The 139,515-nt window shown below is 41.5% G+C and overlaps 13 protein-coding genes across 23 annotated transcripts; 4 read left to right on the forward strand and 9 right to left on the reverse strand.

Moving 5' to 3' along the window:
• Positions 1 to 1,217: 1,217 nt before the first annotated feature.
• Positions 1,218 to 9,771, forward strand: LOC147330601 (ras-related protein rab7-like). 2 transcript variants are annotated; one of them, XM_086292295.1, is made up of 6 exons: positions 1,218 to 1,562; positions 5,216 to 5,278; positions 6,781 to 6,907; positions 7,062 to 7,280; positions 8,090 to 8,218; positions 8,354 to 9,771. In XM_086292295.1, exons 2-6 carry the CDS (start codon positions 5,226 to 5,228, stop codon positions 8,447 to 8,449), a joined length of 624 nt encoding a protein of 207 aa, XP_086148421.1. In that variant the 5' UTR covers positions 1,218 to 1,562; positions 5,216 to 5,225; the 3' UTR covers positions 8,450 to 9,771. The 2 variants fall into 2 exon arrangements, with proteins under 2 accessions (XP_086148421.1, XP_086148422.1); XM_086292296.1 differs by having other exon boundaries at positions 1,237 to 1,315.
• Positions 9,772 to 15,165: 5,394 nt separating this feature from the next.
• LOC147330602 (ras-related protein rab7-like) lies at positions 15,166 to 21,572 on the forward strand. 2 transcript variants are annotated; one of them, XM_086292298.1, is made up of 7 exons: positions 15,166 to 15,379; positions 15,631 to 15,714; positions 15,832 to 15,894; positions 16,542 to 16,668; positions 16,854 to 17,072; positions 19,770 to 19,898; positions 20,006 to 21,572. In XM_086292298.1, the coding sequence occupies exons 3-7, from the start codon at positions 15,842 to 15,844 to the stop codon at positions 20,108 to 20,110; spliced, it is 633 nt and encodes a 210-aa protein (XP_086148424.1). In that variant the 5' UTR covers positions 15,166 to 15,379; positions 15,631 to 15,714; positions 15,832 to 15,841; the 3' UTR covers positions 20,111 to 21,572. The 2 variants fall into 2 exon arrangements, with proteins under 2 accessions (XP_086148424.1, XP_086148423.1); XM_086292297.1 differs by lacking the exons at positions 15,166 to 15,379; positions 15,631 to 15,714 and having other exon boundaries at positions 15,757 to 15,894; positions 20,006 to 21,570.
• A 1,397-nt stretch (positions 21,573 to 22,969) lies between these two features.
• Positions 22,970 to 27,917, forward strand: arpc4 (actin related protein 2/3 complex, subunit 4). The gene is made up of 6 exons (XM_086292317.1): positions 22,970 to 23,231; positions 25,668 to 25,786; positions 25,890 to 26,001; positions 26,116 to 26,211; positions 27,110 to 27,280; positions 27,376 to 27,917. The coding sequence occupies exons 1-6, from the start codon at positions 23,229 to 23,231 to the stop codon at positions 27,379 to 27,381; spliced, it is 507 nt and encodes a 168-aa protein (XP_086148443.1). The 5' UTR covers positions 22,970 to 23,228; the 3' UTR covers positions 27,382 to 27,917.
• LOC147330604 (6-phosphofructo-2-kinase/fructose-2,6-bisphosphatase 4-like) lies at positions 27,689 to 67,530 on the reverse strand. Of its 8 annotated transcripts, none has more exons than XM_086292311.1 (14): positions 67,350 to 67,530; positions 36,942 to 37,058; positions 36,764 to 36,860; positions 36,397 to 36,463; positions 36,225 to 36,299; positions 36,076 to 36,132; positions 35,457 to 35,578; positions 34,849 to 35,056; positions 34,603 to 34,749; positions 34,403 to 34,507; positions 34,171 to 34,300; positions 34,001 to 34,063; positions 33,646 to 33,710; positions 27,689 to 28,990 (listed from the first exon to the last, which is right to left on the reverse strand). In XM_086292311.1, the coding sequence occupies exons 1-14, from the start codon at positions 67,525 to 67,527 to the stop codon at positions 28,931 to 28,933; spliced, it is 1,491 nt and encodes a 496-aa protein (XP_086148437.1). In that variant the 5' UTR covers positions 67,528 to 67,530; the 3' UTR covers positions 27,689 to 28,930. The 8 variants fall into 8 exon arrangements, with proteins under 8 accessions (XP_086148437.1, XP_086148439.1, XP_086148434.1 ...); XM_086292313.1 differs by lacking the exon at positions 67,350 to 67,530 and adding an exon at positions 61,450 to 64,129; XM_086292308.1 differs by lacking the exon at positions 67,350 to 67,530 and adding an exon at positions 58,059 to 61,300.
• Positions 41,116 to 47,928, forward strand: LOC147330605 (uncharacterized). The gene is made up of 3 exons (XM_086290846.1): positions 41,116 to 42,322; positions 46,539 to 46,898; positions 47,910 to 47,928. The coding sequence occupies exons 1-3, from the start codon at positions 41,466 to 41,468 to the stop codon at positions 47,926 to 47,928; spliced, it is 1,236 nt and encodes a 411-aa protein (XP_086146972.1). The 5' UTR covers positions 41,116 to 41,465.
• Positions 50,311 to 54,993, reverse strand: LOC147330606 (uncharacterized). The gene is made up of 2 exons (XM_086292302.1): positions 51,253 to 54,993; positions 50,311 to 51,139 (listed from the first exon to the last, which is right to left on the reverse strand). The coding sequence occupies exon 1, from the start codon at positions 54,847 to 54,849 to the stop codon at positions 51,832 to 51,834; it is 3,018 nt and encodes a 1,005-aa protein (XP_086148428.1). The 5' UTR covers positions 54,850 to 54,993; the 3' UTR covers positions 50,311 to 51,139; positions 51,253 to 51,831.
• A 421-nt stretch (positions 67,531 to 67,951) lies between the features above and the next one.
• Positions 67,952 to 76,043, reverse strand: LOC147330607 (actin nucleation-promoting factor WAS-like). Its single transcript, XM_086292315.1, has 9 exons — positions 75,681 to 76,043; positions 70,140 to 70,286; positions 69,831 to 69,917; positions 69,661 to 69,736; positions 69,500 to 69,572; positions 69,323 to 69,407; positions 69,061 to 69,214; positions 68,721 to 68,947; positions 67,952 to 68,638 (listed from the first exon to the last, which is right to left on the reverse strand). The coding sequence occupies exons 1-9, from the start codon at positions 75,777 to 75,779 to the stop codon at positions 68,498 to 68,500; spliced, it is 1,089 nt and encodes a 362-aa protein (XP_086148441.1). The 5' UTR covers positions 75,780 to 76,043; the 3' UTR covers positions 67,952 to 68,497.
• An 821-nt stretch (positions 76,044 to 76,864) lies between these two features.
• Positions 76,865 to 80,767, reverse strand: LOC147330608 (uncharacterized). The gene is made up of 2 exons (XM_086292303.1): positions 77,026 to 80,767; positions 76,865 to 76,919 (listed from the first exon to the last, which is right to left on the reverse strand). The coding sequence occupies exon 1, from the start codon at positions 80,475 to 80,477 to the stop codon at positions 78,279 to 78,281; it is 2,199 nt and encodes a 732-aa protein (XP_086148429.1). The 5' UTR covers positions 80,478 to 80,767; the 3' UTR covers positions 76,865 to 76,919; positions 77,026 to 78,278.
• An 18,964-nt stretch (positions 80,768 to 99,731) lies between these two features.
• LOC147330609 (actin nucleation-promoting factor WAS-like) lies at positions 99,732 to 107,719 on the reverse strand. Its single transcript, XM_086292316.1, has 9 exons — positions 107,441 to 107,719; positions 101,920 to 102,066; positions 101,611 to 101,697; positions 101,441 to 101,516; positions 101,280 to 101,352; positions 101,103 to 101,187; positions 100,841 to 100,994; positions 100,501 to 100,727; positions 99,732 to 100,418 (listed from the first exon to the last, which is right to left on the reverse strand). The coding sequence occupies exons 1-9, from the start codon at positions 107,537 to 107,539 to the stop codon at positions 100,278 to 100,280; spliced, it is 1,089 nt and encodes a 362-aa protein (XP_086148442.1). The 5' UTR covers positions 107,540 to 107,719; the 3' UTR covers positions 99,732 to 100,277.
• A 910-nt stretch (positions 107,720 to 108,629) lies between these two features.
• On the reverse strand, positions 108,630 to 113,801 carry LOC147330610 (MAP kinase-activated protein kinase 2-like). Of its 2 annotated transcripts, none has more exons than XM_086292300.1 (11): positions 113,425 to 113,801; positions 113,055 to 113,310; positions 111,935 to 112,074; positions 110,996 to 111,060; positions 110,829 to 110,908; positions 110,356 to 110,482; positions 110,100 to 110,175; positions 109,859 to 109,983; positions 109,265 to 109,350; positions 109,106 to 109,186; positions 108,630 to 109,016 (listed from the first exon to the last, which is right to left on the reverse strand). In XM_086292300.1, the coding sequence occupies exons 1-11, from the start codon at positions 113,439 to 113,441 to the stop codon at positions 108,780 to 108,782; spliced, it is 1,290 nt and encodes a 429-aa protein (XP_086148426.1). In that variant the 5' UTR covers positions 113,442 to 113,801; the 3' UTR covers positions 108,630 to 108,779. The 2 variants fall into 2 exon arrangements, with proteins under 2 accessions (XP_086148426.1, XP_086148427.1); XM_086292301.1 differs by having other exon boundaries at positions 113,421 to 113,800.
• Positions 113,802 to 114,119: 318 nt separating this feature from the next.
• uroc1 (urocanate hydratase 1) lies at positions 114,120 to 120,605 on the reverse strand. Its single transcript, XM_086292305.1, has 19 exons — positions 120,138 to 120,605; positions 119,493 to 119,623; positions 118,943 to 119,036; positions 118,777 to 118,836; positions 118,566 to 118,694; positions 118,418 to 118,479; positions 118,262 to 118,328; positions 118,000 to 118,143; positions 117,806 to 117,894; positions 117,315 to 117,377; positions 117,009 to 117,188; positions 116,811 to 116,908; positions 116,651 to 116,723; positions 116,324 to 116,513; positions 116,099 to 116,197; positions 115,904 to 116,003; positions 114,865 to 114,946; positions 114,675 to 114,774; positions 114,120 to 114,578 (listed from the first exon to the last, which is right to left on the reverse strand). Exons 1-19 carry the CDS (start codon positions 120,261 to 120,263, stop codon positions 114,438 to 114,440), a joined length of 2,028 nt encoding a protein of 675 aa, XP_086148431.1. The 5' UTR covers positions 120,264 to 120,605; the 3' UTR covers positions 114,120 to 114,437.
• A 371-nt stretch (positions 120,606 to 120,976) lies between these two features.
• On the reverse strand, positions 120,977 to 124,389 carry chchd4b (coiled-coil-helix-coiled-coil-helix domain containing 4b). The gene is made up of 3 exons (XM_086292318.1): positions 124,136 to 124,389; positions 122,389 to 122,487; positions 120,977 to 122,309 (listed from the first exon to the last, which is right to left on the reverse strand). The coding sequence occupies exons 1-3, from the start codon at positions 124,155 to 124,157 to the stop codon at positions 121,987 to 121,989; spliced, it is 444 nt and encodes a 147-aa protein (XP_086148444.1). The 5' UTR covers positions 124,158 to 124,389; the 3' UTR covers positions 120,977 to 121,986.
• Positions 124,390 to 127,366: 2,977 nt separating this feature from the next.
• Positions 127,367 to 134,006, reverse strand: LOC147330613 (protein transport protein Sec61 subunit alpha-like 1). The gene is made up of 12 exons (XM_086292320.1): positions 133,895 to 134,006; positions 133,181 to 133,248; positions 132,971 to 133,036; positions 132,624 to 132,702; positions 132,409 to 132,540; positions 132,186 to 132,295; positions 130,918 to 131,071; positions 130,624 to 130,784; positions 130,310 to 130,507; positions 129,711 to 129,902; positions 129,543 to 129,619; positions 127,367 to 128,468 (listed from the first exon to the last, which is right to left on the reverse strand). The coding sequence occupies exons 1-12, from the start codon at positions 133,899 to 133,901 to the stop codon at positions 128,282 to 128,284; spliced, it is 1,431 nt and encodes a 476-aa protein (XP_086148446.1). The 5' UTR covers positions 133,902 to 134,006; the 3' UTR covers positions 127,367 to 128,281.
• Between the last annotated feature and the right edge of the window lie 5,509 nt (positions 134,007 to 139,515).

Genomic DNA, 139,515 nt, shown 5'->3' on the forward strand with positions numbered 1-139,515 from the left:
TAAGATCAGTTCAAGGTGCCTCCCCAGAATGTTGTTTCCCACTGAAAAAAAATGCTCATGTTCACTGGATGTTTTGTAAAAGTTATGTAGAATTACTTGGAATATGCAGCTCATCATCTCACTCATTATGTTAGAAGATTTAAAATATTGTTTGTGTTTTTGAATAAAGTGGAACAGCAGCTCTGAAGCCGATTTATTATCAATTTAGGGAACTGTAATTACTTGAGTCTGCATTAAGGGGCATCAGAATGACTACAAAGCTCCAACATGGCTTTCTATTATATATCCAGGCTACAGACTTGTCAGGTTTAGCCCAGTTATCTGTTATGTCATCCAGTGGGACCTATCTAGTGCAAAGTCAGGTCTTGTGAAAAAAACGCAACCAGGACAATAAGCACACACCTGATAAAAATCATGCGAGTCAGGGTGATGATGTGGTCAGATCTGACTCAGTGTGGGAGTTAATTTTTAACTGAAAGCTTGGCAACTTGCCTGTTTAATGTTTACTGTAATCTATCAATACATAACATCAGCAGGTTAGCATTTGTGCTCAAAGCCTGGGTAATTTTGCAATTCGAAAACAATCTACGCTTAAAGAATTTTAAATGTTTTACAGTATTTTATAATATGTTAGTTGTTGTGTATTATGTTTGGTGCAACCCTAATACCAATACTCTGAAACTTGAAAACTTTATTGAACAAAATATTAATTTCTTGACCACTAAGTTAAAGCTAGTCACACTCATACTGAATACTAATTCAGTTTCAGCTTACACTTAGTAGGAGTTTAGGCAAGTTTCTAAATCAACCTTGCCCAAATTTTCACTTTTCATAGTCACATACTTTTTTGTTTCACTGATTTCAGTTTTTTGTTTTCAAACATTTGCCCGAATACACCATAGACACAGCCACAAATAATAATTCAAACTGTTAAAAGGCAGTAGTCTAAAACTTTGTGAGCTAAGAAATCCATAAAATAAAATGGGTAAAATTAGGACAATTGAGTTTAATATTATTTTAATGTTTTTAATACGTATCTGTCATGTTTGTTTTATATGAATGGCAACAGGGTTGAGAATCAGTACTAATATTAATGTTTTCTCTGAAAAGACCCGAGCTGTGGCATTTAATGGGCTGTGAAAGTCGAGGATAGAGAAGTTATACGGGCCTTAATTAATATTTCAGAAGGGGTTGTTATTGGCTGTTTACGTCTGACGTAGGGCACAAGCGTTGTTTGGGAGGCGGAAGTGAAAGAAGACAAGGGAGAACTAAGTAGTTAGCTGGTTGGGTGGCTTGTAGGCAGGCAAGCCTTAAGGCAAGTGCCAAATTTAAACACTATTTGTAGATAAATTACCTCGTGAATTTACGACACGGTTTTTGTTGGTGTCGACGTCAGAAACTTTTCTGAGAATCTCAAACGGGACATTGCCAAATCAACGCTAGCTAACGTAACGCCTAGTTAGCAACTGACGCTAGCTGCGCTGCACAACAACGGCTAGTTTTCTCGCAGCCGGCTTCGATACGGTCAGCAAGTCTCCTCTACCGTGTGTTACGAGCTGAAAGTAAGTTTTTGAGACGACAAGAAACTCTTTATATGTATAATGTCTGCCCACTTGTCAGTGTTTAGGATGTCCTGACGCTGTAGCTGCTAATGGTGGTGAGGTGTTTTTCGGCAAAAACAAGGCCGGCCTGTGGCTCCTCTGGGTCGAATCCAACAAGGAAGGAGACCGGCTAGTCGGGGTTGGTCTGTCGGCCAAAGCATCGTAAAAGAACAACAACAACAAAAAAAAAAACCTAAACAAAAACAAAAAAACTCATCATTGTCAAATGTTGTGAAGGGGTGTCTTTAAACGGTGTTAATGCTCATGCACACAGAGAAGGATTTTTACCTCAGAACTACACATCACCGAGTGGCTGAATAGCTACTCGTCACTGTGTTCTTTGGCTACATCTTGATCCTGGTCAGTGTGACCTTTAAGCGATCTCCTCACCCTTATTGTCTACAGGCTGTGTTAAACAGATGTTATATGTGTCTGAGTGTTGCTAGGGAATCTTGACCTGTCATGTCTGTATTATGCGTTAAGTGGGTTTCGTTTCGCTTGTGGCTCACAGGTCACGCGGTTACACGTCGTTCAAGTTGTCTTAATTATACAACGCCCATTGCTTGTACCAACAGGCTCGAGACAGAAAAGAAACATCTTGCTATACATTTATCCAGGTTTTGAGTATTTTACTTTTCAATGACAGATGCTGTCTGACATTTACGTCTACCATTTTCTTATTGTTTCATTAAAAAAATACTGTGCACAGTATGATGACACATATGGTCTTGCACAGTTTTTTAATTAAGTGGTTGGAGTTGAAAAACTGCTCCTCCGCTGCAAACAGCCCTCTGAGTTTGGATTAGTCCTAATTTGTGTGTCTTTTGAAGTTGTTCAGCATATCTATCTCTTCACTCGTACTTGTTATAGCTAAAATACACACGTTTAAAAAGATGATCCTTCATTACTGAAGCATCTGTTTCCCATGTAGAAGCTGGTTAACAAGGACAAATGATGATGGCTTCCCTCTGTGACCTGGAGTAATTGACTGAACATTGTCTGAACTCTGCTTTCCAAAACTATTTTTAGTTTGGGGTTTGTTTTGTGTTGTTTGGTTTGCATTTATAACCCATGTCAGAGGTGAAGACTAGATGCTCTGAGCAGAAATGTATGAGCATAGAGAAACTGTGGTGGAGTCCAAAACTTCATGGTTTTTAAAATAATAAATAATAATGAGCCTAATTCATGCAGTCATTTCTTAACTGAGAAATACTGTATATTCATTCAGGCAGAAGAAATTATTTAATTTGTTTTGATCATATTAGTGAAAGGCCACAATCTCATTTTGGACTGAACCGCCTGTCAGAAATCGTAGTTGTTAATGAGAAATCATGGTTTAAATGTCTGATCTCTGCTTCTGCTGTTATCATGTGACTAATTTAAGCACACCTCCGTGACAGTGTGTTGCTGTTGTTCATGCTACTGTCAACTATTTTGTGCTTCACAGGTATTGGATTTCCACTCAGAAAGAATGCTGGTGCTTTCCAGCTTATGGTTGTGTTTTACTTTAGTAAACTGATGCATGCAATTTGAAATGAAGTGTTCATGTTTACTGTTAAATGTTACCTAAAAGGTTATTGCTTCACCACCAAAACAAGATACAATTTGTGTATTTTTTTTTTTCACCCAAAAGGAGAAACATAATTGGACTTGACAATTAGACACTGCCACAGTGTATAATATATACAGTACATATCTTTATATGGTGCTTTTCCAGCTCAGAGGAATTTCTGACTCTCAAAACAATAATCAGGCTGCGGGTTTCATGTAAATTTAAAGGGTTTTTTTTTTTTTTTTAAACATGTACACAATCTAACTGGAGCAGTAAGGTATTTTAGGCACATTAGCAATCATAAAGGCTACAGGTTTTTTTTGTTTTGTTTTTTTCTTAAAGAAAATTCCCAGTGGGAGGCCATGTTTGTAATGCACTGGTGAAACCTTGCTGATGTTTGTATACTACTAATTGTATACTATGCTGCTATAATATACAATTAGGATCATCTTTAGCTTTGAGGAAATACTGCTACATGTTACTGCCAGACATCTGCTTTTTCTGCCCTCCTTATTGACAGTGCAGTACTTTTCCCAGGTTTTGTTTTATCAGTTGCATTGTGATCAGTGTTTACATAGCACCGATAGGACAAAGGTATGGGAGAAGATAAAGCAGTGTCTTAAGAAATCACATTTTATTTTGTCTTTCTAGTCTATTTGTGTATGGGAAAGATTTATACATAGCCCTTCAAGACATTAATATACATTTTCACTGGAACCCACTGCACAATTGGACAGAACATAAAAGATTTGCTATAAGGTCAGATTTGCGTCAACACTGGAAGCGAAGCACTCATCGCCAACCCCATCAAAGCTGACGTCTTGTTGCTTGTGGACATCGTAGGCTGTGGTTATCTAAGTAATGTTCTAACGTATTTACTACCAGATTATATGTCAAGCAACAGTTTTGTGCACTCTTAATTTTCACTCACTTCAATCACTCGCCTGGTGGTGGTGGAGTTTCTTGGTTTCCACCAACTTTACCTCGTCAGTTGTTATTTCACCCTTAGTTGCTCTTAATCGCTGAATGCCATTCACTTTCTCTGCTCTCTTGTTGAAGCAAATCACTTTCTGTGTGGATGCAGCTTCAGTCTTGCATTGTATAATGATACTGGCTGACAAAATCTCTTTTTTTGTCCTAGTGAAACACCAAGGCATCTAATTTTCCTCTTTTTATTTATTTCAAACATTGCATTCTCAAATAAACAATTGATCACTTAAAGGGGGTGATACAGTATAATACAACACATATTAACTTAATCATGCACTGGGTAAGCTCTTGCTGAAATCTCTGATGAGTATTGGGGAAATTGTGCACATCCCTGAGCAGTGAAGAGTGTTTGAGTGTTCAGAAAAGGCACAGATTGCAGAACAGTTAACTACCACTCTTGCTCAAACTAAAGTGACATACATCCAGTTGTTTTGTCCAATTCTCCAGAATTTAGTCAACATTTTAGCCCCAAATTGACTAATATGTGTCTTTCACTTTTGTATAGATTCTGGGAAAAACTAGATTTAATTTTATTTATACATCTATTTGCATGTTGTCTCCCAAGTCATGTTGTATTTGTGACTGTGGTCATTTTATATCTTGCAATGGTTGACGGTGTATTAAGCGTTACATTGTGCAGCATTGGTTTGTCAACTTAGTGACAGTGAAATCAGCAGAAAATGTCTCATATGTCACTTGGTTTGGACTTTGAGGAGGAGTCAATATTCTTAGAAGTAACCTCCGTGTGTGTGTGTGTGTGTGTGTGTGTGTGTGTGTGTGTGTGTGTGTTGAAGTGAGAGGGAGAGAGAGAGATATGTTCCTCGTGATTTGCCCAACAGCTTAGGAAGCACATGACTGAAATGAGTGGCATTCATACATGATTGGTGCAGGGCCATGAAACTCAAGACATAAAGTTGTCCAATAGGCCAGTCTGTAAAGAAACTGAATTATTTTTTTGTATTGATTATGTTGTTCCAGGTATATAGACAGCTAGTGGTTAGGTTGTGACTTGCTATGACGACATCAGAAAAGCATTAGTAACTAAACCCTCTTGCTTTTTGTCTTACTGCAGCTGTGGAAAAATGACATCCAGGAAGAAAGTGCTCCTGAAAGTCATCATCCTGGGAGATTCAGGGTGAGTCACACAAGCTATTCAATTTTTTTTCCTATTGTTGTTTTGGGGTTAATTTAATTTTACATTGCGCTACTTCCTTGTTGGCACAAGTTGTTGTGGTGGTGCAATAAGCTGTCGCCAGGCAGAATACAAACTGTGCTTCTTGTATATACAGCCCTTATCTGCTGCTAATCACTACTATTGCTATCAAGCTCAGTTTTCATGCTCATTATGCCGTCTTTCAAAAGTAGTTTTTATATTACAGTTATTCAAACATGGTTTCAAGGGAACTTTAAATTTTTCACAATAATTTATAAAAAAAAAAGCTTAGTAAACAGTTTCATAAGAAACCTTAAAGCTGGGTGAACCTGAGAACACTGAAATCTTTTGTGTATCCCTGTGATAATATGATTCACCAATAAATTACAGTATTTTATATGTAAGGAAAACATAATGGCCAAACAGGTTGAATCAACCACCATTCATTCATTTCTTATTGTTAAGCCAGGCTGAAATGTAACTCCAGGCCATTGAATATTTTAACTTGCAAAAATTAAAATAGGAATGATCCCTGTTTTGTTGAATCATATGACCACTTGGAAAGAATACCAAAGTTGACTCTGGTTCTTTGCTGATTGACCAGAAAGATGAATTTGTAGGTTATGATGTAAACAGTTCTCTAGTACGCTTCAGTAGGAAATCTACGTCTTAATTTAGAACATAGCCTAATGTGCACCTCCTGAGAAATTCTACATTTCAGGTTGACACAGCCCGCAACCATTTAATGGCGTGGCAGGCTGTAGTATAGGGTTAAGAGGGGTTTCTGGTTATTTCACGAGTTAGGATGTAGAATTCCCACAGATATCTAAATCAGATCACTGGTCTGTTTTGTATCTGAGTTTTCTAGATGCAAATTAGTTGACTCTTTTTCACTCTAGTGTGGTGGTAAAGCATCTGAAATGGTTGGTTGACTGTGTGAAAATACCTTAGTTTTGTCCTTGTATTTATTTATGTATAACAACAACATAGCAGTTTGGCAGGTAGCCACACCTGAGAGTGAGGCAAAGCCTTTACTCTTTGGACTTGCTCACCATTCTCTCTTACCTGTACCAATCGGTGCTCTGTCACCCTCACAGGTCAGTAATTGTTTGCACTGATTAAGGATCACGTTAAATTTGCTGAGTGTGTCTTCTTGTTCCACAAGAATGACACACTGATAACATCATCATAGCATGCAGCATTTCAGTTTCCTTTATCGCATGCTTTACGACCTGTAAGTGGCTATACTGCTGTACAGACCATTTGCTAATGTGGTTAGCGATATGGTTGAAGCAGTCATCATTCGTCTTATATGTAGTGGATCCTTGTATTTAAAATCAGCTTGTCTCGATTAAGATGGATACCCAATGTGCTCAAGCTGGTGGAAATTCTAAAAGCTTTAACCACATTCATATATCACCAAACACAGTAATTTAATTGCTGCATATTTCATATTTCTGTTGTGCTGCTGTTTCTCTTCTCAGTGTTGGGAAGACCTCCTTAATGAACCAGTATGTGAACAAGAAGTTTAGTAACCAGTACAAAGCCACAATAGGAGCAGACTTCCTGACGAAGGAGGTGATGGTGGACGACCGACTCGTTACAATGCAGGTGTGGTATGATAACTAGTCGGAGGACTAAATTATGTGAGGACAAATGAAGCTTTAAGTTTTCATGGATTCAAGCACAGTTTTATTGAGAGTTGTTGTTTTGTATTATCTTTAATCCTGGTGTGCCTAACTATTGTTCCTCTTTCATTGCCTAGATCTGGGACACAGCTGGCCAGGAGAGGTTCCAGTCTTTGGGTGTTGCGTTCTACCGTGGAGCAGACTGCTGTGTGCTGGTGTTTGATGTGACTGCGCCCAATACATTCAAAACACTTGACAGCTGGAGGGATGAGTTTCTGATCCAGGCCAGTCCTCGAGATCCTGAGAACTTCCCGTTTGTGGTGCTAGGCAACAAGATTGACTTGGAGAACAGACAGGTTGGTATGAGATTCCTGGTTCTAGTTTCGTTGTTTTAAGAATGACTTTAACTATGTGTGCGTGTCAGTTGTAAGTGCACACAGCACACTGTGGCTGTTACTGTTGTGCTGCTTTGTTTGGTAGATCTGTAGAAGGAGAAAAGACTAAATCATTAAAGACTTGCTGTGACCATAAAGATTAGCGCAGGTGTTGATGGGGTTGCTGTGTAAGGAATGTTAGAGGACTTGGTGAAACTACAAAAGTCACTTCACCTGAGCAGAGGAGCTTCTTGTGGCTAGTGAAGTGCATGCCTTGACAGGGCCTTTGTATAAGCTTGGAAAGCTCACCTCAAGTTTATGTGTTACATAACAATATCAGAGTGGCTTTTTTCCAACGATAGTAACTCTAAACATTGAAGTAACTCTTATCCACACTTTGAAGTGGCATAATCAGAGCATAGACTTCAACATTACAATGTGAATTGACAAATTGATACCTCAGTAAAGCTATTCACGCCAGACATCCAAAAACCAAAATAAAAGCAGTTTGTGAGAACAAATGATACATGTGCCACCTGAAAGTTGTGCACTCACCTATGAGAAATGCTTGTTGAGCAGTTATTCCCCAAATGTAGCTGAAAAATCAACTTTTCCTCCAGCACTGGGAATATCTTTTTTTTTTTATAAGCATAATATGAGTTTGTATGCTTGTGACCTAAATATCAATACCTATATCATAATCAAATAATGCAGAAAATTGAGTTATTGTATTGTACAACTTATTTTAGCTTGTTGTTGTCGATGGACTCAATCTCTCTTTATATCCACAGGTGACCACCAAAAGGGCTCAAGCCTGGTGTCAAAGTAAGAACAACATCCCCTACTTTGAGACCAGTGCGAAGGAAGCCATAAATGTAGAACAGGCATTTCAGACAATCGCACGTAATGCACTCAAACAGGTGAGTTACAGGTTAATGGTGTGTGTGTGTGGTGTGCTGGTGGTGGGTTTGAAATGGCTTGTTGCATTGTGTGATTGTTGAATTTTAAAAAATCTTTCGGCTTTACTTAACTTCTTTTTTCTTGGTGCCTTGCAGGAGACAGAGGTGGAGTTGTATAATGACTTCCCAGGGCCCATAAAGCTGGGAGGGAATGAAGGACCTAAACCCGCAACAGAAAGCTGCAGCTGCTAAGAGAAAACTTGGACCATCTTCTCTCTTGGCTTTTTGGAAACGCCCTGTCACTGGTTACATCACCTCCACCTCGCTTCCAGGGAAGGGAATTCCCTACTGGTCTTCCTCCTCCATGCCATTGTTCATTCCACTGACACGACCCTTCGCACAATGTGCTGCACATGGATGTGTCCCCCTCACAATTAATACACAAATTAATACACTAGTGTTCTCTTGTAAAATATGTTGACGAGTCCAGCGCCCAAAGATCACACAAGAAAAAAATGACACCCCCCAGCCCCACTCTGACCTCACGGTCCCTGACTTGATCTCCTGTGAGTGATCTCCTGTCCCAGCAACCCATTTGTGCAGATGATGCCCGACATTCATGCTAAGGGGACAAGATGGAGCCATTTTCAGAGTGCAATTGGGAACTCTAGATGTCCTAGCTGATTATCTTTAATGTGAGGCGATGTTGGCTAATGTCAGCATCCCAAGTTTCGCATTCTCTGATTTCTCTTTTGCTTTCTTTTGCCTATCTGTCAATGAATAATCTTGCTGAACTATATATACAGATGCATTAATTGGCTGAAGATGTTTTTGAAGCCAATCTGAAACACTTTCTTCTTTCTTTTTGCACTTTGTATGTTTTTTTTTGCCTTTAAAAATTATACAGGGATGACTGATTTTTGGGCAACGTCTGCTGCCAGATGCCTTTCAAATTAGAATTCCTCACTCTTTCCTTTTTTGATATGTCCTGAGAATTTGTTGAACACTCTGGTAGATTATCTTTGCCTTTGCCCTTCAAGATTGTGCTTAAAGGGTTTATAACTGCCTAAACAGCACAGTAGAAATGTTGTTAAGTAGACTCAAAGTAAAAGCTGAGTCTACTTAATAAGTCAGTGTAGAACATGGATTAATTGTCCCTGATATATTAATATTTGCCTTTTGTGTAACATTACTTGTACTGCTACTATTACTGCTGTATATGTTCTGTCCTTTCATCAGACGTCTTTCATCGCTATAGAATTACAATATGCATCACCAACACAGCTTACACCTGTCTTCTGTCATGTCTTTGTTATTGCTGTTCTATCTATCTGCTTGTAGCTCAGGTTGGCTAAGTACTTAATATTTTTAACGGATTGTGTATTACAGTGTATAGATGGTGAAGGTATAATGGACTGAAATCAAATGGATATTCTATCTTTCCATTTAATGAAAATATCCAGTTATCTGTCCTGGTAGTACTCCTCCTTATAAGAACAAAATTACTGCAATGCAAACATTGTTGTCAAAGAAAATTCGGACATCAAATAATAAAACTCTTGACTATATTAACAGTCTGGCGTTCTGTGTCTCAGTGTATGTATGGTTGATGAAATTCTCAGTTTCTTTTTCCATTCAGACACCCCCTCAGGTGTGTAATTGTGTGAAGCCTTAATCACAGATGCAGAGAACTGATATACATTTGTTTTTTTACTTTTTCCATCTACTTTGGCCTTCAGTTCACAAAGTTTGAATTCACTGTAAACCAGTTAGTGTTATTGGTATGGGGTTTTTTTTTGGTTTTTTTAAGTAAATGAGAAAAAACTACTTGTATAGGTGTTGAATGCACTGTGCTTCATGTTTTAAGTCATTAACTATTGTTATCAGTTACTTTTTTAGGTACACCTGTTCAACTACTTGTTAGCTCAAATATCTAATCAGCCAATCACATGGTAGGGCAGGGGTTACTTTGAATGGTACCAAAAGGGCTGATCTAACAAGTTTAGAAACTGAACTACTATAACAGACTAGTGTAATTTTTTTTCCACCAAAAGTGAAGCACCACCATTGGTCAGATTATTCTCTTAAAAGCATCAGCTTGTCCCAAGGTCCAGTTCAGCAGATCAAATTTACAGAGGAAAATTTAGCTGAGCAATCAATTAAAACAGTGCATGACTGTCAAAGCAGCCCGGCCTCTAATTTTATCCATCTGAGTTAGAAAAATCCACCTATTTAGTTGGGCATTGTTTGCCTTACTTTTAGAGGCAGCAAGTGGCCTGTAGGGGCACTACAGCTTCTAATTTTCAGTGGCAATTCCAGTTTTCAAGTTGGAACTAACTCACTTCCTTGTTCACCCATTTCAAATTTCCTGAACTCAAAAGTTTCAAACACAGGATGGAACAATGAACTTCAATGAAAACATGGTAAATCCCCCCCAATATACCTGCAAACATGGCAACTCAGGGTTCAACATGCAGACTAGAGAAGCTGGGGATCTAACTACAGACAATCTGATCCGCTGATGACTCCTAAACCACCCCTCAGGAAAAATGATGGAGGACATAAAAAGTTATTTAGGCTTTTTCCCTGCGCAGCAGTGATAAAGCTTCTGTCCATAAAAAGCATCGTAAAATGCCCCTTCCTCTTTGTGAAATTTTGTCTGGGGGAATATTGACGTCTTTAAATAGACAGTCTATGTTAAATAAATATGCTAGACATCTTTGTGCCAGCGTTGCAGGCAAACATGTCCTGTCACATTTGTTTTCTGTGTTGAATAGTTTTTCTTTCATTTGTGACTTGCAGGTCACGCAGCTACCCGTGATTGTCTGATCATACAACAACTATTTCTTGTACCAACAAGCTTGAGGACAAAATGAAATCTGTTGCCACACATGCAACAGATTTCTTTTTTCAATTCTGTCTGACACTACCATCAACTTTTTTCCAACAGACCTTGTGCAGAGTATAAAGACTGAGATATGTTATATGGACAAAATTACTGGACCTCGTTCCCCAAAATCTTTAAATTCAGGTGTTTTCAGTCCCATTGCCACAGCTCAAGCACTGAGACAGGCAGTCTACCTTTAAAAACATTTGTGAAAGAATGGGTTGTTCTAAAGAGCTCGCTGAATTCGAGTGTTGTAACAGCAACAATTCAGTTTGTGAAATATTTTCCCTCTTAGATATTCCACCATTAACTGCAAAATGTAACACACTGCAAAGTGGGCCAAATTAGGCCAGACACAACAGGCTTATAGTTTACTGGTAGAAATATGCATGCTTGAGCTCTAAAAGGATATTCTGAGTCAGGAATACACCTGTATGCTATGAATCAGCTTTAAGGAAATACTGCTTACTGTCAGAGAGCTGCTGCACTAGTTTTTTCTGTTTTGTCAGTAAAACTGTGATTACCGTTTACTACAGATATGACAAAGGTTTGGGTAAAAGTTAAAGCAGCCTCTTATGAAATCTGTCATGAAATGGCTGTGCTGCAGGCAGGATAAGGATCCAGATGCATAACTTGTGAGACAAGAACTCAAAAAAGCTTTAACGCTGGAGTCTTTACATTAAAAAAAAACACAAAAATACTAAACTTCTGGTCTCAGATTTGCTTAAAAACCTTTCATCTAATTAGAAATACCAGTCTTCAATTAATTCAATACAAAATATTACATAGAGTGCACTATACAGGTCATCGGATGTTCAAGATGGGCTTTACGTCTACCAACAACTGCTCACACTGCCAAACCAATTCACCGGACAATTATATCCACGCTCTTTGGTTCTGTCCACCAGTTCAGAAGTTTTGGCGCGAGATATGTGAAGACTTATCGAAGTGTCTGAAATGTAACATTCCAACTTCCCCCTTAGTGTGTTTGTTGGGCAGCTTAGATAATGTCACTTCAGAAAAGAATATCGCCCATATGGTTTTCACTGCCCTATGCATAGCCAAGAAAACAGTCCTCATGAACTGGAAAAATACAAATAATCTTAATTCTAACCAATATAGAAATTATCTATTAGATTACATTAGTCTTGATACAGCCTCTGCCACCACATCAGATCAATTGCTCTGGGCTCCTTTGATCAGCTCCATCACCTAGTGGGGGTGGGGGGTCATAGTTTGGTCCCGCCTTCACTGTTGTGATTGGTGTGGGGGTAGGGACAGGCTTAGGGCGTCGGGGGGTTCCCCGGAGGCATCTTCCTTGGGGGGCTCAACCCGGGGTAGCGGTCATGTCCGGTTAGGGGCTCTGTTGGCTCTCCGGTGACTGTTTCCTCGCGGCTGCGTGCAGCGGGGCTAGGGGAGGGTCTGTGCTGACGGACGTGGGTTACTGACCTGGTAGCCTGGCTGCCCCTGGGTGGGTCCGGGATGGGCGTGAGGTTCTGGGGGCGCTCCGTCTCTGGGCTGGGACCCGGACCGGGCCTCGGGGGCTTGGGTCCTGGTTGGTGTGTTGCCGGGGTTGTGGGCGGGTGGGTGCATGGGGGCCCAGCCCTGGAGCAGGGTGCCGCCGGTGCGTCGAACCGCCTGGGGGGCTCTTCAACTGGTGGGGGAGATTGTCACATCTTGCAGGAGCTTTCCTCTCCTCAGGAGCTCCCTCTGTAGGAGGGGGAGATACAGGAGAGGTGGAGGAAGATCTCAGCCTGGGTGTTTATTGTCTTATGTAGTCTGGAAGATGAGTGGATGGTGGGGTGGGTGCAGTTTTCTCTGTGGTGGGGTTGGGTGGACTGTCCCGGGCTCTGTGGGGCCGGGCGGCGCTGCTGCACTGGGCCCCGGTCTGGATGGGCCTGGGCCCCCTTTCCCTGGCGGGTCGCGGAGTGTGGGAGTGCCTACTGGGGTCAGCGGGGGAGCTGGCCCCAGGGAGGGGTCACTTGCCCCTCCCTTCCTTCCCTCCCCATCTCCAGCTGCCTCCCTCTTCCCGCTCCACCACAACCACCCACACATGCAGGGCCTTGGAGTAGGGGTATGTCACCAGGGTGCAGAGGAGGCTACCCCCCCTCTGTCCCCTTCTGGCTGCCTCTGCCTCAATTTTATCCCACAACTTAGACATTCACATTACTCACACTCTCATTACACATACATATAGGATCTTGGGGGTGGGCACGATACACGGAGTCCAAAGTACCATCAGGGTGTACACCCCACCCCTGGCATCGTTGCCCACCTCTCAATTTTAAATACACGTAGACATTGAGGGCTAGCAGGAGGGACCATGCGCTTACCTGCTGCTCTCTGGCAGGTAGCTCCATGCCCTCCTGGGTTTTAATTGCACCTTAGAACACACATGCATCAACATTACAATGAGCGGGTGGAGGGAGGTTCGGAGTCTTCTCTCACCCCCGTTCTCTGCGACCTGCTGGAGCAGGGGGGCTAGGACTAGGAGGAGGAGTTGACCGTCCGACTGCGGTCTGGAGTGTGGAGCCTTCCTGCTGCTGCGGAGTCGGGGCGGTCTGCCTCCCCCCACCGCAGGGAAAAGGGAAACACCACCTGGGTCTGGGTGCAGTTCCCCCCTCCAGGGGCGGGGGCACCTAGACCCGGTTTGTAGAGTACGCTTGGGGAGTGTGATCGTGTGTACAACGTCTCTTTATGTCTGTCTCCACGTTGGTTGAGTGTGGAGTAAGTGCATATGAGAGCATGAGGGTGGGAATGGATGTTTGTATCTGTGTGTGCCTGTATGTCTGTGTCTATATGTCAGGTTGGGTGTCAGGCGCCACCTCTCTGGGGACATCTCAGGCCCTCCAGGGTTTGGAGGCCTATCTCCCCCTACCACCACTTTCCCTGCCAGTGGCGGACCCCCTCAGACATCGGTGCGTTGGTGGTTCTTTGTGTCCGGGGATGGGCGTCCAGGTACACACCGGCTCACTCCTTGGCGGCCGCTTATCGGGGCCTGGAGCCTGGGGCTCGCTCGGGCCACTTCGGAGGTGGGGTGCCCCCGGCCTCTCGGCCTGGGGCTCGGTCACTCAGGCGCAGCTGGCTGCCGGCGGAGCTCACGGGCGCGTCACTGCAACTCCCCCTGGCTTCTGCTCCGCGGCTGCTGAGTGAGCCCTCATCTGGGACTCTCCTCAGCTCTTTCTGGGACAGTGGCGCAGCTGCCCCTCTGTGGGTCTTCCTTGGTCTCTTGTGTTCTGGGGGCCTCTGGATGTCTGGAGTTTTGATCGCCTCCACACCTGCTTCACGCCCTGGAGGACGGGGCTGTGGCCCCCCCACACCCTCTAGCAGATTATTACATGAAGGAACCTTTTAAAAAAAACAAAAAACAAGCGCGTCCATGCTCACAGGTGTACACACTGGTGATCACACCCACAAACTACACCCTTTTTGGCTCCTACCTCAAAGCACACTGTGTTCTGTTGATCTTATGTGCTGCACAATAATGTTTAACATTTAGTATTTACTGTCATATTCCCATATATCATTGTGATGTTGTTTATTCTATTACTCTTGTTCTCTTCTGCTTGCTTTCTTTTTTCTTTCTCAGCAGGTGATCCAGGTGATTGATATATGCATTTTTTTTTCTCTGCCCGTTCTGTTGGTTTTTGTCTTTTGCCCTTCTCCCCCGTCCCTCTTCTCAGCTGTTTCTCTTTCCCTCTTTCTTTCTCCCCTTCTTTCCCCCAGTCAAGTCTGTCCCGTATTCAGTAAGTGAAAATAAAATAAACAATAAAAGGTGAATCAAATGGACCATTACGGCAAGGCTGGGATGGTCAGTTTGGTAAAGTAAATCCGTTGGGCATCTTTCTTTGCCTTTAGACAACAATTCTGATGGCAAAAGAGCCAAACGGGACAGGCCAAAAAAAAAACAAAAAAAACAAAAAAAAAACAACACAAAAATAAAACGCAAAACAAGGCAGGGCTAGAGCCAGGAATACAAAACTAGGAGGGGGGAGACACAAGGAACAAGGGAGCACACAGCAGAGAGGGAGGGCACAACAATAAACAGAGAGAGAGTCAGACAATAAATACACACCAGATAATTAGGGAAATGAGAAACCCTGGCTGAAACTGCTCAAGGAAAACAAGAAAAAGGAAGCAATACAAAACACGTGACACAAGAGACTATCAAAATGAAACAGGAAATAACACTGAGACAGAGACTCAAAATTACAAACAATCTAATTTCTCTCTTTCTTTTTTTTTACTTCAAGCTTTGGGCTCTAAAATATATCAGCTGATCACGACACTTAAAGGTAGCAGTACAATATATATTCACTTACTTATTTTCACTTACGTGTTCAAAAAAGATTACACAACAGTTAGATCCAGTTGACACACTGGGTGTGGCTGAGCCACGGCTTAGATCAGTCATATCCAGTGTGGCAAACAAATTCTTTAATCAATGCATGTTGAACAGAACTCATGTTATGTTTGTGATTGTGGTTGTTTTGCATAATTATACCATACAAAGCTTGACAGTGAATTGAAATCTGTGTGCTGTCAGCTTAGTGACACCGAAATCAGCTGAAACATTTGATGTCACCTGGTTTGAGGAGGAGTTGGATTGATTTGCCAAACAGGTTATAAGGTACATGACTGGAATGAGTGGCATTCATACATGATTGGTGCAGGGCCATGAAAACGCAACACAGGAAGTCAGGAAAGCATTAGTAACTAAACTCTCTTGCGTTTTGTCTTAATGCAGCTGTGGAAAAATGACATCCAAGAAGAGGGTTCTCCTGAAAGTCGTCCTCCTGGGAGATTCATTGTGAGGTTTTGATATTAATGTATTTTAAATGTAATTTTAAAGTGTGTTACTTCGTCGTTGGCACGAGTTGTTGTTGTTGTGCAATAAGCTGTCGCCAGTCAGAATATTAGCTATGTATCTTGCATGTAAGACTTAGTTAATCCTATTGTTTTATGCACAATTATACCTTAGTTTCTGAAATACTGTTTAAGGGAATGTTTAAAACTACTTAATAAAGGTGGTTTAAGTGTGCATAACAACACAAAGCTGTTTATCAGATATCCACAACTGAGAGCGAAACAAACATTTTTCTTGATTGTCAGAGTTGCTTCCTCGTACCAATCACCGCTCTCTCACTCACGTGGATTATTACGTATTTGCACTGATCAAAGATGAAAATGAATTTACTGAATCTATTCTCTTATTATGGATGGATAATATTACCCTACTCTTGTTTTATTTTCCTTTACCACATGAATACAGACAATATAACCAGCTATACTGCTATACAGACCACATGTTAAAATGGTTGGTGATATGCTTGAAGCAGTCATATTTCAACCTGTCTATACTACATGCTGCTTTTATTTAAACTCAACTTGGAATAGAAATTTTAAAAAGCTTTAACCACATTCATAAATCTGTTGTGCTGCTGTTTCTTTTCTCAGTGTTGGGAAGACCTCCTTAATGAACCAGTATGCCATCAAGAAGTTTAGTAACCAGTACAAAGCCACAATAGGAGCAGACTTCATGACGAAGGAGGTGATGGTTGGAGACCAGGTTGTTGTATTGCAGGTGTGGCATAAAATGTAGATGGACTCTTTGATCATATGAGGACAAATGAAGATTTAATGTTTAAGGCTTCAAGCACAGCTTTATTGAGAAAAGACATTTCCAGGTCCTTAGTAGGACGTTGTTGTTCTGCATTATCTCTAGTCTTGGTGTCCTGGTGCTAACTGCGTTTCTCTTTCATTGCCTAGATCTGGGACACAGCTGGCCAGGAAAGGTATCAGTCTTTGAATGCTGCCTTCTATCGTGGAGCAGACTGCTGTGTGCTGGTTTTTGACTTGACAGCGCAAAAAACCTTCAAATCGCTTGACAACTGGAAGGAAGAGTTTCTGATCCAGGCCAGCCCTCGAAATCCTGAGAACTTCCCATTTGTGGTGCTAGGCAACAAGATTGACTTGGAAAACAGAGAGGTTGGTATGAGATTCCTGAGACAAAAAGGTCCGGGTTCAGTATGTTTGTTAGAAGGCTGTCTCTGCCATAGCATAGATAACTTTACTTCCCAGTACTGGTATTGAATTTCCTATCAGAAAGAATGCAGGTGCTTTCCAGCTCATGATGGTAAACGAAGTGCTCGTGTTTTAAAAGATTAGCTGATAGATGTATGTTGACTAAAATGAAGACTGATGGGAGTGTTTGTGTTTCTATTAAATTACTGCCTCAAGTGTTATTGACCGACTGTCTAAATCACACTTGATATTATTTAAAAACACTGATGAATGTACCTGAATGAGCAGACATCAGGGGACAGAAATCAACTGACCAGGTAAAACTGTATAACATAACATTTGCCTGTTTTTATATAAGAAAGCAATTAGGATGATCTTTTAGGAAATACTGCTAAATATTATAGTAAGACGGCTGGAGCAGTAAACTTTCTGTTGTGTTAGTAACAATGTGATGACTGTTTACATGCCACAGATATGACTAAGGTAAGGGAAAAGATAAAGCAGCCTCTTATGAAATCAAGGTTGATTTTGTCTCTCAAGTCTATTTATAAATGGATAAGATTTAAAGATAAACTTTCAAGACTCTCACATATTTTTTGTGAAAAAACACTATTTTTTTCTGATATGTTTCATAAATGAAAGCAGAGTAAAACCTTTTCTAGTGTCTGTCAATCAAAGCAAGGAAGGAAAGTCCAAAGCACTGAGTGCGGTAGGGTTGGAAGAGCCAGATCTTCTCATTCAATTTGATTATTTCTCTGTTAAACCTTCTCTTAGTTTTAAAATGTATGCTAAGCTGTAGGTCCATCTTGCATGCCATGTCAGCCTGAGCAGGGACAATAGAGCGAGTTCCAGCGTTGGTGGGAGTTTAAACTAAAGAAACCGAGGCTGACACAGATATTAGGTTGCAGTGATTGGAGCTGATAAGCTCTCGTTCTGCTACTGTAGGTGCACAGGTGTCTCCTGTGGAAATATTCACCCAGTTCGAGTGTTTTCTGAGAACAGAACTCAAACCTTTTTCACTGAATTCAAGTGCATAGAGGTTTCGCTGCACTGGCCTCAGCATGTGTGAGCCATAATGCTGCAGTGTGAATTTACAGATAAGTCCCCGGAAGCTTGTTCTGCCTTTTCTGCTGAGTACGGTCTGGTTTATAAAAAGCTCAGACACCATCCTTCTGCCTGACGCCTACTGATGGTGTTTTAGAAGTCTCAGATAAACAGCTGGTCAAAGCTACGATCATTTTACCAGAGAGAAGAGAAACTTGAACTGCTGGTGCTCTGCATCTAACGCTACTGACGTGTGATGTTTATTTGGCTGCCACTTTGGATGTGTGACAATAATTGTGACTACATAATGTCAAGGGTCAAGATTTCAACATCCTAGTCACACAGCCCTAAAGACTGGTTAGTGACCCTCTGGCAACTTCTGGTCCTGAGGGCTACATGTACATCCTTCAGGACATGGAGCTACATGTGTATCCGCTGACCAAAAACCTCCTTGAAATTGTTTCAGTTGCTAACAGATTGCAAATACTAGGAAGCTCTCCAAAGGACAACAAAAAACTGGAAATGGGCATGGCAACATGTTGGTTAAACTTTAGTGAATACAAAGGACCTATAGAAATTCTGCATCTTTAAACTAAGATAAAAGCCCAAAGATAAACAATACAGCTGGTTTGTGGAGATTACTGCACAAAGTTTTTGTGGGATAGGAACCTCCCATCACATGGTGCCTCTTGCTGTTTGCAGTCTTGCGTCACAAATCCAGTCAGTGTATATTGGTTTTTCAGCTGCTGCTGAAGAAAAAGCTCAGGGAGCTCTTTACTCATACTCTCTGGAGAGGAGGGTGTGTTTGATCATTTTACATCTCTCATTCTTTTGTATAGTAATCAACTGCTAAGTTTTATTTTGTTTATTTATTTTGTTTTTATTTTGATAGCAGTTTGTCCATCTTTTAGTTTAATTAACAATTAAAAGAAAATATATTTCTGCTCTTAAAAGTGCCTCCTTCACTATTTTTCTGCCTCAACACTTCTTCTTGCTTTTTCCGTGTCCGCTGGACGTCTCAGGGGACATAACAGATGTGTGAGAAAGGAGAAATTACAATACTGAGCAGAGGGAGTAAAGGCTATGGCTATTGGCTAAAGGCTATTGTATGGGATAAATAAAGATGTTTGTTTCTTGCTATTTGTACATAGCTTAATAAACTAGTGTTTTAAACATAGCTGATGTCCATAAAGTGTCACAAAGTAATCTCAAAGTTTAGAAATTTGTCAGTCTATTGGTAGACAAATTGTCTATAAAGGCAGATAGTTTAGCACTTAGGCTAACTGACCTAGTTGTGGGCCCACAACTAAAGATAAGAAGATAAGAATAGTGAGTGATGTAGTTTCTATCTGTACTTTTGACTTAAACATTGGATCATACTTTATGATCAGTTAATACAGAAAACGGAGCATTTACAAAGTGTCCACACTGTTCTGACAAATCTGCAGCAACCGTGTGATTGTGTCAAATCAGAATGAGCCAGAATCTCGGAGGAATATTTCCAGCACTTTGTTGTTATAAAGAGATAAGGCAGTTCTGAAAGCAAACAGGGGTCCAGCCTGACACCATCCAGTGAGTATAATTTAGATGATTATTAATGATATTGTATATCCACAGGTGACCACCAAAAGGGCTCAAGCCTGGTGCCAAAGTAAGAACAACATCCCCTACTTTGAGACCAGTGCGAAAGACGCCACAAATCTAGAACAGGCATTCCAGACAATTGCAAGTAACACACTCAAACAGGTGAGTTACAGTTTTATGGAATTAGGGGAAAAAATGTTGGTTTTGGAATATATTGTGGCATTGTGTGACCATTGACTTTTCAAAACTCTGTTGGCTTTTTTTTTCAGGTCTCACAGGGGACAGAGGTGGAGTTGTATCATGACTTCCCAGAGCCCATAGTATTTGGAGAGAATGATGAATCTAAGTCTTCAGCAAAAAGATGCAGCTGCTAAGGGAAAACTTTAACCATCTTCTCTCTTAACTTTTTGGAAACACACTGTCACCTTGGTTACATCACCTCCAGGGAATGGAAACAGCCTACTGTTCTCCCTCCTCCATGCCATTGTTTATTCCCTCAACACTACCCTTCACACAATGTGCTGCACATGGAAGGGCCCCCTCTATCTTTATAGACAAATTAATACACATTTCTAGCATCTCTCGCAGGAATCTTGGGGTAACCTTTGACCGATTTTTCACTTTGAATGCTTGCATTAAATCTCTGGTTCATCTTTGCTTCTATCACTTTAAATCGATTAAGAAATTGAGTTAAACTCCACTGTGTCATGCTCTGAACTGGACTGAATATTTTTCATGTCTTTACTTCATTGGGTTTAAGTTGCTCATTTGTTTTGATGGTTATTATCTTAACAAGACTTCCTTGGAACTTTGAAGCTTGCACGACTGACAAACTCTTGTAAATACTCACATATCACACTGTTGCTAATTCAGCTGAACTGACTCCCGATGAACTTCCATGTACATTTTAAGATTTTTATTTTATTTGATTCGTTTTGATTTATTTTGATAATAAACAAGCATCAGTGTACATCAGTGAACTTTTGCATCCATATATCTCCAGCATGTCCCAGAGGTCATGTGATCAGGGCTTGCTGGCTCTGCAGCATACAAAGATAGAGATAGAGTACAAAAGACATCTCTCCCTCTGAGCCTGAGATCTGTGGACTTGGTGGATTAGTTTTTAAAACTTAGATTTATAAACTTGTTTTGGAGTAATTTTTTTGCTCTCATGTTTTAGTATTTTGTTGTTAAAATTTTTGATATTTATCTTAAAAGATCCTATGTACATTTTTTTTTTTTTTGCTATATTTTAAACATGGTCTTTAACGCTATTTAGCATTGTTTTAACATGGGAGACTGTCAGGTTTGACTTGCTTTACAAGACACCATCTAGTGGCTATTAGAGGAACTGCAATTTTGGCACTTCTGCTTTAGCTAGAGGTGTTTAGCGTTCATCCTTCCACAAAAACCACTACTACTCTTCCTGCTTAAACTTTTTTTTGATAACTCAAAATACAATTTTGCCACACTTTTTCGTATATCACTTAAACGTATATCACGTATCATATTAAAACGTGATGATCATGATCTTATCATTAATGATCATGCTGTGAGTGGTTCTATTTGTTGACTCCCACATTAAGGGTGGTGGGACTGGATATCGGGGCCTTTCTATCACCGTGTTAACAAAAGTAATATAGTCAGTCCAGTGACACACTGATACATATATTTTCATGCTTTTTATTTCAGTGTAGTCATAATACTCCTGAACTCAAACTCTTTCATTTGCCGGTGAATAATAGGAATTTGCACTATTAATGACTGTTTTTGAGCCTCCTTGACCTTAGGATGGATTTTAATGTAATGTACTTGCATTTGGAGTTTTTCTACTGACCACTCAGAGCACTTTAGACTAAAAGTCACATTTTAACCAAACATTTCTGCAGTGTTTTATTCTATACAATTCAAGCACTTCTCACATCCACAGCCACTTTAGAATCACCAACTAACCTAAAAAGCATGTCTTTGGACTGTGGGAGGAAGCCGGTACAGGCACAGTGAGCACATGCAAACTCCACACAAGTAATATTGCCACCACCTGTGAATTGTGATGGATAGTGAGATGGATGAGCTACTACGTCACTTACGTTCTCGCTTTTTAGTGGCAGATGTGGCCACTTGGGATAAATTCACTTCTGGCAAAAGACCCAATTCACACACCTACGGTCATTTTAGAGTTGAACATTAGCCTAATCCCACACATGTCTTTGGACTGTATGCAGTTACCTGGAAAGAATACTGAAACTCAACAGAGAAAGGCTCTAGGCCCTTCTTGTTATGAGGCAACAGTGCTAATCACTGCATCACCAAGCCTGTGAAGATGAATTTTCTGTCTCTATTTAGCTCAGTGACAGATTGGTAACCTGTCCCTCCTGCCACCATGAATTGGATAATCAGATGAAATTGGATGGATGGGTGCAAAACACTAAAAAGTTAGAAAAATAGCAATAGCTATTCCTCCTAACTTTATAGAAAAAATGGAAATCACCCAGAATAACTGCTAACATGTTGGAATGGCCTTATACAACAGAACAATGCATCCTGTTGCAGACAGGCCTCGCTCACATAAAAGCATTTCTTTTTATCCATGTTCAAAATAAGCATAGGGCTTACTAAAGTGTGTGTCACTGAGCAGTACCATGCAGTACTGTGTATTACCAGAACTCTCAAACTCTGAAAAAATAGAATTGGAAAGGAATCAAATGAGCATCTGGTATTCTTGTTCTGCTTTCCAGGCAAAGCAAGAATACCGGAAAAAGCAGTAATAGCCGCAGGCTCTTCAGGCGTTACTGACAACTGCAAAAGCTGCATTCCAGTTAGGTAAGCAATTATAGCTGCTTTACTGGAATGACTTACCATTTAAGGAAACTAAAATACTAGCTGGGATTAAATTCTAATTTGTCAAAGGTTTGACAGCGTTTCTAGTAGATAATGGCAGATGGTGTGAGCATAAATTGAGGCAATTTAGGATTTGAACAAACAGCTTGTAGTACAAGGGGTCAGACAGAGAACCGGAAGGGGCATGTATGGAGGTGTGGTCCCACTCCTGAAGATATATCATCTCCATTTCCATTTCACATTACGGTGCATTATAATGTTGGTAGACGTTAATTAGCTACAACAGACACTCACTTTGCTTTCCTTTTTAACGTAATAGTTTCGATATACATGAAAACCTGAAAGGTGTGGTTTGTTGTGTTAACTAATTATCGTGGAATGTTCAGATTTGCAAATTGATGATGATTACTCTCAAGTCATGACAAACAGCTCATGATACACTTCTACATAAGTAATGCTACACTTCCTTTATAAATTATAAGTATTATTATCGATACTGGTATCAGCCATACTGGCCCTGTATTTGCTTGGTTACAGATCGACAGTATCATCACAGCGGCGGCAGCAGCGGATAATTTCCGGAATATTCACAGAAGAGACTCCGTTAGTGCAGCTACTTCCGCCTTTAGCCGCCTCTCCTGACACTGAGAAATGGTAAGAGAAATTAGACATATGTGCTTATGAAACGACATAGCTGAATAGTCGTACATATTTGGCGTTGTGGGTTTTGGGTTTGTAGCCGTTCGTTAACGGAAAATGCACCCATAAACGGATTTTGTTACTCCCCATTTGTGACACTTAGAGTAGCTAGGTGACCGGGATTGCTAACAGGCTAATTTTAGCCAGCTAGTTTTCTTGCTAAAAGAAAAGGCAGATTGCTGTTTGGTTATAGCTCATGCTGATGGTGTGAACAGATAGGTCCTTACTCTGTAGTAATATTAATTGTTAAATAGCGTACAGTGCTGTCTGCGGTGTTGAAAAGGGAGGGTTGCATCTGGCGAGCTGGTTGTCACAGCTGACCCGATGTTATGTTTGATAAGGAGAGATTTAGGGTGGAGGTGCTGCACCCTCTGGCGCTTATGTAAAAAAAAAAAATTCTATTGCTAAGCCATGTTGCATATTTGAATAAAAGCTTTTAACATTTTTATTTGTCTTACTGACTTTTGTAGGGCATGTGGCAACACTCACCGAACACTTTTTAGGCACACTTTGCTAGTACGTTTTGCTTCAGGTGTGCCTTGAATGTTAATAGCACAGATTGAACAAGGTGCATTCATCACAGATTTTGGGCCATTTTGGCACGATGGCATCACACAGTTGCTGCAGGTTTGTTGATTGCATGTTCTTGATCCAAGCCTTCTATTACACCGCATCAGAAAGGTGCTCTACTGGATTCATATCTGATCTCTCATCATGTTCACAAAACCAGTTTGAGATGTTTTGAGCTAGGAAACATGGTGTCTTATCCTGCTCGAAGCAGTCATCAGAAGATGGGTACATTGTATACAACAATACCTGGGTACTCTCTGTGGGATTTAAATGGTGCTCAGTTGGTGACAAGAGAATATTCTCATGCCATCACGCCACCAATGACACCAGGCTGGATGGATCCATGCTCTCATGTAGTTTACCTCAAATGTTGATGTTACCATCTGACTGTTGAAACTGTCAGCAGCAATTGAGACTGATCAGACCGGTAAAGCTTTTCCAGTCTACCGTTGTCCAATTTTGGAGAAGGTTTTTTGTTTTGTTTCTTTTTTTTGTTTTGTTTTTTTAGTTGTTGCCTTCCTATTAGCTTGAAGCACTGTGGCCAGTCACCTGACCTGTGGCATCAGCAAAGCATTTTCACCCAGAGAACTGCGGCTCACTGTATATTTCTTTTCCTTTTTTTTTTTTTTTTTTTTTTTTGGACCATTTTCTGTAAACCCTAGAGATGGATGTGTGGGGAAATCAGTCAGTCAGCAGTTTCTGAAATACTCACTTAAAACCTCCTTTCTTCCCCACTCAGATGCTCAGTTTGAACTTGAGCAAATTGCTCGACCAGGTCCACATGACTAAATGCACTGAGTTGCTGCCATGGGACTTGCTAATTAAATATTTCCATTAACAAGGAGCTAAACAGGTGTACCTAATAAAGTGACCAATGAGTGTATGCTGCATTGTGATATTGATGACTTTGATTTATGGATGTGATCAGAGGATAAAGTGAACAAAGTCATTACCATTTTTTGGCAGTTAAAAAATATACAATATAAAATAAAATAAAAACATGTTTGATGAGGATCCCTTAAGTGTCATCAAACAATATGTATCTCATTATGGGCTAACTCGCCAACTGAAAATCCTACTTTGGTTTTCAACTGGGTTTAGATCTGGTGAGTGCAAATGCCATAACATATGACTCACATCATTTTTAATACTGAGCAAACAATTCAGCCCTTTCATGCTCTTTGGATGGAGCCACAGTCATCCCCGAAAACCCCGACCATGTTAGGAATGTTTTCTTGGTGTACACATACATATGGTTAAAGATGACTCGCTTGACCACATCCATTCTAATCTCTCACAATTTATTTCTAATAAGGGGTGAAATTCTCATTAACCCTACTATAACATCTGTCTGTCACATCACATTGTCATCCCCAACAGGAAGTTGCTAAATTGCAGTTGCTGACAACTTCCTTTTGGGGATGTTTTTACAGTAGATTTAAATAAATCTCCTGTCGTCCATGTGCCAAAAATGAATCAGTGTCACTCAGAGCTACCTGCGTTACAACAGCTGCATGTATTATGTTGGTTTCCCCCTTATTGATTGAGATTTTATATATCTTCTACACCAGCATCAGTAGTGGGTTTCTTGGTGGTTTCTTTCTCCTGTTATGGATACCTTTATCTTGGTGTTAATGACAGGACTGTATTTTGACTTGACATACCTTTTGAACATAAGCAAGTATTGCAAGCAGGAGAAATTGTATGAAACACTCATGACCTCTCATTGTCCAGTCACACTTGGCTGTACCTGGGAATAGACAGACATGGTTAAGAAAATATTCTCTTGTTTTTTTTTTTTTCTTCGATTTTCACTCTCAGACAGCAACGTTGCGCCCGTATCTCAACGCTGTGCGTGCCACACTGCAGGCCGCCCTCTGCCTGGAGAATTTCTCCTCACAAGTGGTGGAGAGACACAACAAGCCAGAAGTGGAAGTGAGGTGAGCCTAGCAACAGCGTAAAACTTGAAGGAGTTTAACATCACAATGCCTACGGATCTATAGTGTTTATAGTCTGCGTGTGTGTTTCTCTGGTTCTTTTTAGGAGCAGTAAAGAGTTGCTCCTCCAGCCTGTAATCATCAGCCGTAATGACAAGGAGAAGGTTTTGATCGAAGGCTCCATCAACTCTGTCAGAGTCAGCATCGCTGTCAAGCAGGTGAGTGCAGACCCTGACTTAGACCAGATGTTAGTAATTAACACACTCATGTAAACGTCACAGCTGTTTGTAATTCCCATTATTATTTTTCATTAATTAACTAATTTGTTCTAGGCCGATGAGATTGAGAAGATTCTGTGCCACAAGTTCATGCGCTTCATGATGATGAGAGCAGAGAACTTCTTCATCCTGAGGAGGAAACCAGTGGAGGTAAGTGGCCTTGGAAAATGCATCAGTCACACTTAGATGGTTCCTATTAGAGGTGTTGGGCATTTTGTTGCCATTGACAATAATTATAATATTTAAAAAATGAAAAAAACTGTTTTAAATTCTGCAGCTTTCTACACATATTTTATTATAATTCATTTGCCAAAAGAAACCAAAGACAACATCAAATTTAACCCGCATCGTTATTATTGTTATTATTACTAATAATGATATTATCATCAGTACATACAGTACATCAGTATTGTTTAGTCAGAGGATTTTAGTCAGTTGGTAGGTGGTTGCTGGGCAACATGGTGCCATTATGTCATTCATAATTTTGTGTATATAAATGAGATGTTAGTATTGTGAAATTAAACTGATGCAATGCCTATAACATGTTATAGGTGCATAAATGCCACAAATGGGTCATTTAGCACATGATAAATGTGCAAAAATACAGAAAATCGTATGATAGGTCATTGCACAGACTGTCCTGTAATTATGAAAGATAATGTTTTCTTAATTTACTGTGAGCTTTCCTGTCATTTAATTGTTTATCTTTTCGTTAAGTATTTTTATGTAGTATGTAAGGGGTGGGCAGTGTTCAAGAGGAAAATTAAAAATAAAAACTTTTATGAACCTTCAACATTATTAAACACAAAAACTTTATATAGTTATGTAGGTAGCGACATGTTCTTAAAAGTTGTTTTAGGTTAAAATAGCAGCTGCCCTTTTACCTCCAGTGTTTTCCACAAATAAAAGATAAAGTTTAGTTGCAAATAACAAGCTCATTGATTCAAGTATTGAGAGTTATATTACTTTTTGAACTCAACAGCATTCAGTTCAAGTGAATGTGGTGATGAGATCACCGTTAACATTACTGTTCTCTTTAATTTCACAGGGCTATGACATCAGCTTTCTCATCACCAATTTCCACACAGAACAGATGTACAAGCACAAGCTAGTGGACTTTGTCATTCATTTCATGGAGGAAATTGACAAGGAGATTAGTGAAATGAAGCTGTCTGTCAACGCCAGGGCTCGCATCGTCGCTGAGGAGTTCCTCAAAAATGTGAGTTTCAGTAATTCTTTCACGTGCAAAACTTTAAATAAAGATGACCAAGAGTTAAAATATGATTTTCATTGCTTTTTGTTCTTCTGTTGCAGTTCTGAGACCGAAGAAACTCGGAAAAATGCATTCCTTTTGCAATCTTGGCCGTCACTGTGGAGCGTTCACATCAGAGGAGACAAACTATGATCAGCCAATAAAAGCTGAGCTACATAAGACGTACAGTAATGATGTACAGGCCAATGAGCTTTTAGCCTTTAAACTTTAATTCCCTCTGTGCTCAGAAATGTTGGTGGTTGTACATAATGAAGATTTACGTGTGAAACATTCATTTCTGCCTTGAACATAACGAGTCAGGGCAGGTCCTTAAAAAGAGTTATCAATATTCATGAGCACAGGCTAATATGGATCTTTTTTTTTTCCAGATAATTTAATTTTTTTAAATATATAGACAATATATATATATACTATATGCATATTAATTTCCTGTTTTGTTACAACAGACTTCAACCCATGAATGCAATCAATTGGATAATGATTCTTGCTGTAGTTCACAAGTACACAGACGAGTCTGTCGTCGATGAAACAAGAATACATTTGCTGGCAATGAAGACGAATAAAAAACCCAGTCTGCTTTGTATTTTCTGTGATTTCTGTTCAGTCTTTAAACACAACTCCAGTTTTCTTTACAAGAAACATTCAAATTTATTGAGGTCTAACAGCTGGAAACACAAAAGGCATTTTGGGTTATTTTTCCCCCCAGTATAGTAATATAAGCCATTACCCCACAAAAAGTATAATACACATGTTTTTACACACAAATTTAACAAACATGCACCTACAGTTTTCACAGTTTTATGTTATAATCTTTTTCATTTGTGAAGGTTGGAGTGATTTAAAATGCTTTATGTAACAGCCTTTGAACGTTTAGTCTTATATACAAAGCTATTTGTATATAAGATTACAACAATGGAAGCGCTTCATTTCGTATTTTTAGCATATCAGCTTACGTTTTTGAGAAAACACGCTGCATGCATTTAATATCTCAACCCCCCCATAATGTTTTTTCAGGAGGGGGGGGGGGTTGCTCGCTGTTAAATCTCTGGAATGATTTCATTTATAACACAGCGCGGTCACGGCACGTTTTTCCATTTAGTTAAAAAAAAAAAAAAAAAGAAACGTTAACAGCCAAGAAAAGGAAAACACTTAAGAAGCAATTTGTGATTAGTGTCCTCGATCTTTTTCTGGTGTTTTTTTTCCTTCTCTTTCTTCATATAAAAACACCTTCAGAAACGAACAACAGGCCCATATGGCAGTATACAATGCCCACTATACAGTAAATATTAATATAATCATGGAGACAATGATTAAAGTTAATATTTTTGCACCTTTAACAAGGTCCACATATAAAACAAAAATCACATCTGCCTTTTGTTGCCCCCCAAAGAGAGTCAAGCTCTTTGCGATTAAAATAAATGTATAAAATGGAGGACATTTAAAGAAAGTGCTTTACAGTGAGAGTGTAAAAAGATGTCTCTGAGACAGGCAAAAAGCTGCCTCATTCAGCAGCTGAGCAGCACCGTGAAGGCTGTTCAGAAATCCTAAAAAAAAACAGTCAGATGAGGTCTCGGCTGGAACAGGAAGTGGAGGAGGTTAGAAGTGAGCAGGGACTGTCTGCAGAGCGTCTTCAGTGCTGCGCTGCACATTCACATTCTGGAAGAGGGACGAGAGGAAAAAACTGAGTTACATTTAGTTTTACATTAATTCACCTGTTCATTAATTACCTGATTTCCATATTCAGTATAAGAATGAGCCATTGTCTCATGAGGTGGTACTAGCAGACCTTGTGAGTGCAGCTACAGTGATTCTTAATGATGACATTAAAGAAAAAGAAAAAAAAAATCTGTTTAAACTGTTGATTTCAAATAATTAAAACATATTCCAGAGGCCTTTAGCGGTACGAAAGTCAAACAGATTTTTAATGTGTGTTAAAAGGGCATTACAGAAGCTAGCATTTAATTTTCAAGTATTGATACACAGCTTAATTATTGATAACTTATTCCGTTTCACACTCGAGCACGACTGATGTCAGATTTGTTAATACTGATATTTGGTTATTTAAAAACCTAATATTCATGTACACTGACAGATACTTTTGTAATGTGTAGTTATTTATTCAGCCCGGCTACTCAGATCCGCTGGTTGTTATTTGTGGCCTTCCAAATGTGTGTTGCTAACTGGGAAGCTGCAGAGTGCCCTCTGGTGGAGAAACCATGCATAAATTATACCACAGCAACACTCAATTTTAATTTTTCAGCTGTTATAAACATCAGTGTTAACACATCGCCAAACGGCTAATATCAGCCGCTGATCAGACATCTACCCACACCCCACTGACATGTATGACTTGAAGTCAGTTTTCTGCGTTAAGTGTAATCACTTTGTGTAATTTAGCTTTGACAAAATAAACACTTTGACCAAAATAGTGTGAGAAACAAACATATTTATTTTTATCTAGATTTTTATGTGTACAATGTGCAAGACTCAACACAGTTGAGAAGAAATGATGTTACATTCAATTACCGTAATTGTCGGGCTATAAGCCGCTACTTTTTGCACAAGCTTTGAACCCTGCGGCTTTTAGTCAGGTGCGGCTTTTCTATAGATTGTCCATGATTTTTGTGATATCGTAAGACGATTTGTTTTGTTTGTTCCGCTGTTGTACGGCACTACGTTGCCTGGCGGAAGGATCGGGGTTCAAGAGTGGTATGTTGGTCACATGTCCATCCGCCAGGCAACATAGTGCCGTACAAGTAGCGCGAAAAACAAACTTCAAAGTAGCGCTACGCGTTCAGCGGGAGTCGTGGATGACGAGCGGCGATAAACTTGCGAAAAGCAAGTTGTGCTCAACTCCACCGGTGGATTCTGACAGCGTGGAAAAGTGTGAAAACATCCACGATCACCAACGGATTTCGAAGGGCTGGACTGCTGCATGATGAAGAGGAGGACACCGCCACGGCCCTTCAGAGGGTGTTCAACTCTGACACTGACAATGACAATGAGGATTTCTTTGGTTTTGAAAGTGACAACGAAGGAAAGAAGCTGAGAGTGGATGACGAAGCCATCCTGATCCTGTTCGTATCCGACACTGGAGAAGAGGACTTTGGTGGTTTTAGAGCGCAGGAAGATGGTGGTGAATGACTGACTTTTCTTCTTGTTAAAGCCGTGTCACTGCACCTGAGCCTAAAAGGTAGTCCGAATCTATTTTTCTGGTGTGCTGTAGGTTATTGTTATGTAATACATTTGTTACTCATTTATGAAGCACAGCACATGTGCAAATATGTACCCATAACTTGTTTTTCAAAATATTAATAAAAGGGGTGTGTCTCCAAACAGCCATCTCTTTCCTGACAATTCCCTTTGTGCATATTCTCTTACATATGATAAGTCAATATTGAAACACCTGCGGCTTTTGGTCAGGTGCGGCTAATGTATGTACAAAACAGGATTTTCCCCTGATTTTAGCTTGTGCGGCTAATATTCAGGTGCGCTTTGTAGTCCGGGAAATACGGTAAATCAGTCTTTTTGTATCCAGCAGCAAGTTAACATTAATGCTGATTTTTTGTAAAACAACTTATTGGTTCTATTGGAGGTTTGACATGTTCACTTTGGTAGCACAGACACAAAGCCTAGATCGCAATAGTGAAACTGAATCATTTTAGAAACAGCAACAATGTTGAGATTTAAAGCAACAGTCTCCATCACATAGTTAAGAAAACAAGCTACATTATGCATAAAATACACGTCTATAAATAATGAATGTAAATACAAATCAGCCACAATCAGAAATAAATTAATTTTTTTGAAATGCCATTAAAACAACTTAAAAACACTGAAGGAGTGCCCCTGTTATTTTTCCTCATTGTGTTCACACATATGCTACATATTTAAACTTAAGACAATAACACAGGATGGGTCGACTTCAGTCAGTGAGACCACTGCAGTAAACAGAATCAATGCTGAGGTGTACGAGTTCACTTGTGTTCAGTAAAATTACACATCAACCAGAACTGAAAACATTATGTGCTGAGAAAGTAGATTTAAAACAAAGTTTAAAATGTACTTCACAGCATAAAACGTGCAATTTCTGTTCTTTTTTTTTTTTTGACTAGCATACATATACCCTTTACTCACTCTGACAATATCAACCACCTGCCTAACTCCAAGCACAACGTCTCACACAACCACAATCTAACACAAAGCTATTGGTACATGTTCATGAGCGCACACATTTAGTTATCCTAAAACAGCCATCTGAGCATGCAGCTCTTACTCAGATGGCAAACCTGAGGAAAAAATCAAAGTCATAGCTGATGAGAAAAGAGGTAGAAATGTCAATAATAAGCGACTTCACAGTTGTTTTGATTGCTGTCAGGGATCACTGGAGGATGGACAGTGAACGTGTGACTGAAAGTTTACAATCGCTGTGCGAAGAAGAAACAGACGGATTAGTACTGACTGCTAGGCCTGCTCAGGAGTGAGAGCTACAGTAAATGTTGGAATAGGTGTTGTGCCTCTTGAGAGACCAAAGGTCTGTAATATGAAACAGGACTGGTTAACCCTTGTTTTCTCTACTACGAAGGTGGTTCACTTCTTATCGGAATACATCCTCCTGAGAACCGAGGAAAAATTCCTCTTCCCACTGAAGTTTTGGAGCTAAAAGCAGAGATATCAATGGAAAGCCCAGGATGTCCTCTGTTTAGTACGTCAGGATTAGGGATGGGTATCGAAAACCGGTTCTTGTTGAGAACCGGTTCCCACTGTTTCAATTCCTTGGAATTGTTTGCCATTTTTGAAAACGATTCCCTTATCGATTCCAGTCGCCCCGAATGATGTCACCACGTTGCGGAGCGTCATTTACCTGGCAGGAAACACAGCACCCAAGCGGCTCAAACGCTCAAAAGTTTGGTTATAACTTTACGAGAACGGATGACAACAGGGCAACTTGCAATACTTGCAAAGTAGATACTTCATTTAAGGGAGGAAACACTACGAATATGCAAAAGCATTTGCTCACAAAACACACGATAACCTTAAGTGAATGTCGTGTTTTTAAATTGCGCTCCACACTCGTGAATCTCAACCCAGCAGCAGCGGTAACGTTTGTACGTCCTCTCCCGTTAATGCGGCAGGTAAATAATCAACTAACAGTGCATATTATGTTAGTGCGATCTGCCTTATTACAAAACTTGCCATTACTGTGCATTTAGGTGACCATGATGAGAGAGACAGACCGAGTCTGGCTGGCGCTCGCTGGCAGTTGTCGCTGCAGTCTACCGGTAGCGTCTCCTTTCAGGCCAGGATAGACGAACGTCACAGAGCAGTGACTAAGTTTGTGGTAAAAGGCTTGAACCCATTTGCCACAGCAGATGCCCCCGATTTTTGGTAAGTGAATGTGTTTAATTGTAGGCAGGAACATTCTTATATTATATTCTTATTATATTATATTATATTCTTGTGTAATTGCTACAGAAGAATATTTATTTTATTATTTTACATTTACAATTTTTTTCCTGGGGACCCTGTGACACCCCATTGAAGAGCCGTAGGCTGTGGATCTCTTAAGATCTCACTGTTGGGTTTGTAAGGCCATGTTACTTCTAAATTTCTATCTTGTTCAAAGAGAAGATGTAAAACAAAGTTCTAAGCTAATCGACCTTAGTGTTCTCCTTTTTTAAAAAGAATCGATAAAGAATCGAATCGTTAAACAGAATCGAAAATGGAATCGGAATCGTGAAAATCTTATCAATACCCATCCCTAGTCAGGATTTATTAGCATAGCTCAAATAAATCAAAAGATATAGACCAAAAACAAACATCCTTTACAGAGGACATAAATGAATAGGCTTGTTCTCAGCAGGATATCGCCACGGTAACCTGTGCTCTGAGATTAGATATCAGCAGATACAAAATTACAGCCAACTGACAGATCAATTCTCTGGATTCTCCATTCAGATCCCTCAGACCCCTGTTTGTACTGTGAAATGAGCATCAGCAATACATACAGACACAAATTTATTCTAAACCCTAAAACCTTATACTGAATCTGCACACAGACTAAGCCAAACTTTAAATTCTGTTTTTATATGAATTCTTTTCTCTAAAGAGTGTGAAACACCACTGAGTCCGCAGCTTAGAGAATCTAAACATTTGTAATAATGTTGCCTGAGTATCATTTGTTTCATTGAATATTATTTGTTGTCGTGGTTCCTATGTATACAGTGTGAGGGAGCCTCCTGACTGAGTTGTGGGTCACAGGGTAAAAATGCAGTGAGGTCAAAGGTCTGAGTGCTGCTGGTGACACCTACCTCTGGTCTGTCTCTTTGTGTGTTTACAGCATCCACGCTTAAACAGAAAGACTCCACTTCACATCCTGCATAAGAGCAAACAGTAGTTACTTATAATACAGAAATGTTCCTTTTTAAATATACTAAATAAATATAATATTATGTTCACGCCCACTGGCAAGCCATTTTTAATATCTTAGGTGTTTTATTTTGATAAACATTTTCACAATATTTATCTTAAAGTTTACATCTAACTGCTTTTGATACAAGTTAATACAAGCTGAAATTTTGTTTCCACTGATACAACAAGAATAGAATTTAAGGACTCATGCATAACTGTGAATGTGTTAGAAGCTTTTTAATTTACAGAACTTACCGTAAGCCACTGGTGTCAACTTCAGTACTGTGTGCAAAGGGCACTTAAGATAAGGCAACTCATCTGTGGTGACAGAAAGTTATAGTAAGTTTCAGGTTCAGACTTTAAAAAGCATACTCTGATGGTAAAGTAAAAAAAACTTCAAACTACCTACTTTGAGTCCTTCTTACCTGCAGTCTTGTCCAGGAAATATGCAAGAACACAGCGCAAGACTGCCTGGTGACAAATCACCAAAACGTTCTCCTGTCTCTCCAACTCCATGATCACAGGCTCCAGCCGCTGAACCAGGTCTTCATATGACTGAATGAGGTTCGCAGATCAGTCACACTCTCAACTGTTTTTAAAACTCAAACAACCAAAAAACAACTAAAAAAATCCTTAAAAAATAAGTTTTATGCTCACCTCTCCTTTCGGATAGCGGTACCGGTATTTGTCTTGGTCTCTCAGGGCAAACTCCAGAGGGTAACGCTCTTGGATTTCCTCGTACATCATCTCCTCACACACGCCCTGTGGAAAGAGAGGAGGAAACATGTTCAGCATTTACGCAAATGTTTCCACAGAGGCTTTTGCACAGAAGTAAGGAAAACTTGAAGTGGACATACAGCGTCGATTTCATTGAGAGATTTCCACTGTTCGTACGACACTCCAAGGATCTCCGCGGTCTGGATTGTCCTCTTCATCTGGCTCGTCCACACTTTAAGATTTTTGATGTTTTGCTCCTGGAGGAAATTCCTCAGACGTTTGGCAAACTGGACAGCAAGAGAGCACCACAGAAGGATGCATTAGATCAACTCGGTGATTTGAAACATATGTGCTGCCATATTTTCTCTACATGCACAGACACTGACCTCTTTTCCTCTGTCAGACAAGCCCGAGTCTCCTCCGATGCGTCCTTTGATGTTGAGGTCGCTCTCACCGTGGCGACAGAGGTAGATGGAGCGCGGTGTGATGTGGATGTTCATCAAGTAGTAGACAATTCGGCTTTGGACGTGGTCAACGACACGGTTCACCAGGTAACGACGGCCCACGTCCATTATCTTTATGTAGGACAGATCCCTGAAACGAGACGCTCTGTTAATCACCTGTGAGCTTGAACTGATTTCATCCACTCTACTGATGGGTCACACTGTGAGAGGGTAGGGCTATCCTAAAATTTGACCCTCTCATGTAACTGCAGCCATGACCTAACTAGCAGATGTGCAGCTGATAAAGACAGAAACCCGCTCCATTGTGAAAAGAAGCAAAACAAGCCCAGATACAAGATGGAGGTAAAATGTGCAAAATGCAAAAAAATTAAATAACTCTAGCTCCATTTGTTTTCATGACTGAAAGGAGAACTGCATCCCTGTTTCAGAGCCTACTGTTCAACATCTACATACATCAAACCTAATGTTTAACTCATGTTGCAAGAAATCCAGCTGAAAATCCAGCGCTTTCATGTTTTGTATGTCGTCACCTGTCGAGAACCTCATCCAGAGGCTGGTAGGATGACTCATAACACTTTATTCTCTTCATGAAGTCCTTGATGGCCTCATCTGAGTTGCAGTCAATGTAGTCTGGGTTTCCCAGCTTAACTTGCTACAAAGAGGAAACACAAGGAGAGGATTTGAGCAGACGAAACAAGGAAGGGGAAGTTTGCTGCCTCATGCTGACTCTCTCTGTCTTGGTCTGCAACCTCAGTGAAGTCCTTCGTAATTAGTTTAAAGTCTAAGCTTGGTTCAAGACTCATTCGCAACAACTAAACAACCATTCAGGCGAGCATCCTTGTTTTCTGAGTCCCATCCACACCTCGATCATGATGTGTGTTTTCAAAAACACCAAGACAGCAGCACTCTAAAAAGCTCAACACGAAGCTTCAAAACTGGACTTCACTAACCAACTGGTGATGCTACAGCAGCTACATCCATCTTTCATATAAAGTCTATGTCTGCAACTCAGTTCTGATGAACTTTAAAGCTAAATTTTCTCTTGATTTTTATTTTGGACTCAGCAGCCAATGTTTGGGGAAGTATATCAGAAATTTTAAAAGTCCTGTTTTGATTCTACTGGATTCAATGAAAGGAGACAAAGCTTACCACTATATTTTGGGCAATGACCTCTGGGTCTTCACACACAGACTCCACGAAAAATACCTGAAATGACAAGAAAATACAGCTAACTTTGAGGTCGCCAATCCAAATTTTAAAAAAAAGAAAAAGAGAGTACCATCTTGCTTTAAACATACCTTGTATCCATTCTGCTCAGCAAACATGATGATGGTCCTTCTTCTGTCTCTTGTTGTATTAGTGGCATCAAAGACCTGAAACAACATGGAAAAACAAGCGTTATGCAGCCGTTCTATATGCTTCTGTGTTCTAGGATTACAGCAGACGTCAGGGACAGAATCAAGGACTCACCGCAACCTGTCCTCCTTCGACGCTCAGGTACTGCCGTACATCATTAAGAGCTGACAAAGCGCACTGACTGTGGAAAGACACGAGAGATTTTTACATTTCAGATTTGTACTGGGATTATTCTAGGTCTTTGTTGCATTCTTTTTTACATCGTGAAAGAAAAATGTATTATTTTATACATGAAACCAAGCTGTAGCGGTTAATCCATGTGCCAACAATAGCTGAAAGCTACCAGGTTTTCAATCTGACCGATCAACCCAGCAGGTAATTTCACAGCTGAGCTCTCCTCTCTTCAACACATGGGTGAAGTCTGGTGGAATGGTTGGAATGAAACTTTGCATGACATCCAGAAAACCATGTGCAGACTCACCGTCTGATTTTTAGGCCTTCTTCATTGTCTGGACGGAAAAACTCAAAGGATTTGTAGATTTTCAGGCACTCCCTCCGGTACTGGCCAACATTGAACTCTGTTGAGAGACGGCTGTCATGTTTACACAGAGCAATGTTGGTTGTCACTTTATGCATGATTTTAAGGAAGTGGCTCCTACCTTTCGTTGGCACGCCTATCCAGTTTAAGTAGCGTGTGAGCTTCTTTGAAATGTAGGTTTTCCCTCGGGCTGGAAGTCCAACTGTCACAATGAGGGTCGGGCAGTTTGTCATGCACACTGACAGAGACGGAGAGACAAAAGAACCTAAATTTGAAAGCTTTTCACGTATTTAATTTGGTGATCAACAATAATTCACACCAATTAGTCTAGAGGGCTTTTTTGGAGAAAAAAACCCCCCTTTTTGTAACAGTTATATGCACTGCTACAGAATAAAGATGAGGTAAAACAATGAAACTGCTTAAAAATGCAAGCCACGTGCTTCAGACTAAAATCCTTCATGTGCATTTTATATTCGCTGGGCTCTATGAGAGCTGGGGGCCAGCTCCGACATGTCTGAGACAGGCCGAGATCAAGAAAAAATGACAATTAAAAGTGCAGCTAAAAACAAGGCTGTGAGGAGCACATAAATTCAGACAGCAGAACAGAAGCCTACATGTTTCCTTAATAGCTAACCAGCAGCACATGCTGATTAATTAGGTGGGAAAATGCCAGGTTTGTGCTCTGCAGTCGCAACAACTCAGACTTGGCTGAAATTCAGCTGGACCACCACAAAGGTCTGCTTGTTACAGCCCCAAACAAGTGTTTAAATTAAAGACTTAAACTAGCAATTTCCGTTTTTCTTCTGTTACTAATTACTTTTTTGCTGTTATTTGTTTGTATAGTAAAAAAAAAACAAAAAACAAACCTGCTTATGCAAAAAAATAAACATCCATAGGAATATCTTTAAGTACTGAGACAGTCCCACACATCAAATACATTTGAGATAAGGAAATTTAGACTGATGTCTAAGGAGACTCATGCAGCATAATATTATTACATGGTCACTGATGTGTGTTATGCCAAAACGGGACTGGACTAGCTATAGCTTTTTTAACTAAAACTAAAAACAGCTCTGGGGAAGGCAGACAATGACTCAGCAAAAAAAAAAAAAATTTAAAAAAAAAGAAAAGAAAAGTGAGAGAGAAAATCAGACACAAAACCAAGCACCCGGGTCACATTACAACCGCGGTAAAGTGAGCCGTCATTTGTGAGCCGCGGTCAAGCCAGCCGCCTCCTATCCGCCGCATAAATTTCCTTGCGCTTTTACACCAGTCTTTACGGTAGCGCCTTTTCGCTTTATGTGCCGATTGAAAGCCTATACCCGCGCACACGTGCACGCGCGCGAACAGTCGCGCGCGCATGCGCGCGCACAAATTACAATGTAACGGCCCGATACAGTCAATACAATTATGGAAATGTCAGAAATTCATTAAAAATCATCCTGAGTAGTTGATGTACAACTTTCAACACATCCCCCCTCTGGGACACCTACTGTACCTGTGTGCCAAGTTTCATCCAGATTTACTGTAGAATTCCTCAGAAATTAAAGGGTACTTTATTCAATTCAATACAGTCAATACAATAGAATTATGTCAATTTTCAAAAATTCATGAAAAATCATCCTGAGTAGTTGATGTACAACTTTCAACACATCCCCCCTCTGGGACACCTACTGTACCTGTGTGCCAGGTTTCAGCCAGATTTACTGTAGAATTCCTCAGAAATTAAAGGGTACTTTATTCAATTCAATACAGTCAATACAATAGAATTATGTCAATTTTCAAAAATTCATGAAAAATCATCCTGAGTAGTTGATGTACAACTTTCAACACATCCCCCCTCTGGGACACCTACTGTACCTGTGTGCCAGGTTTCAGCCCGATTTACTGTAGAATTCCTCAGAAATTAAAGGGTACTTGTATCCAATGCAGTCGGCCAATACAGTAGAATTATGTCAATTTTCAAAAATTCATTAAAAATCATCCTGAGTAGTTGATGTCCAACTTTCAACACATCCCTCCTCTGGGACACCTACTGTACCTGTGTGCCAAGTTTCATCCAAATTTACTGTAGAATTCCTCAGAAATTAATGGAAACATTTATTCAATCTAATACAGCCAATACACTACAATTGTGTCAATTTTCAAAAATTCATGAAAAATCATCCTGAGTAGTTGATGTACAACTTTCAACACATCCCCCCTCTGGGACACCTACTGTACCTGTGTGCCAGGTTTCAGCCAGATTTACTGTAGAATTCCTCAGAAATTAAAGGGTACTTGTATCCAATGCAGTCAGCCAATACAATTTAGTTATGTCAATTTTCAAAAATTCATGAAAAATCATCCTGAGTAGTTGATGTACAACTTTCAACACATCCCCCCTCTGGGACACCTACTGTACCTGTGTGCCAGGTTTCAGCCCGATTTACTGTAGAATTCCTCAGAAATTAAAGGGTACTTGTATTCAATGCAGTCGGCCAATACACTACAATTATGTCAATTTTCAAAAATTCATGAAAAATCATCCTGAGTAGTTGATGTACAACTTTCAACACATCCCCCCCTCTGGGACACCTACTGTACCTGTGTGCCAGGTTTCAGCCAGATTTACTGTAGAATTCCTCAGAAATTAAAGGGTACTTGTATCCAATGCAGTCAGCCAATACAATTTAATTATGTCAATTTTCAAAAATTCATGAAAAATCATCCTGAGTAGTTGATGTACAACTTTCAACACATCCCCCCTCTGGGACACCTACTGTACCTGTGTGCCAAGTTTCATCCAGATTTACTGTAGAATTCCTCAGAAATTAAAGGGTACTTGTATTCAATGCAGTCGGCCAATACACTACAATTATGTCAATTTTCAAAAATTCATGAAAAATCATCCTGAGTAGTTGATGTACAACTTTCAACACATCCCCCCTCTGGGACACCTACTGTACCTGTGTGCCAGGTTTCAGCCCGATTTACTGTAGAATTCCTCAGAAATTAAAGGGTACTTGTATTCAATGCAGTCGGCCAATACACTACAATTATGTCAATTTTCAAAAATTCATGAAAAATCATCCTGAGTAGTTGATGTACAACTTTCAACACATCCCCCCTCTGGGACACCTACTGTACCTGTGTGCCAGGTTTCAGCCAGATTTACTGTAGAATTCCTCAGAAATTAAAGGGTACTTGTATCCAATGCAGTCAGCCAATACAATTTAATTATGTCAATTTTCAAAAATTCATGAAAAATCATCCTGAGTAGTTGATGTACAACTTTCAACACATCCCCCCTCTGGGACACCTACTGTACCTGTGTGCCAAGTTTCATCCAGATTTACTGTAGAATTCCTCAGAAATTAAAGGGTACTTGTATTCAATGCAGTCGGCCAATACAATTTAATTATGTCAATTTTCAAAAATTCATGAAAAATCATCCTGAGTAGTTGAGGTCCAACTTTCAACACATCCCTCCTCCGGGAAACCTGCTGTACGTCTGGGCCAAGTTTCAGCCAGATTTACTGTAATATTCTTCAGAAATTGCAGGGAACTTATGTTCAGTGCAAGAAAGGCTGAAAGACGACCACCACTGAACAAGACACACAAGCTGAAACGTCAAGACTGGGCCAAGAAATATCTCAAGACTGATTTTTCTAAGGTTTTATGGACTGATGAAATGAGAGTGAGTCTTGATGGGCCAGATGGATGGGCCCGTGGCTGGATTGGTAAAGGGCAGATAGCTCCAGTCTGACTCAGACGCCAGCAAGGTGGAGGTGGAGTACTGGTTTGGGCTGGTATCATTAAAGATGAGCTTGTGGGGCCTTTTCGGGTTGAGGATGGAGTCAAGCTCAACTCCCAGTCCTACTGCCAGTTTCTGGAAGACACCTTCTTCAAGCAGTGGTACAGGAAGAAGTCTGCATCCTTCAAGAAAAACATGATTTTCATGCAGGACAATGCTCCATCACACGCGTCCAAGTACTCCACAGCGTGGCTGGCAAGAAAGGGTATAAAAGAAGAAAAACTAATGACATGGCCTCCTTGTTCACCTGATCTGAACCCCATTGAGAACCTGTGGTCCATCATCAAATGTGAGATTTACAAGGAGGGAAAACAGTACACCTCTCTAAACAGTGTCTGGGAGGCTGTGGTTGCTGCTGCACGCAATGTTGATGGTGAACAGATCAAAACACTGACAGAATCCATGGATGGCAGGCTTTTGAGTGTCCTTGCAAAGAAAGGGTCGCTGATTTGTTGTTGTTTTGTTTTTGAATGTCGGCGAGGATTCCGCACGGCACTCCCCTCCATTCACCTCGCGAATCTCCGCTCTCTTCCAAACAAAGTCGACGAATTACTGCTCTTAAACCGGACTAACAAGGACTTTGCACGCTCTGCTGCCCTGTGCTTCACTGAAACCTGGCTCAGTGAGCGAGTCCCAGACGCTGTCTTAAATCTGCCGGGCTTCCAACTTCACCGGGCGGACCGCGAAACAGAGCTCTCAGGGAAAACAAAGGGTGGTGGAGTCTGCTTCTACATTAATGAAGGTTGGTGTACTGATGTCACAGTGTTACAGAAACACTGCAGCCCACACTTGGAAAGTTTTCTCATCAACTGTAAACCTTTTTATTCACCGCGGGAGTTTTCTTCCTTCATGCTGGTCGGAGTTTACATCCCTCCACAGGCCAACGCGAACAACGCACTGTGCGAGCTGGCTGACCAGATTACTACCCTGGAGAGGAAATTCCCGGATTCCTTTACAATTATTCTTGGGGATTTTAACAGAGCAAACCTAAACTACGAACTCCCTAAATACAGACAGCATATAGACTGCCCCACCAGGGACAACATCATACTGGATCACTGCTACACCACTCTAAAAGATGCCTATCGCTCTGTGCCCCGGGCAGCTTTGGGACATTCTGATCACTGCATGGTCCATCTTATTCCAGTTTATAGGCAAAAACTCAAACGTGCCAAGCCTGTAGTCAAAACTGTGAAGAAGTGGACTAACGCAGCAAAGCAGGAACTGCAGGACTGTTTTGACTCCACTGATTGGACTGTTTTTGAAGCTGCATCTGAGAACCTAGATGAGCTCACGGACACTGTGACATCATACATCAGTTTCTGTGAAGACGTGTGTGTGCCAACAAAGACCTTTTGCACATACAACAACAATAAACCATGGTTCACTCCTAAACTCCAACATCTTCGCAAGGCCAAGGAGGACGCTTACAGAAGTGGTGACAGGGTCCTGTACAAGCAAGCCAGGAACACACTGACCAAGGAGATCAAAGCAGCTAAAAGGATCTACTCCCAGAAGCTGGAAGAACGGCTCTCAGCCAACGACCCTGCGTCAGTGTGGAGGGGCCTGCAGGAAATCACCAGCTACAGACGCCCCCCACCCACTATTGAAGCAAACAAAGACCTGGCCAACGAGTTAAACACTTTCTATTGCAGGTTTGAGACGGACAGACTCCCATGCCCCACCCTCCCCTCCCCAGGGACATTGCTTCAGACATTGACCCCCAACACACCTTCCACCTCTCCCCCCTTCACCCTGCCCCTCCCCAATCAAGACTCAACGACCACCCCCACCCTCCCCAATCCAGACTCAACGACCACCACCACCCTCTCCAACCCAGACTCAACGACCTCCACCACACCTCTCACCCCCCTTTCCTCCTCCCTGAAACTAAGAATACACACTCAGGATGTGAGCCGACTATTCCAGAAACAGAAGCCCAGGAAAGCCCCCGGACCAGATGGCGTCTCACCCTCCTGCCTCAAAACCTGTGCTGAACAGCTGGCTCCCATCTTTACTCGCATCTTCAACAGATCCCTGGAGCTGTGTGAAGTTCCCTCCTGCTTCAAACGCTCCACCATCATCCCTGTTCCCAAGAAACCCACCATCACAGGACTGGATGACTACAGACCTGTCGCCTTGACGTCTGTGGTCATGAAATCCTTCGAACGACTGGTGTTAGCCCATCTGAAAGACATTACAGGCCACCAGCTGGACCCTCTGCAGTTTGCCTACCGGGCAAACAGGTCAGTGGATGATGCAGTGAACACGGGGCTGCATTACATCCTGCAACACCTCGACTGCCCGGGAACTTATGCCAGGGTCCTGTTTGTGGACTTTAGTTCGGCTTTTAACACCATTGTGCCTGAACTTCTTTCCTCCAAACTCTCCCAGCTCAGCGTGTCACCAGCTACCTGTCAGTGGATCACCAGCTTCCTGACAGACAGAAAGCAACAAGTGAGGCTGGGGGAGATCACCTCTGAAACCCGGTCCCTCAGTATTGGTGCCCTCAAGGATGTGTCCTCTCACCACTACTGTTCTCCCTCTACACTAACGACTGCACCTCCAATAACTCTGCTGTCAAACTCCTAAAGTTTGCAGATGACACCACTGTCATTGGCCTCATTCAAGATGGTGATGAGTCTGCATACCGGCAGGAAGTTGAGCGGCTGGTACTCTGGTGCAGTCAGCACAATCTGGAGCTGAACACTCTTAAGACTGTAGAGATGACAGTGGACTTCAGGAGACATCCCTCAACTCTGCTCCCCCTCACCATATCAGACAGCCCTGTGTCGACTGTGAAGATCTTCAAGTTCCTGGGTACAACCATCTCCCAGGACCTGAAGTGGGAGACCAACATCAACTCCATCCTCAAAAAGACCCAGCAGAGGATGTACTTCCTGAGACAACTGGGGAAGTACAGTCTTCCACAGGAGCTGCTGATCCAGTTCTACACTGCGGTCATTGAGTCTGTCCTGTGCTCCTCCATCACAGTCTGGTATGGAGCAGCCACTAAACAGGACAGGAGCAGACTGCAGCGGACTGTACGGGCAGCAGAAAGGATCATCAGCGCCCCCCCTGCCCTCCATCCAGGATCTGTACCTCTCAAGAACCAGGAAACGGGCAGGGAAAATCATCGCAGACCCCTCACACCCTGCACACAGACTTTTTGATCTGCTGCCCTCTGGCAGACGGTACAGAAGCCTGCAGACCAGGACCACCCGACACAGGAACAGTTTCTTTCCCCTCGCCATCTCCCTTCTTAACAGTTGACCTGTCACACTGCTCCCACTGCCAGACTGCAACTGCACCTTATGTACATTTTGTAGTATTCATTCCACCTCATTCATTTCTGTATTTTATGTATATAAGGTTAGATTCGTTATTTATAGTTGGTTTACATAGCTTTGTGTATGTATGTGTAATGTGTATATATAGACACTTGTGTGTGTGTGTGTGTGTGTGTGTGTGTGTGTGTGTGTGTGTGTGTGTGTGTGTGTGTGTGTGTGTGAGTGTGAGATTTACATTGCTGTGCTTGAGAGCCACCATCTACCGGAACCAAATTCCCTGTATGTGTCTGCACATATACAGTGGGGCAAAAAAGTATTTAGTCAGCCACCGATTGTGCAAGTTCCCCCACTTAAAATGATGACAGAGGTCAGTAATTTGCACCAGAGGTACACTTCAACTGTGAGAGACAGAATGTGAAAAAAAAATCCATGAATCCACATGGTAGGATTTGTAAAGAATTTATTTGTAAATCAGGGTGGAAAATAAGTATTTGGTCACCTCAAACAAGGAAAATCTCTGGCTCTCACAGACCTGTAACGTCTTCTGTAAGAAGCTTTTCTGTCCCCCACTCGTTACCTGTATGAATGGCACCTGTTTGAACTCATCATCTGTATAAAAGACACCTGTCCACAGCCTCAAACAGTCAGACTCCAAACTCCGCCATGGCCAAGACCAAAGAGCTTTCGAAGGACACCAGGAAAAGTATTGTAGACCTGCACCAGACTGGGAAGAGTGAATCTACAATAGGCAAGCAGCTTGGTGTGAAAAAATCAACTGTGGGAGCAATCATCAGAAAATGGAAGACATACAAGACCACTGATAATCTCCCTCGATCTGGGGCTCCACGCAAGATCTCATCCCGTGGGGTCAAAATGATCATGAGAACGGTGAGCAAAGATCCCAGAACCACACGGGGGGACCTGGTGAATGACCTGCAGAGAGCTGGGACCAAAGTAACAAAGGTCACCATCAGTAACACACTACAACGGCAGGGAATCAAATCCCGCAGTGCCAGACGTGTTCCGCTGCTGAAGCCAGTGCATGTCCAGGCCCGTCTGAAGTTTGCCAGAGAGCACATGGATGATACAGCAGAGGATTGGGAGAATGTCATGTGGTCAGATGAAACCAAAGTAGAACTTTTTGGTATAAACTCAACTCGTCGTGTTTGGAGGAAGAAGAATACTGAGTTGCATCCCAAGAACACCATACCTACTGTGAAGCATGGGGGTGGAAACATCATGCTATGGGGCTGTTTTTCTGCCAAGGGGACAGGACGACTGATCCGTGTTAAGGACAGAATGAATGGGGCCATGTATCGTGAGATTTTGAGCCAAAACCTCCTTCCATCAGTGAGAACTTTGAAGATGAAACGAGGCTGGGTCTTCCAACATGACAATGATCCAAAACACACCGCCCAGGCAACAAAGGCGTGGCTCCGTAAGAAGCATTTGAAAGTCCTGGAGTGGCCTAGCCAGTCTCCAGACCTCAACCCCATAGAAAATCTGTGGCGGGAGTTGAAAGTCCGTGTTGCTCGGCGACAGCCCCAAAACATCACTGCTCTCGAGAAGATCTGCATGGAGGAATGGGCCAAAATACCAGCTACTGTGTGTGCAAACCTGGTAAAGACCTATAGTAAACGTTTGACCTCTGTTATTGCCAACAAAGGTTATGTTACAAAGTATTGAGTTGTATTTTTGTTATTGACCAAATACTTATTTTCCACCCTGATTTACGAATAAATTCTTTACAAATCCTACCATGTGGATTCATGGATTTTTTTTTCACATTCTGTCTCTCACAGTTGAAGTGTACCTCTGGTGCAAATTACTGACCTCTGTCATCATTTTAGGTGGGGGAACTTGCACAATCGGTGGCTGACTAAATACTTTTTTGCCCCACTGTACTTGGCCAATAAACACGATTCTGATTCTGATTCTGATTCTGAGATGTATATTTGTGAATGTGGAGATGTTATATTGGTTTCACTGGTAAAAATAAATAATTGAAATGGGTATATATTTGTTTTTTGTGAAGTTGCCTAATAATTATGCACAGTAATAGTCACCTGCACACACAGATATCCCCCTAAAATAACTAAAAAAAAAAATAAAAAAAAAAACTACTTCCAAAAACATTCAGCTTTGATATTAATGAGTCTTTTGGGTTCATTGAGAACATGGTTGTTGTTCAATAATAAAATTATTCCTCAAAAATACAACTTGCCTAATAATTCTGCACTCCCTGTAGGTCTGTTGACAGAGCTCTGTACAGGTCTGCTCGAGCTGACCTGAAAAGGGGTCCCACCTGTCCAGCAACAACACATGGCATGGAATAATAGACATCATAAACCACAGAGGCAGAACTGTGAAAACAGAAAACCTGAGTGTGCAGCTAGCAGAGGACATAAACAGCTTCTTTGCCCGCTTTGAAACACCACAACAGCAGCATTCATCTGCCTCAGCCCTGCTCCCATCCTCATCCTCACCTGGTTCCTGCACCGCTCCATTCACTGTAACGGAGCACGATGTCAGATGAGTGTTCCTAGCAGTGAACCCCAGGAAGGCGTCCAGACGGAATACGTGGTAAAGTGCTAAGACCATGTGCCCACCAGCTCACCCTCATCTCCACCAGAATCTTCAACCTCTCACTGGATGAAGCAGCCATCCCATCCTGTCTAAAATCAGCCACAATCATCCCAGTACCAAAGAAGTCTCCCATCACCAGCCTGAACTATTATTGCCCTGTGGCCCTCACACCGGTAATCATGAAACTAGTCCTTCAGCACACCAAGGATTACCTCCCCCCAGAATTCGACCCCCACCAGTTTGCATACCGTGCAAACAGATTCACAGAAGATGCCATCACCCTCCACTCGGTGCTGAGTCACCTAGAACAGCGGCAGAGCTACGCCAGAATGCTCTTTGTGGACTACAGCTCACCCTTCCACCACTCGCCCATTGAGAGCCTACTAACTTACTGCATCACAGTATGGTACAGCAGCTGCACTAAGGCGGATAGAGCCACCCTCCCAGCATGTTTGCAATGAGTAGGAGATGCTCTGTATCTCACTGTACAACTGTATAGTGACAAAGGTATTGGGTTCTTTTCTAAAAATTGCTATAAACAGAGGAACCCAAACTGATGAAAAGTGGCGAATATTTTTTTTCAAATGACTATTTTTAGTGGATTTTTGATATAGAAGCAGAATGACAGAATGTTAAAAGAAGTTACTTTTAGTCATTCTAAGCTGGGCATTGCGTTCTCTGGCTGTTCAAAGCCATGGAACTTTAGACTTTCCAAGCAAATAATGATGGCCATACTGATGTTCTTTTCAGTACATTTTACTTTATGTTCATTTTCATTTTTATGATGTTTCTATTTTTACATAATTCCTCCCACATAGCAAAATTGGTATGGCCTGGATCTGTCCCACACAATGTGCTTACACATGGCCTGCGTACCGCAAAGAATGACGGCCCTATGGTGGCCCAGATCTGGTTTACCAGAGGTGGCCCACACATGAGCCAGCACAAGGCCAGTTGCAGACACACTGCTGGCCCTGTGCTGGCCCAGAACAGTTTCAGCTCTGGCCCCAGATGTCAGCCTAATGTGTACCTTAGCCATGTAAGCCATGTAATAACAACATGTGCTGGAACATAATAGTGCAAAAGTAACATGACGAAACTCTGTTCAGACAGTGAATGGACTGATTCTTATACAGCACTTTTTTACTCACCCATATTACTCAAAGTGCTCTATACAACATGTCACATTCACCCAATCAGGCCAAATGTGGCATGCCATCACATAAACAGTGCCATCTTACCATGCCAGAAGTCAGCCAGCAGTGCCGGCTTGACACCAGATCCAGGCAAGACCCGTCTGCTATGTGGGATGACTTGTTCTTTTGGCATTTTAGTTGTGGATTGTGTTTGGACTGTGTCTCTTGCCCTTTCAGTATTGTTTCCTTGTGCTTCTAAGTGTCCCTTTGTTTCTTTTTAGGTTATGTAGTATGGGTTAGAGATATTTTGTATGTTGTTTTCGTTTAATAAATCCACCTTTTGGATTATTCCCTGATGTGCCTGAGTTCTGTTATTTAGTGTCACTTTGAAAGGACACACATCCAGCATTGACATATAATTGTTCTTTCAATTTTTGATAAAGATTACAGTGAATTGAGATGTAACTTGGCCCAGAGGTACGGTAGGATGCCCAGAGTAAGAAAGTGTTGAAAGTTGGACCTCAACTATTATGGGTGATTTTTAATGAATTTTTGAAATTTCCATAATTGTAGTGTATTGACTGTATTGAATTGAATAAATGTTTCCATTCATTTCTGAGGAGTTCTACAGTAAATCTGGATGAAACTTGGCACACAGGTACAGTAGGTGTCCCAGAGGGGGGATGTGTTGAAAGTTGGACATCAACTACTCAGGATGATTTTTAATGAATTTCTGAAAATTGACATAATTCTACTGTATTGGCCGACTGCATTGGATACAAGTACCCTTTAATTTCTGAGGAATTCTACAGTAAATCTGGCTGAAACCTGGCACACAGGTACAGTAGGTGTCCCAGAGGGGGGATGTGTTGAAAGTTGTACATCAACTACTCAGGATGATTTTTAATGAATTTTTGAAAATTGACATAATTCTACTGTATTGGCCGACTGCATTGGATACAAGTACCCTTTAATTTCTGAGGAATTCTACAGTAAATCGGGCTGAAACCTGGCACACAGGTACAGTAGGTGTCCCAGAGGGGGGATGTGTTGAAAGTTGTACATCAACTACTCAGGATGATTTTTAATGAATTTTTGAAAATTGACATAATTCTACTGTATTGGCCGACTGCATTGGATACAAGTACCCATTAATTTCTGAGGAATTCTACAGTAAATCTGGCTGAAACCTGGCACACAGGTACAGTAGGTGTCCTAGAGGAGGGATGTGTTGAAAGTTGTACATCAACTACTCAGGATGATTTTTAATGAATTTTTGAAAATTGACATAATTCTATTGTATTGACTGTATTGAATTGAATATAAGTTTCCTTTAATTTCTGAGGAATTCTACAGTAAATCTGGATGAAAATTGGCACACAGGTACAGTAGGTGTCCCAGAGGAGGGATGTGTTGAAAGTTGTACATCAACTACTCAGGATGATTTTTAATGAATTTTTGAAAATTGACATAATTCTATTGTATTGACTGTATTGAATTGAATATAAGTTTCCTTTAATTTCTGATGAATTCTACAGTAAATCGGGCTGAAACCTGGCACACAGGTACAGTAGGTGTCCCAGAGGGGGGATGTGTTGAAAGTTGTACATCAACTACTCAGGATGATTTTTAATGAATTTTTGAAAATTGACATAATTCTACTGTATTGGCCGACTGCATTGGATACAAGTACCCATTAATTTCTGAGGAATTCTACAGTAAATCGGGCTGAAACCTGGCACACAGGTACAGTAGGTGTCCCAGAGGGGGGATGTGTTGAAAGTTGTACATCAACTACTCAGGATGATTTTTAATGAATTTTGGAAAATTGACATAATTCTATTGTATTGACTGTATTGAATTGAATATAAGTTTCCTTTAATTTCTGAGGAATTCTACAGTAAATCTGGATGAAAATTGGCACACAGGTACAGTAGGTGTCCCAGAGGAGGGATGTGTTGAAAGTTGTACATCAACTACTCAGGATGATTTTTAATGAATTTTTGAAAATTGACATAATTCTATTGTATTGACTGTATTGAATTGAATATAAGTTTCCTTTAATTTCTGATGAATTCTACAGTAAATCGGGCTGAAACCTGGCACACAGGTACAGTAGGTGTCCCAGAGGGGGGATGTGTTGAAAGTTGTACATCAACTACTCAGGATGATTTTTAATGAATTTTTGAAAATTGACATAATTCTACTGTATTGGCCGACTGCATTGGATACAAGTACCCATTAATTTCTGAGGAATTCTACAGTAAATCGGGCTGAAACCTGGCACACAGGTACAGTAGGTGTCCCAGAGGGGGGATGTGTTGAAAGTTGTACATCAACTACTCAGGATGATTTTTAATGAATTTTGGAAAATTGACATAATTCTATTGTATTGACTGTATTGAATTGAATATAAGTTTCCTTTAATTTCTGAGGAATTCTACAGTAAATCTGGATGAAAATTGGCACACAGGTACAGTAGGTGTCCCAGAGGAGGGATGTGTTGAAAGTTGTACATCAACTACTCAGGATGATTTTTAATGAATTTCTGAAAATTGACGCAATTGTAGTGCATTGGCTGTATTAGATTGAATAAATGTTTCCATTAATTTCTGAGGAATTCTACAGTAAATCTGGATGAAACTTGGCACACAGGTACAGTAGGTGTCCCAGAGGGGGGATGTGTTGAAAGTTGTACCTCAACTATTCAGGATGACTTTTAATGAATTTTTGAAATAAACATAATTGTAGTGCATTGACTGTATTGCACTGAATATGAGTTTACTGTGATTTCTGAGTAATATTACAGTAAATCTGGGTAAAAACTGGCCCAGAGGTAAAGTAAGTGTCCGAGAAGAGGATTGTGTTGAAAGCTTGGCATCAACTTTTAAGAATGATTTTTAATGAATTTTTGAATATGCAACCAGACTGTCACGATGGCTGTATTGGGCTGTTCCATTGTAATTTGTGTGCGCGCGTGCGTGTGACTGTTCACGCGCGTGCATGTGTGCGCGAGTCTAGGCTTTCAATCAGGATATAAAGCGAAAAGGCGCTACCGTAAAGACTGGTGTAAAAGCGCAAGGAAATTTATGCGGCGGATAGGAGGCGGCTGGCTTGACCGCGGCTCACAAATGACGGCTCACTTTACATTACCGGACAGCTGCCCAGTGTTACACCTACAAGATAAACTAACATAAGGAGTAGACCTGTGTAATCGGATGCTAAGCTGATTCAGAATCCCACTCCCTGCATGTGATGTCAGGAGAAATATGGACCAGACAAGATGCGCCTGATGCAACATTACCGAGCACGCAACATCTCAACCAGCCGTGCGTAATGTGATAAGTTCAAGCACAAATCTGACCATTAAACGTGCAAAACAGAACAAAAATGAGAGAGACCAGAGACGAGATCATATCCACATGTTTCTACTCTGGTCGAAAGAATCCACGCTTCGTACTGATGTCCACAATTCTTTTATTCCTCTCACAATCATGGAGCACCGTGAAAACTAGAAACAAGTAAAATAATATCGATAGCACATATGATATTCATCTCAGCCACTTATTTCCTTTCACAAGGTGCACAAGTGTTAAACAAATAACAGCATAATGATTTTTTTACCGTGTACGCCTTGTAAAACCAGCAGTAGAAAAGTTGTATATTCCAAAAAGTCCGCCGTGTTACCGTTCTGTCTTGTCTCTCCCGCGCACAACTTCCGGTTCCCGCAACTCACAGGAAGTGACTACTTCACAATAATATTTTAACAGAAACATTTCTTATAAGCAGGATATATCACTGGATTCATAGATTACATTTCCTACTGCAAATGTACACAAGCATGAGAAGCAAATAAAGAAAACAAATAGAAAACAATAACGATCTCAGATTCACTTTGGTGTTGTCATGGCAACCCACACAAACATTTCAGCGTCAGCTACACTCCCACCAATTACCTTTGATTATTACAATTGAGAACGTAAATACACTTGCATTTCTCATTATATCAATGGTAATTCCCAAGCACCATGTTGTTGTTTTAAACATTCTTGCATTGACATAAACAATATTCTTTTCTCAACAAATGAATTCAACAATATGAACAGTAGATTTTACATCTCCATAACATGTGCATGAAGTACAGCATAATGACAACTTCTATTTTAGAAGGGAAATCTAATCAATGAATGACATTTTTCCCATTTAGCTGTTTTTCACCAGGACCACTAATTTCTGAATGGGTCTCTGAATGATTGAGGGTTGGACGAGGCGTTCGCCTCCCTTTCCTAACTTCCGATCACCAGTCTGGATTGTCACCTTCCGTACAAGTCCATCATCATCCTCATGTGCTTCCACAACCCTAGCAAGTTTCCATTCATTGCGAGGAACATCTTCCTCTTTGAGAATCACAATGTCACCCACCTCCACATTACGTCTTGGTGTATGCCATCGCTGTCTCAGAGCAATATTGGCCAGGTATTCCTTTCTCCATCTGTGCCAAAATTGCTCAGTCAAATACTGTACCCTTCTCCACCGTTTCTTAGCATACAGGTCCTCCTTGACGAATTTACCTGGAGGTGGAAGTGGGACTGAGGATTTCATGGTGATCAAGTGGTTCGGTGTGAGTGGCTCCAAGCTTTTGGGGTCATTGATGTTATCAACAGTGAGTGGGCGGTTATTCACGATGCACATAGCTTCATAAAGGAATGTCCTCAATGAAGCATCATCCAACCTTCCCACACTGCAGGCAAGGACTGTGCTCAGTACGCTTCTCACTGTCCGGATTTGACGCTCCCATGCGCCTCCAGCATGACTAGAGTGGGGCGTATTCATCTGGAAGTCGCACTGATTTTCTGCTAGGTATGCAGTCACTCTTTCCTTATCAAGTTCTTTCAGAGCCTTTGCCATCTCGTTTCTTGCCCCCATAAAGTTAGTTCCCTGATCGGACCTAATGTGCCTAACAGCTCCACGAAGGGCAATGAAGCAGCGCAAGGCATTGATGAATGCGTCAGTCGTCAAATCCTCCAACATCTCTATATGCACTGCCCTTGAGCAAAAACATGTGAAGAGGAGGCCGTACCGTTTTTGATCTTTGCGACCTTGTTTGGTGTGAAAAGGACCAAAGCAGTCCATACCACAATAAGTGAATGGTGGTGTGGGATCAACACGGTCACTAGGTAGATCTGCCATCCGTTGCTCCTCTGGTGGCGCGCGGGCTCTCCTGCACTGTACGCACTGCCTGATGTATTGGGCTACAGCCTTACTTCCACCAGTGATCCAGTAACCATTGGCTCTCAGGGCATTGAGGGTTTGTCCTCTGCCTTGGTGTTGTATCTTGGTATGATGGTGTGCAATGATGAGGTTTGTAACAGCACCATCTTTAGGAAGGATCACTGGGTGTCTTAACTCAAGAGGCACAGATGCCTTCCTCAGTCTTCCTCCTACTCTCATTATGCCATCTTGGAGAAATGGGTCAAGCTGAAAGAGTTGGTGGTTGCAAGGCAGCCTTCCTAGTTTCTGGCTGAGTGTGTTTAACTCCTCTTGAAAGGCATCTTGTTGTGCAAGCTTGACGAGAGTCTGTGCAGCTTGCTTTCTCTCTTCCAAGCTTAAAGGCTCAGCGGTCCTGATCCTCTTTGCCAGCCGCTGGATACGAGCAATGACGTTGACAGCTGTAGTCCATCTTGAGAACCGCAGCAGATGCTTCTGGATGTCAAACTGCCTTGCTACATCAACCTTCAACACCTGAGTAGTCCTCACCTCTGGGTCTCCCACCAGCAAATCTGAAGTAGCCTGTTTTGTGGCTATCTCTCTTTCCCATAGAAAGCTGGGACCAGAGAACCAATTTGACTTGATGAGGTCAGCTACTTTGAGGCCTCTCGAGGCATGATCAGCAGGGTTTTCTCCTGTGTCAACATAGTACCATTTCCGTGCATCGGTGGTTTCTCGAATTCTCTGCACGCGGTTTGCCACGAACACATGGAACCTTCTTGCTTCATTATTGATGTAACCAAGCACGACCTTTGAGTCTGTCCAAAAATATTCGTCATCAACCTTGAGTTCTAGCTCCTCTCTTAACATGCTGCTCACAGATGCCGAGGTTACTGCTGCAGTTAACTCAAGTCTCGGTATGGTAACTATTTTGGTTGGTGCAACCCTCGCCTTGCCCATGACCAAGGAGCAGCATACCCTTTCTCTGCTTACCACTCTGATGTAAGAGCACTGGCCATACCCTTGACTGCTTGCATCAGAGAAATGATGAAGCTCGACTCTTTGAATCTCAATTCTTTCCAGGTTCTCCAGATCCTTCATCCAAGTCTCCCACCTTAACTTCAAGCCTTTGGGTAGTGGCTCATCCCACCCTGTGCCTCTCTGACACATCTCCTGCAGCACTCTTTTCCCTTCAAGAATGACTGGGGCTAGAAACCCCAAAGGGTCATACAAGGAGGCCACAATTGAGAGAATCCCTCGGCGCGTTGCTGGTTTCTCCTCAAGTGACACCTTGAAGGAGAAGCTATCATTTTCAACATTCCACCTTATACCTAGCACTCTTTGAACTGGTAAATCCTCGTGATTAAGATCAACATTCTTTACCTCCGTAGCACGCTCTGCAACATCGACAGAGTCAAGGACCTCTCGGCTGTTGGAGAGAAATTTGTGAAGGTGCAGCTTTCCTTTGGCACACACGGCTTGGGCTTCTTTGACCAGTTCAATTGCCTTACCCACCGACTCTACACTTATGAGACCATCGTCGACATAGAAATGTTTCTGGATGAAGTTAGCTGCGGAGGGGTACTCTTTCTCACATTGGCTGGCAAGGTGCTTCATGCCATAATTGGCGCAGCCAGGGGATGATGATGCTCCAAACAGGTGAACCTTCATGCGGTACTCTCTGGGTTCAGAGTTTGTGTCTCCATTTTCCCACCAGAGAAACCGCAGGTAGTCTCTATCATCCTCGCTCACATGAAACCTGTGGAACATTTTCTCCACATCACACATGACTGCGATGGGATGTTTACGGAAGCGGCACAGCACGGCTGTTAGGCTATTTGTGAGGTCAGGTCCTGTTAGCAGATGGTCGTTTAAGGAGGTGCCTTCATACCTTGCAGAGCAGTCGAAAACCACTGATTTTTCCTGGTTTTCTGGGGTGGTAAACTCCTTGGTGTGGGATATACCAGACTTTCCCCAGCTCTGCTTGGTTTTCCACTTTCTCTGCATCTCCATCCTTGAAGACACCTTCCATAAATCTCACGTAGTCTATTTTGAATTTGGGATCTCTGTCCAGCTTCCTCTTTAGATGCTTCAGCCGTACTAACGCCAGCCCTTTGTTGTCTGGGAGATGCGGACGTGCTTTGAAAGGGAGAGGCATCTCCAGGTGACCATCCTTATTTTGTTGGATTCTGTCTTTCAAGATCTGCAGGAAGCAAATATCTTCTTGAGATATGCTTCTGTCACCAGGTTTTGTGTCTGCAAAATCAGACTCCAGGGCCTTGATGACAGCAAATGGTGTTATGGGTGGCACCTCTCTGACAGACACTCGATGACAAAAACCAGTCACATCTTTAGCCTGCACACGCTGTGGTGCACTTCCCACAATGCTCCAACCAAGATCCGTCTCAATAGCATAAGGCTCATAGTCACCCCCAGTGACGACCCTTCTTGGAATTAACGCTCTGGAGCAGTCGTATCCAATCAACAATCCAACACCACAGTCCATCAACGGGGGTATCTCCTGGGCCATGCTTACAAGGTGTTTCCATTTGTTGGCTGTCTGGCAAGTGGGAATATGTGTGCGGTCAAGGGGAATGAAGTCCCTTGTGTAGGCTGGAGGCAAACTGATGGAAACATTAGAGGAAAATCCTCTAACTTTGAGCTTGCATACTCTTTGACTCTTCACGACTGAGTCTCTCCCCATCATGGTGGAAAGTTTAAGTTTCACTGGTTCCATTGTTGCTTGTAGCTTTTCGCACACCTCCTGATCAACAAATGTGTGACTGCTTTGAGTGTCCAATAGTGCATACACTAGGGTTTCAGTGTCCGGAGCACTAAGTGTTGAGATCCACACTGGGACTATCATTGATGTACTCCCACCTTCACCTCCACTCACACAACATGATAATGACAACGTACTTTCTTCAACTGCGCCTTGTGTTGATGCTGCTGTAGAACGATCTTCATGCAATGGCGTTGGGTGACTCTTTCTGCATATGCCACACATGGCCCTGTTCCTACAGTCTTTAGAATTGTGACCCTTTCTTAGACATGCAAAACACAACTTATTTTCAAGTATGCATTTTTTCTTATCCTCTACAGACATGTCCATAAGCCTCTTGCATTTATGTATGGAATGGTTCTCACTACAGCAAATACACTGGCCATTATTGGAATTTTGTGTTGGTGTGGTCCATTTCTTTGGTTTCCCTGCATCTCCCAACTTGATTTCACCAGGGTCAGATTTGGCGGTGGAGCTTGATGGAATCGGGGGTTTCACATTTGTGGCAAACGTGTTTGCTTTTGAACGCTTCATCTCTCTTGCTGGTGCCTCTGCAGAGTGCCTTAAGGCATGTAAGGATGACACTGGATTGCATGCGATGCGTGACTCCTTAGAGATAAAGGAAGCAAACTCATGAAAGCTTGGATAGTCGTTGCCCCGATCTAGCTGCTCTGTGACATAACGGTTCCATCTAGATGTCACCCAATCAGGAAGCTTGACTAGTATTTTCTGATTCTCCTCACAGTCGTTAAGAACCTGTAAGCCCTTTACGTGAGGCATGGCATTACTACATGTTTGGAGGAAATCACTGAAATCTCTTAACTTGAGATATTCCTTTCCACCAATCTTCGGCCACCCATTTAGCTTATCTCTGAAAGCCCGCTGCACTACAAAGGAATGGCCATATCTAGCATTTAACCTATCCCATGCTTGTTGATAGGCTTCTTCATCTTTTCTGTAGAAGCTGCCTTCAAGAGAGGATTTTGCCTCACCTGCTATGTACTTTTGCAGGTAGAATAGCCTGTCTGCAGGGTCAGAGCATCGTCTCTCTATGAGGGCTTTGAAGCTTATGCTCCATTCTGTAAACTTCAGAGGATCGCCCGAGAATACAGAAGGTTCTGGAGTTGGCAAGCGAGTAAGAGCTAATGACTCTTGTAGCGATTGGACCAATGATGTCTCGTTTTGCACAACCTGCCGTTCTTGATCTGGGATGTGGTGAGCGAAGGGGTGTGCATCACTCACTTTGCTGAATGGAGGACTGCGTGTCCCATCCCTTCCCTCTTCTTCAGTGTAGACATTTAGCTTTGCCTGAATTACATCAATGTCCCTCTGATTTTCAAGTTTTCTCAACTGCTGACGTTGAGCTTCGATGGCAGCTTCCATATCAATTTCGGCTTTCTTTGCAGCCAGCTGAGCAGCCACTTCCGCTCTCATAGCTGGAATGCTAGGTGACTCTGAGAGATGGTTAGAATTGTGACAGCTGGGTGCAGTAACTCTGGAGGCTGTGGATCCATATATGGACCTAGCATATTCATTATCAAGTAGCATGCGTAACCTTGATCTTTCCGCCACCGTGTCAAACTCACCTTCATCTTCAGTCAGACGTACTCTCATCAGCTGCAGCAAGTCGGCCGTCACGGCTGAGCATGCATCGATCTTTCTTCGAAATTCTTGACTTGGTGAGGTTTGGAGTCGAATTCTGTCATACTGTTCCTTTAATTCAGACTCAAGCTTCTCAGCCTCATCCATCATATCATACATGTCACTCTCAGAGCATACTTGCTTTAACTTTGTGCGAATGTCTCTTACGTTGCTTTTCCATTTCTCGTATGTTGCTTTGAACCTCTTCTCCTTTTGAGTTAACTCTTGATCTTTCAGTTCCTGCATTTTTGGCGTTAATCGCCTTTCACGAGAGGATTTTCTTGCTTTTGTCTCAGATTTCTCAGACACTACACTTTTTTCCTCTTCCAAATCCCCTGCATCTTGTACTTCTGACATAACATCAGGGTGACTATGACCATCTTTAGACATTTTCAGACTTTAAAGGGGGTATCTTATGAAGAGGACAAGATAACTAAGGTAATTACAAGAATGGATGTAATAGGCGGAGAATTATTAAAATTAACACAAAGGAACCTTAGCTTAGATTCTTACGTATGACAGCAAATAAATTTTCAGTTTCAGCCTTCATGAAGCTTGCAAGCAACAGGTAAGAAAACAACAATAATTTCCAGAACTTCAACAGATTGTCCTTTTTTTTTTTCTTTTTTTTTTTTTTCTTTTTTTGTTTGTTTGTTTGCTTGTTTGTTTTTGGTTTTTTTTACACAATCCGAAATTTGAACACTATTAATTCCTTGTCCATTACAGCAAATTTGTAGCTCATGTTCTATCCATCAACTCATGAGGCATAATAACTGCGCAATATAGCCTGAGGACTCACGCTTTAGCCTGAAACCGCTTCTTGGAGTGTCCGCTGAATCTGCAGCTCCCGATTGGTTGTCACAAAATGCAAAGCAACGTGTCCACTGAAGCCTGTAGCTCGCTGCAGGATGAGAAGCAACCGAGACCTGTAGCTTGCTGCAGGATGAGAAGAGCTTTGCACACCGAAGCCTGTAGCTTGCTGCAGGAGGGGAAGCGCGTTTGCAAACCGAGACCTGTAGCTTGCTGCAGGATGAGAAGAGCTTTGCACACCGAAGCCTCCAGATGGATTGGGACACGTTTTCACTGTTTCTACTCTGGTCGAAAGAATCCACGCTTCGTACTGATGTCCACAATTCTTTTATTCCTCTCACAATCATGGAGCACCGTGAAAACTAGAAACAAGTAAAATAATATCGATAGCACATATGATATTCATCTCAGCCACTTATTTCCTTTCACAAGGTGCACAAGTGTTAAACAAATAACAGCATAATGATTTTTTACCGTGTACGCCTTGTAAAACCAGCAGTAGAAAAGTTGTATATTCCAAAAAGTCCGCCGTGTTACCGTTCTGTCTTGTCTCTCCCGCGCACAACTTCCGGTTCCCGCAACTCACAGGAAGTGACTACTTCACAATAATATTTTAACAGAAACATTTCTTATAAGCAGGATATATCACTGGATTCATAGATTACCTTTCCTACTGCAAATGTACACAAGCATGAGAAGCAAATAAAGAAAACAAATAGAAAACAATAACGATCTCAGATTCACTTTGGTGTTGTCATGGCAACAATGGCGTGTCCAGCGGGGTGGCCTGGGGGGGCACAGGCCACCCCCCAAACCAGACTGGCCACCCCAGGTGCCACCCCAAAGGCAAAACAATAAAATTCAATCAAATATCAAATGTCCGATTATGTTTTCACGGTGACGCTCAGATATCCGAGTGTAAGTGAATGCAGCATCGCTTCTGCGCTATGCGCATCACGTTAGCAAAGGTAGGAGAGCCAAGCGCGAAAGATGGCACTGCAGGAAACAATTTTTCGGTGAAAGAAAATGAGGACAGAATAAATGTCCCGGTAAGTAATATCAAGTTTGTTGAGTTTAGTAAACTTCGGTGAAATTAGAATACCAAGGAAAAAAATAACACTTAAAGAATTATTGCAGCTGTGGAATATTTCAGACAGTATGCTACTGAGGGCAGCTAACATAAGAGTTATGCGTTATAAGATATAATCTAAGTCGTAACATTGCTGTATGGAGCTGCAGATTTGGTTGCAGGTTAACATAGCTGGACTGGCCATCGGGCATACCGGGCATATCCCCAGTGACTTATTTTTTTATTTTTTTTGTAATGGCATGAACAATGAGAGGTGGTGGATTGGCCAGATGCAGGTCGATGTGTAGAAATAACTCCGTTGTTTGGTGGTGGCTATGACGGGGCTTCCACAGAGGCAACAGGTGGATGAGGGAAGGGGAGGCAGGAGGAGAGACCCGAAGCAGCCACCAGTCCGAGTGTCAGGTGAACTGAACTTCAGGTAAGAAGTTATGACCTGCAGTCTATCTGGGTCAGATATAAACCAAGTTTAGGTGGAGTTTATTTTCATGTTGCTGACTTTTTACTGTCAGTTGCAATAACTCATACTGCGTTCTAGCCAGTTTGACGGAGTTTTTATACAGCTGGGTGGGTGCTATGATGTTACTGATAGTGAACTTTATTTTATTCATAAGGTTAGTAGAGTTGCCAACGGCTCCTTAAAAAAATGGAATGGTCCCTCATTCAGAGAAAATATTACACGTTTCGTATTGAGCTGAGAAGAGACGCAGTTTGTCCCGGACTTTAGCTAGAATGGAAAAAAGACACAAAGCTGGATTTATTCTGTCTTTATGCTGCACAGCTGCCTCTTCTCTCATTCTCTCCCCCTCCCTCTCCTGTTGCTACTTCAATCATGAAACTGATCAATGATCAGCTGATCGGCTTTTCTCTCTTGTTTATCGCCCACTTTGCGCCAGAAAGAGGAAACCAGCAGATGTTGCGCTAAACAACAGCAGCACGTTTAAGCTTGATCGGCTGTTGTTAGACTGTATTTAATATTAATTTCTAGTATCAGCTGATGTTTGCTGGAGCCACAGCTGTAAAGCTGCTGGTCATGATGTCTGTTTAGATATGTGGTGAGAGGGAAACATGAAGATGAAACCAGGAGATGTCCTTACTGAACCATCAGAGCTGAACAGGTGATGGAGAAACAGGTTTACCTTTTAGGTGACATGAATGAGTTGAAGGGAAGTTATGAACTGTTTCTGAGAGACAAATAACACCAGGATCCTTTTTTATGTAGCTGACAGCTGGTAACTGTGCAGGGGCGGGTCTAGCAAAGTTTTGCCAGGGGGCCAGGTAGGGCATTAACAGGGAAAGGTGGGCACAAAGAAATACTTTTCTTTCTTATTCTCATTTAAAATACCTAGTTTTTATTAAATAATTATCTAAATCTTACAACCAAAGTTTTTATCTGACGTAAAATGTATAGAAATCATACATATACCAACAAGACTGTACATCACTGTCACAACAGGGTTTGTTTTCAGTCAAAGTCTTTATGGCTTTACTACCTGGTGGGTCGGTCTGTAGTAAAAATGCCCAATTTTTTTGTCCCAGTCCAGCCCTGCAGGTTAATACTGGCAGTGTCACCATGCCAGCTGACTGTATTTTATCATCAGCCAGTGTTGTTCTTTATCAATATTACCAAAGTTTACGATAAGGCAGCATAGAAAGTATTTACTTGCTTTCAGGTTTCATTCAAATGTTAGTCTTTTCAGTTGTTTCCCCACTTTTTTCCTGTTTCAAAATCAAACACCAGTTTGTGAGAAGATTATCTTCTTTTTTTAACAGGCAGATAAAGTTTTGCATTGGCATTGGCTAATTTGTCAATTGTTTGTTACAAATGTTCGTATTTTAATTTTCAAAAATGTTTTTGCCCAAAACATATGTGCACTATATGTCAGTAAAAATACTATGCAAATATTGTTGTCCTTGACTGCTGAGTAAACACTGACAAAGCACTGATTGTATCTCTTGTACTTTATCAACGCAGTATCTAAAAACTTTGCACCGTAGTGGTTAAAATCTCATTCTAATAAGAGTTAAAAGTGCATTTGGTTATTAGGTTTATAGGATTATTGAATTATGGTTAAGGGTTGGTAGAATTTTTTTTTAAAACATTATCTGCCAATTAAATCTGCCACCCTTCTCCAAATCTGTGCCCCTACCTGGCCCCCCCAACAAAAATTTTCTAGACACGCCACTGCATGGCAACCCACACAAACATTTCAGCGTCAGCTACACCACAGATGAGTGAAATCGCATCTCCGACACACATCCTTTGCGCACTTGACGACCTGCTGCATCTTACCGCGTCTATGAGCGATGTGGCCGTTTTTGCACGGCATCCAGATCTTCCTGAGCGGGTTCTGGGTGAGCTCCCGCGGGTAACCCTCCACCATAAACTCTTGATTGTCTATCATCCTGGTTGTTGGGTCATTTACGTTACCCTCCTGAAAACAAACTGAGGCGGTGGGCTTCAGCCTGGCACTGAAATTCTGCAGGGGGGTAGATGTTATATATCAGCTGAGGAACAGCAGTTTCCCCATTACCGTAAGGACTGGATACTGAGCGCAACGGAAAGCGAGGGAGGGAAGAAAACAAAATGTCCCGGTACAGGTTGTAACGATACTTCAGTCGTCTTTTCCCCCATGTTAGCGTGAATTAATGTATTTACATATTTCACGTGACAGTATTATCCCAGGTGCTTACATAAAAACTCCCACCATGATTTTGCGTATGGAAGTCTGATTAAGAGCCCCAACTGAGTTTGAAGAATTCAAATGCAATTGTGTTAATAACAGACAAAATACTCCAAAGACATTATAATGTTTACCCAAATAATACTCAATCAAGCAAATACTCAATTCACTCCAGGGTCATATAAAGTTCAATGCTTTTATTGACCATTTTGTGTTTTAAAGTCTTGTGAAGCATTTTTCTTAGCGTCTTGTGTTGAAAATATCACAAGCATCCACCATCTGTAAAATAAATAAATGAATAAATAAAAATAAAAATCCACGAAAACGCGACTGTTTACAAGTTACCGTAATGACTCGTGAACTACGTACGTACGATTCGAAGACGCTAAGTGAAAAACAAGTTTTAGGCGTTCACATGAAGCACACATGGGCAGTGAATGCAGCAAGAAATTGAGCCAATCAGAAATGGAACGAGAGGCCCAGCAGCCAATAGCAGAGGCGCATTGGCAGGAAAGAAGGGCATGCGGACTACTGGGAGCTCAGCTCAACATCATCGTGAAAACCATGGAAGCCTCAGCTTTACACGACCCAGTCACGGGCCTCACTGATCACACATGCTTCATGTGGCAAAAGTTGCCAGCAAAGTAAGATACAGCAGAAACTCCCGTCTGATAGATGTAAATATTTTTTTAAACAAAAAATGAAACTGGTTAATAAACACGAATATAGTGTATAGTATAGTATTAGTGTTTGACAAATTATAGTAGTTTATTTTTACCGTTATATAAAATGATATAAGAAAAGCCTAGGGGTTTCTGAATAAAAACGATAAAAATAAAATAAAAAGCGGGGAGAATAACAATAACTATCCTCATTTTTACTTTTTAAACACACATTTACAAATAGCTTTAAAGTCTGTCAAAAAACATGTATTTACCACCCCAACATATAGTAGTACATAAACACGATTCAAGCATAAGTGATTACTTAGCCAAACGTAACAGGCCAAGGATTTAAGGAAATGGTAACCTGTGAAAAACTAGTTCTCAGCAGTCGTTTTAAACAAAACATTGATTCAGCCAAACTGATATAAAGAGGAAGGCTTTTCCAAAGTTTAAGCCCCACAACTTCCAAAGTGTAGTCGCCTCTGGATTTAAAATAAGAGCGTGAAAGAGTTAAACAAGAGAGGCCGACGGTTGGAATAAGGCCTTAGCAGCTTTGCGTATTTAGGCAGGAGCCTGGTTTTTTACTGAGTGACAGTAAAGACTGAGCTTGACAAGAATGAGCTTGAAGACAGGAAAATAATTCCAAGATTAGCTGAGGATTTGATGTTTCTGGCCAATGCGTTGACCGACCGCAAACAGAGTCGAACACAAGCACCTCAGTTTTGCCAGACAATTTAAAGCCATCAATTAAGTGGTGAAACAGTCACTGAGGTAGGGTTTGCAGCTGAGCTGTGTAACATTACCATAGCTACAGTAAGAAATACCACAAAAGGCACTAAGTAGATGGCCCGGGGTAACATATACAGCAACAGTCCAATACTCATATGTCCACTTCAGCTCAGTGCTAACACAGAGACAGACATTATTGTGTTATACTGAAAAATAAGTGTGTTGTCTTAAAAACACAAATACTTTAAAAAGCTACAGCAATTATGTAACAATGTAACAAATTCCTGTTCAAATAGGATAAGTTTATATTCTCATCAGATCGAAGTCATCACATCTAAAATGCATCTAAACCAAGAGCTCGGGTCTGAGGAGGATAACTTACATGGACATGGACCAACACATCGTCACATTTCTCTCTGTTTCTCAAAAAAAAGCAGATTAATTTTCTGTTAGGTAGGTGTGAATCAGTTATTTGCTCCCACTTGTAGTAAAGTCTACCATGCATCATAAATAAACTGAAAATAAGTTGGGTAAAAGTCAAAGTCAGAAGCCACAATGTGCTTGCTTGACAGTTTTTATGTCTCAAACAATAAATGGGAACCTGTGAGAAAATGCAGACGGCAGCACAAACCTGCAGAGGCAGGAAAAGATCAATCCTGCAGCCCCAGATTAAACTCAGTGACAAATTTAGATGAACAGAAGACTCAAATTGCACTTTTAAGTAATAAGTGAGTCATGTCAGTTCAATAACATCCTGTAATCATCGTTTATCCTCAATGCTGACAAGCCCAAACATAATACCAAGGTTCTGACACCAGAGGGCGCTGTGCTTCACCAAAGCAGGCCCTACAATGAGGACAAATCTGTAAGGAGACGTTTATAGTGTCACCAGAGGTCATTAGGCAAAAGGTCAGCAGGCAGGAGTGTCTGAGAGCAGTCAGCATGTCAGTAGCACTAATCCTATCAGCCTTTCACTTCAGGGCTTCAGGAAATCAACAGACATGCTCAAACATTTGACTTTCTAAGCAAATAAAAGCACTCAAGCATGCATGCTACAGCCTAGGGAGGCTTTTAGGGACAGTAAAAGTTATTCTTCAATCACTCAGAGTCTGAGTTCTTGGAAAGTTTGTGTCAGTTTAATCTGTTGAATGGCACAAACAACACAAGTGACATATCTGATAAATGTAAATTATAAATGAATAACAAATACATAATGTCCAGTAACGACTATATAAATTAGTCTTTAAATTCATCCTGCTAAAATACAGCATCTAATGACCTGCAATGACCCGAGACATTTGACCTTTTCAATATAATTCTTAACAAACTCTTTGTATGTATGTATGAATATTTGGTATATGTACAAGTTCTAAGTCTACTCCTCTGCTTTCATAATTTCTTCCACAAAAAACATCTCAGAAGATCTCTAAGTGAAAAGTATCTGGTTATTTTACCTCTACACATCAGGACCTCGCTTCCTGCTGACCATGTAAAAAACACGCATTCATTAGAGAACATGACATTGTAGATGAAATTGATCCCAGGCTGTCCCAATGGTTTCACTGTTTAAGAGGTAAGCTGGAAATTCTCAATGACCATTATCAAATTCCTGTTCGGGTACTTTTACTCAGTGTTTGCCCTTCTGGCTCATTTTAGACTGTAGGAAATTGGCAACAAGATAATCCTAAAAAGACAGAGTTTGATTTTCGGACTCATCTGAAAGGATTTGTCTACACTGCTGAGTGATAATGCCTGAAGCTGTCAAGCTATTAAAAGTCTGTGGTCTTGTCTGCTTTATTAAGCATTTGATTCCATTTTGACTCCGATAAAGGACTGAAAAATCACACGAAATGTTGCTCACAATTTCCTGTGTTCAAGGTGATTGAAATTCCTTTTCAATCACCTTTAAGCCAGCAAAAATCAGCAAATCTTCACAGCAGAGAAGCTAAAAATAGAGCCTTTTTATTGTTTCTGCTTTTCAAATATGCTGCCAATGTGCTGCTTTTGTCAATTAACACAGATTAAAAGAGTAATATCTTTGTAACTAATCTGTATGAATGGTGTGACCCAGAATCATTTTGTCGGTTCATACTTAATTAAATAGTGTGCAGAACAGAGGAGACGTTTCATCCGGGGGTGATTAACAAAGACCAAGTAAGGCACATCAAAAACACCTCCAACGACCTTGAGGTTGAATTCTCTCACATGCAAAAACAGCAGCTAGATTAGAGCACTGTGGAGCTGCACACTCAGTGCATAAACATGACACAGCCTCAGCCTGCATCAAGCCTTCGCTGCAAGTCTGTGTGAGCGGGTGAACTTTCACCTAGATATAGAGCAGACGGAGAGAGGGAGGGCAGGAGGGAGAGGGAAGTGCAGGGACAGTGAGACCAAGCCTTTAAGAAGGGACTAGAGGGATTTAGAGCCACAATCTGGAGGATATGAAAATGTCCAAATATAAAGATTTTTTTATGGTATTTTATTACAGAGAGAAGGATGGTGAAAGAAGGCGGTCTTATTGCAGCGTCTGAGGCAGCCTCTGAGCCCCAGAGATAAATATCCTGCGGGAGTTACAGCTATTGTGGCTAAACATAATGATATAATCTGTTAAGACTCTGCTGCACATGCTGGAACATATTCCTAGCCAATCTGCAGTTATAACCACATATTGGTGCTCATGACTAAGACAACTCAGTGCCTTTCCAACCCTCCACTCTGAGTAGCAGTGATTATTGTTAAACAGCAAGGGCAGCTTAATATGCACATCAGCTGCCATCGCCACACTAAACAGCCCCCTCAGTATAAACAGATCAGCTGCACACAGATAGACTGACTCCAGTATGATTTTCCTGTTTTTCTGCCCAGCCCCACCTCTCTCTGTGTACTCTGTGTCTATGCATAATAAGGACAGCCAGTGAAGCACGTCTCCTCACCAGTGCAGCCTGAGCTCTGCTCATCCCTCGTACACCTGCCACAGCAGCTCAGCCTGCACACATTTAAACCTCCGTGACCACAGCTGCGAAAAAGAACGGCAGGAAATCTGTGTACCTGCCTGCATGGTGTCTTATGCAACGTTAAACAGACTCACCGGGATACGTGACTAATAGAATTACATAAGAGCCTGTTCCTATAGTAAATATAAACGTTGTATTATATGGGACATAGCATTAGAACTAGGCCAAGTGCCGCTGTTATGCACAAGTGCAAACGAGTAATGGAGGAACAAGAACAGCAAGCAGAAGTAAACAGAGTAGTAAGCAGTGAGTGACAAAACCTGAGCGTCTGTTTAGACTTTGAAATCTCTTTTAGTCCTTGTGCACCATCCCCTGCTGCACAGCACGTGTTAATAAAATGACTTCACAGGAGGTGCTTTTGGAAATCATCGAGTTACTGCTAATAAAGATCCACACGTCTCTGAGACCCTGGTGTAACAGCAAGAGTGACGTTTTCTTATAACTGGTTAATGGATTACAAACTTATGAAGCCACGTGGGAGAGGACAAAGCTACCCGGAGGTCATAGTGAATGCAAGAAGAGCCAGACGTTCTCCTTTTACCAGTATGCTCATAATTATCTCCTAACCATCAACTTTTTCAAGTTTGAGCAGTGCCAGATCAACGGCCAGCTCCAGAAATGTATCAGATATTCCCGAATCACAGCCCAGGCAGTAATAGGGATGAGTCTGGGGCGTGATGTTTGACACATAACTACTATGACCCTGTGATAACAGTGTTTACAAGTCTCTGCTCTCCTTCCCATGGCTGTCAGCTGCGTGCAGCTAGCTAAGCAACAGCTGCAGCGACTCTGCAGGAAGCTGCTGCCAAAGCGCTTAAAAAGTAACAAAAATCCATTATTTACTGCAACACATCTGAAAGCAGTCGTCTTTTACACATTTCCTAGGCTTGCCCCGCAGTCTGCCTCTCTCATTTGCACGGCTGAAAGCGCTGACAGCTCCGGAGCAAGCCTACGTGACACACACTTGTTTACTTCATCCGCCCGTTAGCCCAGCTGCTCGCGTACAGCACACTCTGTACTCCGTGCCAGCGAAGACTCGCGGCAACGTCACGTACAAAGGAGCAAATAACGAAAAATAAAAGACAGGACTCAGCGTCCTACCTGGCCTCTCCTGCGCGTTTCGTAGAGTGTAGGAGCCTCTCATGATCCCCGTTTTAAAAGCCTCTTTTTCCAAGCTTGGTGAGCGCAGTACGCTTAGAGCAGCTCGGCCACTCAAATGAATGAAGCGACTCAGTCTGCGGGAGCGTGCGCACACCCACCTCTCTGCGTTAGCGCTCATCCACTTTCATCCCCACCTCTCCACGAAAAAAGACTTCTAAGAATGCCTTAACCCCATTTCATTTTCTTCTTTTGAGATTTAGAAATATAGTATCATGGGGGAGGCGGGGGGTCATTAGAAACACCGCTTCACATTGGTTTAAATATCTGTTTGCATGAGGTTATTCCCAAATCTCCTTTTTTAAAACACTGGTCCACAAATAGCACATGAAAAGCATCTAAAACAAAAAGTTAAGATCACTGAAAAGAACAGAGGGGGTTTTACCTTTGCGATTGACTGAATTACTTACCACACTCACCTGTTTGTCGACTTTGACCTTGGCCTTTACACTGTTTATGTCTGGATAAGTAAAGTCAGATTTTACTGAATTGTAAGCAAACTGAGAGCAGGCAGTGCTGTTATAGTACAGGACAACAGAGCTTCCATATCTTGTCTATAATGCATGCTCCACTTTGTTTATTCTTTAGGTTCCACCATGGGTGTATATTAAAGCACTTAAAAAATACATAAAACATTGCACCCCACAGAAATCTGAATTTTTAAAAACATAAACATTACAGTCATGACAAATGTTATACAGAAGACAAGTAAAACATACACTTTCAGCTAGATTTCCAGAAAAGAAACTAAAGCAAAAGAGTGGTTAAAAATTCATCTGTTTCTTCACTTATCTTTATATTGCTGTAGGCTACATTTAAGGAAGCTGGGATTTACGTTGGGAAGTGAAAATCTGGCCCTTCGTTATCTAATTTAGTGACATCTATGACTCTAAACTAAGACTTAGCATACTGTACTGATATGATGGCATTTTAGATTTTTTTAAATGCACAATGTGGCTTTTCATTTTATCACATTGCCTTATGGCAATTTAATCTGACCACTGCTTTGTTTGACAATCAAAGCCAAAAAGCCGCATCTTTAACTACATTTACAGTACAAGCTGACTTCCAAGATCTCTTAAAAGAGTCCGTCATTGGTTAGTATTAGGAATAGTAACAGTAGGTTCTCCATCTTCGCTGTTGCTTTGCTGAAGCATCCGTTTTTCTTTGAACGCTTCTCTCAGTGCAGCCAGGATTAAGTCGCCTGTCTCTGTTGATTTTCGGGAGCCAGCCTAACAGCACAAAACACAAAAGTTTGTTCAGCCCACCCACTGTGTACAAGTATGGATGCTCAATTAAATCTTTTCCTCTTACATTTTTGAAACTTGCACTCTTTCTGATCCTCTCTGCAGGAGCTGGCAGAGGGGGAGCTGGAGAGAAAGGAATCGGAGTGTTTGTCTGACTCTTGTCTACCGTGTCCATGTCCTTTGGTGTTTGTTGAAAAGTGTTGCTGTCTTTGATGGAAGGGACCGGTGGCAACGGGCCCTTCTTCAGATAGATGGAAGCCCCTGCAGATCTTGGCAGTGTCTGAGAGATTGGGCCTATGTGCATATGACAGAACACTATCTTAAAAACATACACAATAGTATTTTTCCTGAAACTGAAACGTAAATAAATATTTGCACATTCTAATAAACTTTACGGGATATAGTACCTCTGTTTCTCAGCTCTCTCTGCACAGCCTTCAGCCCTCCAAACTTGTTGATGATGCAGTCAACAGCTTCGGCAACGTCTTTGCCTTTCAAGTCTTCTTCAGTGAGTTTGGCCTGCATCAACAGCCTCCTCATAGCCGGGTCAAGATCCTTAAACTTCACCAAGCAGACACATTACAGGGAGTCATTTATCATGCTATTATTAATGACTAATAACAGCTTAACAGTTACCCCATTAACAATTCACTGTAGAGTTTGACATACAGAACTTGAAGCTGGGGGAGCTGCCGTGGAAGATGTGTCCATAGGGAGATCTTTCTCCCCATTCAAACTGTGCAATGGCTCAATTCTAAAGAGAACAAAAAAACACGAAACTGTGAACCACCTCTTTAACGCTCTTTCCTTCACTCTAAAGACACAAAGTGGTGCTATCTTTCTCACCCCAAATCATCAGCAGGTAGTTCCCTCGTTGAACTGCCCACTGCTGTCATTTCAATCATGCTGGTCATCTTTTCTGTAAATAAAAAGGTTGTGTTAAAATACGAGACAGGGCTGAGCCTTTGAGAGCATTTATACGTGTAGATGTTTGTTGTTATTCTAACCACAAGCAGCCTCCACGGTATGATGAAACTCCTCTGCCTCAGTCTCATTTGCAAAGTTGACGCCTACCTGGTAGTCCTGCGAAAACACAGCAAATCTACCCAAATCCAACCTAAAAGTGGCACTCTGATAATCATAAGGCACACACCGATGCCAAAAAAGGATCACTTACATCTGCGGGGAAAGTATGGAAGAAAGCACGCGCTGCAGTGTACTTGAATGGAATGTACATTTCCTGCTCCCACAGTAACTTGGCACGCTGTGTTTCAGAATGAGAGGAGTTGTTAGAGTTGCACAAGGAAAAGCACAGGCGCACCCATCTGGATGAGTCTTCCTATTGTTGCTGATGGAAACCTCAAAGTAGAGGAAACACTTCAAGCTGCCCCGTGCTGTGCCATGTTGGAAGCAGCGTGCACGTTTCAGCGTATGTGCTAGTTTGAGTGGTTGGAGTGAATGTGAGCAGTAATGATGTTCTTTTTACCTTGACGCAGTATAAGCGCAGGAAATAGGAATGCATGGACGAATCCTCAATGAGACACACCACACCGCATTCTAAGCGACTCCAGCTTGGCCTCTCCCCTGGTGTACTTATGGCCTGTAGTATCTGTGCTACTGTAGATTTCATCAGCTGAAATAGACAGTAGTGGTCCAAAGTGCATCAATACATGATGTGCAATTTATTAAGTTATCGTACAAGGCACAGGCATGTTTATGTTGGTGTTAAATTTTAGAAAATGCCAATTTAATGCAACTTCCTGGTGTCTTTGTGTAAATGTCTCTTCAGTAATGATCTTGTGTAGTTAGCTTTGGTTTGTTTTTCTGATATTTTGCATTAACCCTGTCCTTAAGACACTGTGTGCCCGTCCTCCTACACAATCACTTCTTTAATGAGTAACATCCGATTTTAAAAAAAGAAATCATTTACTTTCGAAACCAGCTCACGTTTCCTGACTGACAGTAACCCTTTGAGTCATTCTAGTTTCATTTTACAGCAAAGATGCTGCTCCTCAGAGACTGATGACCTCTTTTCCATTTAACTTCTTTCTGTTGCCTCAATTAAGTAATAGTGGACTACTTTTAAGCAATCCTGTAGTTTAACTACATTTTGTAATACCTTTCTGGTTGTTCAACTACATTCAATTTTGCGTGGTGATTCAAATAGAGTAGCTATTGTTTTTTAAATAGTTTTTGTGCACTGAAATGACGAGACATGCAGAGGAGGGATAGTGGCTATATTAGACAAAGGATGCTAAAGATAGAGCTGCCATGCAGGAGGGGAAAAGGAAGCTCTCAGAGATGCACTGAGCACTTCTTCACTCCACTGACCTCTTTTCACTGCCCACGTGTTTATATTACCACTGCAGCATGCCATTGCCTTTTTGTCTTCTCTCTCCCTTAGTCTGTGTTTTGTCCTGCCTCCCTACAATCTCTTTTCTTTTCTCTTCTCTTACCTCTCAACCCCCAGCTGGTCATGACAGATGGCTTTCCCTCTCTGAGCCTGGTTCTGCTCGAGGTTTCATTCTGTCAAAAGTACATTTTTTTCTTCTCCATGTTGCAAAATGCGTGCTCATATGGGGTTGCTTGATTTGTGGGGTTTTCCGTAATACTGTAGGGTCTTTAATTTACAATTTAAAGCACCCCGGGGCAACTGTTGTTGTGATTTGGGGCAATATAAATACACCTAAACTGAACTGAATACTGTAATATAGTGTAATTTGACCTGCGTTACACCTCTCTTCCTCTAACCCTGCAAAGGCCCAGGCAATGTATACATCAGGCAGATAACCATACACACTTGACCTATGTGTAGTGCATGTGAAAAGTGGTGGAAGCTGCTTACTGTCTGCAGAATGCAAAATCCAAACCTCAGCCCTATAGATTTACCACTGCCTTAGGCAAATCCATGACAATGATTACCGCCACTAATAAAACATTTGTTTTTATTTGAGAGCTAATGCACTTGAGTAGAGACTTTGTCTTCTTTCAGATCATCACCACAGCTGATCTATCATTCTCCTCATCTGTCACAACAACGCTCTGCATGTCCTTCTTCACTACATCCATGAAGCTTCTCTACAGTCTTTCTCTTTTCTTCCTGCCTGGCAGCTCCACTGTCTACCGTCTCTCCTGTGCATGTGTCCAAACCATCTCTGCCTTGTTTCTCTAACCTTTTCTCCATTCTGGTCACTCCCAATGAAAGTTTAAGCATCCTCAGCTCTGCCACCTTCTTCTCCACTTCCTGTTTTTTTGTTTGTTCCACTTTCTCCACACCGCACATAATAGCAGGTCTAAGTCCCATATTGTAAACCTTTCTTTGCACTGCTAGCTATCCTGCTGTCACAAATCTCTCACCCCGTTCGTCTCCACCCACTCTACCCTGCCTGCACTCTTTAGTCTTCTTAAGCTGTACTAATCAACATGTCTTTCCTTTTCTTTTAATGAAACCAAACCTGGAACCTTGCACTTTTTCAGTGGCATTTAATGTGTCAGTTCATGTATATTAGCGTTTCTGTCGATTTTTGTTGTGATTTGAATGTTTTAGCATTATAAATTGTTATAATTGTCTTTCATTGTGGTGGAGGCATGTGGGTTTGGCTCAGCGACAGGGGAGGGGTGGAGCACGGGCTAGGCATTGTATAATTATGTCTCTTGTACTTGTGCAGTAGTACACTTGGGCCAGGTGTGTGGAGTGAGTATGGACGGGCAGTTGGTGAGGTTGTGTTAGCAGGTGAGTGAACTTAACGTTGTTTGGAAAGACAATTTTATTGTGAAAGCAAACACAAGTAATAAAGGAAGGAAGCACCATAAAAGAACCATCTGTACGTGTCTCAGGCAATCCACAATGGCAGTGACATGCTGCATCATAAATTACTGTCAGTAGTTTGTACTTCAAAATGCACTTTCAAAGCAGCTTTTTCTCACCACAGGCAAGTCAGCCTCATCCATACCACATAAAACATGGAATAACAAGACTGCAGACTACAGGGAGTGCAGAATTATTAGGCAAGTTGTATTTTTGAGGGATAATTTTATTATTGAACAACAACCATGTTCTCAATGAACCCAAAAAACTCATTAATCTCAAAGCTGAATGTTTTTGGAAGTAGTTTTTAGTTTGTTTTTAGTTTGAGCTATTTTAGGGGGATATCTGTGTGTGCAGGTGACTATTACTGTGCATAATTATTAGGCAACTTAACAAAAAACAAATATATACCCATTTCAATTATTTATTTTTACCAGTGAAACCAATATAACATCTCCACATTCACAAATATACATTTCTGTATTCAAAAACATTCAAAAACAAAACAAAAACAAATCAGCGACCAATATAGCCACCTTTCTTTGCAAGGACACTCAAAAGCCTGCCATCCATGGATTCTGTCAGTGTTTTGATCTGTTCACCATCAACATTGCGTGCAGCAGCAACCACAGCCTCCCAGACACTGTTCAGAGAGGTGTACTGTTGTCCCTCCTTGTAAATCTCACATTTGATGATGGACCACAGGTTCTCAATGGGGTTCAGATCAGGTGAACAAGGAGGCCATGTCATTAGTTTTTCTTCTTTTATACCCTTTCTTGCCAGCCACGCTGTGGAGTACTTGGACGCGTGTGATGGAGCATTGTCCTGCATGAAAATCATGTTTTTCTTGAAGGATGCAGACTTCTTCCTGTACCACTGCTTGAAGAAGGTGTCTTCCAGAAACTGGCAGTAGGACTGGGAGTTGAGCTTGACTCCATCCTCAACCCGAAAAGGCCCCACAAGCTCATCTTTGATGATACCAGCCCAAACCAGTACTCCACCTCCACGTGGATCATGGCTCAAGAGTTGGGAGTTCGCCTTGTAATCGGAAGGTTGCTGGTTCGAGCCCCGGCTCGGACAGTCTCGGTCGTTGTGTCCTTGGGCAAGACACTTCACCCGTTGCCTACTGGTGGTGGTCAGAGGGCCCGGTGGCGCCAGTGTCCGGCAGCCTCGCCTCTGTCAGTGCGCCCCAGGGTGGCTGTGGCTACAATGTAGCTTGCCATCACCAGTGTGTGAATGTGTGGATGACTGGATATGTAAAGCGCTTTGGGGTCCTTAGAGACTAGTAAAAGCGCTATATAAATACAGGCCATTACCATTTACCTTGCTGGCGTCTGAGTCGGACTGGAGCTCTCTGCCCTTTACCAATCCAGCCACGGGCCCATCCATCTGGCCCATCAAGACTCACTCTCATTTCATCAGTCCATAAAACCTTAGAAAAATCAGTCTTGATATATTTCTTGGCCCAGTCTTGACGTTTCAGCTTGTGTGCCTTGTTCAGTGGTGGTCGTCTTTCAGCCTTTCTTACCTTGGCCATGTCTCTGAGTATTGCACACCTTGTGCTTTTGGGCACTCCAGTGATGTTGCAGCTCTGAAATATGGCCAAACTGGTGGCAAGTGCCATCTTGGCAGCTGCACGCTTGACTTTTCTCAGTTCATGGGCAGTTATTTTGCGCCTTGGTTTTTCCACACGCTTCTTGCGACCCTGTTGACTATTTTGAATGAAACGCTTGATTGTTCGATGATCACGCTTCAGAAGCTTTGCAATTTTGAGACTGCTGCATCCCTCTGCAAGATATCTCACTATTTTTGACTTTTCTGAGCCTGTCAAGTCCTTCTTTTGACCCATTTTGCCAAAGGAAAGGACGTTGCCTAATAATTATGCACACCTGATATAGGGTGTTGATGTAATTAGACCACACCCCTTCTCATTACAGAGATGCACATCACCTAATATGCTTAATTGGTAGTAGGCTTTTGAGCCTATACAGCTTGGAGTAAGACAACATGCATGAAGAGGATGATGTGGACAAAATACTCATTTGCCTAATAATAGTGCACTCCCTGTATAAGAAATTAATCAAGATATCTAATGTTCTCTGTTGTGCTGATGACACAGTTACATCTGTCTAGAATGTGTTAGTCAGGCTATACTGGCCCTCCTGGATCTGGATATGTGTTCTTCACACTACAAATTTTCAGTTTAACATATTTCAGTTTTATCTACTGAGTGCCAGTTCACAACACCAGGCGCAATGCAGTTTGTGTGCATATAAACACAGGATACCATACAAGAACTTTATAGTGCCCTAAAAAGGGGTCATTAACCATTTACATGCCACTATAAAGGATGTATTTGTGAACTCTGGAAGTTAACCCTAGAATTTTGTTGGAGGATATAAAAGAATGTATTTTCTTCACTTTTGTGATTTTTTTTTCTCCATTTAGTATTTTTATGTTGCCAGTCACATGGCCATCTATGGCTGCACCATGAAGACGATGTCTTTCCTATCAGTGTCTCTGTTCTGGGTCTGCTCTGTGTCTTTTTTTCCCAAATTGTTTCTTCTTGGTAGTGATAATGTCAGTGTAACGTAATGAACTGGGAGAGCCTGTTTGTGCATAGCCTAATTTGATCTACACCAGAGAGAGCCGGCACAGTGCCTCTGTGTTTCACAACAGAAATGTTTTGGCCAGAACGAACACAGCCTCTACTCTCTAAGCAAAAGAAAACAGAGGGAAGGTAACAAATACACCACAGAATTTAAAATTTAATTAAATAACTGTCTAAAGCCCTAACACTGAAAAAAAATTAAAAATGCCTCATTTATTTACTGCGGAGTGGTATTTAAATAATATTTAAATATTGTGGTTGATGCTCTGGGAACACAACGGTTCCAGACAAAACAAGCATCTGAGACTGCGGATGACAAGATTAGGCTAAATGTAAAACTAAAACAGCTCTAACACATGGCCCATTCATACACCAGGCTCCTTCTGATAGCAGCAGATGATAACATGAAAACAAGTGTGAGCATGAAATGATTCAGAGACATACATCATAGCACATCGAGCTACTACAGTAATATTATCATCATGTAGAATTTAACAGATGGTGGGGATGTGTTTTACCCTCTTAAAACACATTCAATTTTCTCAGCCTTGTTATTTATTTTTCCATCATATTTTTCAGCTGTTTTCATACAAATTAATAAAGTGTACCTTACACTGCGGCTCCAGCAGACCGATGAGGACGCCTTTCTCACGGATCGTCAGGAGGTCACTTATAACCTGACTTCCAGTAATCAGAGACAGAGCCATCACAGAGACTCCTGTTTTCCTCGCCTTACCTCAACCCTCTTAATCTCGCCTTTCTTCCTGTTCCAGATGCGTCTTCTTTGGACCTGTCCTGAACACACCACTTCCTGATCCTAACCATAGTTTGAATGGTAACGTTTCCATTACAGCATGTCATCATGCAAATTTATGGACGCCATGTATCCACTCAGTTTCGAGTAACCAAACGCAAATCAAATATACACAGTCACATTGACTTTACACAGTACTTCCTCTGTTATTGCTTAGTCATCAGAGTTCATGGGAAATGACTTGAAACCAGCTGACCTCTGCAATCACACTGACGCAGCCGGCAATGACGGCAGCTTTAGCCTGAGCGCCACTCATTCCCCCCAAGCCAGAGGTCACAAACACACGCCCCCTCAGATCATCAGAGCCCAGGTACCTCCGGCCGGCATTCAGTACCGTCAGCTGCAAAAAAGGACCACTAATACAAATCTAAAACAGGCACTACAGCGTGCATTAATACATTTTTGTGTGAGGGACTTTCAGACTGTGTTGTGTGCATCTGTTTGTAATTATTACAAACCATAGTTCCATGAACAATCCCTTGAGGCCCAATGTAACAGTAGCTGCCTGCCGTCATTTGACCGTACCTGAAAATGCACAGCAAAGACCAAAGAGACCACACTTGGCATCTCCAGACAAAAAAAGCAAGTAGCTATAATGGACCTTGAGGACTTACATTGATACACCCAGCGCAAACATCTTCTCATACTGATCTCTGGAGGAGTAATTTGGAATAACCTGATGCAAGCAAAAGAAAAACATGTGAATGCGTCACTTATCTCTTCATATGACATTACTGAGCTAAATGCCTGATTCGCCGTTACCATGCCGTTGGTGATGATGGCGCGAGGTGAGGAAGGCAGACTGGGGAAAAGGCCCATGGGGTGACCGCTGTACATAACCAGAGTTTGTTCCTCTGTCATCTCGCTCAGGTAATGCATCACGAGGCGGAACTGCACCCACACAAATGCAAAACTTAAAAGGGATACACTGTGATCAGAGACGTGCAAATGATCATGTTAACTCAGGCCATACCTGGGCCCAGTTACTGAACACCTGTCCGTTCCCTCCATAGGTGACAAGCTCTTGAGGAAACTGAAGGATGAAGAACGAATTCTTTGTTATTCACATCAAACACATAAATTATACAGAAAACCTGACATTTTATTCAGTAGGCTTAGCCTTGTTAACCTGTGCTTACCTGAGCAACTGCTGGATCCAGGTTGTTCATAATCATTAGCATCATAGCGGCTGCTTGACGTGTGTGACATGGGTACTGATCTATGGGGTAAGCTCTTAGGAAGCAGAAGGAAATTCATGTTACTTGTAAAATGGGGGGAAAAAATCAACAAAATCCCACTTTGAAGTTGAAATGCAGTTTAAATATAAGATATATTTATATCAAATCAAATCAAATCAAATCACTTTTATTGTCACATCACATGTGCAGGCACACTGGCACAGCACATGCGAGTGAAATTCTTGTGTGCGAGCCCCACAAGCAACAGAGATGTGCAAACACAACAACACAAACGAGCAAAATACAAGAATGGCCAACCTGAAACTAATAAATATATGTACAATATATAATAGTGTATGCATTTCTGGATGTGTATACTAAATATTTTCCTACGTGTGTGTGTGTGTGTGTATACACATTTTTACAAATTAAATAGTAAAAAAATAAAATAAAATAATAATAATAATAATAAAATATATAAAATATACAGAGTTGAATATGTGCAAAACAAGTGGCATTTATATACAGTGTGGAGTGCATAATGTTGAAGTTCCAGTAGTGAAGCTGAGGTGTCTATGACGTGTTCAGCAGTCTGATGGCCTGATGGAAGAAGCTGTCTCTCAGTCTGCTGGTACGGGACCGGATGCTGCAGAACCTCCTTCCTGATGGAAGCAGTCTGAACAGTTTATGGCTGGGGTGACTGGAGTCCTTGATGATCCTCCCCGCTTTCCTCAGGCACCGCTTCCTGTAGATGTCTTGGAGGGAGGGAAGCTCACCTCCAATTATCCGTTCAGAGCACCGCACTACTCGCTGGAGAGCTTTGCAGTTTGTAACGTTGGGTTGTGTTGTGTGGTTGAGAAGAGGCGGCAAAACACCTAGCAGGCTAGGCGGAAGGATACACACCCACACTGGTATCAGTAATCCACGGTGGTTCTTTAATACGCATTCTTCAGCAACCATATAAAAGCCCGGCTGAACGGCTGCGGCTCAACAACAAAATGCCCAGCGTTCATACAACCCAAGCGTTGCAAACAAAACAAAAAAAAAGGGTCTGGAAAAGAAAACATAAGTCCGTCCCTCGTTAAGCACGAGCGTGAAGGCACGTGTCCTCATAATCCCAGAGCGAGAGAGAGAGCGAGAGCAGTGGCACACACTGATGACACCATCAACCCTCGACTTGGGTGTCTTAAAGGGACACCACACCATAACGGCTGTTACAAGTTGTAGGTGGTGCTGTTGCCATACCAGGTGGTGATGCATCCAGTGAGGATGCTCTCAATGGCACAGCGATAGAAGGTCCTGAGGATGCGGGGGCTCATGCCGAATCTTTTCAGTCTCCTGAGAAAGAAGAGGCGCTGCTGCGCCTTCTTCACTGTTTTGTTTGTGTGTACTGACCACGTAAGATCCTCAGCCAGGTGTACGCCAAGGAACCGGAAGCTGCTCACTCTCTCCACAGCAGCGCCGTTGATGGTGATGGGGGTGTGTACTTCTCTGCACCTCCGGAAGTCCACTATCAACTCCTTTGTCTTTGCGACGTTGAGGGTGAGATGGTTGTCTTGACACCAGTGGGTCAGGGCGCTGACCTCCTCCCTGTAAGCCGTCTCATCACCGTTGGTGATAAGACCCACCACTGTAGTGTCGTCCGCAAACTTCACAATGATGTTGGAGCTGTTAGTGGCTGTGCAGTCGTAGGTGTAGAGTGAGTACAGGAGAGGGCTCAGTACACACCCCTGTGGAGCACCAGTGTTCAGTGTGATGGGGGATGAGGTGATGCTGCCCAGTCTGACCACCTGGCGTCTGTCAGACAGGAAGCTAAGGATCCAGCTGCAGAGGGAGCTGCTCAGTCCTAGATCCTGCAGTTTCCTGTCCAGCTTCGAGGGAACGATGGTATTGAATGCTGAGCTGTAATCTACAAACAGCATCCTCACATACGTGTCTCTCTTCTCCAGGTGTGACAGGGCAGTGTGTAGTGTCAGGGCTATGGCATCATCAGTGGACCTGTTGTGGCAGTATGCAAACTGTAGAGGGTCCAGTGAGTCGGGTAGTGCAGAGCAGATGAAGTCCCTGACCAGCTTCTCGAAGCATTTGCTTACGATGGGGGTCAGGGCTACAGGTCGCCAGTCGTTCAATGAGGAGATGGTGGAGGATTTGGGTACAGGGACGATGGTGGCCATTTTGAAGCAGGCTGGGACTACAGACAGAGAGAGGGAAAGGTTGAAGATGTGCGTGAACACTCCAGCCAGCTGAGCCGCGCATGACCTGAGGACGCGGCCGGGAATCCCGTCCGGACCAGTAGCTTTGCGTGCGTTCACCTTCCTGAAGCACCTCCGCACATCCTCCTCAGACACAGTGTGCGCACTGACGTCATCCGCGGTGCGCACACTGTCCGGTCTCATGGTGTTCGCTGTGTCGAATCTAGCGTAGAATACGTTTAGATCCTCACACAGAGAGGCCGTGGTCTGCGGTGTGCTGGTTTTCCCTCTAAAGTCTGTGATCGTGTTTAGTCCCTGCCACATACTCCGAGGGTTGTCAAACTGTTGCTCCACCCTGTCCCTGTACTCACGTTTGGCTGCTTTGATCGTCTTCCGGAGTTGGTAATGTGCGTGTTTGTAGTCCGATGTGTTCGCGGAGGCAAAGGCGGTGTTCCGTGCCGCCAGTGCCGCGCGAACATCTCCGTTAATCCAGGGTTTTTGATTTGGGAAGGATTTGACTGTTCTGGATGGGACGACATCTTCCACGCATTTCCTGATAAATCCACAGACTGAGTCTGTGTATTCATCATTGTCTCTGGCGGCCACGTGAAACATTTCCCAGTCCGCGTGATCAAAACAGTCCCGCAGCGCAGACTCCGATTGGTCCGTCCAACAGTGCACCGCCCTCCGGGTTGGAGCTTCCTGTTTCAGCTTCTGCCTGTAGGCGGGCAGGAGCAGGATGGAGCAGTGATCTGATTGGCCGAATGGGGCGCGGGGGAGGGCTTTGTACGCATCCCGGAAAGAGGTGTAACAGTGATCGAGTTGCCGGTTTCCACGTGTGTTGAAAAGGATGTGTTGATGGAGTTTTGGTGAGACTTTCTTCAGGTTTCCCTTATTAAAGTCTCCGGCTGTGATAAACGCTGCCTCTGGGTGTGCGGTTTCCTCGCTGCTGATCGCGCTGTACAGTTCCCTGAGTGCACGGTCAGTGTCGGCTTGTGGGGGAATGTAAACAGCCGTAATAATCACTGCTGTAAATTCCCTCGGTAGCCAGAATGGCCGGCACTTAATCATCAGGTACTCCAGGTCCGGTGAGCAGAAGGATTTGACCGGGTGCACGTTCGCATAATCACACCAGCTGTTGTTGATCATGAAACACACACCACCGCCTCTGCTTTTCCCAGTAAGATCCTGTGACCTATTATAGTGGTCTCTCAGTTTCATACTGTTATAGTCTTTTTTAGATTTTTTAAATCTTTTCTTCTTCTTTGTTTTCTCTGTTCTACCTGTTCTGCCTAAAGATTCCAATGACCGTAATTCTGAGCACCTGTTTTAAATCTTTATATAAAAATTATGTAAAAAATGTGAATGCACGCCCACACTGGTAAGTGCCTGTATAGCTCAGCCCATATATTAGTAGATTAATACATTTTAAAAGTATTACAAAGTGCAACTGTTTGCCTTCTATTAGTTGTAACACTCACAGAAAGATTCTTCAGTGTTAAATATCTAAATAGAATAGGAATATTGGCTGTCCTTGGTGAGCCTTACCTCATCCGTAATGTGGGACAGAAGCGGTACATGTATATGTGCCCATACTGCCGCAGCTCTTGAGCAAATTCAGGTGCGAGCGTTGCATGGTGGGAGGGGGGGAAATAACGCAGTGCATTTCTCAGCGCCAGCTAGAGGAAAGATGCATTTAGAGGACGTTAGTCAAGAAACGTAAATGTTCAGAAGACATGATTAGATCTCTTTCTGCTCCCCGGTCTTCTCGTGTAACTTAGAGATAAGATAAGATAAGATAGAACTTTATTAATCCCTCGGGTGGGTTCCTCTGGGAAATTCGACTTCCAAAAAAAGCACAGCAACGACCAAAGTTACAGTTACAGAACTGTTATATATATATATACACACACACACACACACACACACACACACACACACATATATAAATACAGAGACAAATATAAATAAAATATACAAAGGGGATAAATAGAATAAATAGGAATAAAAAATAAAAATACAAGTGAATTGCACATTTCAAGTATTGAGTCTATTGCACTGTTGACTATTTACAAAAAGTATTGCACAAGGTATTGTACAGTGAGGTGCAGAGGCACTACAGCTTAGTTGTTCCCCCCTCCTTTGTCCTCCTGTTTCCCCTCCCTCTCCCCTCCAGAGAGGAGTTAAACAGTCTGATGGCGTGTGGGACAAAGGAGTTTTTAAGTCTGTTAGTTCTTGTCTTGGGGAGAAGCAACCTGTCACTGAACAGACTCTTCTGGTTGTTTATGGCCGTGTGCAGAGGATGCCCAGCATTGTCCATAATGTCCATCAGTTTCTTTAATGTCCTTTTCTCTGCCACTGTCACCAGAGTGTCCAGCTTCATGCCGACCACAGAGCTAGCCCTCCTGATCAGTTTCTCCAGCCTGGATGAGTCCTTCTTTGCTGTGCTGCTCCCCCAGCACACCACAGCATAGAAAAGTACTCCAGCAACCACTGACTGGTAAAACATCCTCAGGAGCTTCCTGCAGATGTTAAAAGACCTCAGCCTCCTGAGGAAGTACAGTCGGCTTTGGGCTTTTTTATACAGGTGCTCTGTGTTGCATGACCAGTCCAGTTTATTGTCCATCCACAGCCCGAGGTACTTGTACTTGTTGACCACCTCCACCTCCTCCCCCTCTATCTGAACTGGCAGTGGACCTTCTCTGGACCTCCCGAAGTCCACAACCAGTTCCTTAGTCTTTGAGGTGTTGAGTTGCAGGTGGTTTGTGTGACTCCATGCGACAAAGTTCCTCACCAGACTTCTGTACTCCTCTTCCTGATCATCCCAGATACACCCCATGATGGCTGTGTCGTCTGCAAACTTCTGAATATGGCATAATTCAGAGTTGTAGCAGAAGTCAGAGGTGTACAGGGTGAAGAGAAGAGGGGACAGCACAGTTCCCTGTGGTGCTCCTGTGCTGCTGACCACTGTGTCAGACGTGATGTCCTTCAGCCTGACGTACTGTGGTCTGTCGGTGAGGTAGTCGGAGATCCAAGCCACCAGGCAGGGGTCCACCTCCATCCTGTTCAGTTTTTCCTGAAGCATACAGGGCCGGATGGTATTAAAGGCACTGGAAAAGTCAAGAAACAGGATCCTGACCGTGCCTTTTCCCCCATCCAGGTGTGAGTGGGCTCTGTGTAGGAGGTACAGGATGGCATCCTCCACTCCGACACCCACCTTGTATGCAAACTGTAGTGGGTCCTGGGCATGTTGTACCTGTGGTCGGAGGAGGTTGAGGAAGAGCCGCTCTAGAGTCTTCATAAGATGTGACGTCAGTGCCACCGGTCGGAAGTCATTCAGCTCATTGGGCCGGTTCTTTTTGGGGACCGGGACGATGCAGGATGTCTTCCATAGGGCGGGCACTCTCCCCAGTCGCAGACTGAGGTTGAAGACTTGTTGTAGCGGCTCCCCAAGTTCAGCAGCACACGCCTTAAGCATCCTAGGACACACCTTGTCTGGGCCTGCTGCCTTTCTGGGGCGAAGCTTCCTCAGTTGCCTCCTGACCTGATCCACTGTGACACTGGGAGATGTTTGGGAGGAGGGGAGGGGGGGAGATGTCTTGCTGCTGAGAGAGGGATTGGAGGAGGGGGTTGTCATGGTGTCAGGAAGGGGGGGAAGCGAGGGAGGCAGGAGAGAGGGGAGAGGCATTATTAAGCATCTCTGTGTTTTTCTTTAAATTATTCACTCACTTAGTGGAGGACTTTTGAGAATAATCAATTTTTAGGAAAGGGCATGATCCAGGAGAGGTGACGCAATAGGACAGAGGACACAAATGCACTTTCCCATCAGACATATTTAGAGAAGCCCAATTATGTGACATGATAGTGCAGCTCTGTTTGGATAATATCCAAAAGTTTCCTGTGCACAAATTGTAGTGTCACCGCTTTTAATGTTGGTCACGTCTTTTAAATCTGAATTATCATCATTAGTGCTTAACATTAACTAAAACTATGACAAAAACTATGGCAGGATATACCTGTGCTACTCACGGACTTATTTCTTGGTGGTAAAACTCCTACAAACTGTGCGAGAATATAGTTTTGCAATCCATTTACTCACCCGCTCCTCTTCTGCGGTGAGGTTGGGAGTCCGAATAGGTGCATGTGGCACATTTGGATATCTTCCCCGGTTAGGGGGCAGCGGGTTGAGGGGCAAACCGCTGCATATCTCCTTCAAAGTAGACATGCTGTATTAGATATTTGCTATGACACACCTGATCAGAAACCTATAGACAAAGGTAAGACTGGAACCTGACAGTAGCTCTAACGATCCCCTGTGGAGAGAAAGAATTCAAGGGAGGGAGAAACATTTGAGGGCAATCGCTCTTTGGCTGACTGTCCCATTGGCTCTTTGGTCATCTTTGCCCTTCACAATGCACCAATGGTACACCACGACTAGAAGAGGTTGTTTGGCAATTATTGATCCCTCGCGGAGTTTGAAGCAGCACATGCTTGAGTAGACAAACACTTACTGAGACCTCTGGCCCCTGACGCTTGCACATGTAACTGAGTTACACAAAAGTGTGCGTCACAACTTACCGAAACCTTTTAGACAGCACAGTGACTGTGCAGAATCATCATATAAATGTTGCTCCCCATTAACAAAACCACGAGTGCAACTAAATACCGCAGTTTCACTGAGAACAGGAAACTACAGGCACGATGTCAGTTTTCAAAGATGGTGGGTACACTGACTTACTGTTTATGGTTCTTTAACCTGATGTACTGATGTCAGGGGTAGACATTTGTTCAAACACAAGTAAGAGAAATGAGACAACTGCAGACCGACTCAGAGTGTAATTAGAAAACGTGCGCACGGGTGAATGTCTCTGAGAAGACAAAACACACCGAGCACAGGCTGCTTGCTTTATTTATAAGGCAAAAATGGGTTACATAGTACTTCCTCTTTTAACTGTCAGGGAAGAGGTTAAACATTAAATCAGCTTATCTGATCTTTCACACACTGGGATAAGAATACAGAAGTATATCATGCTTTATCTGACATCACAGACACTGAAGTAAAGAATGCATCATTATATCATGCTGTCAAACATCTCAGACACTGAGGTAAGGAATACATCATGTTTTCCTTTAACAATAGACTTGGTTAGGTGATTCTTCAACAATAGGCTTGGTTATGTGAAAATATATGAACACACAAAATATAAGGCATACTTGGTTAGAATATAAGGCACACTTGATTATATTGTATTATAGAGATTTGGTTATAATGTATAATGTAGAAAATCTCTAACAACTGATATATTATCAATACACAATATAATATCTTATGTTGTACACCAGTATGTTTTTTGAGTGAAAATTCAATGTCGGTAAGCAAACATGTGATGAGTAACATTGTTCATTTTCCCATCGTTAATGATGTAAACCTGCAATACGATGTGTACAGTCAACAATATCTCACAAACCAGAGATTTGTAATTGATTTTATTATAAAACTTTTAACAATATTGTCATATCCACTTCAAGTCAAGTCAGTCACTCCTGTGCGGCACACACACGGTTCATTTCAGCTTAGATGAGGTAAATTTTTCAGGTCTGGTTATAAAAAAAAATGCAGTCTTACTGGACAGAGAGTGCAAAGACACAAATAAACAGCTCATAAACAAAAACAAGTTGTAGTCATTTCCTCAGTTTGTGCTTCATACCTTGTAAAGCTGGCAACTTTTCAATAATGTTACTAACATAAACTTTTGAGACAAATTTGATATAAGTAACATTTGTGTAACAATGTAAAAGACAGAAAATTAAGACAATATACTGTTTACACTCTCTGATGGTTAATCACACAGCAGACAAATGTTCATCCTGAGACACGAAGAAAAAGAGCCAAACGTAACATCATGTGCTGAGAAAGTAGATTTAAAACAAAGTTTAAAATGTACTTCACAGCATAAAACGTGCAATTTCTGTTCTTTTTTTTTTGACTAGCATACATATACCCTTTACTCACTCTGACAATATCAACCACCTGCCTAACTCCAAGCACAACGTCTCACACAACCACAATCTAACACAAAGCTATTGGTACATGTTCATGAGCGCACACATTTAGTTATCCTAAAACAGCCATCTGAGCATGCAGCTCTTACTCAGATGGCAAACCTGAGGAAAAAATCAAAGTCATAGCTGATGAGAAAAGAGGTAGAAATGTCAATAATAAGCGACTTCACAGTTGTTTTGATTGCTGTCAGGGATCACTGGAGGATGGACAGTGAACGTGTGACTGAAAGTTTACAATCGCTGTGCGAAGAAGAAACAGACGGATTAGTACTGACTGCTAGGCCTGCTCAGGAGTGAGAGCTACAGTAAATGTTGGAATAGGTGTTGTGCCTCTTGAGAGACCAAAGGTCTGTAATATGAAACAGGACTGGTTAACCCTTGTTTTCTCTACTACGAAGGTGGTTCACTTCTTATCGGAATACATCCTCCTGAGAACCGAGGAAAAATTCCTCTTCCCACTGAAGTTTTGGAGCTAAAAGCAGAGATATCAATGGAAAGCCCAGGATGTCCTCTGTTTAGTACGTCAGGATTAGGGATGGGTATCGAAAACCGGTTCTTGTTGAGAACCGGTTCCCACTGTTTCAATTCCTTGGAATTGTTTGCCATTTTTGAAAACGATTCCCTTATCGATTCCAGTCGCCCCGAATGACGTCACCACGTTGCGGAGCGTCATTTACCTGGCAGGAAACACAGCACCCAAGCGGCTCAAACGCTCAAAAGTTTGGTTATAACTTTACGAGAACGGATGACAACAGGGCAACTTGCAATACTTGCAAAGTAGATACTTCATTTAAGGGAGGAAACACTACGAATATGCAAAAGCATTTGCTCACAAAACACACGATAACCTTAAGTGAATGTCGTGTTTTTAAATTGCGCTCCACACTCGTGAATCTCAACCCAGCAGCAGCGGTAACGTTTGTACGTCCTCTTCCGTTAATGCGGCAGGTAAATAATCAACTAACAGTGCATATTATGTTAGTGCGATCTGCCTTATTACAAAACCTGCCATTACTGTGCATTTAGGTGACCATGATGAGAGAGACAGAGTCTGGCTGGCGCTCGCTGGCAGTTGTCGCTGCAGTCTACCGGTAGCGTCTCCTTTCAGGCCAGGATAGACGAACGTCACAGAGCAGTGTCTAAGTTTGTGGTAAAAGGCTTGAACCCATTTGCCACAGCAGATGCCCCCGATTTTTGGTAAGTGAATGTGTTTAATTGTAGGCAGGAACATTCTTATATTATATTCTTATTATATTATATTATATTCTTGTGTAATTGCTACAGAAGAATATTTATTTTATTATTTTACATTTACAATTTTTTTCCTGGGGACCCTGTGACACCCCATTGAAGAGCCGTAGGCTGTGGATCTCTTAAGATCTCACTGTTGGGTTTGTAAGGCCATGTTACTTCTAAATTTCTATCTTGTTCAAAGAGAAGATGTAAAACAAAGTTCTAAGCTAATCGACCTTAGTGTTCTCCTTTTTTAAAAAGAATCGATAAAGAATCGAATCGTTAAACAGAATCGAAAATGGAATCGGAATCGTGAAAATCTTATCAATACCCATCCCTAGTCAGGATTTATTAGCATAGCTCAAATAAATCAAAAGATATAGACCAAAAACAAACATCCTTTACAGAGGACATAAATGAATAGGCTTGTTCTCAGCAGGATATCGCCACGGTAACCTGTGCTCTGAGATTAGATATCAGCAGATACAAAATTACAGCCAACTGACAGATCAATTCTCTGGATTCTCCATTCAGATCCCTCAGACCCCTGTTTGTACTGTGAAATGAGCATCAGCAATACATACAGACACAAATTTATTCTAAACCCTAAAACCTTATACTGAATCTGCACACAGACTAACCCAAACTTTAAATTCTATTTTTATATGAATTCTTTTCTCTAAAGAGTGTGAAACACCACTGAGTCCGCAGCTTAGAGAATCTAAACATTTGTAATAATGTTGCCTGAGTATCATTTGTTTCATTGAATATTATTTGTTGTCGTTGTTCCTATGTATACAGTGTGAGGGAGCCTCCTGACTGAGTTGTGGGTCACAGGGTAAAAATGCAGTGAGGTCAAAGGTCTGAGTGCTGCTGGTGACACCTACCTCTGGTCTGTCTCTTTGTGTGTTTACAGCATCCACGCTTAAACAGAAAGACTCCACTTCACATCCTGCGTAAGAGCAAACAGTAGTTACTTATAATACAGAAATGTTCCTTTTTAAATATACTAAATAAATATAATATTATGTTCACGCCCACTGGCAAGCCATTTTTAATATCTTAGGTGTTTTATTTTGATAAACATTTTCACAATATTTATCTTAAAGTTTACATCTAACTGCTTTTGTTACAAGTTAATACAAGCTGAAATTTTGTTTCCACTGATACAACAAGAATAGAATTTAAGGACTCATGCATAACTGTGAATGTGTTAGAAGCTTTTTAATTTACAGAACTTACCGTAAGCCACTGGTGTCAACTTCAGTACTGTGTGCAAAGGGCACTTAAGATAAGGCAACTCATCTGTGGTGACAGAAAGTTATAGTAAGTTTCAGGTTCAGACTTTAAAAAGCATACTCTGATGGTAAAGTAAAAAAAACTTCAAACTACCTACTTTGAGTCCTTCTTACCTGCAGTCTTGTCCAGGAAATATGCAAGAAGACAGCGCAAGACTGCCTGGTGACAAATCACCAAAACGTTCTCCTGTCTCTCCAACTCCATGATCACAGGCTCCAGCCGCTGAACCAGGTCTTCATATGACTGAATGAGGTTCGCAGATCAGTCACACTCTCAACTGTTTTTAAAACTCAAACAACCAAAAAACAACTAAAAAAATCCTTAAAAAATAAGTTTTATGCTCACCTCTCCTTTCGGATAGCGGTACCGGTATTTGTCTTGGTCTCTCAGGGCAAACTCCAGAGGGTAACGCTCTTGGATTTCCTCGTACATCATCTCCTCACACACGCCCTGTGGAAAGAGAGGAGGAAACATGTTCAGCATTTACGCAAATGTTTCCACAGAGGCTTTTGCACAGAAGTAAGGAAAACTTGAAGTGGACATACAGCGTCGATTTCATTGAGAGATTTCCACTGTTCGTACGACACTCCAAGGATCTCCGCGGTCTGGATTGTCCTCTTCATCTGGCTCGTCCACACTTTAAGATTTTTGATGTTTTGCTCCTGGAGGAAATTCCTCAGACGTTTGGCAAACTGGACAGCAAGAGAGCACCACAGAAGGATGCATTAGATCAACTCGGTGATTTGAAACATATGTGCTGCCATATTTTCTCTACATGCACAGACACTGACCTCTTTTCCTCTGTCAGACAAGCCCGAGTCTCCTCCGATGTGTCCTTTGATGTTGAGGTCGCTCTCACCGTGGCGACAGAGGTAGATGGAGCGCGGTGTGATGTGGATGTTCATCAAGTAGGAGACAATTCGGCTTTGGACGTGGTCAACGACACGGTTCACCAGGTAACGACGGCCCACGTCCATTATCTTTATGTAGGACAGATCCCTGAAACGAGACGCTCTGTTAATCACCTGTGAGCTTGAACTGATTTCATCCACTCTACTGATGGGTCACACTGTGAGAGGGTAGGGCTATCCTAAAATTTGACCCTCTCATGTAACTGCAGCCATGACCTAACTAGCAGATGTGCAGCTGATAAAGACAGAAACCCGCTCCATTGTGAAAAGAAGCAAAACAAGCCCAGATACAAGATGGAGGTAAAATGTGCAAAATGCAAAAAAATTAAATAACTCTAGCTCCATTTGTTTTCATGACTGAAAGGAGAACTGCATCCCTGTTTCAGGGCCTACTGTTCAACATCTACATACATCAAACCTAATGTTTAACTCATGTTGCAAGAAATCCAGCTGAAAATCCAGCGCTTTCATGTTTTGTATGTCGTCACCTGTCGAGAACCTCATCCAGAGGCTGGTAGGATGACTCATAACACTTTATTCTCTTCATGAAGTCCTTGATGGCCTCATCTGAGTTGCAGTCAATGTAGTCTGGGTTTCCCAGCTTAACTTGCTACAAAGAGGAAACACAAGGAGAGGATTTGAGCAGACGAAACAAGGAAGGGGAAATTTGCTGCCTCATGCTGACTCTCTCTGTCTTGGTCTGCAACCTCAGTGAAGTCCTTCGTAATTAGTTTAAAGTCTAAGCTTGGTTCAAGACTCATTCGCAACAACTAAACAACCATTCAGGCGAGCATCCTTGTTTTCTGAGTCCCATCCACACCTCGATCATGATGTGTGTTTTCAAAAACACCAAGACAGCAGCACTCTAAAAAGCTCAACACGAAGCTTCAAAACTGGACTTCACTAACCAACTGGTGATGCTACAGCAGCTACATCCATCTTTCATATAAAGTCTATGTCTGCAACTCAGTTCTGATGAACTTTAAAGCTAAATTTTCTCTTGATTTTTATTTTGGACTCAGCAGCCAATGTTTGGGGAAGTATATCAGAAATTTTAAAAGTCCTGTTTTGATTCTACTGGATTCAATGAAAGGAGACAAAGCTTACCACTATATTTTGGGCAATGACCTCTGGGTCTTCACACACAGACTCCACGAAAAATACCTGAAATGACAAGAAAATACAGCTAACTTTGAGGTCGCCAATCCAAATTTTAAAAAAAAGAAAAAGAGAGTACCATCTTGCTTTAAACATACCTTGTATCCATTCTGCTCAGCAAACATGATGATGGTCCTTCTTCTGTCTCTTGTTGTATTAGTGGCATCAAAGACCTGAAACAACATGGAAAAACAAGCGTTATGCAGCCGTTCTATATGCTTCTGTGTTCTAGGATTACAGCAGACGTCAGGGACAGAATCAAGGACTCACCGCAACCTGTCCTCCTTCGACGCTCAGGTACTGCCGTACATCATTAAGAGCTAACAAAGCGCACTGACTGTGGAAAGACACGAGAGATTTTTACATTTCAGATTTGTACTGGGATTATTCTAGGTCTTTGTTGCATTCTTTTTTACATCGTGAAAGAAAAATGTATTATTTTATACATGAAACCAAGCTGTAGCGGTTAATCCATGTGCCAACAATAGCTGAAAGCTACCAGGTTTTCAATCTGACCGATCAACCCAGCAGGTAATTTCACAGCTGAGCTCTCCTCTCTTCAACACATGGGTGAAGTCTGGTGGAATGGTTGGAATGAAACTTTGCATGACATCCAGAAAACCATGTGCAGACTCACCGTCTGATTTTTAGGCCTTCTTCATTGTCTGGACGGAAAAACTCAAAGGATTTGTAGATTTTCAGGCACTCCCTCCGGTACTGGCCAACATTGAACTCTGTTGAGAGACGGCTGTCATGTTTACACAGAGCAATGTTGGTTGTCACTTTATGCATGATTTTAAGGAAGTGGCTCCTACCTTTCGTTGGCACGCCTATCCAGTTTAAGTAGCGTGTGAGCTTCTTTGAAATGTAGGTTTTCCCTCGGGCTGGAAGTCCAACTGTCACAATGAGGGTCGGGCAGTTTGTCATGCACACTGACAGAGACGGAGAGACAAAAGAACCTAAATTTGAAAGCTTTTCACGTATTTAATTTGGTGATCAACAATAATTCACACCAATTAGTCTAGAGGGCTTTTTTGGAGAAAAAAAAAACCCTTTTTGTAACAGTTATATGCACTGCTACAGAATAAAGATGAGGTAAAACAATGAGACTGCTTAAAAATGCAAGCCACGTGCTTCAGACTAAAATCCTTCATGTGCATTTTATATTCGCTGGGCTCTATGAGAGCTGGGGGCCAGCTCCGACATGTCTGAGACAGGCCGAGATCAAGAAAAAATGACAATTAAAAGTGCAGCTAAAAACAAGGCTGTGAGGAGCACATAAATTCAGACAGCAGAACAGAAGCCTACATGTTTCCTTAATAGCTAACCAGCAGCACATGAGTCATTCCTACTATTCGGTGCCATTTCAGTGTGATCACTCTTCATCAAAAAATACAAAATTTTGAATTATTTTAACATTTCATCTAAAAGAGGGATTTTCAACCTATAAGAAAAATGTATTGGTCCAGCTAAGGATATTATATTATAATATTTTTTTAAATCAAAGTCTTTACCCATGACGTGCCAAATGTCCACCCTGTTACAGGACATTCAATTTTCTATTAATAACTGTTTTGAATACACAGTTATAGTAATATTTACATTTTCTAAAAGCTACAATGTCCCTTTTTAAAATCTGCAAGGAAATTTCATGTTACAGTGCATAGCAATAACAGGGGTGACGGTAACAGGGGGGAGATTTTATGCTAAACTTAGCCATTACTACTAGTATGATGAACAACAAGCTAGTACATGGTGACCACTAAGAACCATTTTTAACATGTTTATTAGCCATATTATAAAAATTACAAAAAAAAAATTGTTTCCACTATTAATAAGCGTAACAGGTTGGACGTGTTATGCTTTGCCACATTACAAAATCTTGCTAAAACATTGAAAAAAGGGTTGATTAAAGAGTGGTACTTACTGGTCTTCTTCTTGAAAGTTTTCCCTCCAAAATATGTTACATCCGGGAGTGTCATGTGACTAAAAGAATAATCAGGTGATGTGTTCTATGAAATTCTTATCAGAGTAACAGGGGTGACAGTTGATTCAGGGACACAACATTTTTTAAAGATTTTAAGTATTAAACATGCATTAATAATAAAAAAAGAACATTTGATGAGGAACATTAGAAATAAGCCAATCCAGAAATGATGAAAAATTTAGATTTTTTTTTTTTTTTTAAGTTATATTTGTAACTGAAGTCGAGCAAGCATGACTGGGGACATAGTACTTTAGTGACTTGTGCTAAAATAAAAGTAATTTACTTTTAATGTATTTATCCTGTGTATATATCAATGTGTTCTATGGTAGAGGGGGGTTAAACATACAAGAAAATGGTTTAGAAATAAGCATTAGACAAGTTTTACACTAAATATACCATATTATGTCATTAGGACTCAAATGGCACCGAATAGTAAGAATGACCCACATGCTGATTAATTAGGTGGGAAAATGCCAGGTTTGTGCTCTGCAGTCGCAACAACTCAGACTTGGCTGAAATTCAGCTGGACCACCACAAAGGTCTGCTTGTTACAGCCCCAAACAAGTGTTTAAATTAAAGACTTAAACTAGCAATTTCCGTTTTTCTTCTGTTACTAATTACTTTTTTGCTGTTATTTGTTTGTATAGTAAAAAAAACAAAAAAACAAACCTGCTTATGCAAAAAAAGAAACATCCATAGGAATATCGTTAAGTACTGAGACAGTCCCACACATCAAATACATTTGAGATAAGGAAATTTAGACTGATGTCTAAGGAGACTCATGCAGCATAATATTATTACATGGTCACTGATGTGTGTTATGCCAAAACGGGACTGGACTAGCTATAGCTTTTTTAACTAAAACTAAAAACAGCTCTGGGGAAGGCAGACAATGACTCAGCAAAAAAAAAAAAAAATTTAAAAAAAAAGAAAAGAAAAGAAAAGTGAGAGAGAAAATCAGACACAAAACCAAGCACCCGGGTCACATTACAGGACAGCTGCCCAGTGTTACACCTACAAGATAAACTAACATAAGGAGTAGACCTGTGTAATCGGATGCTAAGCTGATTCAGAATCCCACTCCCTGCATGTGATGTCAGGAGAAATATGGACCAGACAAGATGCGCCTGATGCAACATTACCGAGCACGCAACATCTCAACCAGCCGTGCGTAATGTGATAAGTTCAAGCACAAATCTGACCATTAAACGTGCAAAACAGAACAAAAATGAGAGAGACCAGAGACGAGATCATATCCACAGATGACTGAAATCGCATCTCCGACACACATCCTTTGCGCACTTGACGACCTGCTGCATCTTACCGCGTCTATCAGCGATGTGGCTGTTTTTGCACGGCATCCAGATCTTCCTGAGCGGGTTCTGGGTGAGCTCCCGCGGGTAACCCTCCACCATAAACTCTTGACTGTCTATCATCCTGGTTGTTGGGTCATTTACGTTACCCTCCTGAAAACAAACTGAGGCGGTGGGCTTCAGCCTGGCACTGAAATTCTGCAGGGGGGTAGATGTTATATATCAGCTGAGGAACAGCAGTTTCCCCATTACCGTAAGGACTGGATACTGAGCGCAACGGAAAGCGAGGGAGGGAAGAAAACAAAATGTCCCGGTACAGGTTGTAACGATACTTCAGTCGTCTTTTCCCCCATGTTAGCGTGAATTAATGTATTTACATATTTCACGTGACAGTATTATCCCAGGTGCTTACATAAAAACTCCCACCATGATTTTGCGTATGGAAGTCTGATTAAGAGCCCCAACTGAGTTTGAAGAATTCAAATGCAATTGTGTTAATAACAGACAAAATACTCCAAAGACATTATAATGTTTACCCAAATAATACTCAATCAAGCAAATACTCAATTCACTCCAGGGTCATATAAAGTTCAATGCTTTTATTGACCATTTTGTGTTTTAAAGTCTTGTGAAGCATTTTTCTTAGCGTCTTGTGTTGAAAATATCACAAGCATCCACCATCTGTAAAATAAATAAATGAATAAATAAAAATAAAAATCCACGAAAACGCGACTGTTTACAAGTTACCGTAATGACTCGTGAACTACGTACGTACGATTCGAAGACGCTAAGTGAAAAACAAGTTTTAGGCGTTCACATGAAGCACACATGGGCAGTGAATGCAGCAAGAAATTGAGCCAATCAGAAATGGAACGAGAGGCCCAGCAGCCAATAGCAGAGGCGCATTGGCAGGAAAGAAGGGCATGCGGACTACTGGGAGCTCAGCTCAACATCATCGTGAAAACCATGGAAGCCTCAGCTTTACACGACCCAGTCACGGGCCTCACTGATCACACATGCTTCATGTGGCAAAAGTTGCCAGCAAAGTAAGATACAGCAGAAACTCCCGTCTGATAGATGTAAATATTTTTTTAAACAAAAAATGAAACTGGTTAATAAACACGAATATAGTGTATAGTATAGTATTAGTGTTTGACAAATTATAGTAGTTTATTTTTACCGTTATATAAAATGATATAAGAAAAGCCTAGGGGTTTCTGAATAAAAACGATAAAAATAAAATAAAAAGCGGGGAGAATAACAATAACTATCCTCATTTTTACTTTTTAAACACACATTTACAAATAGCTTTAAAGTCTGTCAAAAAACATGTATTTACCACCCCAACATATAGTAGTACATAAACACGATTCAAGCATAAGTGATTACTTAGCCAAACGTAACAGGCCAAGGATTTAAGGAAATGGTAACCTGTGAAAAACTAGTTCTCAGCAGTCGTTTTAAACAAAACATTGATTCAGCCAAACTGATATAAAGAGGAAGGCTTTTCCAAAGTTTAAGCCCCACAACTTCCAAAGTGTAGTCGCCTCTGGATTTAAAATAAGAGCGTGAAAGAGTTAAACAAGAGAGGCCGACGGTTGGAATAAGGCCTTAGCAGCTTTGCGTATTTAGGCAGGAGCCTGGTTTTTTACTGAGTGACAGTAAAGACTGAGCTTGACAAGAATGAGCTTGAAGACAGGAAAATAATTCCAAGATTAGCTGAGGATTTGATGTTTCTGGCCAATGCGTTGACCGACCGCAAACAGAGTCGAACACAAGCACCTCAGTTTTGCCAGACAATTTAAAGCCATCAATTAAGTGGTGAAACAGTCACTGAGGTAGGGTTTGCAGCTGAGCTGTGTAACATTACCATAGCTACAGTAAGAAATACCACAAAAGGCACTAAGTAGATGGCCCGGGGTAACATATACAGCAACAGTCCAATACTCATATGTCCACTTCAGCTCAGTGCTAACACAGAGACAGACATTATTGTGTTATACTGAAAAATAAGTGTGTTGTCTTAAAAACACAAATACTTTAAAAAGCTACAGCAATTATGTAACAATGTAACAAATTCCTGTTCAAATAGGATAAGTTTATATTCTCATCAGATCGAAGTCATCACATCTAAAATGCATCTAAACCAAGAGCTCGGGTCTGAGGAGGATAACTTACATGGACATGGACCAACACATCGTCACATTTCTCTCTGTTTCTCAAAAAAAAGCAGATTAATTTTCTGTTAGGTAGGTGTGAATCAGTTATTTGCTCCCACTTGTAGTAAAGTCTACCATGCATCATAAATAAACTGAAAATAAGTTGGGTAAAAGTCAAAGTCAGAAGCCACAATGTGCTTGCTTGACAGTTTTTATGTCTCAAACAATAAATGGGAACCTGTGAGAAAATGCAGACGGCAGCACAAACCTGCAGAGGCAGGAAAAGATCAATCCTGCAGCCCCAGATTAAACTCAGTGACAAATTTAGATGAACAGAAGACTCAAATTGCACTTTTAAGTAATAAGTGAGTCATGTCAGTTCAATAACATCCTGTAATCATCGTTTATCCTCAATGCTGACAAGCCCAAACATAATACCAAGGTTCTGACACCAGAGGGCGCTGTGCTTCACCAAAGCAGGCCCTACAATGAGGACAAATCTGTAAGGAGACGTTTATAGTGTCACCAGAGGTCATTAGGCAAAAGGTCAGCAGGCAGGAGTGTCTGAGAGCAGTCAGCATGTCAGTAGCACTAATCCCATCAGCCTTTCACTTCAGGGCTTCAGGAAATCAACAGACATGCTCAAACATTTGGCTTTCTAAGCAAATAAAAGCACTCAAGCATGCATGCTACAGCCTAGGGAGGCTTTTAGGGACAGTAAAAGTTATTCTTCAATCACTCAGAGTCTGAGTTCTTGGAAAGTTTGTGTCAGTTTAATCTGTTGAATGGCACAAACAACACAAGTGACATATCTGATAAATGTAAATTATAAATGAATAACAAATACATAATGTCCAGTAACGACTATATAAATTAGTCTTTAAATTCATCCTGCTAAAATACAGCATCTAATGACCTGCAATGACCCGAGACATTTGACCTTTTCAATATAATCCTTAACAAACTCTTTGTATGTATGTATGAATATTTGGTATATGTACAAGTTCTAAGTCTACTCCTCTGCTTTCATAATTTCTTCCACAAAAAACATCTCAGAAGATCTCTAAGTGAAAAGTATCTGGTTATTTTACCTCTACACATCAGGACCTCGCTTCCTGCTGACCATGTAAAAAACACGCATTCATTAGAGAACATGACATTGTAGATGAAATTGATCCCAGGCTGTCCCAATGGTTTCACTGTTTAAGAGGTAAGCTGGAAATTCTCAATGACCATTATCAAATTCCTGTTCGGGTACTTTTACTCAGTGTTTGCCCTTCTGGCTCATTTTAGACTGTAGGAAATTGGCAACAAGATAATCCTAAAAAGACAGAGTTTGATTTTCGGACTCATCTGAAAGGATTTGTCTACACTGCTGAGTGATAATGCCTGAAGCTGTCAAGCTATTAAAAGTCTGTGGTCTTGTCTGCTTTATTAAGCATTTGATTCCATTTTGACTCCGATAAAGGACTGAAAAATCACACGAAATGTTGCTCACAATTTCCTGTGTTCAAGGTGATTGAAATTCCTTTTCAATCACCTTTAAGCCAGCAAAAATCAGCAAATCTTCACAGCAGAGAAGCTAAAAATAGAGCCTTTTTATTGTTTCTGCTTTTCAAATATGCTGCCAATGTGCTGCTTTTGTCAATTAACACAGATTAAAAGAGTAATATCTTTGTAACTAATCTGTATGAATGGTGTGACCCAGAATCATTTTGTCGGTTCATACTTAATTAAATAGTGTGCAGAACAGAGGAGACGTTTCATCCGGGGGTGATTAACAAAGACCAAGTAAGGCACATCAAAAACACCTCCAACGACCTTGAGGTTGAATTCTCTCACATGCAAAAACAGCAGCTAGATTAGAGCACTGTGGAGCTGCACACTCAGTGCATAAACATGACACAGCCTCAGCCTGCATCAAGCCTTCGCTGCAAGTCTGTGTGAGCGGGTGAACTTTCACCTAGATATAGAGCAGACGGAGAGAGGGAGGGCAGGAGGGAGAGGGAAGTGCAGGGACAGTGAGACCAAGCCTTTAAGAAGGGACTAGAGGGATTTAGAGCCACAATCTGGAGGATATGAAAATGTCCAAATATAAAGATTTTTTTATGGTATTTTATTACAGAGAGAAGGATGGTGAAAGAAGGCGGTCTTATTGCAGCGTCTGAGGCAGCCTCTGAGCCCCAGAGATAAATATCCTGCGGGAGTTACAGCTATTGTGGCTAAACATAATGATATAATCTGTTAAGACTCTGCTGCACATGCTGGAACATATTCCTAGCCAATCTGCAGTTATAACCACATATTGGTGCTCATGACTAAGACAACTCAGTGCCTTTCCAACCCTCCACTCTGAGTAGCAGTGATTATTGTTAAACAGCAAGGGCAGCTTAATATGCACATCAGCTGCCATCGCCACACTAAACAGCCCCCTCAGTATAAACAGATCAGCTGCACACAGATAGACTGACTCCAGTATGATTTTCCTGTTTTTCTGCCCAGCCCCACCTCTCTCTGTGTACTCTGTGTCTATGCATAATAAGGACAGCCAGTGAAGCACGTCTCCTCACCAGTGCAGCCTGAGCTCTGCTCATCCCTCGTACACCTGCCACAGCAGCTCAGCCTGCACACATTTAAACCTCCGTGACCACAGCTGCGAAAAAGAACGGCAGGAAATCTGTGTACCTACCTGCATGGTGTCTTATGCAACGTTAAACAGACTCATCGGGATACGTGACTAATAGAATTACATAAGAGCCTGTTCCTATAGTAAATATAAACGTTGTATTATATGGGACATAGCATTAGAACTAGGCCAAGTGCCGCTGTTATGCACAAGTGCAAACGAGTAATGGAGGAACAAGAACAGCAAGCAGAAGTAAACAGAGTAGTAAGCAGTGAGTGACAAAACCTGAGCGTCTGTTTAGACTTTGAAATCTCTTTTAGTCCTTGTGCACCATCCCCTGCTGCACAGCACGTGTTAATAAAATGACTTCACAGGAGGTGCTTTTGGAAATCATCGAGTTACTGCTAATAAAGATCCACACGTCTCTGAGACCCTGGTGTAACAGCAAGAGTGACGTTTTCTTATAACTGGTTAATGGATTACAAACTTATGAAGCCACGTGGGAGAGGACAAAGCTACCCGGAGGTCATAGTGAATGCAAGAAGAGCCAGAAGTTCTCCTTTTACCAGTATGCTCATAATTATCTCCTAACCATCAACTTTTTCAAGTTTGAGCAGTGCCAGATCAACGGCCAGCTCCAGAAATGTATCAGATATTCCCGAATCACAGCCCAGGCAGTAATAGGGATGAGTCTGGGGCGTGATGTTTGACACATAACTACTATGACCCTGTGATAACAGTGTTTACAAGTCTCTGCTCTCCTTCCCATGGCTGTCAGCTGCGTGCAGCTAGCTAAGCAACAGCTGCAGCGACTCTGCAGGAAGCTGCTGCCAAAGCGCTTAAAAAGTAACAAAAATCCATTATTTACTGCAACACATCTGAAAGCAGTCGTCTTTTACACATTTCCTAGGCTTGCCCCGCAGTCTGCCTCTCTCATTTGCACGGCTGAAAGCGCTGACAGCTCCGGAGCAAGCCTACGTGACACACACTTGTTTACTTCATCCGCCCGTTAGCCCAGCTGCTCGCGTACAGCACACTCTACTCCGTGCCAGCGAAGACTCGCGGCAACGTCACGTACAAAGGAGCAAATAACGAAAAATAAAAGACAGGACTCAGCGTCCTACCTGGCCTCTCCTGCGCGTTTCGTAGAGTGTAGGAGCCTCTCATGATCCCCGTTTTAAAAGCCTCTTTTTCCAAGCTTGGTGAGCGCAGTACGCTTAGAGCAGCTCGGCCACTCAAATGAATGAAGCGACTCAGTCTGCGGGAGCGTGCGCACACCCACCTCTCTGCGTTAGCGCTCATCCACTTTCATCCCCACCTCTCCACGAAAAAAGACTTCTAAGAATGCCTTAACCCCATTTCATTTTCTTCTTTTGAGCTTTAGAAATATAGTATCATGGGGGAGGCGGGGGGTCATTAGAAACACCGCTTCACATTGGTTTAAATATCTGTTTGCATGAGGTTATTCCCAAATCTCCTTTTTTAAAACACTGGTCCACAAATAGCACATGAAAAGCATCTAAAACAAAAAGTTAAGATCACTGAAAAGAACAGAGGGGGTTTTACCTTTGCGATTGACTGAATTACTTACCACACTCACCTGTTTGTCGACTTTGACCTTGGCCTTTACACTGTTTATGTCTGGATAAGTAAAGTCAGATTTTACTGAATTGTAAGCAAACTGAGAGCAGGCAGTGCTGTTATAGTACAGGACAACAGAGCTTCCATATCTTGTCTATAATGCATGCTCCACTTTGTTTATTCTTTAGGTTCCACCATGGGTGTATATTAAAGCACTTAAAAAATACATAAAACATTGCACCCCACAGAAATCTGAATTTTTAAAAACATAAACATTACAGTCATGACAAATGTTATACAGAAGACAAGTAAAACATACACTTTCAGCTAGATTTCCAGAAAAGAAACTAAAGCAAAAGAGTGGTTAAAAATTCATCTGTTTCTTCACTTATCTTTATATTGCTGTAGGCTACATTTAAGGAAGCTGGGATTTACGTTGGGAAGTGAAAATCTGGCCCTTCGTTATCTAATTTAGTGACATCTATGACTCTAAACTAAGACTTAGCATACTGTACTGATATGATGGCATTTTAGATTTTTTTAAATGCACAATGTGGCTTTTCATTTTATCACATTGCCTTATGGCAATTTAATCTGACCACTGCTTTGTTTGACAATCAAAGCCAAAAAGCCGCATCTTTAACTACATTTACAGTACAAGCTGACTTCCAAGATCTCTTAAAAGAGTCCGTCATTGGTTAGTATTAGGAATAGTAACAGTAGGTTCTCCATCTTCGCTGTTGCTTTGCTGAAGCATCCGTTTTTCTTTGAACGCTTCTCTCAGTGCAGCCAGGATTAAGTCGCCTGTCTCTGTTGATTTTCGGGAGCCAGCCTAACAGCACAAAACACAAAAGTTTGTTCAGCCCACCCACTGTGTACAAGTATGGATGCTCAATTAAATCTTTTCCTCTTACATTTTTGAAACTTGCACTCTTTCTGATCCTCTCTGCAGGAGCTGGCAGAGGGGGAGCTGGAGAGAAAGGAATCGGAGTGTTTGTCTGACTCTTGTCTACCGTGTCCATGTCCTTTGGTGTTTGTTGAAAAGTGTTGCTGTCTTTGATGGAAGGGACCGGTGGCAACGGGCCCTTCTTCAGATAGATGGAAGCCCCTGCAGATCTTGGCAGTGTCTGAGAGATTGGGCCTATGTGCATATGACAGAACACTATCTTAAAAACATACACAATAGTATTTTTCCTGAAACTGAAACGTAAATAAATATTTGCACATTCTAATAAACTTTACGGGATATAGTACCTCTGTTTCTCAGCTCTCTCTGCACAGCCTTCAGCCCTCCAAACTTGTTGATGATGCAGTCAACAGCTTCGGCAACGTCTTTGCCTTTCAAGTCTTCTTCAGTGAGTTTGGCCTGCATCAACAGCCTCCTCATAGCCGGGTCAAGATCCTTAAACTTCACCAAGCAGACACATTACAGGGAGTCATTTATCATGCTATTATTAATGACTAATAACAGCTTAACAGTTACCCCATTAACAATTCACTGTAGAGTTTGACATACAGAACTTGAAGCTGGGGGAGCTGCCGTGGAAGATGTGTCCATAGGGAGATCTTTCTCCCCATTCAAACTGTGCAATGGCTCAATTCTAAAGAGAACAAAAAAACACGAAACTGTGAACCACCTCTTTAACGCTCTTTCCTTCACTCTAAAGACACAAAGTGGTGCTATCTTTCTCACCCCAAATCATCAGCAGGTAGTTCCCTCGTTGAACTGCCCACTGCTGTCATTTCAATCATGCTGGTCATCTTTTCTGTAAATAAAAAGGTTGTGTTAAAATACGAGACAGGGCTGAGCCTTTGAGAGCATTTATACGTGTAGATGTTTGTTGTTATTCTAACCACAAGCAGCCTCCACGGTATGATGAAACTCCTCTGCCTCAGTCTCATTTGCAAAGTTGACGCCTACCTGGTAGTCCTGCGAAAACACAGCAAATCTACCCAAATCCAACCTAAAAGTGGCACTCTGATAATCATAAGGCACGCACCGATGCCAAAAAAGGATCACTTACATCTGCGGGGAAAGTATGGAAGAAAGCACGCGCTGCAGTGTACTTGAATGGAATGTACATTTCCTGCTCCCACAGTAACTTGGCACGCTGTGTTTCAGAATGAGAGGAGTTGTTAGAGTTGCACAAGGAAAAGCACAGGCGCACCCATCTGGATGAGTCTTCCTATTGTTGCTGATGGAAACCTCAAAGTAGAGGAAACACTTCAAGCTGCCCCGTGCTGTGCCATGTTGGAAGCAGCGTGCACATTTCAGCGTATGTGCTAGTTTGAGTGGTTGGAGTGAATGTGAGCAGTAATGATGTTCTTTTTACCTTGACGCAGTATAAGCGCAGGAAATAGGAATGCATGGACGAATCCTCAATGAGACACACCACACCGCATTCTAAGCGACTCCAGCTTGGCCTCTCCCCTGGTGTACTTATGGCCTGTAGTATCTGTGCTACTGTAGATTTCATCAGCTGAAATAGACAGTAGTGGTCCAAAGTGCATCAATACATGATGTGCAATTTATTAAGTTATCGTACAAGGCACAGGCATGTTTATGTTGGTGTTAAATTTTAGAAAATGCCAATTTAATGCAACTTCCTGGTGTCTTTGTGTAAATGTCTCTTCAGTAATGATCTTGTGTAGTTAGCTTTGGTTTGTTTTTCTGATATTTTGCATTAACCCTGTCCTTAAGACACTGTGTGCCCGTCCTCCTACACAATCACTTCTTTAATGAGTAACATCCGATTTTAAAAAAAGAAATCATTTACTTTCGAAACCAGCTCACGTTTCCTGACTGACAGTAACCCTTTGAGTCATTCTAGTTTCATTTTACAGCAAAGATGCTGCTCCTCAGAGACTGATGACCTCTTTTCCATTTAACTTCTTTCTGTTGCCTCAATTAAGTAATAGTGGACTACTTTTAAGCAATCCTGTAGTTTAACTACATTTTGTAATACCTTTCTGGTTGTTCAACTACATTCAATTTTGCGTGGTGATTCAAATAGAGTAGCTATTGTTTTTTAAATAGTTTTTGTGCACTGAAATGACGAGACATGCAGAGGAGGGATAGTGGCTATATTAGACAAAGGATGCTAAAGATAGAGCTGCCATGCAGGAGGGGAAAAGGAAGCTCTCAGAGATGCACTGAGCACTTCTTCACTCCACTGACCTCTTTTCACTGCCCACGTGTTTATATTACCACTGCAGCATGCCATTGCCTTTTTGTCTTCTCTCTCCCTTAGTCTGTGTTTTGTCCTGCCTCCCTACAATCTCTTTTCTTTTCTCTTCTCTTACCTCTCAACCCCCAGCTGGTCATGACAGATGGCTTTCCCTCTCTGAGCCTGGTTCTGCTCGAGGTTTCATTCTGTCAAAAGTACATTTTTTTCTTCTCCATGTTGCAAAATGCGTGCTCATATGGGGTTGCTTGATTTGTGGGGTTTTCCGTAATACTGTAGGGTCTTTAATTTACAATTTAAAGCACCCCGGGGCAACTGTTGTTGTGATTTGGGGCAATATAAATACACCTAAACTGAACTGAATACTGTAATATAGTGTAATTTGACCTGCGTTACACCTCTCTTCCTCTAACCCTGCAAAGGCCCAGGCAATGTATACATCAGGCAGATAACCATACACACTTGACCTATGTGTAGTGCATGTGAAAAGTGGTGGAAGCTGCTTACTGTCTGCAGAATGCAAAATCCAAACCTCAGCCCTATAGATTTACCACTGCCTTAGGCAAATCCATGACAATGATTACCGCCACTAATAAAACATTTGTTTTTATTTGAGAGCTAATGCACTTGAGTAGAGACTTTGTCTTCTTTCAGATCATCACCACAGCTGATCTATCATTCTCCTCATCTGTCACAACAACGCTCTGCATGTCCTTCTTCACTACATCCATGAAGCTTCTCTACAGTCTTTCTCTTTTCTTCCTGCCTGGCAGCTCCACTGTCTACCGTCTCTCCTGTGCATGTGTCCAAACCATCTCTGCCTTGTTTCTCTAACCTTTTCTCCATTCTGGTCACTCCCAATGAAAGTTTAAGCATCCTCAGCTCTGCCACCTTCTTCTCCACTTCCTGTTTTTTTGTTTGTTCCACTTTCTCCACACCGCACATAATAGCAGGTCTAAGTCCCATATTGTAAACCTTTCTTTGCACTGCTAGCTATCCTGCTGTCACAAATCTCTCACCCCGTTCGTCTCCACCCACTCTACCCTGCCTGCACTCTTTAGTCTTCTTAAGCTGTACTAATCAACATGTCTTTCCTTTTCTTTTAATGAAACCAAACCTGGAACCTTGCACTTTTTCAGTGGCATTTAATGTGTCAGTTCATGTATATTAGAGTTTCTGTCGATTTTTGTTGTGATTTGAATGTTTTAGCATTATAAATTGTTATAATTGTCTTTCATTGTGGTGGAGGCATGTGGGTTTGGCTCAGCGACAGGGGAGGGGTGGAGCACGGGCTAGGCATTGTATAATTATGTCTCTTGTACTTGTGCAGTAGTACACTTGGGCCAGGTGTGTGGAGTGAGTATGGACGGGCAGTTGGTGAGGTTGTGTTAGCAGGTGAGTGAACTTAACGTTGTTTGGAAAGACAATTTTATTGTGAAAGCAAACACAAGTAATAAAGGAAGGAAGCACCATAAAAGAACCATCTGTACGTGTCTCAGGCAATCCACAATGGCAGTGACATGCTGCATCATAAATTACTGTCAGTAGTTTGTACTTCAAAATGCACTTTCAAAGCAGCTTTTTCTCACCACAGGCAAGTCAGCCTCATCCATACCACATAAAACATGGAATAACAAGACTGCAGACTACAGGGAGTGCAGAATTATTAGGCAAGTTGTATTTTTGAGGGATAATTTTATTATTGAACAACAACCATGTTCTCAATGAACCCAAAAAACTCATTAATCTCAAAGCTGAATGTTTTTGGAAGTAGTTTTTAGTTTTAGCTATTTTAGGGGGATATCTGTGTGTGCAGGTGACTATTACTGTGCATAATTATTAGGCAACTTAACAAAAAACAAATATATACCCATTTCAATTATTTATTTTTACCAGTGAAACCAATATAACATCTCCACATTCACAAATATACATTTCTGACATTCAAAAACAAAACAAAAACAAATCAGCGACCAATATAGCCACCTTTCTTTGCAAGGACACTCAAAAGCCTGCCATCCATGGATTCTGTCAGTGTTTTGATCTGTTCACCATCAACATTGCGTGCAGCAGCAACCACAGCCTCCCAGACACTGTTCAGAGAGGTGTACTGTTTTCCCTCCTTGTAAATCTCACATTTGATGATGGACCACAGGTTCTCAATGGGGTTCAGATCAGGTGAACAAGGAGGCCATGTCATTAGTTTTTCTTCTTTTATACCCTTTCTTGCCAGCCACGCTGTGGAGTACTTGGACGCGTGTGATGGAGCATTGTCCTGCATGAAAATCATGTTTTTCTTGAAGGATGCAGACTTCTTCCTGTACCACTGCTTGAAGAAGGTGTCTTCCAGAAACTGGCAGTAGGACTGGGAGTTGAGCTTGACTCCATCCTCAACCCGAAAAGGCCCCACAAGCTCATCTTTGATGATACCAGCCCAAACCAGTACTCCACCTCCACGTGGATCATGGCTCAAGAGTTGGGAGTTTGCCTTGTAATCGGAAGGTTGCTGGTTCGAGCTCCGGCTCGGACAGTCTCGGTCGTTGTGTCCTTGGGCAAGACACTTCACCCGTTGCCTACTAGTGGTGGTCAGAGGGCCCGGTGGCGCCAGTGTCCGGCAGCCTCGCCTCTGTCAGTGCGCCCCAAGGTGGCTGTGGCTACAATGTAGCTTGCCATCACCAGTGTGTGAATGGGTGGATGACTGGATGTGTAAAGCGCTTTGGGGTCCTTAGAGACTAGTAAAAGCGCTATATAAATACAGGCCATTACCATTTACCTTGCTGGCGTCTGAGTCGGACTGGAGCTCTCTGCCCTTTACCAATCCAGCCACGGGCCCATCCATCTGGCCCATCAAGACTCACTCTCATTGCATCAGTCCATAAAACCTTAGAAAAATCAGTCTTGATATATTTCTTGGCCCAGTCTTGACGTTTCAGCTTGTGTGCCTTGTTCAGTGGTGGTCGTCTTTCAGCCTTTCTTACCTTGGCCATGTCTCTGAGTATTGCACACCTTGTGCTTTTGGGCACTCCAGTGATGTTGCAGCTCTGAAATATGGCCAAACTGGTGGCAAGTGCCATCTTGGCAGCTGCACGCTTGACTTTTCTCAGTTCATGGGCAGTTATTTTGCGCCTTGGTTTTTCCACACGCTTCTTGCGACCCTGTTGACTATTTTGAATGAAACGCTTGATTGTTCGATGATCACGCTTCAGAAGCTTTGCAATTTTGAGACTGCTGCATCCCTCTGCAAGATATCTCACTATTTTTGACTTTTCTGAGCCTGTCAAGTCCTTCTTTTGACCCATTTTGCCAAAGGAAAGGACGTTGCCTAATAATTATGCACACCTGATATAGGGTGTTGATGTAATTAGACCACACCCCTTCTCATTACAGAGATGCACATCACCTAATATGCTTAATTGGTAGTAGGCTTTCGAGCCTATACAGCTTGGAGTAAGACAACATGCATGAAGAGGATGATGTGGACAAAATACTCATTTGCCTAATAATAGTGCACTCCCTGTATAAGAAATTAATCAAGATATCTAATGTTCTCTGTTGTGCTGATGACACAGTTACATCTGTCTAGAATGTGTTAGTCAGGCTATACTGGCCCTCCTGGATCTGGATGTGTGTTTTTCACACTACAAATTTTCAGTTTAACATATTTCAGTTTTATCTACTGAGTGCCAGTTCACAACACCAGGCGCAATGCAGTTTGTGTGCATATAAACACAGGATACCATACAAGAACTTTATAGTGCCCTAAAAAGGGGTCATTAACCATTTACATGCCACTATAAAGGATGTATTTGTGAACTCTGGAAGTTAACCCTAGAATTTTGTTGGAGGATATAAAAGAATGTATTTTCTTCACTTTTGTGATTTTTTTTTCTCCATTTAGTATTTTTATGTTGCCAGTCACATGGCCATCTATGGCTGCACCATGAAGACGATGTCTTTCCTATCAGTGTCTCTGTTCTGGGTCTGCTCTGTGTCTTTTTTTCCCAAATTGTTTCTTCTTGGTAGTGATAATGTCAGTGTAACGTAATGAACTGGGAGAGCCTGTTTGTGCATAGCCTAATTTGATCTACACCAGAGAGAGCCGGCACAGTGCCTCTGTGTTTCACAACAGAAATGTTTTGGCCAGAACGAACACAGCCTCTACTCTCTAAGCAAAAGAAAACAGAGGGAAGGTAACAAATACACCACAGAATTTAAAATTTAATTAAATAACTGTCTAAAGCCCTAACACTGAAAAAAAATTAAAAATGCCTCATTTATTTACTGCGGAGTGGTATTTAAATAATATTTAAATATTGTGGTTGATGCTCTGGGAACACAACGGTTCCAGACAAAACAAGCATCTGAGACTGCGGATGACAAGATTAGGCTAAATGTAAAACTAAAACAGCTCTAACACATGGCCCATTCATACACCAGGCTCCTTCTGATAGCAGCAGATGATAACATGAAAACAAGTGTGAGCATGAAATGATTCAGAGACATACATCATAGCACATCGAGCTACTACAGTAATATTATCATCATGTAGAATTTAACAGATGGTGGGGATGTGTTTTACCCTCTTAAAACACATTCAATTTTCTCAGCCTTGTTATTTATTTTTCCATCATATTTTTCAGCTGTTTTCATACAAATTAATAAAGTGTACCTTACACTGCGGCTCCAGCAGACCGATGAGGACGCCTTTCTCACGGATCGTCAGGAGGTCACTTATAACCTGACTTCCAGTAATCAGAGACAGAGCCATCACAGAGACTCCTGTTTTCCTCGCCTTACCTCAACCCTCTTAATCTCGCCTTTCCTCCTGTTCCAGATGCGTCTTCTTTGGACCTGTCCTGAACACACCACTTCCTGATCCTAACCATAGTTTGAATGGTAACGTTTCCATTACAGCATGTCATCATGCAAATTTATGGACGCCATGTATCCACTCAGTTTCGAGTAACCAAATGATTGAGGGTGCATACTCAAAGGTCATTTGTACAATCATCAGTGAAACAAAGGAGTACTTATTAGCCATATGTGGGATGAAGTGTAAATAAAGTCGTTTTTAAGGAAGGCAGTTCCCTGTTCTGGTTGGGCCACAACTTTTAAAGACAAACACAAAACTAAACACCTATATTCATACATTTGCTTAAGTTCTGTACCCAAGGAAATTATTTTAATTTCCCTGAATATTTACATTTCCATGTTGCTTTAAATCCACGACCCTTCCAGTGGAAAAATATTGACTGCACTGCATGAGATCAGGGTTTCACATAGAAATCCCAGTAGAAGGCATTCAAATCTGACATTGTTTAAGATTCAGTAGTTAGTATAATTATGTTCTCTAATGGTTTTTTGTGTACATGAAACATCCAAGTCCAAATTAGAGAGCTTGTGTTTTGGTTTTGCACACTTTAGAGTGAAAAAGTGAACAACGTTTATCTTGAAGTCAAGTACAACGGGAAACACTAACGGCTTGTTAAAGAAAGACATTTCAAGCAAGCGGAAATGTTTGGCAAGATTAATAACGAGCATGAACCATGTTAACACCTTCACTTCTCAAGGTTTATTTGTCCCTTGACAGCGCAGTGACATAACCACGTAAACAGTTGTGACTTGTAAAGAGGAATTAGTTGTATGTTATCTTGCCTAAGTGACTATCTTTTATGGCTTCCATATATCGTCTTTCATTGGTTACAGAGAGGAAAATCAGTTCCTAATGCTTATACAAAGTCTCTAAGGTTAATGCTTTTTCTTGTTTTACTCACAATCAGAATAAATGTAAAGTTTCCAAGTCTCTTAGTGTTCTGTATAAAATGAGCTGCCATGTAAAATGTGACAGGACACCAATGTAAAAGATAAAAAACAACATTTTATTTCACTTTAAGTAGTGAGAGTTAAAAATAAATGGCATTCTTTAAAGTGAGTGCAGGAACACAAAGAACGAGTAAAGTACAACAATTGATATGTGGATGGAAAATGTTGCTACTCTGGTTTTAATGCTACTTTTCTTCCGTGATCATGTCACCATGTTCTTCAGAAAACAATACTTCTCTCTGACTGTTACACACTCCTGATCCATCTCCATCCCTTCTGTCAGCTTCCTCCACGCCGTCAGCTCCCGGAGGAACGGGCCTCTTGCGTCTCTTCAGCAGAGGGTTGTTGGATGTATCCAAGTCTTTGATCTTCACCTGGTCGTAGTCTACGCGCATCGTGGCCAGGGCACTGGTCATTTCCTCCTGTTGGAAGACACAGTTTGTGCTTTAAATCTGAGATAATGCTCTACTGCCATCTTGTGGCCAGATTCTGAAGTAAATACAATTCTCACCTTTACATCTTCCCATAGTTCCTTGTCCTCTGTCAAAACCTGAGAGGTGTACAAAGGTGTTTGAGGGACCACCATGGATTGCTGTTAAATAAAAACATTCACATCAGCGTGTGCACTGGGAGAAAACACAGAGGTGAACGGGCACAGGTGTTAACTCACACTAATCCAAGGATGGTTCATGAATTGTCCAATGGTCATCCTCTCGCTGGGGTCTGTCTTCAGTAACTGAATGATGAGCTGTTTGGCTGCAGGTAACAATAAGAAACACAGTCAAGCAATCCAACAGGGCAACGTGCATGTGGAATAAAGATATGTTTATGGGTTTATCTCAGTTGTTATGTTGCAAAAGCTCTAAAGCTCTGAGAAGTGTTATGTTTTCAATTCTTCAGTGATTGGAAACTGGAAACGAGAACTAATGTAAAAGAACAAAAAAAAAATCCTCTTCACTCAAGAGAACAAAAAGATACACACAGTCAACACCATGGGAAGTTTAAACATACAGAGATCTAGTGTTGCAAACCATGAGGTTCCTATTACAGCGGAAAGTTTATGCAGGTCATTTCCACTCTCTCTGTTAAGCACATGATTATGTTGTTAGAGCGTGCGAGGATTAAAGTGAGGCTGAACGCTGAAGCGCCGTGGCACAGTAATTTACACTTTGTGGACCAATAGCATATTCATTTAGAGCCTCTCTCTACTTGCATTTTATTTCACAGCAGTGCGAGTATTGTTTAGTTATTCTGTTAGTCTGACCTTCCTCAGAAACGTCTGCCCACTCTGGGTTCGGAAACTCATATTGGCCCAACCTGATCCTCTGTTTCATGCCTGGAGAGATGGCCTGGCTTGTGTTTGAGTAGAATGGAGGAAACCCACAGAGTCTAAAGAAGAGAAGGGAAGGGAAGAGAAGAGAACTTCACACTTTCTTAATTTTGCACTATGCAGAATTGATTTTTAGTCATTAGTATTGCTAATTAGAGAGGCACAAGATACTCACAGGATGTACATGATTACACCCAAAGACCACATGTCACATGATTTGTCGTATTTCTCTGGCCCAAGCACTTCTGGCGCTGAATGGGCAAACAGATACAACACGATAATGTGGGCAGAGTCACACAAAAACGTCAATCATATGCAGACACACATGGAGACAGTAATAAATAAATAAAATAAAACAAATTTTGACTCTAATACTGACAAATACGCAGTGCACCTGAAACTCCTGCAATCACATTTCTCTGGACACTCACCAACATAATACGGAGTGTAACATGGAGTTTGCAGGGAGTTGTGTAGCGTCATCTCCTTAGCAAAGCCAAAGTCAGTCAGCTTTAGAGTAGCGTTGCTCTCTTTAGTTGTGTAGAGCAAGTTTTCAGGCTGTGGTGAGAATAACAAACAAGAAAAAACTCTTTAATCTGACTGTGTTTTATAAAATCTTTTCTTTTATTTCTTTTATTAACTGTGTAAATGATTTCCAGGGCACAGCATACTGCTGCATCTCACTAATACGCACGCAGTGGCCTTTTTCAGTGCATCAACTTTACACTAAAGTTAGATTGGTCTGTCACCCTCATCTTATTACATATGTACACTTGACATTGTATTTAAAACTCTGGGTATGCATCATTTTGCTGTGTGGAGGGTTAACTTTTTAATGCAATGTGGCATATTTTAACCAGACTTGCGGTCTTCAGCAGCTTCTGAAAGAACAGCGTTACAGTACCTTTACATCTCTGTGAGCAATGTCCATGTGGTGGAGGTATTCTATGGCCATGCCAATGTCATGCATGATCTCCGACACCTCTGATTGGAGGATATGAGAGACATGGTAGCACAGATTGCAATGCAGAAACCATTAAATGAAACTGTTAAATGTGAACTCGAACCCACCTCTCTCTGTGAAAGCCTGGTCCCCTCTGGCCTGAATGCGACTGAACAGTTCCCCTCCCTCCATGCTGAGACAAGATTAACAAAGAGATCAGAAGTGGGGCAGTGAGGGTACTCTTGGCAATCACGGTTTTATAACAAAGCAAGTCATTGTGCTGACTATTAACTGCTCAGGCGGGTTCAGTCTTGAGGGTTTTTGTTTGACCACCATTTCTTAGACTTGTATGGATTCAATTATTATTATTATTAGCTATTTATATTCATTTTATTTTATTACTTCTTTTGTTGCGTCCACTTTGAGTTTTAGTTTAACTGTTTTAACAAGTTAAAATTTAACAGGAAGCAAAATAACAACACAAAGGAATAATACACATGCTCACATAAACTCACATTTTTTAATTTTGGCTGTTTGTACGAATAATCACACTCAAACCACTCTTCAGTGAACTTATAATGAGTTGTCAAAATTGTGGAGTGTTTAAAACACCATTGATTAATCAGTGAAATGAGAAAATGATTAGGGGAGATTGTGGCTCAAGAGTTGGGAGTTCGCCTTGTAATTGGAAGGTTGCCGGTTCGAGCCAGGGTTGGCTCGGTCGTTGTGTCCTTGGGCAAGACACTTCACCCGTTGCCTACTGGTGGTGGTCAGAGGGCCCGGTGGCGCCAGTGTCCGGCAGCCTCGCCTCTGTCAGTGCGCCCCAAGGTGGCTGTGGCTACAATGTAGCTTGCCATCACCAGTGTGTGAATCACATGTGTGAAGTGCTTTGGGGTCCTTAGGGACTAGTAAAGCGCTATACAAATACAGGCCATTTACCATTTATTTACTTTGAAAAGTCTGTTGATTAAATCAGATTCACAAACTGTTCTCCAATATCTGTAAAAGCCATTTTTAAGCAACTGCTTTTACTTTAAGGTGCCAAAAAACAGTGTGTTCATTCTCACCATTCCATAACAATGAGGAGACATTTCTTCCCATGGTGAATGTTCTCATAGAGGCTGAGTATCCGTACAATGTGGGGACCTCCGGAAGCTCGCCAGTGCAGCTCAACCTCCCGTCGAGCTTTGGGAGTGTCGTAGAGAATCTGTTGAACGTGACAAAATGTTCTAAACGTTATAATGAAATGCTTTAAAATGCAAATCAGTGTTCAAGGCAGGCAAAATTAAAGGCATTAAATTACCGCTGTTTGCTGAGCAGTTATTCCAGACGGAGCAATAAAAGGCAGGATTTTAAAGCTGCACTCAGCACACATATCCCAACAGCTGTGACAATGCAAGCTGAGTGCCGAAGGAGGAAGGTAACACATCAACATACATTGCCACTCACACAATACCACTTATTTCATCACCTCCAAAGAAAAGACGTGGAGGAGCTGGAGTGATTGCCCTTCCTGCCTAATTCTATAAGGATTTCCTGCAATCCCATAGCCAGCTGTTTATTTAATTAACACCAGTTCCTTGGGAGTTGCATTAGGAATTACATCCTGCGTGAAAATCTGCCAAATCAAACATGAGGAGCAACCCAATCTGGCGACAGCCTTGTGAATAAGAGAGCAGCTAAAAGTAGTTTTAGAGCTGCATTTCTCCAAACACATAAGCTTTTGTGGGCTCAACATTGCTGCATGGATGAGTGAAAAATGCGGGATTTTTTTTTTTTCCTTTTTATATGTCAGAGACACTGGTATAAAGTTTTAACAGAGAAGCTCATTGTCCACATAACAACATCACAACAGTAAAAGCTGTGCAGCAGCATCACAGACAGCATACAACAGCGTGTGAGACACAACTACTGTCTGGGTAGTTCAAAAGGCAAATCTGCTTCAGGTTACTCCTCCATCCATCCCTGGTTCATGTGTATCATATCATTCTAAGAAATTTGAAGCTGCCGCACATTAAAGTTTACATCAAATCCTGAAGATAAAACGACATTAGGATATTTGCACAGATTTCCAGTCACCATTACACGGTGCAGACCACAGCAACTGTGGGGAAATGAATAATTGATGGCTGTTCTCTTTCTTTCCAGCGACAACAACAAAATAAAGCGGCAGGCACAGTCACAAACCTTGAGCGCACATTTCTCTCCTGTTTTCTTGCAGTAACACTCCAGTACTTTGCCATTGATTCCCAGGCCAAGGACCTGAGATGTTATTTTGTAGTCATCGGTCACCGCGTTTCTCCTGAACTCCAGTTTGAAGTAAGCAGGTGGCTGGAGGTCAGTCAGGCCGCTGCCCAAGTTGGAGTCGCTGTTGGTCGCTGTCCCGTGCTGCGCGGTAATAGGATTTACCGACTGCTCCTCCTGGTAATGATCCATTTTTTCTCTAAAAGCCGACGGTGGCGCAGAAAAGAAAATGTCACCAGGCTCTGCCGCATAAAATACCCAGTGTCATCTTAGCTCATCCACATATATCCAGACGACTTTCGTACTTACTTACAACACGTCACGATCCATTCTTTTTATGGCTGAAGAAAAAAAATGAGGCAATCTAAAATTAAAAAAAAGAATCCTCGATGTGCAGAAAAGGGAGGGGAATAAGCACCGTTATACTGTCACGGACTTCAAACGACTTCAGCAATTGGCTGGGTAAATGTAGAGGTTATAAAAACACAACAAGTGGGGGGAAAAATCTCGGCAAAAAATCTGGTACCTTTGCCTGGTCCTCATCACTGTTATCTGTCTCTTCCTGCAAGGCACACCAACCTCTCCAATTCACTTACGTCAGCGCGACGAGGCTCAAATTTATGGACCATTCACAGTTTTCTTAAAGGAACAATCCCGCGTTAAGACGCACGGCAGGATCTCAGCAGACAGAGCAAAGACCTGTAGTAAGTACGCGACCATTCGCCTTCGAGAGTGCAACAAAACGGAACTCGGATCCTCAATATATATATATATATATATATATATATATATATATATATATATATATATATATATATATATATATATATAACACACAAAGCTATGAGCAGTGCAAAGTGAAGAAATGTTCAGGGCAGAATCCATATTGTCTTTTTTTATGTGCTATCAACTGTGACCAACTTGGCCTTGGCTCGAACATCAGTCGTTTAACTCTTACTGCAGAGAACTGCAGCTCTTCTTACTTTACATCCTGTATGGCACATGAAATATAGGACTTGGCATTTTAATTACTTGATAGTAATAGCAGGTTCAGTACACACAAATAACACAGGTTTTATAATGTATGCAAGTTCGAAAATAAAGAATACATGCATTTAAAATATATGAAACACCGTAGCAACCTGATAGAGTTTTGTTTTAGAAATTGCCACTGTATATAGATTTATTACCTAGTGCAGTACTGACAAATATTTGCAGGCTTTCTGCATATTCAGATGTCTTTGTGGTATGAATGTGGTATGATAAGTCTGTTATGTAAGTTTTGTGGCTGGTTTTTTACACAGCTTGCTGGTTTTGCCTTGCTGCTTAGCCCTGCAGGGCACGATCCAGCACATGCTCGTCCTGCACAGGAAAGGGCATGGTGACATGCAACTGCCTGTTCTCCTCCATGGTGCGCTGGATGGTCTCGTAAGCGTTTGAATTTCCAGACCAACAGCGACGAGCCACCTGCAACACACAGAAACACACAGATAGCAGCAGGACAATTATCATCTGCAGACTGTGAAGTGAGGCTGTAAGCTGCTTCGCATTCAGCTATCTCACCCCATTGGAGACATCCCAGTTGAGCATCAGACGGGCACGCTTTGCTGCCTCGTCTGAGCCGTCCAGCACCAAACCAAATCCTCCATTAATGACTTCACCCCTGTAAATGGGAGGCAGTTATAATCACCCTGATTTAAATTTGTATTAATACATAAATATGGCTTTGGCAAACTGTTGTAGTCAGACTTACCAGCCAACACCACCTCCATTGTGCAGGGCTACCCATGTGGCACCTCTGAATGCATCACCAACAAAGTTCTGAACTGCCATGTCTGCAACAGGTACACGCTGTGAGCTGTGAGCGGACTTTTTTATTACTGCTCAAGTATTTATGGATTATATGAATGTGGAAATACAAGAATGATGAGAATATGAAAAAAGGCTTTATGTCACCAAAGTTATACGTTTGTGGGCCAAGCCACAACTTTCAGCCACAACAGTTTTCATATCAGCAGTAGTCAAGGAGATTTAGTTTTGTTTTTTTTAAAGACACAATTCGGTTTCAGTACCGCCCATGAAGCAAAGCACAGAGCATTTTTCTTTGATACTGGTTTCCTGCAGAGGCACTGAAACTCTCTAAACCAGTAATGGGTCATACGCTCTGTTATAAAGCTGCATCTGTTACCACAATGTGCTGCCTGGAAGTGAGCTTTAAAATATTTTAAGTCTCCCATTCTTGCATTCAGAATGCCTTTAAGGAACTGACTTGTGTCATGGGACACTTGTGTGTGGCAGGTTGAGTGCGGACTCAAACGCAGGACTCGGCAGACAGACTTGAACTAAAAAACTCAGCTTTATCAGCCGGCAAGTGGCAGGCCAATAAAACAGGCAGGGCAGAGCTGGAACAAACTACCTAAAATAACTAACACTGCTGGACTGATAGGAGAATACACAACACGAGGGGAGATCACAACAACAAACTAAAGAAAAAGAGGGGCTTAAATACACACATGAGGTAATCAGGAGGATGGAACACACCAGGGAACACAGGTGAACTAAATCTGACTAACGAGACAGGAGAAGCAAAACTGAACATGCACACAGGAGACAGGGGACTCCAACAAAATAAAGAAGGAAGTAACACACACTGAGACTTAATTATTTGATCTGGCCCACTTAAGATGACTTAAGCTCAAAGTGGGCTGTATGTGGCCTGTGATGTAAAATGAGTTCAATGTATTAAGCTTCAAATTTCAGTTGTATTCAGCTGTAGTGAGTATACCACGTACCTGCGCAGAAGACAGAACCATCATACACATTAGAAGTCTCTCTGAAGGGGCTGTCTGTGCCACTAACGTCATGATGGTCTCTGCTAATAACCACTGGCGCCTGAACAAGAGTAACAACAAAGACACTACTGAGACTACACTCAAAACTGAACATCAAGCCTCATGATCACCTCAGCAGACAGTTTATCCTCTTACTGAAACGTTTCCATCAGCAACAGCCTGGTTGATCGCCAAAGCAATGGAGACTCTTCCTTTCTGGTCAGAGTACAGGATTCTGGCTTGTGATCCTACAACCTAAACAAAAAAAAAAAAACAATACATGAAGCATATGGGCATTCTTGTTGTATTATTATTTATTTATTACCTGTGTAATTTACACTGAAATATCCAGTGGGTGGATTGTTTTAGTAGGGAGCTTACCATTTTATGTTTTCCAGCCTCTCTAATCCAGTGAATGTTGTCATTGTACTGTTGTTTCACACGATCAGGTACATTGGCGCTCATTTCCTCCAGGACAGTAGCGGCAATGTTGTCAGTTACAGCGAGATCTCTGGGGTCGCCAGATGTGCACACCCAGCGAAATGGCCCAAAGCCCAATGAGAAAATATCCCTGGGTAAAGGCATATGAAATGAGATCAAAAATATTGCACACAAGCTTATTCACACATCTCATTAAAGGGTTTAGTCACAGTATGGCAGGCTTTACAACATGTTTAAACTTAGTGAAGTTTAGTTCATGATGCTCACCCCATGATGTGCTGCACATAAGAAGGGTAACGGAACTCTGTTGCTCCTCCACCAACTTTTTGAACCTCTGCACCTGTAAATCAAAAGACAGTATTCCTCGTTATTAGTCTATAATTAACTGCATGATAATGGAGTTCTCTGTGTTTGTTAAATTACCTACCAGCTCTTTGGGCCTCCAGGAGGAAAGCATTACCGTAGTCCCAGAAGTGCATGCCTGCATCAGCTAGCTTGTTGATAGCCTTTATTTGTCTTCGGAGGCTGTGATAGCATTTAAAACACATTTCATCAGCTTAATAGAGAGACATATAAAAACAACAGCACAACAATAAGCTTTGTTAAGCTCTGTGATTAATTTAACCTTTCTTGGACCACGTTGCGGAAACGGTCAGGATCAGTAGACATGAACTGGTTGGCCTGATGGAAACTGAGCTGGACTGGATAGTAACCACCATTATATGGGTTGTGAAGCGAGGTCTGGTCTGAACCCAGATCTACCAGGAGCTCGCCTGTCCTCTCAAACTCCAGCAGGATTCTCTCCCTGTTTAGAAAGAGCAGACTATGACTAAGACCTCAAGGGAACAACAACAACAAAAACTGTCTCCTTCACTGCAGCTGCAGCTGTAGACCTGAGTTTTATAGTGTAAACGTATCCTGTCTGACTCACCACAAGTCTACAACATTGCCATGGTATCCCAGACTGAGGGGAGTCTTGGCGCTCTTAGCCTCTCTGTAAGAAACAAAGTAGTAATTAGTGACTTTCACAGCTGAGAGATTTACCTGTGGAATCCTTCTAACATTGGATCACCATGCTACTTGTATGTTTATGGGGTTTGTTGTAATGTATGAAACATTTTACCACCTCTAATCCACACAAGGTTAAAAGTATACATACAGGCGCAAACACCCGCACTGATATTTGGTTAAATGTCCCTTCGTTGAGCAAAGTCTCAACAAAGAGAACATGCTCGAGTGAATCCTGCAAGCTAGTACAGGCAGTCAGCTGGATATGCACTGCTTCATCCACAACCAGTCTCCTTACATCGAAAACCACCTTTAAGGGCCACCTTTTCAATCTCTGATGTAGTAAATCATTTCAAACGAGAGCAGTCTGACTGAACCTTTGATAAAGACTTTTAATCCAATGTTCTCAGTTACCTTATGCGTTTAATGCACTGATCCAAGCTGCTAGTGACCTCCATTAGCCAACCCTGCTCATGTCTCTTTCTCAGAGGAGCCTCATCCACCTAAACGCAAATCAAATATACACAGTCACATTGACTTTACACAGTACTTCCTCTGTTATTGCTTAGTCATCAGAGTTCATGGGAAATGACTTGAAACCAGCTGACCTCTGCAATCACACTGACGCAGCCGGCAATGACGGCAGCTTTAGCCTGAGCGCCACTCATTCCCCCCAAGCCAGAGGTCACAAACACACGCCCCCTCAGATCATCAGAGCCCAGGTACCTCCGGCCGGCATTCAGTACCGTCAGCTGCAAAAAAGGACCACTAATACAAATCTAAAACAGGCACTACAGCGTGCATTAATACATTTTTGTGTGAGGGACTTTCAGACTGTGTTGTGTGCATCTGTTTGTAATTATTACAAACCATAGTTCCATGAACAATCCCTTGAGGCCCAATGTAACAGTAGCTGCCTGCCGTCATTTGACCGTACCTGAAAATGCACAGCAAAGACCAAAGAGACCACACTTGGCATCTCCAGACAAAAAAAGCAAGTAGCTATAATGGACCTTGAGGACTTACATTGATACACCCAGCGCAAACATCTTCTCATACTGATCTCTGGAGGAGTAATTTGGAATAACCTGATGCAAGCAAAAGAAAAACATGTGAATGCGTCACTTATCTCTTCATATGACATTACTGAGCTAAATGCCTGATTCGCCGTTACCATGCCGTTGGTGATGATGGCGCGAGGTGAGGAAGGCAGACTGGGGAAAAGGCCCATGGGGTGACCGCTGTACATAACCAGAGTTTGTTCCTCTGTCATCTCGCTCAGGTAATGCATCACGAGGCGGAACTGCACCCACACAAATGCAAAACTTAAAAGGGATACACTGTGATCAGAGACGTGCAAATGATCATGTTAACTCAGGCCATACCTGGGCCCAGTTACTGAACACCTGTCCGTTCCCTCCATAGGTGACAAGCTCTTGAGGAAACTGAAGGATGAAGAACGAATTCTTTGTTATTCACATCAAACACATAAATTATACAGAAAACCTGACATTTTATTCAGTAGGCTTAGCCTTGTTAACCTGTGCTTACCTGAGCAACTGCTGGATCCAGGTTGTTCATAATCATTAGCATCATAGCGGCTGCTTGACGTGTGTGACATGGGTACTGATCTATGGGGTAAGCTCTTAGGAAGCAGAAGGAAATTCATGTTACTTGTAAAATGGGGGGAAAAAATCAACAAAATCCCACTTTGAAGTTGAAATGCAGTTTAAATATAAGATATATTTATATTATAGTGGTCTCTCAGTTTCATACTGTTATAGTCTTTTTTAGATTTTTTAAATCTTTTCTTCTTCTTTGTTTTCTCTGTTCTACCTGTTCTGCCTAAAGATTCCAATGACCGTAATTCTGAGCACCTGTTTTAAATCTTTATATAAAAATTATGTAAAAAATGTGAATGCACGCCCACACTGGTAAGTGCCTGTATAGCTCAGCCCATATATTAGTAGATTAATACATTTTAAAAGTATTACAAAGTGCAACTGTTTGCCTTATATTAGTTGTAACACTCACAGAAAGATTCTTCAGTGTTAAATATCTAAATAGAATAGGAATATTGGCTGTCCTTGGTGAGCCTTACCTCATCCGTAATGTGGGACAGAAGCGGTACATGTATATGTGCCCATACTGCCGCAGCTCTTGAGCAAATTCAGGTGCGAGCGTTGCATGGTGGGAGGGGGGGAAATAACGCAGTGCATTTCTCAGCGCCAGCTAGAGGAAAGATGCATTTAGAGGACGTTAGTCAAGAAACGTAAATGTTCAGAAGACATGATTAGATCTCTTTCTGCTCCCCGGTCTTCTCGTGTAACTTATTAAGCATCTCTGTGTTTTTCTTTAAATTATTCACTCACTTAGTGGAGGACTTTTGAGAATAATCAATTTTTAGGAAAGGGCATGATCCAGGAGAGGTGACGCAATAGGACAGAGGACACAAATGCACTTTCCCATCAGACATATTTAGAGAAGCCCAATTATGTGACATGATAGATAGTGCAGCTCTGTTTGGATAATATCCAAAAGTTTCCTGTGCACAAATTGTAGTGTCACCGCTTTTAATGTTGGTCACGTCTTTTAAATCTGAATTATCATCATTAGTGCTTAACATTAACTAAAACTATGACAAAAACTATGGCAGGATATACCTGTGCTACTCACGGACTTATTTCTTGGTGGTAAAACTCCTACAAACTGTGCGAGAATATAGTTTTGCAATCCATTTACTCACCCGCTCCTCTTCTGCGGTGAGGTTGGGAGTCCGAATAGGTGCATGTGGCACATTTGGATATCTTCCCCGGTTAGGGGGCAGCGGGTTGAGGGGCAAACCGCTGCATATCTCCTTCAAAGTAGACATGCTGTATTAGATATTTGCTATGACACACCTGATCAGAAACCTATAGACAAAGGTAAGACTGGAACCTGACAGTAGCTCTAACGATCCCCTGTGGAGAGAAAGAATTCAAGGGAGGGAGAAACATTTGAGGGCAATCGCTCTTTGGCTGACTGTCCCATTGGCTCTTTGGTCATCTTTGCCCTTCACAATGCACCAATGGTACACCACGACTAGAAGAGGTTGTTTGGCAATTATTGATCCCTCGCGGAGTTTGAAGCAGCACATGCTTGAGTAGACAAACACTTACTGAGACCTCTGGCCCCTGACGCTTGCACATGTAACTGAGTTACACAAAAGTGTGCGTCACAACTTACCGAAACCTTTTAGACAGCACATTGACTGTGCAGAATCATCATATAAATGTTGCTCCCCATTAACAAAACCACGAGTGCAACTAAATACCGCAGTTTCACTGAGAACAGGAAACTACAGGCATGATGTCAGTTTTCAAAGATGGTGGGTACACTGACTTACTGTTTATGGTTCTTTAACCTGATGTACTGATATATTATCAATACACAATATAATATCTTATGTTGTACACCAGTATGTTTTTTGAGTGAAAATTCAATGTCGGTAAGCAAACACGTGATGAGTAACATTGTTCATTTTCCCATCGTTAATGATGTAAACCTGCAATACGATGTGTACAGTCAACAATATCTCACAAACCAGAGATTTGTAATTGATTTTATTATAAAACTTTTAACAATATTGTCATATCCACTTCAAGTCAAGTCAGTCACTCCTGTGCGGCACACACACGGTTCATTTCAGCTTAGATGAGGTAAATTTTTCAGGTCTGGTTATAAAAAAAAATGCAGTCTTACTGGACAGAGAGTGCAAAGACACAAATAAACAGCTCATAAACAAAAACAAGTTGTAGTCATTTCCTCAGTTTGTGCTTCATACCTTGTAAAGCTGGCAACTTTTCAATAATGTTACTAACATAAACTTTTGAGACAAATTTGATATAAGTAACATTTGTGTAACAATGTAAAAGACAGAAAATTAAGACAATATACTGTTTACACTCTCTGATGGTTAATCACACAGCAGACAAATGTTCATCCTGAGACACGAAGAAAAAGAGCCAAACGTATACACACAGTGCACTGTGTGGGTGTAGGAAGCTTGGTCCTTAATTAGCACTCAGCTGAAGATTATTTACAACCATTATGGATGAGCACAGTGGCAGGATTAAACAACTTCACAAACCTTTTTTTCTTTTGTGCATTAAATCGCTTTGCTGGCAAAGTTTGTAAATGAAACTGAAATAAAAGTTTTATCTGCTACAGCATGCAAACAGTATCTGCTCTGTAGCCATTTTCCTTTAAGGACAAATCAGAAACCAGTGGAGGGAAAATCTTAAATACTTTTTGATATTAAGGTGGCAGCGTTTGCTTCCATCCAGCCAATCAAATTACTTTAAATTAACTCATAATAATCTGTAATCTCTGCTGCGTGTTTCCTCACTTTGTCTATCCAGCTTCCACACAGCCCAAAGCATAACAGCCATTTCTGATCATTTACAAATGAGCTATGAAAAAAAACTGTCGATAGTAAAAATAAACTAATGACAAATAATGAAAAAATATCTCTGCATTATTTTTGCTCAATAAAGGGATGATTAATTATGTCATGTATGGATACTGAGCGTCACTGTTGCTGCGGAGACTCATTATTAGCTCTCTGTGTTGGCCTGTTTGGTATCAGAGTCCTGATCTGAGGCAGATGTTGAGCTTTCATCCAGCGCATCTGTGGATTCAGAGTCTTTTGGGGTGTCGCTGGGTGATTTGTCATCTTCTTGTGGATAGAGCTCTGGGTAACGCTGCATGCACTCCTGCATAGACCTGAACTGCTCCAGGCAGTCAGAGCCCTTCACCTCCTCCTTACTATAGTGGAAACAAGAGAAGGCGTCCTTAAATTCAGTCCCACAGGGACCACTGGCCATCCCACCCAGGCAGGGGCAGTTCCAATTAATCTCCCCATTGGGAAGAATTAAGCCTGGGACGAGAGAGGAGAATACAGAATAAATAACTTGTAATTGTGCAACTTCACCAAAGCTTTCTTTACCGTTTCTCACCTCTCTCCTCAAATGGGTCATTGGGGTCTTCCTCCACGAGCTCCGCAGTGCTGGGTGCTGCATGATCCTCTTTGGTGGCAAAGATGATCGTGTCTTTACCTGTTGTGTGAAATAGAGCATTTTAAATAAATCATCAGGAAGGTATCAAAACTTTTTCCTGTCGTTGGGGGGTTTTTTTTGGCCATATATAAGTCAAAATTTTGAATTGAACATCTCAAAATTTCCACTTATTAAATGGAATTTTTACGAGATAACATGAAATGCCGGCTTACTTATGAAACGAGCTTCCACAGGAGATGATTGGTGGAGTTATTATTTTGTTAACACACTTAAAACAATGCTCAGCAATTCTTAACAGACTCTCTGAAGTGAAGATTTGCTGCTTTCTTTCTTTTTTGTGTTTTGTTTGTTGGTGTTTTATACAATTTTCTTTGAATCATTTAACAGCCAATAAAAGATTATTTGAAGTTATCACTCAAAGCACTTCAAACTAAATCCCAGGATTTTTTCCCAAGGACTTAAGAGCTTTATCTGGCATTGAGTCTTCCGAAGTATACAGAGAAAACCCCATAGACACAGCAAAAACATGAAGACGAAGATAAACACTCTTCCGGGGTAAGCTGAGAAAATCTCTGTCTGTCTGTCCTTCTCCCAATCTGTGATGTGTCTTCTCTGCTATCTGTTATTCAAGTTCCATCAGCATTGTGTTCTAGCACGCTATACAATGAAACTGTGTTCTCTGACACACATCTGTTCCCACAGTACGTGTTTACTGGTTGATATGAATGGGGAAATGTATAAAACAGGCTCAGCGGGACTGCCCTGGCAAGCACTCGCATACACTATTACTCTGTACTGCTTTTCCTCCCTTGTAAGTGAATAAACATAAAAGAGATTAAACTGACTTTGATTAAAACAGAGACATGAAGAGGGGTCATTATATCATAAAGGCACCTGAGCTGCCATTTCAGTGAGTGTGCAAAGTTTCCTGCCACTCCGTTGCATGCACAAACAAGCTTGCAATAAGCTAGTTTCATTTAGTTAAGTTCACATAAATTTAATACTGATAAATAGAAAAGGTAGTTACGAGCGTTTAACAGTTGTGATTATACACAGTTATATAATAAAGAATGTTCTCTTCCCACCTTTAAATGAAACATATTTGTGTGATGATAATTATTATTATTATGTGTGATTATAAACTCTTATCTCCAAGAACGAGTGTGCACTCTCCCTGTTCTCTGAAACATTAACTAAAGATTAATAAGCCACGTAATCATAGCTTATACATTACGAATTCAGCTGTAGTTCATTATTTATTATAGGCACTTTCCCCCCACTAAATAACTAAACTTAATCTACAGCATAGCCAATAAGGGCTGTGTAGTGTAAAAGCATCTTAAAACCACACTTGGTGTGACGAATTACTTAATCTACTACCATGACAGTCCAAATACTTTCACACACACCTTAAACTATAACTAGACTAGAAGTGACTTTCTAACGTGCTAATATTAGTCACTTTAATAATTACGGTATGTTGCAGGCCTGGTGGACTGTAGCACGTTCTGGTCAAGGTTAAACTCTGACGGCCACAGGTGGCAGGCACTGTTGCCCTCTCAGGATAACTGTCCTAGCTCAGATCCTATGAGGGAGCTTCTTAATCCACCTTATTATTACACCAAGATTCATTTTTCATTCAGACTCAACTAAGCTTTAGAGAGTAGCTTTGCAGAAGCATGCTTACCTTCCTGTCTGACCGAACTCATCTCTTCACGCCGAAGCACATTAACTTCCTCCTCTTGACTCCTTGAAACAGATGGCAGGTCACTGATGGTTGCGCCTTTTACTGACACACAATGCAACAAACGCAAATATCACAGCATCGCAGGTTTTAATCCATCCTTCGGAAGCTGTTTCACAACTATCCTTGCCAGAACGTGGTTACTCTTCTTCTCCGAAAGTGTTGCTGGGATCGTTTACGCCACGGTGCGCGTTGCTGCCTCCTGGAGTTCGTAACAGAAATATCCTCTTCATCTTGTGTTTGGACCACCCTTTATTTCTGCGAAATTACATAAAATGTTATGCGCTTAATTATTGAATATTATTCAAGTAATTACAGGTAGTTTGGTACACATTAAAGCTTTTGTCCCTAAAGTTCGGTTGTATTACAAATCAATTGACGTCACTGAAAATAAGGGAATGAAGAGACAATATTACATCTTCTACTTTTTTAATGTTAATTACACACTCATATGTTAAACATATGAGTGTGTAATCAATATAAAATGATAAAATAGAGATTACAAAAAGAGCTTTCAAAAAATGTTTATTTTTGGAGTAAATATATTGTGAGTTATAATCACAGGTGTTAATGCACACTGAGGGAAAAATATAATTCAGCAAACTGTTTCACGCATGACATGAACAATACAGGGATGGCCAGTCGTAATACCAGTTATTCTGGTATCTAATTAAAAAAGAAATCCATTTGCTTTGCCCAAACCAAACACCTGCTGTTCCTGAATAATACATTGTACAAAATTAAAAATAATACTACTAATTAAAGATCATTACAAAAAAATTAATGAACAAATTACTGCATTAGCATTCACCATTGCTCAATTCCTCTTTAATGGGGAAAAAGAGGAAATATCTGAAATATCTATTGAATAACTGATGCCCTGTGTCCAACAAATCACTTCCTTTGTCAAAATAACTTTTTCAGATCTTTAATGCTTAGCAAATACGTTATACTTCTCCCACAATCAAAGCTGTGGTATAGACTTTTATTTATTTTATTTTAATTTTTTTTAAGTTAACTAATTTATATTAGATTATATTTCATTTAAATTTATGTGTAATGTTGATGCAAATTGAATAAAAGAAAAAAAAACCCAGACAAATAAAAAATTTTAGTCGCAAATGTCATAAAAATGCTGAATGCACAAATGCTGAAAGAGAAGGAACAACAGGAAGCAATACACCAGGAGATGCAACGTAAGCTCCACGATGTGAAAACAATGCATGTTGAGAAAAAAAATGAAGGGTTGCAAACAAAGTTTGATGAAGCACTCCATCGAAAAATAAAAATGCTGAAAGAAAAGGAACAGCAGGACTCAATACACCAACAAATGAAGTCTAAGCTTCAAGATTTGGAAGCAATACACCAGCAGATGCAGTGCAAGCTTCAGGTTACTGAGAAAAATAATGGAAGTTTGTGCGTAATGTTTGGTAAAGTGTTGAAAAGAAATACAGAAGTGGTTAAAAAGAAAGAACAGCAGGAGGTTATCCACCAGCACATGCTGTGCAGGCTCCAAACCATGGAAGCATTACATCATCAGATGCTGTACAAGCTTCACATCACGGAAAAAAATAATGAACGCTTACACGTAATGTTTAATGAAGCACTGAGACGAAACACAGAAATGTTGAAAGACAAGGAGCAAATGAAGCAATGTGCAAACAAATACAGGGCAAACTTCAAGACATGGAAGCAATTCAGCAAAAGCTCCAGAGCAAGCTTCAAGTCACCGAAGGTTTACACATAATGTTTTACTAAGCAGTGAGAATTAATACTGAATACTGAAATGCTTAAAGAGAAAGGAGAAACAGGAGCTATACACCAAGAGACTATGTGCAAACTTCAAGTATCAGAGAAAAATAATGAAGGTTTGCGTGTTCGATAAAGCACTCCAAAGAAATATGCAAATGCTTTAGAAGAAGGAACAATAGGAAGCAGTTCACCAACAGATGCAGTGCAAACTCAAAGACACAAAGAAAATGGAAGCATTACAAGAAATATTCGATAAAGAACTTAAAGAAAACTCAGACCTGCTAAAAGAGAAGGAAAAACTCCAGAAACCCAGAGAGAGATGCAGTATATTCTTTAAGACTTTGAAACATAAAATACAGAGTTGTGAGTATTAATAAAGGACAAAAACACTGAACTCAAGGAAGAGAAAGAGCAGCTTGAGAAGATATGCAGAGAAATAGAGCCAAATCCAAGAAGTGGTGACCAAAAACACCCAATTACAAGCACTCTACAGCAAAGTCCATTACGCAAACACCAAAATGCAAGAGTAAAAGCAACGACAGGAGAAAAATCTCAAAGACATACAGTCTTTATTTCAAGAATTACAGAAGAGACATGAAGAGTTAAAAGCCATCTATCACAAATAACAACAAAGAAACAAGGACATGCATGAGGCAAACGAAGAACTGCAGGAGAAAAACAAAGCCCTGCGAGAAAAGCAAAAGGAAAACCAGGAAACATTAGAAGAACTGGAGAGAAGGTGGAAGGTCAAGATGACATGCAGACGTTCAAACCAAGTATCGAAATGGAGAAGAACTGTGATGAAAATGACTTTGAAAATGGCATGGATGTTGGTGCAACAAGGTTGGTGCGCAGTCATTTGAATATTGCCTTCAGCAGCTTAGCGAACCAAACCCGAGATAACACCATTCTACTTAAACCGCTGTTATGCTAAAGCAGGATTAGTTCAAGTTTCTTAATTTAATGACAACTATAATCAATTCTTATGGAAGCACACTTTCAAAAAAAAAACTTAAATTTTTTTGAACAATTGTTCAAAATCGGACTTATCTACGTCTTACAAATATCAAAGTCCGATGTAAAGCTTTGCAGGCACTTGAATGTCCTACTTAGTATTATTCTCTAACAAAACCACATTATTTCATCATGTTTTTATACGGTCTGTTTTCCTCTTTGTGTAATACTTTGGCAGTTTATGTGCAAAGACCAGAAACTCAAACTGAAACCACAGGTTTAATTCTGACAGGGTCCTGCGGGCTGATCTGTAAACCACCAGACAGTAAAGCCATCATTTGTTAACAAATACACCAAAATATGGGAACTAAATCCACAATATTGTGGTGACATAAACATCACAAAAACCTCCCCAGATTCACCTGTTGTATAAAAAGGACATCCCAAGCAAATAGTTAAAAGTCAGTCTTTTTCCACAAAATGTTTTATTGAGAATGTTTTTTGTACAAGTTTGTTCTGAAATGCAATTATTTTTACATATTCAAAGACTTTATCTTACACTTAAGACAAATCCAAGTTATTTAATATATGGCCTATGTACAGTCTGTTTGGAAAAGTTATTATTGAAAGTACACAAAGCAGACAACTAAAAACAAAACAAGACATAAGACTGCATGATGTGGGTAACAAGAGTCAATGAAAGCTGTCATTTAATACTGAAGCTCCCCGGGAATGCCTTAAATTAAAAATGAGTTTTGAATGTTTCCCAGAGGTTGGAACCCAATGTGAGCTCCATCTCTTCTTCTCGGAGGACCCTGACCCAATAAACACTTCAGTGCAGTGTCCCGATCAGAAACATACACACTCCTCGACTCTGACAGTTCACCTCCTGGTTTACACCATTAACTGACTGGCAGGTTAACTAAAAAAAAAAAATTAAATAAAGCTGAAAGTAAAAGTAGGAGATAACACTAAGCACACTGAAGACAGATGACCGTCACCATCCAAATCAAGTATGCCTGCATACCAAAGCATTTGTCAGTCCAGAAGGGGGGAGGGACTCCTGCAGGAAGCCTATAGATGAATATAGGAAGCTTTAATCACGTTTAATCAGGTAGAAACATGGATAAAGCACAGCCAAATGTCTTTCTTTGCACCATTTTGGAAGGTCTGTGGGGAAAACAAATGGAGTGAAGAGTCAGCATATTGTCCCAGCACCTCACAGTACCCGATTTCAGCGGAGACTCCTGAAGGTTCCTCAAACGTCCTAAAAAAATTGCAGTGCCGATGATGCAGGGGCTTCTCATGGCTTCTCATGGCTGTAAAATAAACGCGGGTTTTGTGGTGCTAAAAAAAGTTGGGTCAAAAGCAAGAGCACGATGGCTAGAAGAATAGGCCTTCAAAGCTCCCTACTTCACTCTGTTCTTTCACAAATATTTCAAAGTACTGGTAGATAATGGTGACGGCCAGCAGGATACCAGTGCCAGAGCCAATGGCTCCAAGGAAGTCTGCCATCACTGACAAACCACCGATACACAGTCCACCAAAGGCAGCAGCAGTGGGAATGTATCTAAAATGAAAACAGAGAAATTAAGGAAATTACACACCCTGTGTTTTTTTGTTGAAAATGCAATCTGTAGTAAGGATGATAGCATTCACATATACGGCTTAAGAAAAAAGAAGAAGAAAGAAAGGGAATACGCAATCAGTTTAACATAAAGACACAAAGTCAGTTAAAATTAATAAATATCACCCTGTCAATTTAGAAAGCACAAGCCATTGTGAACTCATTTCATCTACTGTGGTGTAAATGAAAGTGACAACAAATGCACTGGAGACAATAATAATAATTCCTCCAAAAGGGAATGATTGTAGTCACCAAAACCTTTCACAGAGTTTTTACTAGTGTCTTTTTTGTTCACTGCTGGCAACATGAGACAATTCAAGTTCCAGCTCTTCCTGGATGGCACATTGAAAAGTGCCGCTGCACCTACCACAGTCTCAAGAGTGTGGAGGAAATAGTAGGAGAAGATCATCAATTCAGCAATAGGAGCTGTATCTGCTCCAGCACTGCCAGAGCCCTACAAAACGACCTACCCCCCAACCCTCCATGTGCATTATTCCAACTAAAGTGTCAGATACAGACTCGACAAGTGTTACACAAAGGCCGCAATCCTTTAGTGGAACCTGTGCCAACAGACTGGCACCATGCAGTTTGACTGGCATTCCCCCAGAGAAAACCAGAGCTGGCAGGTTCGCCACTGGCGCCCTATTTTCTTCAGTGATGAAAGGAAGGAAGTTCACCTCATGTGAGCATGTGAAAGACAGACGTTCATGCTTCCTATCCCTGACTTTGTGTTATACACTGATGATCATGTTCCCTTACATTTTTGAGAAGTGTACACTCACTTAACTAAGTAGTGCTTAAAAGAGCAGTTTAGCAAAAAGTGTGGGTTGGCATTATTTATATGTAGGAAATGTGAAAAGCAGTTATATGGAGGCTGTGTCTGGATGAACTCATGACATAACCTCCTGAACCAGAGCATTGCATAACAAACACTTGAAACACAAAATTGTTCTGTATATTTTGGGAAGCTGGCGAAAATCTAGAAGGTCAACAGGTGTAACAGATCTTGTATTTTACCTGTTAAGCTCATGGACCATTGAGGTCTCTCTGTGTCCCCTCATCACCATCTGCTGCTCCTTCAGCTGTTTTGCAACCTGCATGACAGGAAATGGAATAGAGCTCTAAGAACGAGTTTTCTTGAAACAATGTCATAACACAACCTACTAGAAAGCAGTAATAACTTACATCTTTTGCAGAGGAGCCTGATACTTCAATCCAGGTTTTGGAGAAAAAGGCACATGAACCAAGCATGAAGATGATGTAGATTACTGCGTGGACTGGGTCCTCCAGAACAGAGCCAAATGATTCAGGTGGAGAGAAGTAGTAACAGAGTCCCCCGACTGGGTAAGCACGGGCCGGGCCACCAGACGATGTGTCCTGGGAAAACGGGAACAAAACGTACTCCATCAGTCACTAATGTTAACATGATAATGAGTTGTCAGACTCCGGTACAATCTTTCCACAATTTTATTTTGTTCCCTTTTATCAATAACCAAAAATATCCAAGAATAGGCTTGTCCTGGCACACAGGTGTGAATGTCATGGTAAGCTTACATAAATGCAGCTTGTGTAGTTAGAAAAATATGGTTAAAAAACAAAACAAAACTGACTGTTTGAGAGGAGGTAGTTTTTATAAAGAAGATGGATCGCCAAACCATTAGCAGAGGCATTTATTTTTGGGTTGTTAGGTGTTGGGTCTTTTTGCACTTTAAATAAGGCATTTTGCAGGTCAACACACTAACAAACTGAACTGAAGAATCTATAAAACACAAACATGTACTCACAGACCACGTTCCGAGCAGATTAACCAGGAAATTGCCACTGAAGCGCGTGGAGAGCATCTGGGAGATCACATACAAGTTGGAGACCAATGCAGACTGCAGGATGATGGGAATGTTGGAAGTATAAAAGAGCTTGATGGGGTAGGTGTTGTACTGTCCACGGTAACGAGCTGACTTGATTGGCAGATCCACCCTGAATCCCTGTGAGAGAAGAGATTAATTCATCACACTGATTTATTTTTATTTTTTTAAATACACGTTTTAAATCTCAAGTGGGTTAGTGTGAAGTCAGACAAAAGAAAAGAAAAGCAACCGACCTGAAAGTATATCACTACAGCAAAAACAAAGACTGTAGCAATCAGGTTCATGAGGTTGGGCAGGTTCTGTCTGTAGAAGGCCTCTCTCAGAGCACGCACTTTGTCAGTCCTTGTGGCAAGCAAATGGAAAAGAGCAATGATCGCACCCTCAAACTCCGTGCCTGGAAACACAGAAAAAAACCCTCTCAAATTAGAAACCTCGTTTTGGATTGCAAAGATGCAACATGGTTTTTTTAAATTATTATTTAATTTAAAAAAAAATCACTTTGTAAAAACCAATTATTGGTTCCTTACCTCTTCCAGTGTTCACAGTAGTGGGACTGAAGGCCTTCCACACAATTGTTTCACAGATGTTGGTAGCAATGAACAAGGAAATGCCTGAACCCAGACCATAGCCCTTTTGGAGCAACTCATCCAGCAGCAGCACAATCAGCCCAGCCACAAACAGCTAGAGAGAAACGTAACAGTTCGAGTCATATGAGATTGCTATGGAGATTTGCCATGTTTGGAAAGTTTTGAGTATCGACTCCAACAAACACATTACGTCTTCTGTTTTTACATTTAAAATTAATAAAAAATTATGTAGGCTTGTGGAATGAAAGATTAATAAAAAAAATAATACTGACAGCAGATGGGATACATTCAAAAATTTTACTCCACTTCGTTCTCACATTCACAAGATTATAAGAAGCTGTGGTGACAGCAAAACCCCCTCAGCTCACAACCCCAGCAGGTTGTGAGCTGAGCAGAATAAATGAAAAAGAAATGATTTCAATTGATTCATTTTTTTTGAAAATTACTGCATCTATACCTGTTGTTACGTCATCAATGAGTATAACAGTTACCCTAAATGATAAATAAAGCTGAAAATAACTGACATTTAATTATGTTTCCTAGCCCAAAGAGTTCTTTAAAGTACCAGTAGCGTCATCTCAGTAACAGAAAGTACAGCGTATGTGTGCTTTAGGTTGAGAGCGTGAAAGTAACATCTCCTTGGGAGTATATTTATACTCACAGGTTTAAAACTATTACCAACTAATAACAATTTAAAAAAGGCTGATTTTAATCAAAGGGTTTTCACTGGTATTCTTTGAGTGTTTATGAAAAGGTAGCAGACAAGGCTTTGGGAAAAGACAAGCTGGAAAAAAAAATCTCCATTGCCTCAGCCTTTTGTAAAGAGATTAGAATTTTGTATTGCTGTATAATCAACTACTAATCACACAACTCTAATATGAATGCTGAACCAGACCTTGTACTTAGTTACCCTGTATTTGACAGAGTAACTAATGAAACCTCTCTCTGAAATGCGCCTCGTGCACTTCTTTAATTGTGATGTCAACATTAAGTTTAATAAGAATGACATTGAATAAACAGTAATGCCAGTGTAAGGGACATGTCTGTAATAATAACGTTCATAAAAACAAAAACAACATTGTTGGAAACTCTGAGGAACCAAACAATTAATAATTAATTAATAAAACAATTTATTTAATTTATATTTATATACATGTCCTGACATTACACAGTTCAGGTATGTTTGCAGATATTCATCCTGTTCTCACCTGAATGATGATCAGCAGACAGATCCCTGCACCCATCTCTGACGGATCTCCGTACATGCCAGTCATCACATACACAATAGCCTGTCCAATGGTGATGATCATGCCAAACACTGAAGAAAAAAAATAAATAAATAAATAAAAAAAATCAGAGGTCAGAGACCCTAAAGTCTTGATAGGCAATTTCAAACTACTTCAAACCAGCACCTGAGCAGAGATTACATACATTTTTGTGCTCCATTAAAAAGCGCTCTGTCCTTTGGAGTGTCTCCAACTTCGATGATCTTAGCTCCAGCAAGCAGCTGCATGATCAGGCCTGAGGTGACAATTGGCGAGATACCCAGCTCCATCAAAGTACCTAGAAGAAAATGTTCAAGTTAGACCCCAGAAAACAGCAGACATATATCTAACTTATACACAAATATATTAAAAAGTATATACCTCTGTTTGAGGCCAGAATGACTCTCATCCAGTAGAAAGGATCTGCAGAGTCTGAGGACATTATGCCAAACAGGGGAATCTGAAAAGCAACATATTGCATTTACAGTCGAGTCTTAATTGGCTGCATGAAGTGTTATAATTGTGTGTCCCCTGAATTCACTGACTTCAGCTTGATACTTTGACTATTATGTAAGAAACATTCCTGTAACAGACAACTTAATGTAATAATAACATTGTAATAATTTATGCTAAGTTTTTTTTTACTTATTTAAGCTGTTGAGGTTTTTCCCCCTATTAAAAACATAATAAAAATGTAAATACACAAACTAAACAACAGTGAGACTCACCTGGCAGCACACCAGAAAGATGAAAAGAGTGATAGCAGTCCATAACACCTTCTCTCTGAACTGGATCTAATGGTTGAGCAAATGTAATAAGTTTAAAACGAGGGGAGGGGGGTAAAAAAATTAAAGCAAACACAATATAAAGCTTACTGATTGCTAATTGTTTATTTAGAACTATGAAAACAAAGGGGAGGTATTTAAAAACACACATACCTTTCTTTCGGGTTTTTGGATCTCTGGCAGCACAGCACAGAAAGGCTTTATCACCTCCAAGAATTTGACTGAAAACAAACAAACAAAGAAACAAACATGAGTAAAAAGGTGATCATATCTGGTTATCATCAGCGGGACGTGGTAATGAATGGGGGGCGGACTTTACAGACAAATGTGAATGTACCAACAATGTACCTGGAGTAAAGCAAAGCTTTGAAAAAAAAATCAGTTTCCTGTTGTTATGTCAGATCTTTACAGTACCTCTACAACCTACATGTTTCTAGTAATGCAAGGCAGGAAACAGGAACAGCGGACTCACAAAAAACAGAGCGTCTTATGCGTCGTCATCACTAGACTGTCAATGTCTTTGAATGAGTGGCTAACAAGTTAGCGTAAAGGTCTCGAAATTAAGCCACTCACCGTATCGCTTTTAAAGGATATCTACAGACTAGAAAACTAGTTTGCCAAAATATCACCTAGTTATTAAGCTAAACCCTACAACTACTTCTCATTAGAAATATTTTCATAACAGGGAAAAAACCATTTATCAACCAGGAAGCTAGCGACTAAATGCTAGCTGCATGCGATCAACGCCAGTTGCTAGTTACCGTTAGCTAACTAAGTTGTCAAAAACACATAAAACACTGTTTCAGTTTTGCTCCTCGTTTTTTGCAGATCACAGTCTTAAAAATCATGTGCCAAAGTGAAACTTACTGCCCATGATGTCCCAACTGGTCTCTTTGTACGGTTCTTCACAGTGGAAATGAGACCAGCTTGAGCCTGAGTAACTGAGCCACCGGGAGGAAAAGGAGGCGACACGTCATCACTACAGACACGAAGACCAGCGATTTAAAGAGACAGCGACCTTTTAACTGAACATCACATATCACAGTTGCAATACAAAGAAACGAAGAACAAATATGAAAAGCTACATTTTAATAGACCTACTTTAATTTTTGACATACTTGTGTAAAGCAAACAACCCCGGAGCCTGACAGTCCCAGAGAAACAGAGGGACAATATTTTTCAGCTGCTACTACTGCAGTTAAAGTTACAAATCGTAAAATATCGCCACTTGATGTCAATAGATTGCAGAGTGCAGTCAAATGAATTTGTTGCCTGTGTCATGCGCGCTGATTCTGATGTCACGTCTTGTGTCCTGTCCACTGGGCAGTCCAGCACCTCTCGATTTTTGTAACCTGGCGCACTGTGCCGCAGCTTGGTTGAAGTAACAAGTGTACAATCGTGTCAGATTTTATTGCCATTTTAGTGGAGTTGTTGGAAAAGTTGGAAAACGTTACAACAACAAAAAACGTTAGACAACATCTTGGCTTTGACCTTTTTCCTCTGGCATAACCAGCCAGGCTTGTAACCAACCAGTTGGACATGTCTAATCTGCTGACAGTGAGTAATTGGAACAATAATGGGAATAAATAAGCATGTTTATGCATATTTTCACGTGTAACAGTTCAGTTCAGGAAATAAATCTTGATGTGATGAGGAAGAAAATGTTTTTTTAAATAGATGCTAGTTGCATTGTCTCTTTCCTTTGCATTTTTGATTCTTTGGTTAAAGACTTTCAGTGAAGCAGTGGTAGAAGACGGTCAGCAGCTCCTTCTTCAGGTCCATTTTTCTGAGGATTCTCAGAAAGTGGAGACGCTGTTGGGCCTTCTTCAAAACCGCAGAGGTGTTTGAGCTCCATTGGAGGTCTGTGTCTATGTGCACACCCAGGAACTTGAAACTGGACACCCTTTCCACACACTCCCCGTTGATGCTGACAGGCTGCAGCTCAAACTTCCTGCTTCTGAAGTCGACTACCAGTTCTTCTGTCTTGGTGGTATTGAGGTCCAGGTTGTTGTCTACACACCAATCTGTCAGCCTCTGAACCTCAGCTCTGTATGCCGTCTCATCTCCCCCTGAGATGAGCCCCACCACGGTGGTATCATCTGCAAACTTAATGACTGCGTTGTCTGGGTGGGAACTAACACAGTCATGTGTGTACAGAGTGTACAGTAGAGGACTCAGTCAGTACACAGCCTTGTGGAGAGCCGGTGTTAAGGCTGAGGGGTGAGGAAAGATGAGGCCCCACTCTAACTCTCTGTACACGGTCTGACAGGAAGTCTCTGATCCAGCGGCAGGTGGTAGAAGGAAGTCCAATATCCAGCAGTTTAACTATTAGTCTGTCTGGGAGTATCGTATTTAAAGCAGAGCTAAAGTCAACAAAGAGCAGCCTGGCATAATGCCCTTGTTGTTCCAGGTGAGAGATAGTGGTGTGGAGCGTTGTAGCAATGGCATCTTCAGTTGGTCTGCTAGCTCTGTGTGCGAACTGGAGCGGGTTGAGTGTGGGTGGCAGGCAGGACATGATGTGATGTTGGACCAGTTTCTTGAAGCACTTCATTATAACAGGGGTTAGAGCAACTGGTCGGTAGTCGTTGAGGCTGCTAATGTTGGTATGCTTTGGCAGTGGGACAATTGTGGCTGACTTTAGGATGCAGGACTGGGAGAGTGAAGTGTTGAAGATCTTAGTGACGACCCCAGCCAGCTGGTCTGCACATTCTTTTAGAACCCTTCCGGTCCCCCCGTCTGGACCTGCGGCCTTCCTGGGGTTCACTGCCCTCAGTGTGCATCTCATCTCATATTCCTGCACCACGAGGCTTTGGCTGCTGCTGCTGTCCGATTTAGCAGTTTAACACTCAAAAGAGGCTATTTCATAATTACTTATTTTATTCTGAGGGTATATAATACAAAGTACTACAATATTAAGCATTAACTTCATCATAAACTGTACAAAATATTACTATTTTGCTTAAAATCGACCTGACTACTTGTTCCTCCACTGCTGAAACATGACTTTCTCCACCAGAGGGCAGCGCTGACCAGAGGCAAAAATGTAGCTCAGGCAATACAGGGTTGTCAAGAAAGTGATACTGCTCCTTTTGAGTTTCACTTTCAACAAAGGCAAAATAATATACACAAAGGAGTTTACAGAATAACCAGAGCAGTTGATAGTGTCAGTAAAGGCAAAACAATAGGCCAGCATCAGTATTAACAATGATGAATAAGATTAATATATCTGCTCTTTCTTTTTAAGTGGTGTGCAATGACGTCAGCATATACAAGGGTTCCACTATTTATGCTTTGATTTGATGCTCCTGGTTTAGATACAAATAGCATTTAAAGGTAACAACATTACGTAATTAAAGTGGTGATTTGTTGCAACCGCAAACAAGGTTTTGATCTACATGGAGGTGAAACACATAGTAACTTCGAGGATGTTCTTGTTTCTTCTAGTCATTTCTTTTTTTAATTCCACATTTTCCAGATCAGTTTAAAGAGGACCTATTATACCAATTCCCCATTCTTAGACTGGGCTTTAGTGCAGCCTCTTAACACCAACTGTCTAAAACTACTCTCACTTTAAATGAGAGGCAACCCTCCCTGCAACTTTAACTTTCTCCTGATTGGCTGCCTCTCACAAACACAAGATTTGACCAGGACTTTTATATACTGCAAGACTGTCAGATCCATCCATCCATTTTCTCTTTCACTTATTTGGGGCTGGGTTGCAGAGGCTAAGCAGAGAGGTCCAGACCTCCCACTCCTTAGCCACTTCCTCTAGCTTATCCACAGGGACATTGAGGTGTTTCCAGGCCTGCCAAGCAATATAATCTCTCCAGTGTGTGTCCTGGGTCTGCACTAGGGCCTCCTTCCAGTGGGACATGCCCAAGACACCTTACCCAGGAGGCACCCAGGAGGTACCCTAATCAAATACCTAAACCACCTCTTTCAGCATTGAGGAGTAGCACACAATATCATAGTACATTGTCAGATCTCAGAATTATTCATACATTTTATTTAATTCTAAAAAGAAGATATTAGTGTCTTGAACAAAAATTTTTGAACTAGTGCCCCAAAACATTATATGAATTGTAAACGTGACTTGTGACATGGTCACTGTGAACGCAAATACTCAAGCTGAACAAAAACACATGCAAAGAAAAGTTCCTTGGCAGCTGGTGTTGCACAAGAGTCTTTGATTTCATTGAAATATGAGCATGAAGGAATTTTGAGTTCCTTGGACTGATACTGGTGGATGTTTGTTCTCCTTCCTTTTTGTCTCACATTCATCTCATTCCTTGTTTTGTTCCTGGAGGCCCGCCCTCCTCTCATGCAAGTCTGCCAGTTAATTCACCTCCATGATCAAGGAACTGACCTCCCAGCCCATTGTTCATTCAGTGGTGCTAGTTTCAGTCATTGTGCAATGTACTGTTTATAAGGTTGGGGAAACGTTTCTCCCACTGCAAACGCTACGTCCAGATGAACAGAATCAACCTTTAGGGATTTACTTACCTGGATGGTTGAGCATGCATCAAGACATTAATTTACCTGCCATCAAAAACCAGGACACTCTTGGGTCTGGGTTCTGTTTCCCCCTCTGGGGGCGAGGGTACCTGGACCCGGGGTATAGAGTACGCTTGGGGAGTGTGATCGTGTATACAGCGTCCCTTTATGTCTGTCTCCACGTCGGTTGAGTGTGAAGTACATATGAGAGCATGAGGGTGGGAATGGATGTTTGTGTCTGTGTGTGCCTGTATGTCTGTGTCTATATGTCAGGTTGGGTATCAGACGCCACCTCTCTGGGGACATCTCGGGCCCTCCAAGGTTTGGAGGCCTATCTCCACCCACCACCACTTCCCCTGCCGGTGGTGGACTCCCTCAGGTATCGGTGCGTTGGTGGTTCTTTGTATCTGGGGGTGGGTGTCCGGGTACACACCGGCTCACTCCTTGGCGGCCGCTTATTGGGGCTCGCTCGGGCCACTTTGGAGGTGGGGTGCCCCCGGCCTCTCGGCCTGGGGCTCGGTCACTCAGGCACAGCTGGCTGCCGGCGGAGCTCACGGGCGCGTCACTGCAACTCCCCCTGGCTTCTGCTCCGCGGCTGCTGAATGAGCTCTCATCTGGGACTCTCCTCAGCTCTTACTGGGACAGTGGCGCGGCTGCCCCTCTGTGGGTCTTCCTTGGTCTCTTGTGTTCTGGGTGCCTCTGGATGTCTGGAGTTTTGATCTCCTCCATACCTGCTTGATACCATAGAGGACAGGGCTGTGGCTCCCCACACTCTCTAGCAGATCATTACATGGAGAAACCTTTGGAATGCAAGCATGCTGATCCACACAGGTATGCACACAGGTGTACACATGGGTATTCACAGATGCGGACTACAGCTTTCTTGGCTGCTGCCTCAAAGCACACTGTGCGCTGTCTATCTTGCGTGCTGCACAATATCGTTTATTATTTAGTAACTATTGATATCTATGACTAGCTAGTTTATTGTGATGGTGCTTTTTTTTTTTTTTTTATTATTATGTTGCTCTTTGTTGTTTGCTGTCTCCCCTGTTTTTTTTGTTTTTCTTTCTCTCCATACAGGTGACCCAGGAGTTTTTTTTTTTTTTTTTTTTTTTTTTCTCTCTTCCCCCCCTTCTCACCGTCTCTTCTCCCCTTTGGTTTTCTTTCTTCCTCTCCCCCTCTTTCTTTCATTCTTTCCCCCTGTCCTATTAAAAAAAAAAAAAAAAAAAAAAAACCAGGACACTCACAGCATACAGACATCAAAAGATTTTCTCTAATTTAAATGAATTTGTGTGTGTTTGAACTGACTTGCATGTTTGTGTGTGTAAAACAGATGGTCACACTAATAGCTGACTGTGAGAGAGATAGAGTTAGTCGCCAGAGGATTTATAAGGCCACATGCTGATGTTCTGTGCCTGTACCCCACGGATTGTCTGTCAGTAAGGAGAAGCTTGTTGAGGAGAACTTGCTGAAGCTTGTTTAGCCAGCATACTGGTTTATTATGCTGTAAACCCTCTACATACTGATTTAAATTTGGGTTCATCCACTTGCTCTAAAGTTAGCCAAGCCTTCACTGCTCAGAATAAACAGGCTGTGTCTCAGGCAAAGACCTGATCTGAACTCTTGGTGACCCACAGACTGCTAACATATAGTATTTCACTAGGTCTGTTTAAAATGTAACTGCTACATATACGGTACTAACGTCAGTGTGTTATAACTGGTTGATTTAAATTGTTCCTGTAATCCGCTGCACTGATCCAGCACACAGAAGAACGCCATGTCCTCGACCCTAAACTCCAGGCTAGATAAACCCTAGTGACCAAAGAGCACTAGCTCCTCTCTGAAGGAAATTTCCTACGTAGTCTTAAGAGGGTTGACGAAAAATAATTAAAGCTGGTAGCAAGAGCATAATCTTGGAGAAGTTCTGAAAACCAATTAAAAGGATTAAAGAGCTATACACGGAGATGAGAAGCTCTGTGAAGCAATGCAGTTAA

The sequence above is a fragment of the Aulonocara sp. 'chitande type north' Nkhata Bay genome, linkage group LG5 (assembly GCF_057382095.1).
Source record: "Aulonocara sp. 'chitande type north' Nkhata Bay isolate Kocher_YH1m ecotype deep benthic linkage group LG5, A_spYH_male_GT1.1, whole genome shotgun sequence".
NCBI lineage: Eukaryota > Metazoa > Chordata > Actinopteri > Cichliformes > Cichlidae > Aulonocara > Aulonocara sp. 'chitande type north' Nkhata Bay.

What these genes read in the sequence shown, in the direction of transcription:
- LOC147330601 (XM_086292295.1), top strand. Translation starts at nt 5,226, where the DNA reads ATGACATCCAGGAAGAAAGTGCTCCTGAAAGTCATCATCCTGGGAGAT. An exon ending in ATCATCCTGGGAGATTCAGG is followed by an intron (nt 5,279 to 6,780) that starts GTGAGTCACACA and finishes TTCTCTTCTCAG; the next exon opens with TGTTGGGAAGACCTCCTTAA. An exon ending in TTGACTTGGAGAACAGACAG is followed by an intron (nt 7,281 to 8,089) that starts GTTGGTATGAGA and finishes TTATATCCACAG; the next exon opens with GTGACCACCAAAAGGGCTCA.
- LOC147330602 (XM_086292298.1), top strand. Translation starts at nt 15,842, where the DNA reads ATGACATCCAAGAAGAGGGTTCTCCTGAAAGTCGTCCTCCTGGGAGAT. An exon ending in GTCCTCCTGGGAGATTCATT is followed by an intron (nt 15,895 to 16,541) that starts GTGAGGTTTTGA and finishes TTCTTTTCTCAG; the next exon opens with TGTTGGGAAGACCTCCTTAA. An exon ending in TTGACTTGGAAAACAGAGAG is followed by an intron (nt 17,073 to 19,769) that starts GTTGGTATGAGA and finishes GTATATCCACAG; the next exon opens with GTGACCACCAAAAGGGCTCA.
- arpc4 (XM_086292317.1), top strand. An exon ending in TCAGCATCGCTGTCAAGCAG is followed by an intron (nt 26,002 to 26,115) that starts GTGAGTGCAGAC and finishes AATTTGTTCTAG; the next exon opens with GCCGATGAGATTGAGAAGAT. An exon ending in TGAGGAGGAAACCAGTGGAG is followed by an intron (nt 26,212 to 27,109) that starts GTAAGTGGCCTT and finishes TTAATTTCACAG; the next exon opens with GGCTATGACATCAGCTTTCT.
- LOC147330605 (XM_086290846.1), top strand. Translation starts at nt 41,466, where the DNA reads ATGCTGGTCGGAGTTTACATCCCTCCACAGGCCAACGCGAACAACGCA. An exon ending in CTCCCCTCCCCAGGGACATT is followed by an intron (nt 42,323 to 46,538) that starts GCTTCAGACATT and finishes CATCTCCACCAG; the next exon opens with AATCTTCAACCTCTCACTGG.
- LOC147330606 (XM_086292302.1), bottom strand. Translation starts at nt 54,849, where the DNA reads ATGGAGATGCAGAGAAAGTGGAAAACCAAGCAGAGCTGGGGAAAGTCT.
- LOC147330604 (XM_086292307.1), bottom strand. Translation starts at nt 58,416, where the DNA reads ATGATTGTGAGAGGAATAAAAGAATTGTGGACATCAGTACGAAGCGTG. An exon ending in TCATTGCCCAAAATATAGTG is followed by an intron (nt 35,579 to 36,075) that starts GTAAGCTTTGTC and finishes TCCTCTTTGTAG; the next exon opens with CAAGTTAAGCTGGGAAACCC. An exon ending in CTGGATGAGGTTCTCGACAG is followed by an intron (nt 35,057 to 35,456) that starts GTGACGACATAC and finishes GTCTCGTTTCAG; the next exon opens with GGATCTGTCCTACATAAAGA.
- LOC147330607 (XM_086292315.1), bottom strand. Translation starts at nt 75,779, where the DNA reads ATGGCTCTGTCTCTGATTACTGGAAGTCAGGTTATAAGTGACCTCCTG. An exon ending in TGCTGGAGCCGCAGTGTAAG is followed by an intron (nt 70,287 to 75,680) that starts GTACACTTTATT and finishes TGTCTATTTCAG; the next exon opens with CTGATGAAATCTACAGTAGC. An exon ending in TCCATACTTTCCCCGCAGAT is followed by an intron (nt 69,737 to 69,830) that starts GTAAGTGATCCT and finishes GTGTTTTCGCAG; the next exon opens with GACTACCAGGTAGGCGTCAA.
- LOC147330608 (XM_086292303.1), bottom strand. Translation starts at nt 80,477, where the DNA reads ATGAAACTGAGAGACCACTATAATAGGTCACAGGATCTTACTGGGAAA.
- LOC147330609 (XM_086292316.1), bottom strand. Translation starts at nt 107,539, where the DNA reads ATGGCTCTGTCTCTGATTACTGGAAGTCAGGTTATAAGTGACCTCCTG. An exon ending in TGCTGGAGCCGCAGTGTAAG is followed by an intron (nt 102,067 to 107,440) that starts GTACACTTTATT and finishes TGTCTATTTCAG; the next exon opens with CTGATGAAATCTACAGTAGC. An exon ending in CTCCCCCAGCTTCAAGTTCT is followed by an intron (nt 100,995 to 101,102) that starts GTATGTCAAACT and finishes TGCTTGGTGAAG; the next exon opens with TTTAAGGATCTTGACCCGGC.
- LOC147330610 (XM_086292300.1), bottom strand. An exon ending in GAGAGAAATGTGCGCTCAAG is followed by an intron (nt 112,075 to 113,054) that starts GTTTGTGACTGT and finishes CACGTTCAACAG; the next exon opens with ATTCTCTACGACACTCCCAA. An exon ending in CTCCTCATTGTTATGGAATG is followed by an intron (nt 111,061 to 111,934) that starts GTGAGAATGAAC and finishes ATCTTGTCTCAG; the next exon opens with CATGGAGGGAGGGGAACTGT.
- uroc1 (XM_086292305.1), bottom strand. Translation starts at nt 120,263, where the DNA reads ATGTCTACTTTGAAGGAGATATGCAGCGGTTTGCCCCTCAACCCGCTG. An exon ending in TCACCGCAGAAGAGGAGCGG is followed by an intron (nt 119,624 to 120,137) that starts GTGAGTAAATGG and finishes TCTTTCCTCTAG; the next exon opens with CTGGCGCTGAGAAATGCACT. An exon ending in AGGCTGGAAAACATAAAATG is followed by an intron (nt 116,198 to 116,323) that starts GTAAGCTCCCTA and finishes TTTTTTGTTTAG; the next exon opens with GTTGTAGGATCACAAGCCAG.
- chchd4b (XM_086292318.1), bottom strand. Translation starts at nt 124,157, where the DNA reads ATGAGTTCGGTCAGACAGGAAG. An exon ending in GAGTTCGGTCAGACAGGAAG is followed by an intron (nt 122,488 to 124,135) that starts GTAAGCATGCTT and finishes TTCACACAACAG; the next exon opens with GTAAAGACACGATCATCTTT. An exon ending in TGACCCATTTGAGGAGAGAG is followed by an intron (nt 122,310 to 122,388) that starts GTGAGAAACGGT and finishes CTCTCGTCCCAG; the next exon opens with GCTTAATTCTTCCCAATGGG.
- LOC147330613 (XM_086292320.1), bottom strand. An exon ending in CATTCTGGCCTCAAACAGAG is followed by an intron (nt 132,541 to 132,623) that starts GTATATACTTTT and finishes ATTTTCTTCTAG; the next exon opens with GTACTTTGATGGAGCTGGGT. An exon ending in CAGGCTCCTCTGCAAAAGAT is followed by an intron (nt 129,620 to 129,710) that starts GTAAGTTATTAC and finishes CCTGTCATGCAG; the next exon opens with GTTGCAAAACAGCTGAAGGA.